We start from the raw sequence: 119,626 nt of genomic DNA on the forward strand, positions 1-119,626 counted from the left end.
TCTTTATTTTTTTACATTTTTTGTTTATTTTTCCATGAGAAGTTTTTTTTTTTAACATAAATACTTATTAGCATAAAACATACATTTTTATTCTTTAACCCTTCGATTAAAATTTTGCTTCCACACTCTAAAAACAGTTGGATCAAAAGTGACACAATTATGGATAAAAAAAAAAAAGAAATGGTGTCAAAATGACCCAAGTAGAGGATCGGTCCATTTTTGACCAATAGTTGGGTTATTTTTGACCCAACTGTTTTTAGAGTGTGGCTTCAAACCAAAAGTGCTCTGTTCAAAATACCATGAAATAAAAGTTGCAATTCTCAACTCTTGATCTGAAACTCAAATGTTTTGAGTATACAACAAAAACAAAGGAAATTGAAATGACCTTGCTGTTCCAATACTTTTGGAGGAGACTGTATGTTGGCCCATGTATCTCCACGATGGAGCCAAAAGGTGCAAATTGACGTTTATATGATTGAAAATGCAAAATCCGAGCAAACCTTTGGGAAGCTCCATTACATTTACATGAACGCAGCTTCAATGGTTCATAAAATGGAAGCGAGGTGGACACAAACGGCCCGCGTGGAGCCCAGCGGGATAATCAGACTGGATCTAATCTAGCATCGCTAACCCTATCCAGCGCCGCTCACGTTCTGCCTTCTGCGCTCTATTTTTAGCCCCGCGGACCCACAGAGTGATAGCGATGATGAACAGATGTTTCCCCTTCAGTGGCCAAGTCCAAGCCAGGCATGATGGGGCAGCTCCGATTTCATTCCGTTCGTCCATTAAAACATTTGGAAGCCTCGACTATTGAGTGAACAATGGCGGCGTGATAAATATTTGCGGCAACACCTTCGCACTGGATCACCGGCGTTGACGATGGACTCCTTTCACTTTGTAATAAAGCCATGCAAAATTCATGCCCAATGATAAAAGGGTCATAAATAAAAAGCAAATAGAATGTACGTTTAAAAAAAAAAAAAAACCTAACATTTGAACAGGGCGCACTCAGAATCCGATTTGAGGCCTGAAAAGACCCTGACATGTTTTATGACATCCCGCTAATGAAGTCATGAATCGTGTGGTGACGGTATCTGTCATGAGGGAACGTGAGTGGATGAGGGATGGTGGACCCAAATGAGTGGAAGCAGGAATCAAGTGCAATGCCTGCTACTTTTATTAACCAGTGTGAGGAAGGTGAGCAGACAATCATGTTTGGACGGGACAGGACTGGACTGGTCGCCATGACTGGACGGGACGTTACTGGTTGCCATGACTGGATGTGACGTGAGTTGACTGTTCGCCATGACTGGAACGAGCGTGACGTGACAGCATCTGATTTGACTTGACTTGACTTGGCTGTGACGAGGACGACTTGGTTAGCTGTGGCGATGAGGACTTGGCTAGTTGTGACGATGATGACTTGGCTAGCTGTGATGATGCGACTTGGCTAGCTGTGACGATGATGACTTGGCTAGTGATGATGATGACTTGGCTGTTGCGATGACGACTTGGTTAGCTGTGACGATGATGACTTGGCTCGCTGTGATGATGCGACATGGCTAGTTGTGACGATGACGACTTGGCTAGCAGTGATGATGCGACTTGGCTAGTTGTGATGATGATGACTTGGCTGTAATGATGACAACTTGGTTGGCTGTAATGAAGACAACTTGGCTAGCTGTGACGATGATGATTTGGCTAGCTGTGACGATGACGACTTGGCTAGTGATGATGATGACTTGGCTGTTGCGATGACGACTTGGTTAGCTGTGACGATGATGACTTGGCTCGCTGTGATGATGCGACATGGCTAGTTGTGATGATGATGACTTGGCTGTTGCGATGACAACTTGGTTGGCTGTAATGATGACAACTTGGCTAGCTGTGACGATGATGATTTGGCTAGCTGTGACGATGACGACTTGGCTAGTGATGATGATGACTTGGCTGTTGCGATGACGACTTGGTTAGCTGTAATGATGACAACTTGGCTAGCTGTGACGATGATGATTTGGCTAGCTGTGACGATGACGACTTGGCTAGTGATGATGATGACTTGGCTGTTGCGATGACGACTTGGTTAGCTGTAATGATGACAACTTGGCTAGCTGTGACGATGATGATTTGGCTAGCTGTGACAGTGACGACTTGGCTAGTGATGATGATGACTTGGCTGTTGCGATGACGACTTGGTTAGCTGTGACGATGATGACTTGGCTCGCTGTGATGATGCGACATGGCTAGTTGTGATGATGATGACTTGGCTGTTGCGATGACGACTTGGCTAGCTGTAACGATGATGACTTGGCTAGCTGTGATGATGATGACTTGGCTGTTGCGATGACAATAGCTACTTAGCTGTGACGAATACGACTCGGCTGTGACGAAGACTTGACGCAGGAACTTCCACGCATAACATAGCATGCAATGCACACACACAAACTGGACAAACACAACAGACTAAATAGTCCAACACTAATGAGACAGACTTGGGGAAGGGAAGACACACACGGGTGGACGTGGTTAGACATAACGTGACAAGGGAAGAAACCAGGACCAAACAAAAACAACAAGAACACCCCTAACAAATAAAAAACCCAACCCCCACAGAGCCGAAACGTGGCAGAATCCGCAGGTGAAGAACCCGCAGTGGCTCGGCCTCCTCGTCTCCTCGCCCGCCGCGTCGTCCCTCGGCTGCCTCCGCCTTCCCCCGCCTCTAATGAGTTATTGACCCCCTGCGGATGTGTAAAAAAGACCAGACCTCCTCGCTTCTTTATTGCGCGTGGCAGCTGTTGTGTTTGTGAACGTATGCGCACGCGTGTGTACGTTGGCCCGCAATCACGCGTGAAGACATTTCACATGTTCATGTTTTAGTGATGCAGAGAAAAGGAGTCGGAGGGCAAGAGTGAGATTCTGAGGCAAGTGTGTGAGGAGAGTGCTTTGTGCTCCACTGGGTTTACACTGGACCCTTGTTGACTGTGTGTGAGATTTGTTCAAGACTGACACGATACGTGAAAATCGGCGATCTGGAGACAACATATAAAGGCTAAGGCACGGACACTTTATTTATATCCCGCACAGTTGAAAAAATAAAAAATAAATTCTTATTAGCATAAAATATTCATTTTTATTCTTTAACCCTTCAATTACAATTTTGCTTCCACACTCTAAAAACAGTTGGGTCAAAAGTAGCCCAATTATGGATAAAAATAAATAAAAAAAGGACCGATCCACTTTGATTTGTTTTACACTAAAAGACTAATTTCTTGACTCAAAATGGTGTCGAAATGACCCAAGTAGAGGATCGGTCCATTTTTGACCAATAGTTGGGTTATTTTTGACCCAACTGTTTTTAGAGTGTGGCTTCAAACCAAAAGTGCTCTGTCCTGAGTGGTTCAAAATACCATGAAATAAAAGTTGCAATTCTCATCTTTTGATCTGAAACTCAAATGTTTTGAGTATACAACAAAAACAAAGGAAATTGAAATCACCTTGCTGTTCCAATACTTTTGGAGGAGACTGTATGTTGACCCATGTATCTCCATGATGGAGCCAAAAGGACGATTTATTATAAAAATAAACATAAAAAGTTGCAAATATGTACATTTAAACAACAAAAAATTAGTATTATAATAATCTTTTATTTGTGTGTACAATTATGCCGATTTTCTAATTGTGGAGTGTAATAATTGAAATTGTAATTGAATTTCGATGAATTGCACAGCCCTACTCTCGTCTGTGATGTTTTTTTCCCAACGGGGACGAGTGAGGGAATCATCTTTCAGTTTTTTTTTTTTTTTTTTGCTGTTGAAAATCCCCAAACGCAGGCCAGGCGAGGTTTGCAACCCTCAAGATGCTTCTCGGCTTGTAAATGAAATTTATGGAGCGTCGCTCCCTTCAGGCGACGGAGACAAAGCCTCTGTTGTGCCGTTAAGACGCCCAACAAAAAACAGCAAAGTGTTGCTTGGATGTGGAAATATGGCGATGAGGATGCGGGATTTTAATTGATTTTCACCCCGCTCGTTCCCGCTCCCGTCCGTGGGGAAAATCGCGCTTGTCGTCGATCTGGAGGGGAAGCGCTGAGGAAAAAGAAACGATTTGGCGCGACGGATGTGTGAAGGCGAGCGCCTCGAGCAATGACGGCATTAGCACACCTTGAGTTACAGTACATCGCCACCGTCTCCCCTTTCCCGCAAGGTCAAACGGGCCAACAGAAGGGAAAAAAAAAATGGCCGTGAAAAGGAGCCGAGCTGCACTTCCCCTCACCTTGCCTTGTCGCTTTCAAATTCGCACTATTTCATCAGGACACAAAAACTGCTCCGCTTGCGCGCATCTCACTGGCGGCCAATTAGAAGCCACCCGATTGGCTCGCGCTCTCTTTCGCAATCTCTCTGTCGGCAAAAGAGATTCCACTTCAAGGTCGCGGCATCGCACGTCGTCATGGCCGCCGTGCAGCGAATGTTTGGAAAACAATCATTTCAAGCGCCGCACTGCAAACAACCTCCGCTTCAGCTGCTTCTCGCGCTCGCGTGAGAAGCAAAGAGAGAGAAAAACGATTAGCCGGAGTGTTGAACTTCACCTAGTCAACATGTGCCCCAGAAAAATACAATTTCTACCCCCACGGTGGTGAAAAAAGTTAGGACGGGGGAGGGGGGAGTTAATATCCCCGAGAAACAAATTTGAGGCAAATTTGCGAGTTTATAAAGTATCAAATTTGCGTTTTTATAAAGTGGCAATTTTCGAGAAACAAACTTGGAAAATTGCGAGTTTATGAAATGGCAAATTTGCGACTCTAAAATATCAAATTTGTGAGAGAAAAAAACGGAAACTTACGAGAAATACACATAGCATATTGCCCAGATGTTTGTGCCAATACTTTTCGGTCAGGTTTTCAAATAAGGAGATAGTAATCGCTTTAGCAGACAAGACGCCTCACTTTGGTTCAAACCCTGAGGATCAAGCATTTAAGTTCATTTGTTGAAATAAATATTTACTTGTACCTTTATGTTTCTAGAATTATTATTTACACAATCATACATTTTTACATACTTCTGTAAAAGTAGGTAAGTTGATTTGTCTGCCGCTCTCCGTCATTCACTTGCATTTACCTAAAGTATGCTAGCTCCTGATTGGTTAGTGCTAGTCAGCTGATCGGGGATCAGGAAGTGTTGTCACTTGAGCTGCCGTGTACGACGAGTAAAGTTTAAATTAAGAATGAATTCGTCTCCATCCTGCCTTTTCATTTTATAAACAATATTCCATCAACCACCAACAAATCCTCACACCATTGAAATGATATTTGTTTGACAGATGTCAGCTTCCCTTTTGGCAGATTTTGTTGATCATTTCATTGGCATTGCAGCCCATTGATTTTCAATCTGACTGTCTTAATGCAGTTGCCGGGCTTTTTTGGGGGGGAGACGCTCACTCAGCTGTTTTTCCTTGTAGATGACCTGCGCGACCTACTATAAAAATATAGAGTGGTGCCTCCCTCGACTTGCTGGTTCCTTTCGTTCTGTGCCCAAGCGTCTTAACGCAGTTGTGATTGGTCGTGGGCCTGAGCAACATTGATGTCGTCTTCAGTCGACCGCAAGTGGCAAAACGGCTGCCCCCTGGATGTTGCTGCTTAACTTCCACTAATGAACTATATTAACCAGAATGCTAGGGGTGTGCCAAAAAATCAATTCTCATAAGAATCGATCGCGATTCTTATTTGGTATGATTCAGAATCAATTGTAGATGTCCCAAAATCGATTATTTAAATTTTATACTGTCTTGCCCTTGTTTGTGTGTGCCTTTATTGGTAGCGCTGTTCATGTTGTACACGATTTGCCCACTTAGGGGCAGTGTGGTTCCGCGTGTTGTGATACACTGTTAAGTTGTAGCTACATTAGAGAGTAGAAAGAAAAAAATCACAATCATGTTTTTTTGCAGCGTAGGAGGAGCAAATGCCGGTGAGTAATGTTAAGACGCGTCTCTGACATTCCTGAAGCGTTTTGTATAAATAGCTGTCCTTTTGATATGAGTGATAAGTGATAAAAGTGCCGCGAGTAGCGCGCTAATTAGCATTAGCGGGGCAGACTGGAGTAGATCATGATGATTCTTTGCACGTCTATAAATTGAAGCAGAAATCATTGTCAATGAAATCATTTTGCATCGAAAATCGTTCTGAATCGAAAATCGATTCTGAATCGAATCGCAGACCCAAAACTGAGACAGTCAAATATTCCCACCCTTAGAGAATGCCATATTTAGACTAATCTATCTTGGACTGGAGGTGCGTCATCAGTTGGAACCTTCACACGTAGATTTTTTTTTCTTTTTTTTTTTTCCGTGGCCTTCTCCTGACGTCATTTGCCAGGCCTTGGCACCGCTTGGCCTGACCGCTGACATTTGCGCTGGCACCACGCGGGCCCGCCTACTTTTGAGGCCAGATGGCAGATGGCGCCTCCAAAAGCAGACAATACGAGTGCACTTTTGTATGCGCTCCACAACGCGCGCGTGTGCGGCCCCAACAACAACTTTCCCTTCACTCAGCAAAAAAAAAAAACAGGGGGGGGGGGGGGGGGGGGGCGAGCAGCGGATCGATTTATCACCCAAAAATAATTCATGAAGTACTGATGGAATGCCAGGAAGTGAACTTGAGGGGGGGAAACGTGGATGTATTACGGCTGCGCTAGATTGATGCCCTCCTGCTCGCGTGCTCGCTCGTGGTGAAAGCATTTCACCAAAGGGACGTCGTGCTTCTCTTTCACCTCACCTTCGTCGGGCTAAATCCGTCTCTGTCTGGTGGCTCTCGCTGTTTCTCCCTTTTAGCCACGGCGGAGACAGTGAACTTGAATTTGTCATTGAACTACATGCGACCAGCGCAGTGACTGAGCGTTTCCTGCGGTTTACCTCGCAGCAGCGAGCCGTCTGGGTCAGAAAGGCTGTACGGAAAATGGATGGATGGGGGGATCGGGGTGGGGGGGGGTGGGGGGGTCGGATGTGGACTCAGCACTCCTGGAGCTTAAACTAGCAACTGGGAGCACACCTGGGAATACAAATGTGGCCTGAGTCACCCTGCGATGGCGCCAACGAGTGAGGACAAAGGGCGGGTTTGTTGGAGGCGGCGCGAGTGACAGGACGGGAGTCGCAGATGAGCGCCGTCAGTCGACTGTTTACTTGCCACGTCAACAACGGCAAAAAGTGGACGTCAGCGAGATACGTGAGAAAGTACATCGCGTCGCAATCCAGAACCGCAAGTGATGACCCCCTTCAAAGAAAATGGGCCTCTTTGGAAAGTTACTGCTGCTGCGAGTCGGTGCTCAGTACAGTTGGCCGTACACTCTAAAAACTGTTGGGTCAAAAGTAACCTAATTAGGGATCAAAAATGGACCAATACACATTTTTTGGGTCAATTTGACCCCATTATTCTGGGTTATTTTATACAAAATGACCCAATTTTTTGACCCAAGGAAAAGGATCTGACCAATATTTATAAGTCGGTTTGCACTAAAATACCAATTTCTTGACCCAAGTAGAGGATTGGTCCATTTTTGTCCCATAGTTGGGTTATTTTTGACCGAGCTGTTTTTAGAGTGTATGATCATGTTTAGACTGGGAACTTGGATAGAACTAAATGGTACAGTCCTAAAATGTTGGAGTTGTTTTATGATGATTGAAAAATGGTCATGACATTGGGAGTACCTCAAGTGTCAGTCCTTGCACCACTTTTGTTCAGCCTGTATGTCGTCCTTGGATCAAATGCTTCACAACCTCATTGTTGGTTATCCTGGCAATACAGCAATTTTTTTTTTTAATCAATGTCCCCAAATGACATGGCTATGTTCATACTGCAGGTCTTGATGCTCAATTCAGATTTTTGGGGCGGTCACATCCGATTCGTGTACATACGAACTGTGACCTCATTCTGTCTGGTGTGTGAACCAAATGTGTCCCCAAAGTGACCTGCATGCGAAGAAGAGACGTCACGTCACTCACAATGTATTGAAACTCGTCTTTTCATCATCTCATATCTACGGAGGAGGAGGATGTCGAAATATTTTGGGAAAGGCTTTTGAGGACCCACAAGTCGGATACATGCTGCCGCAGGTGTCAAACTCCGGTCCTGGAGGGCCGCAGTCCTGCAGCTTTTGGAGATTTTCCCCTCTTCCAACACAAGCTGATTCCAATCAACAAGATCGTTATCAGGCTTAGGCTGATCATATATCAGCTGTGTTGGAGAAGGGAAACATCCAAAACCTGCAGGACTTCGGCCCTTGAGGACTGGAGTTTGACACCTATGGCTTAGACCAGTAGTGGGCAAAGTCGGTCCTTGAGGGCCCGGAGTCCTGCAGGTTTTGAGTGTTTCCCTGCTCCAAGGCAGCTGATTCCAATCAACCGGATCGTTATCAGGCTCATGCAGAGCTTGCTGATGAGATGGTGTTGGAGAAGGGAAACATCCAAAACCTGCAGGACTACGGCCCTCGAGGACCGAGTGTGCCCACCCCTGGTTTAGACTGAGGTCGCATTGCAAAATATCCCACACAAATGTGATCTAGGACCAAATATGAAAGTGACCCGGGTCGGATTAAAAATAATAATGAATTTGAGCCGTTCAGAAAAATCACATATAGGCAAAGAAAGTCCGATTTGGGTCAGCCTAAGAGTGGAGACTGAAACTGGATTTTCCTGTCCAACTCCAGTTTGTCAGCTCACAAATGGAAGATTGGTGAAAAATCCCCCAAAGCACACTCCCAAACCTTGTGGGGACCTCTTTCCTCTTTTGTGAAAGGACGCTTTTGTCGTTGCACTAACGTCGCATCGTTTACTCGAAAGCGCAGATGTGAACCTTCTTGTCAGAATCATTTAGCAGGCGAAGAAATGATGTCATTTCTTGGAGTAACAACGTCGGAACAGATGTGCAGATACTCCGAGTGGCTCGCAGCGTCGAGCTGAGGCTAAAAGCTACCAGAATAGAACGGAGGTAATGACGGCGGGAACAGGTGGCGGGACGCATGTGCAGGCCCGGAAGGTGATTCACATATCCAGAAAAGTGAACATCGACGGATAAGGGCAGTACACACACACACACACACACACACGCACACACTTGTTGTTCTTACATTGCCGATTGACTTTGCCAGAGGGGAACGCAAACAACCTGAAAGCACTTCAACGCAAATTTAGTTCAGCTTTGATTGTTTCATCCATCAAGAGTATCGCAGCTTAGAGGAAAACAAACGCGTGCTTCTCTCTAAATTCATCACACCTTTGATAACGCTTAATACTCCTCCAAGCTGTTTTTTTTTTACAAAGTGCGGCTACGAGCGATCAGCTGGCAACAGCGCTTCGGCTAAGTCATACTTGAGTGATGACGGAGCCCAACGACTCCTCGGAAATGCCGCCGGAGGAAGCGGGATTCATTTAGCGGGGAAGATTTAAGTCGTTTAGGAAATGCACGAGGCCGTTTTGCTGACTGGCGGCGATTTGGTGAGACGAAGAGAAAGAAGACGCGCCTGTCCGTTGCAAGTAGGCCAGTTAGCTGGAGGTGAGGACGGCGAGCGCGCATGCAACGTTCCTCCCAATCAACTCGCTGTGTGTTGTGTGCCTAATTGGTGTAAAAAGCAAAGTGTTAATTCACAGCTGCACCGGGAGCAGCAACTTCCTGTAGTCTTGAGCGGTTGCCTAGCAACAGCTCCGAGCCGATATATGACCCTGCGTGTATGCTAACCCGCACTGTAAAAAAAAATCAAACTGGAATATCATCTTTATGACTTAGCGTAATTGCATCTAATTCAGAAGCTTTCCGAGCGCTGCCTTTTGGCTCCTTTGAGCAATTAGCTTCTTGCTAAGCTAACACGAGGGGCTGCTAACCGCCGCCTTCTTATTGGACGTGCACAAGAGCGATATTGATCTTTTGATTTCAATCCCCTGCAGGCGTATTTCTCCAAACTTCAAGACTTTCTATTCGACTTTATTCGGGCCTATAAAAGCCGCAGCTCAGGAAATGCGAAAGCGCGGAGAGGGCATGTGTCATAAACGCAATTGTGTTAACCTTTGAAGGAAATCGTTGCGCGTAAGAGCCTTATATAAAGATAATGATGTATTGCGGGCTGGCAGAAAGCGCCGCGTAGCAAATGAAGTCGCGAGCTGCGAGGAATTAGGCGATAACCTGCCTATTAAAGATAACGGCGAGGTGTCGAGGTCGCCGGCTTTGCTTGGATTCCACAGGGGGGGCGGAGCCTCCTCCGAGACTTTTGTAATTAATCAAAGTCCCTCTTTTTCAAGCCAACTCTTTCACGTTGACTTTTATCTGATGGTCTCCCACGTGCAAAGCCCTCGTGTGATGTGAGCCCGTATCTTAATTACTCTCAGATCGCTGATACGCCCGCACACACACGCGTGCTCCTGATACTTCTTCAAGAGACAGAAAATCATTTTACAGCTGAGCAGATAAGCCCCCGTGCTCCCTTTAACAGACCCCCCCCCCCCGCCAACGAGGCTCATCTGACACTGTTCTAATGACAGATAGCCAGCGGAGGTCCTTGTTCCACTAATTTCTCAGCCAAAGGGAGGGAGGAAGGAGACAGCCCCCAACATACTCCCCCCCCCCCTTTACCCCAAAGAAATAGATACTATTCACTTGTATCCATACTATTGTTCCATATTTGTTGTTTGTTTTTATTTATATCTTTCTATTTCATTAATTGTACTTATAATTAGCCTTTTGAATGTGCTGGGAATACACTGTAAAAAATAATAATAATTACAATAAAAAACTTTTTCAGAAACTCTAAGTAACATTTACAAGTAGCGTTTTCAGTACATTTGACAAGTTTATATATATATATATATATATATATATATATATATATATATATATATATATATATATATATACTGTGATTGGCTGGCAACCAGTTCAAGGTGTAGACTGCCTCCTGCTCGAAGCCGGCTGGGATAGGCTCCAGCACCCCCACAAGCCTAGTGAAGAATAAGCGGTTAAGAGAATGGATGGATATATATATATATATATATATATATATATTTGGGTGACAGACACTCTATCACCTGAGCCACGCCACTCATTCTGTATATTAGCATGTTGCTGAGTCAGGTGGAATCCTCGTACTTCCAAGAGAGCAGTTTTGGTCTTGTTATGGACGTACTAGCGATGCAGTATAGTGGCAATCAGCACGAGTGGCATGGCTCAGGTGGTAGCATGTCTGCCGCCCAAACTGAAGGCCACGAGTTCATTCCTCAACACTTGCATAGCTTTTTTATTATTATTATTTTTTTAATAAACAAGTAAAATGTACTAAAATTGTTCCTTGTAAAATGTACTTAGAATTTCTGAGTGAAAAAAGTTTACTAGGTTTTTTAAAGTGAATATTACTCCCCTTTTTTTTACAGTGTAGATTGAAAACAAATCTCTCTTGAACACTTGAACTGTCGGGTGCTGTGCAGCATTATGTTGCCTCAAGATTGAGTTTATGGATTTTTTATTATTTTTTTAACAACAAAGTGAAAACATTCAGGTCACAGGGCCTGTTGTTGTTGTTGTTTTAATTTTTGACTTTAATTTATGTTAAGCTTTACCTCCCTTTTTGTGATTGATCTTCCTTTCCATTTCAAAGCGGAAAAAAAACCCCAAAAAACACTGTTCCTTTTAAATTCTATCCAAAGCTGAGGTAAGAATCCTCCAGATTTCTGGGGTTATGTGACCTCGGTTTCCTGAGGCAGTTGAGGCCAGAAGCCAGCCATGCTGCCTGGGATTTAAATAGAATAAAATAAAATAAAAGCACAGTGGGCTCGCCACTTCAATGCTGCAAATTGAAAATCTGATTTTCTAAAGCCCCTGTCAGGATCATCATCACTTTTCCCCTCCTTAAGGCCCTGCCGCCAAAGGCCACAATATACATAAGCCGTCAGGGATGACACTCATTTTGAATGATATATGATTCAAGATGCCCGTCAAAGGTCACATGGGTATTACTGCTGTATAACCTTAAAATAAAATAAAAAACTTTTCAACTTATAACTGTATTTTGTATATTGCTAGTTTAAAAGCGAAAAGATCATGTTAGCTATCAAACACCCAAAAAAATGAACAAAAGTCAAATGAATCCAAGTAGTTTCAGCTGCCTATAGTAAGAGTTTAAACTGTAATTAAAGAAAAAGGCTATGATCCAAATCCCTGTAAGAATCCTCAGTAAGTCGCATAAACATTATCCATTCTTCGCAGAGGATGAAGAATAAAGGCCTGTGAGTATTGCTATCCTGTTTTATCTGTCATTACTGTATTATTAACACTCTCAGCCATGTTCACTGAAGCAACCCCCTTCGCTCTTTTACTTGATTATGACCGATTTTACAAGGCCCGCAGAATATTGTGTTCTATTGCTTTCAAAATATGGAACTCATCCAACGGAAGATTAGAGTCTCTTCTTTCATCAGAAAAAAAAGTATATTTGTATCTGTTTCCGTTTTGCAGCAATTAGCATTAGAATATAGCTAAGTTTCATCATTATTCACAAACCTGTTGAAAACACTGGCAAAAAGAGCTTGTTGCAACTTAATAATAATAATCATAATAATAATGCCTTGCCCAAGGACACAACAACACAATTGGAGAGCGGGGATCGAACAGCCGACCTTCTGGTTACTGAACGACCGTCTTTACACCCTGAGCCATGGCTGCCAACATGGCCCTGGCTGATCTCTTATACTCTTTTTTTTTTTTTTTGTAATAACTGCCATTGCTTTAAGCGACCTCTTCAGGTCAGAAGCTGTATCAAAGCCTTCCGTATGCTCTTGCATGAACACTACCCCCGCCCCCCCCCCCCCACCCATAAAAAACGTATAAATATGTTTTTGGAAGTGAATGACAAAGTATTAAAAAACATATTTATATGTTTTTGGGTTTGAATGAGTTAAATACGGAAGGTGTAATTCTCACCCAGCACCGTATAAAATGGATTGATGGCAGTCTGAATTTCATTTTCCGCTGTCAATCTGCACGGCTCAGTGACATGTGCAACACTTTCAAAGTACATTTGATGGTAGCCGTGCAGAATTTTGTGCGTGCGTAAGCGTTTTCCGATGACGCGTCGCGCTTTACTACGGACGCATCATTCGACGGGGTCGCTGTTGGCTGTAAGAACACCGAAGAATCGCACTTTGCGGTTAGAATCTGAGATGTCATGCCGAGTTTTTGTGTGTGCCGCTGAGAGGCATCGAGCTCCCTTTAAAATGAATCCTCAATCTAAGTTTCATGAGTGATGAAATATTTGCGCTCCCCCAAGAGCGACTGCAGCCGTGAAGGCGAAGGTACGAATACGTCAAATAGGTTTGGACGCCTGGTATTAAAATCAAATCACAGTCACGGCCAAGCCTGAAAACTGTCATCTTTTATGACGCAAGGCGGCGCGTTAAGCTTTACAGTGAGCCGCGGTGTCTTTTGATGCGAAAAACAACTTTTAAATACCGGCTACTATAAATAAAGCTGCCACATTAAATAGCAATGTTTTCTTTTTTCTACGCTAAGCCGTGTGTTTTGTTAAGCGCGGAGGAAGGAAATGCCAGAGGGCGACGCGGCGGCTTTTGAGTGTAGCTGAGGGGCGTCGCTGTCACCGCGGCGCTGCGGTTGAATTCAACAAGACAGAAAGAAATAATACGAGGCGAGCAACCCAACGTGAACTGCGGATATGTGACGCTTTTTTCTGACGATGTCAGAATGTCAGGAAAGCCGGCACAGTATAACCTTGTCATTGAATCGACACTGCATCTGAAAAGTGCGTGTCGCTTTATTATGTTGTCCTCAAAAATGTACGGAAACAGCCTTTAATGACGACGCCAAAAAGTTGGCTCTTTTTTTTTGTGGGTTTGCTGATTAATAAAATCCTCAAAACCACAAATCCACTGTGGATTTTTTATGTACCTGCACTAACAGATGGTCACTTTGATAACGCTTCAAAGGAATGATTTGCACGTCCCCAAAACGGCGGTAGCCTACATTGTCGATATCACAATCAACCTGAAGCCACATTTTTGTGTAACCATATTAGCAGCATCCACCTTAACTCTTTGACTGCCAGACGTTTTCAGAAAAGGGATGCCGTGGGTGCCAGCCGATTTAAGCATTTTTGACTGATCTTTCAAGGTCCACATAAAATTATGTGTTTGGACTATGGAAACACACGTACTACCAAATGAAAGATTGGACTGTCATCTTTCATCAGAAAAAAAAAGTTTGTTTCTACCTTATTCCGTTTTTCAGTAATCAACAATAGAAAATGGTTAGTTTCACCTCTGTTTTGAAACAAACGTCTTTTAACGTCTTTGGCACTCCTCCATAGGATTTTACTAAACGCTATTTAACGTTTTTGGCAGTCAAAGAGTTTTAAAATGGGAGTCAGCCTTAAACATTTCTTGACAATAATATGTTATATGTGACCTCACTAGTCTTAACATGACATTCTGATTAATATTACATTTGTGGAATTTGAGTTATGAAAATCCAGACATTTTTATCCATCTCAGGGGGCGGCCATTTTGCCTCTTGCTGGGCGATTGAAGATGACATCATAGTGGCTCAGGGCTCAGGCAACGACCAATCACGGCTCACCTGTTCTCTGAAGCTGCGCTGTGATTGGTTGTTGCCTGAGACCTGAGCGACATTGATGTCATCTTCAGTCAACAGCAAGTGGCAAAATGGCCGCCCCCTGAGATGGATAAAAACAGCTGGATTTTGCTACTTAAGTCATACTCAACAAACATGATATTAACCGAAATACCATATTTAGACCGCTGGGGCTGCAATAGAACATATTGTCCCAAAACATTTTTTGGTGTTGACTTCCCCTATAAATGCGGCAATAAAATAATAACTCACCACAACGTTAAATCATGAGGCGCTCGCCACATATTGTTCAAAAGCGTGCCTCATGCATGAGAATCACCTGTCGTCGTAAGTCCATGCACATTTCTTTTTCTTCTTGGTCATAGATTCTTGTGTTTTCTCATCACTGAAACTTTCCAAATACGTCTGTTTTGTAGTCATTTTGCTAACTTTTCGATTTAGCATGAGCGAGATAATTAGCATCTTGACATAAGTCCGTCGTCGAAACAGAGAATCCGATCACTTTTCAAAATAAAATATTTTCAAGCCTCGGATAATCAATTCACCGTAAGTAAAGTACGTTTTTATTCTTTTAACTGTACAGCCCGTCGCCACCGGGTCCAAAGTGGCCCCGCGGTTTGGGACCACTGCTACTGTTTTCTAGGTGTGGTCAGCAAACTGAGCCATGATTGGTCGTTACCTACTTCCTCAGCACAGGTGATGTCATCTTCAGTCGACAGCAAGTCGGGGGGGGGGGGAAATATTTTTAAAGGTATGAATCGTACATGAAAAATAATAAAGTTATCAAATTAATTCTGGACAAAACCAATTTTTTTTACTGCTGAAAATGACTCAATGAGTCAAGCATGCCTTTAATATGCAAAATTTAATGTAGATATTTGATGTGCTATATAACTTTAATGGGCCGGTATTATATCATGTATGTTGTGGCTATGTTGTTTATTTTGATAAAACACTTGATTATGGAGTGTTGTGAGTAAAATTCCAAGAAGCAGAAAAAAAAAAAAACGTATTCCGTCCAGGAACAAGTGTGTAGCGTAACAAAATGTGTTGTGAATCCGTCGTCCGCTGGAGGCCTGACGATGCGACACGTCCTCACCTGCGGCATTTTCTTTCTCCCGCTCGCATATGAATCGGCGTGCACTCGTCTCATCGGCCCGTTTCGCTCTTTCGGCTTGTTCCCGCCTCATCGCGCTCATTTAAATGGCTCACATGAGCAATTACCGCCGCCGTGCGATCCCGAGCCGACGCAGGCCGGCTCGCTCGGAGGGTCCGGGCCGGCGGCATTATGTAGAAGTTATGATCATTGCCGCGGGCCAGCTGCGGCCAAACGGCCCACGGGGGGTGGGCGCGCCCCGCCCCGGCGTCAGGCAGGCCATCCACAACGGCCAAATCGAGTGTTTGTTTAACATGAAAGAGGCGAGCGGGAAGATGGCGCCATTACCGTAAGTGAGCGTTTGTCATTTCGGGTGGCAGCTCAACATTTTCAGTGTCGCTTCTGCTGCTCTTCTTCTAGCAACACGTTGGATTCATCCTCAAAGCACACTTCCACATATTGCCAGCTGTTCTCAGAACATTTCTACACATCTTTCACTCAAGCTATGCTGATCAATTGATCACATGATACGATGCTATACAATGTTGAGTCCATTTCATGTCATTAAATGTCACAGGTCCAAGTTCCTCATGATCCGGGTTGGTCAGTTGATGCGGAATCCTCCGAAACTACTGCCTCACTTCAAGTGGAAGTCATTTGCTCCCAAAAACGTATAAAAACGTTTTATTTTAAATATTGCTCAAAAACATATGTTTTTTTATGTTGTTGTTTTTTTTTAATGCTAGAGCATACAGAAGGCTTTGATGCAGCCTCTGACCTGAAGAGATGGCTTCAAGCAATGGTAGTTATTACAAAAAACGGCCAGCAGGTGGCAGCAGAGTATAAGAGATCAACCAGGGCCATTTTGCAACAAGCTCTTTTCACCACTGTTTTAAACAGGTTTGTGAATAATGATTAAACTTAGCTATATTCTAATGCTAATTGCTGCAAAAACGGAAAAAGATAGAAATATTTTTTTTCCTGATGAAAGAAGAGACTCTAATCTTTCTTTTGGTAGGTTTCAAGTTTTTATAGCAATAGAACACAATATTCTGTGAGCCTTGCAAAATCTGTCAAAATTTGCGAAAGGGTTGCTTCAGTGAAAATGGCTGCGAGTGAATGAATTAAACATTTCTTGATTATAATGTATTATATATATATGACCTCACTAGTCTAAACATGACATTCTGATTAATATTACATTTGTGGAATATGAGTTATGGAGCAAAATCCAGCCGTTCTTATTCATCTCTGGGGGTGGCCATTTTGCCACTTGCTGTCGTCTGAATATGACATCACAGTTTCTCAGTTATCAGGCAACAACCAATCACAGCTCTCCTGTTGTGGGGCTGCGTAGAACATATTATTGTCAAGAATTATTTTTTTTTTTTGTTGACTTCCCCTTTCACTTATCGCCATCTTGCCCACCCAGAAACAAGAGGTGGCATTCAAACAGGCCAAAATCCAGCCACCGTACATTACTAGATTCAATACAACAGCAGCTCTTGAGCACACATGAGCATAATGAGCCAATCAAAGGGTTTGTTTTCTGAAAGGGATAATGTGATATTGAACGGCACCGGGGCGACTGCAGTCGCTGTATCACTTGTCCAAATATTTGGAAAGTATAAAGTTGAATTTTTAAAACCTAAATGGACTAACCAGTATTTTGTCGTTCTTTCAGATGCCTCGCAAAAGTGTTGTCTCACATGTTGCGAGACCTTGGCCGAAATGAAAGTGAAACTACGCATTTTCTCATTCATTTCTCCAGCACAGGCAGATTGTAGCTGCCATCAAAGGCAACTCTTTATTTAATGGTTTATGTCTTTTTTTTTTGGTTTGGTTGAAAAGGGACAATAAATAAAGTCGTATTTCGTGTAAAAATGTTAAATAAGTTATATATTTTTAGCTCATCTATTTTGGTGTGAAAACTTTATTGAAAGGGGGAACGTGTTTTTTTGCTCCATCACACGTAGTTGCCAGAGGACGCAGTTAATTGACGCACACGTCATACGTCACACGGACGACAAGGAAAGAGCGTGTTCAAATGACGCGTGATGCGTTTTTCTGATGACACGATTCGCGGACATTTATTCCTTTGGAGTCAATGTGGCCAATAAGGTAAATGTTTTGATATTTGCTTTCTTCATTGTTTAATGAGAATCGCCTTTATTTTGTGTGCTAATGGAGCTTGTTTGGCTCTTTGCTGAGTTCTGCCAACACTTTTGGTTGGGGTGTTGTTTTAACATATGTTTAAAAAAAAAAACCCGTGGACAACAATAAATGTCTTAAAAATCAAAAAATAAAGTTGAGCCTATGTTTAAGTCAAAAGGAGTAACACAGATCTTTCTTCTTTTTTTTTAATGGAAATCAAAACATCCTACTTTCAAATGTGCTATTTTGACTTGGTTGTAAACATTTTTTTTTCTTCCAAAACTTAACAAATCTCTGAATTTACAGTGATTGTATTAAAACACATCCCTAAAAAAAAAAAAAGAAGAAGAAACTCTGACATGATTGATGCTTCTTTCTTTTCTTGTCATTGACAAAAATGTGACAATTCCCCCACATTGCCTGTTTCTTGGCTGGAATAAAACTTTTTTTTTTTTTTTTACATAAGCAAGGTGGAAAGTTGGCTTTTGGGACCTTCAGGACCTTGAAAGTGTGTGTGCGTGTGCGTTTCCCTTGTGCTTCCCTTTCCAAAGACGCCTCGACTACTCAGGATGCAGCGCGTACACCCGACCCTTGTAGGATTAGCGGCGCCATTTTCCTTAGACACCTTCAAGTCTCACTTTCTCTTTCTTCATTTCCTTTTCAGCCTCCCAGGAGAAGAAGACGGCCAACTCCACTGATGGAAAAGATGAAGGGGGAGGAAGTGTGGCTCAAGAATGCATAAGGTGCGTGCGTGCGCGTATGTGTGTGCGCGCCAGCTTCCCGCAGGCTGTAAGATGTAAGAAAAGCAAGCATATACCTGCGACTGGATTGAAGCGGTATTATGTTTGCTTTATGGCCTGTGACCATCCAATCAAAGCTCTAATTAAGAAAAAAAAAGAAGGCCGTGCGAGTGCCCCCGCCAATCTTTGCGGTTGTTTACAAGAGTGAGAAAGACGGCGCGCAATGCGGCTGCCTGGTGCATCAAATGCGCTTTCTCCACGTGGCTTCTCGGCGAGGTGGACCCAAGAGGGGCCGCGCTTTCTATTTGGCTTCCATTTGAGGAACAGTGTGGCGGAAATGACAAATGTCTACTGAGGAGCCTCCGGGGCACAAATGTAAATAACGGATATTCATCTTGTTTTTGCCAAACACGTCGCACTGGCTTGACACGCCACGAGTCTTTCGCTCGCTCGCTCGCTGGCTGTGTGTAAGTGTGTGCGTTTCCTCCGATCTGCAGTTGCCTTTGTGTTGTTTGGGCACCGCGTTTGACATTCTTGAGGTTTTCCCACGCAACGCAGCTACTCCTAAGGATGCTGAGAAGTCAAATCTGGGATTTATTTGGAGATACGTTACACATATTTGGAGATACTTACTGAAACAGAAATGAATATAAAGCAAAACATTCATTACAAAATGATCTGAAGGTATTGGTTACTCGTGGAGGCTGCTAATACAAGCCACCGATACTTAAAGTTGCTCTATGTAACATTTTGCCCAAAAATATCTTCACGGTAACCTTTTTATTTGACCATTTATGACTGAAACATCTTCTAATTAGTAGATTAACACTTTAGCTGTTCACAATGGAAACTGCAGAGTTTGTCTTTCAGCAAAACTCTTCTTTGCATCAATTGAGCACAAAATATTTGGTTGTTGCCGTTTTCCATGACATCGGATTTCAAATTCAATTTATTAATTTAATTAAATAAATAAACGGTATATATTGAACAATGTTTCCCTGCATATGTATTTTGACCTCCTATTGTTTGTTTTTCACTCATGTTATGTTCATGCCAAATCCTTGTCTAATCTAAAAGTATTGCTTTGGCGCCATTTTCTGGCATCTGGTGCCAAGGAACTGTGTTGCAGTGAGGGGAGGAGCTCCATTTAGTCAGACCGTTGTAAAAAAAAAAGAATCAGCATTCATTTTGACTTCAAAATAAACCATTTTGCGTACCACAGGTGTCAGGCCGAATCCTTCTTTGTCCAAATTTGGCGAATTTCATCCAGTTTTTTGGTTTTGTTTTGACAAATTATTGAACAATATAAAGTGTTTCATAGTGCTTTAACTCATTCTCTCCCAGCCATTTTAACTGAAGCAAACCCCTTCACTCCTGGCTGTTTTACTGGATTTTGACCGATTTTGCGAGGCCCACAGAATATTGTGCTCTATTGCTATAAAAACATGGAACTTACCAAAATAAATATTAAAGTCTCTAATTACATCAGGAAAAAAGTATATTTGTATCTGTTTTTTAGCATTAGAATATAGCTTATCTGTTTAAAACTGTGGGGAAAAGAGCTTGTTGCAACATGGCCCTGGTTGGTCTCTTATACTCTGCTGCCACCTGCTGGTCGTTTTTATAATAACCACCATTGCTTCATGCATTCTCTTCAGTTCAGAGGTTGAATCAAAGCCTTCTGTATGCTCTTGCATAAAAAAAAAAACATTTGAAAAAATGTATACATACTTTTAAAATAGAACGTATTTATACATTTTTTTGGAGCAAATTAGTTAATGACCTGTTTCAAAATTAAATTGTGACCCTTGAGTGCAAGTTTGCACACCCCTGAGATAAGGCAAGAGCTAACTTTTCCTTCTTCTTTGTATTTTGCTTCAGTCGAGATGCCCTGTGGCACCGTGCTGCCTCTCACAGGTCAGTCTTGGTACTACAACAAACAGTTTCAGTTGAGGAAACTCGTGATTGTCACTGGAGATGCAATATTACTTCTGTGTATGTCATCTCAAGTACACCATACACAATAAGAGCAATAATAACCCCCCCCCCCCCCATCTCTGTGGTTTATTTCATATTTTAAGTATCGGTTAAGATGCTGAAAATTGCTTGTAGCTGACAGCAGAACCAATTTAGGCATGTTTTGCAGCATGAGTTGATAAAGCGCCGCGGTCCTCACTTCTCTCTCTCAACGGACTGAGGCGCACGCACACACACTGCCAGGGTACGATGATAATTGCAATGTGTTGATTTGAACTTGATCAACATCATGCGAAGGCGCGAAGGTAATTCAGCGTGGCGCCGATACACATCCTCCCGTTGCCGCTTTAATCGCATGGAGGGGGACAAATACGAGCCGGCAACCGATCCGCCGTTTGTAGTCACAATTAATGGACAATTCCCTCTGATGGGAGAACAACACAAAAACGGGTCATTTTTGTTGCTTGCAGACGTGGCAAATGTGTACATACTCTTTATTTAAATAGAAGTTGCATTACAGTGGTGCTTTGTGAGCTGTGGCTTGAATTCATTCTACCAAATGACCTTTCCCTATTTAAATAAATGGAAATGCAAGTAATCCGTTCCAGCCTGTCCAAAAAATACCAAATTATGTTTTTTTAAATAAGGAAAATTGCACTCAGCAATATTGTAAGGTATAAGAACACAAAATAACATTTGCTCTCCACATAACTCGCAAACACGGAAAATACGACGGAGAAAAAAAAGACCAATTTGACCTAATCTATTGTCCTTCCTTGTTCTTCTTCTGATTTTATTGCTGGTAGGCAAACATGTAATATGATGATTTCGCACCACCAACTGATATTCTTTTTCCACTGCAAGGAAACCAATGTGACCTGATGGGAGCCAGCTGTTGTGAAGTTTGCTGGTGCCACCTAGTGGTGGGTTTCCGAAGTACACATCTCAAATTTGTGTTTGTACCAAGACAAGTTGGCTTGCATCTCAAAAAGGCAGCACTTTGCTTGTGTAAAAGTACAAATGTACATTGTGGAATGTACTTCAGTACAAAATTAAAAAATAACTTCTTTTTTTTTTTATCAACTTGCGTATTTGTACTCGAATTGAGAATTTAAAAAAAATCTGGTCACAACTCTGCCGCAAGCAAAATTCTGACAGGATCATCCAGACAGAACTGACAACAGGTCCTGCATAAGCAAAGCACAAAACAACAGAAAAGGAAAAATAGAATCGAAAGATTTCATTGCCATTGTATGATGCAGACACATTCAAATTATAAGTAATAAATACAAAGTTACTAAACAAGGGCAAAATATGCAATGTACAAATAACAGTAAGGTGATAATGCACAATTAGCTCTTTGACTGCCAAAGTTTGTTTCTACCTTATTCCGTTCTTCAGTAATCAACAATAAATATGGTTAGTTTCACCGAAATGCTCTGTTTTGAAACAAAAAGCGGAGAAAAAGAGCTTTTTGTGAAACGATGTTATTTCATGCACTCTAGTGAATTCTACACTTCTTTTTGTCCATGAATGATGCCACAAACACCTAAACAGTGCTTTACTTCTGTAAAACGCTTTCACCAACAATGAAAAAGTGTTTTTAGTTTGCAAAATACGTTTATTTCCATTCAACAGTGTAACAATTTGACAAAACAATTTCGCTAACTATTTACAAATGTGTGCAACTGTGGTACTATTTACAATTATGTGGATGTTTCAAATACGGTTTTTCTTTCTGTAACACTGCCCTGCGTGCAAGGAGACGGAGCAGGATTTGCACAACAGGTACGTTTCACTTCGATTGTCCGTTTCGCGTGCAGACGTTACACTTTCTTGATGGCCTTTTTTTCCGGGGAATAAATAGCAAGTAGCAGACTGTACACACTCCTCCGATGAATATGCATTGGACTCGGGGCACTCTTCGTCGTCCGATTGAACGTCCGCCTGAGCGTGCTCGGTTGTGCTCCGCGTTTTCCGGTGTTAGCATCGCTAGCCCGTGAACCTTTATGACGTCGTCATAGCCGCCGCGTCAGCGCTTCCAACTTCGGCGTCAACCTCGGAGTCACCATCATCATCATCATCGATGATGATCATCGTCGTCATCAATGTGCTCTTTAGCGTTGGTCGATGCTTTTCGTCTTTGAAAAAAACTGGTCGAGCGTGAGCTGCTTGCAACCGGTAGCCATGTTCTCTTCCCTTCCCCAGCCATTGTCCCCTCTAGCTCCGCCTCACGTCTTCTACTGACGCCTACCCAATCTTGTCAAAAGAGAGTCATTGCTGCCATCTAGGGGCCAAAAATAGTCATTAGGCTAACTAGATCTGCTTGAAACTTTCACCACAGCTGGCCAAGGCTTTCCTCCACCCGTTTCCCCCCAAAAATTTAATAAATTGGAGAATGTCTTTTAACGTCCTTGGCGGCCCTCCGTAGGTTTTTACTAAACGTCATTTAACGTTTTTGGCAGTCAAAGGGTTAGTGACGGAAATACAAAAAATAAAATAATTGTTAATTATCTAATAATAGCGACTGAAAAGTGACACCGTACCTCTTAGTCTTTGTATAACTCCATGAGTCATTACTATAGCTCATTACTGTGTTGATGCTGTTCCTGTTTCTTTTTTTTTTGGTAATCAACTCTGGGAAAGATCTAAATTCATCAAGTTCTCAACTATGGTTAACTTTACTGCTCTCTATTTACGTCAACATCATGTTGTCATCCGTGGAAGTTGAAAGAATCACAAGCCTATTTTGACCACTCAACCTTAAATAAAATCAAAAATAATTAGGCTTTACATGGTCAGGATTTTTGGGGCAGATCACGATCGTCAATCAGCGAGTAAAAAAAGAAAAAAAAACATAATTATGTATGTATTTATTATTTATTATTTATTTTATGTAATTTATTATTTAATTTTTATTTTTTTTTAATGGCTTACACAGTCAGAATTTTTGGGGACAATCGGTGACTTATTATTATTATTATTATTTTAAACAATACTCAATCTCCAATTCAATCAATGTCTGATTTTATTGCCTTAATATCAGTTGCTGGTATCAGCAGCCTTCTTGAGTACCCGATACCGTGAAATAGGAAAATATTTGTACTTTACTTCCCAGCACTGACAAGCCGCACAAATATTGCTTTGGCGCTTCTCGTAAATGTCACAATTAAGAGCCTTTACGAGCTGTGCGCGAAGAAGTTTGACGTGCACGATGTATCATTGGGAGCCTTTAAGAGCTTGCGCATTGCAGTTTTATTTGTTCATCCCACAACAATAAAACAACGCTGCATGCGTATTCACGGCGACGGCGGCGCATATATGCGGCCAGTAGACAGGAGGCGTGTTTCACTGCCGGCAAACTATACATAGCGCCGGCCGATCGGGGCTGAAGCGTCGCCGGTAGTGGAGCGCACACCAGCTGTCAGCGCCAGGAACCAGAAGAAAATAGCTTTCATGGCAGAAGGGAGGCGGCTGTCAGGTCCACGGGGAGGCTCGGGCTGAATCACTCACATAAATTCACGCCGGTAAACTCCAACGGGGACGCCGGTGTGTGCGCTCATCCTCCTCCAAATATCGCATACAGATGAGAGGACAAACACAAATGCGTATTTTCAGACTCTCGGAATCCTGCACAAGCCAAACGGCGGCGGCCGATTAATCGGTCAGGCCCTACTCAAAATGGCCGCCGCCATTTGGCGTCTGCAGGATTATAATCGGCTGATTATTGCCCTTCAAACATCGGCCAGTTAGGCCAAATGACCCAGGTCTTCGGCGCTGTGAAAGTACCCTGAATGCACCAGTTTGCTTGCGTATCATGATTAGCAACTAGCAAGTGTGTAGCGTATGTTATTCTGATTATTCTGTTGTCCCAAGGCATCCTTTAAGCTGTTAAACTAAACTAAACTGAACACACGGCAATAAGAATTACATCCACTGTATATTACATTACAAATTATGCTTCATTTTTCAAACATTGCTAGCCTAGCGCTAATTCTAAAGGCGAATGGAGGATCCCATTCAAATGCTAACCGGAAGTTAGCATTGACATCAGGAGTGTTTTTCCTTCAAATAACAAATATTCAGATAACACTACGTCAAAGCACAAATTCTTCCCAATTTGTGAAAAACGAGTTATTTTCATAGAATATAATAGCATTATATATATTTTTTAACTAATCTGCAGATTAATTTGTATATTTTTCTGCCAAAAATTGGTATCGTATCGGTCTAAAAAAAAAAGCATAGCGGTCGGGCCCTCATTTTCAGGAAAAGAAGAGCATGCTTGCCAAGGCATCCACAGATTCTACTATTCGATGATAAATATTTTATGGTTTCTCTATATTGTGGATTTTCAATGATTGTGGGTGCTTCTGGAACGATATATATATATATATGTATTTTTTGGTATGAATTGCAACAGGTGGTAACCCTATTGGGCCTTCTGCCATCTAGTGGAAGAGCATTGAATTGTTCTGCCAGTCCTAACACTTATTTGTAGTCGGAGGTGGCAAATCCAGTTCCAGAAAATAAAAACCCTGCCACAGTTTGGCTTTAGCCTCAGTTGCTAGTTAGCTAGCTCCCTAGCTAGCTCCCATGGTGCTCGTTTACCTGCTAGGGAGCTAGCTAGCTAGCGCCAAACTGTGGCATAGTTTTACTTTGTGGACCTAGTTTCGCCACCTCTGTTTGTAGTAAATCAATAACTTTTGGACCAGTTGAGTGAAATTGGTTCATAATTCAGGGATGTGATTTTTCCCGCTAATTCGCGGAATTCCGCTTTTTTTTTGTCTCCCCCCCCCCCCCCCCCAAAAAAAAATTCTGATTTTTTTTTTTGTTTTTTTTTTTTTTTAGTAGTTCATTGTGTATGCACATGACTCCGACAGATAACATCTTCTGCTATAACAAAGACATTTGTGGTATGCTCTAATATGAGTTACTTTTCATTTGGTCATGATACAATTATTTGTTCATGAAATTTGAACTCTTCAACATTATTTATGTGTTAACTTAGTAATCACATTAGTTAGATATGATGATATTCTCAGTGATAGTTTTTAAAAGCAAAGGCAGTCCAATGTTTTTGAATGTGACTGATTTTGAGTTGACTAAAACTGCCATTTTATATGGGATAGTTCAATATACATTGAAAATTTATGCTGTTGTTTTGTCTATTTCTTTGTCATGTGAGTGCATTGAAAGTACTTAAAAACACGGAAAACCCATGAGCTCCGGGGGGCTACGCGCCCCTTGTCCCCCCACCAGGGCACTGCCCTGGACCTAGCTCGGTGCCAGCGGCCCCCAGACCCCCGGCTAAATTTTCAGATAATTTCACTTTGGTCAAATCACATCCCTGATAATTTCCCTGCGACACACCTGAGAATCTCTCACTAATTTCAGTTTTTATAATAGCGATGACGTGTTTTGCCTCACCCTTGCCTCGTCTCCGAGTTTATTGTTGATGGACAAAATTACGGGATTTGACTAAGAGGATTAAAATGACAGCAGTTAATGAGACACAGCTGGGACTGGATGACAGCAAACAACAATGTCACAACCTCCCCAACATCCCTCGCTGTTCTAAATCCATAATTTCATAACGAAACACACACACACATCAGGCCGCCATGTTGACACATGTGCCCCCCCCCCCCCCTTGCACCTACAGGCCAGACGACAAGCTGCCATTCAGCGACATGCTTATTACACACGCTTTCTCAAGCAATTTGGATGAACCCAATTAAGTCTTTCTTTTTTTTTTACTCAGCCCGACGGGACACGCCGGCAATAATAGCATCATTGTAAGCCGCTCTTTTTCTCGTGTCATTTGAGGGAACGTGTGCCTTTAAACGCAGGCCAGGGAGGATACGAGCACTTATGAGCAAGCGCTAATAAGGCCTCTGATGCCCGGGAGTTAATTTCGAGGACGATTCCACGCCGGCCAAGTGGCTTTTATGTGGATTTGAGCGACAAGTGACACAAACCGTGCGCCACAAATAATTGTTGATGTCGACAACGGGTCGTTTCATGCCAAATGGGTTTAACCAAGCAGATATGGATTTGAATGAAACTTGGTGTACTTGTTGAGTGTGATAGTACCACACTAAATCTGACAAATGAGGTCAATCGGAGCAGGGGCTTGGGAGCTACGGCCTGCCGAATTTTGACATTTTAGGCAAAAAGGGGCATGTGTTCTTCTTTTGAACCCTTATTCTCAGGAACTACTGGGTCAAGCTTCACAAAAAAAACAGATTTCAGAAATTCACACATAATTTGCATATCCCATTGGTCGCAGAATCAGTGGAGGCTGATGTTTGTGGATCTCACTCTGCTTCATCTATCCTTCCTTCCCTCCTTTGGTCTTTCCTCTGGTCTGTTGGGGTCTCCCTAATTTGTTGGAATGTAGATATTTCTGAGGTTGTGAAATACTCTGGTTTTGTAACTCTGTGGGTGGCAGGTGGAGTCTGGTTGGTGCTGGATTTCGCTTTGTTTCAGCTTTCTTCCCTTTGATCCTTCTTCTGGTCTCCTGTCATCTTCACAACTCTGGCGGGATTCTTAAGTATCCGGTTAAAGTGAAGGGTTTGGGATTTTTAACAGGTTGAACAGGTGAATTAAAGAGCACAAACTCACGCGCACACAAAAAAAAAAAGAGAGTGATGATGTTGATGACAGATTGCGTTTCATGAAAAATGTTTTTCATGTCACATGATCCAAAAGGTAAATTTTGGGGTCAACTAAAACAAAAGGTTAAAATGTTACAAAAATATGCACCCATTTTGTAAATGATTGCAGATTTGTAATCATTGTAAGTAAATAAGGTGTCAAATTCCCTTTCCAACAATACCTGTTTTGTGAAGTTTGGCCCAATAGTTCAGGAGATTCCAAGGAAGGTGACCACACCCCTTTTTGCCCCAAAATGTCAACATTCGGCTGGCCATAGCTCCCAAGTTCCTGCTCCGATTGACCTAAAATTGCCATTTAGTGTTTCGCCATCTCAATTAACTAGTACACAAAGTTTCACTCAAATCAATATCTGCTTTGTTAAAAATGTCTGATTTATTTATTTATTTTTGTCTTATTTGGCATGGAACGACCCAACATCAAAGAATTGTCTTAAATAAGGCCGTGAATGGGGAATATCTTGCTTCTCAAAATCGGTTCCGTCATCATCATTCGTTCTCCCTGGTGTTTTTTGTGTGTGTGTTTTTTTTTGTTTTTGTTTTTTTTAAACATGTTTTCGTCATCGGTGACCACAGAAGCAACAGGAGTATGTTGCACTGCGACAAAAAGAAATGACAAGCCTCTTATCTGTAGGCCGACATTGATTAATCACTAATGCTTAAAGCAGTTTTTATCGACTGCTTTGGCCACTGCGAGGCAGCGGAATAACCGCCGCGCATTATGTATAATTTATCGAGCAACAGATAGCGATTTACACGTCCGCTAAACAAAGAAAAATGTTGGCAATGGTGTTTTAGACCTCCTGGTAAATCCAATAGTGGGATTACTTTTAACTTGATTTTCGCTGACTGGAGGACATAATTGACTGGGCAGCACCGTCCTCCATGTTCTCCATATCCAATATGTGGATAATTTAGTTGATGTCCACCACGCGGCGCGAATAGTGAATATGCTTATGGCTACAAAAGCAGACAGTGCCGATGTTGTTCTACATGAGAAACGTACTCTCTTTTTTTTTTTTTTTACCCCACACATCCATTTATATGACAATCGAATCCAAAGTTATCCATAACAGTTCTTTTGGTCATCCAATTTGGTAAATTAGTTAGAAGTAGGGGTGTCAGGTGATAACATTTTTAATCGTAATTAATCGCATGGCTTCAACAGTTAACTCATGATTAATTGCAAATGTTATTATATGTGTTCTAAATGTATGATAAAATGTTTTCATACTCTTTTAGCATAAAAGTGGGAAAAAATGTTAAACTACTAAAAATATGGCCGCATCTTTTAGTCATCGATACAGTCATTTCATAATAATTCACAAAACTGAATTACATTCTAACAAAAAGTCAAAAGTAACCCAATTATGGATAATTAAAAAAAATGGACCGATCCACTTTATGGGTCAATTTGAGCCAACAACTCTGTGTTGTTTTATACAAAATGACCCAATTTTTTGACCCAAGGAAAGGATCTGACCAATATTTATGACTTGTTTTACACTAAAAGAGACCCATTTATTAACTCAAAGTTGGGTCAAATTGACCCAAGTAGAGGGTCGGTCTATTTTTGACCCATAGTTGGGTTATTTTTGACCCAACTGTTTTTAGAGTGTAAAATTCAAAAGATGTACTGTACTGTAAAAAAAAATTCATTCAGTCATTTTTCTGCCACTAGATAGCATAATTGCATTTGTAAGACGTTAAAAGCTAAAGGCTGTTGCACAGACGAGGGCCGTAGGAACTGAGTCTTGCCGTCGGTCTTTGATCTGACTGCGGGTATTAGTAAAAGGTCGGCTCCAACCCAAACGACCTGAGGGGCCGTTCGGGTTGCTGCGTTAAAAGAACATCCGCTAGATAAGAAGAGCCAACACCGTCAAGTGTTTTATCAATTAATAAATGAAACACAAGGCTGCTAATTCAAGGATCTAAAACTGGTGAAACGTGTTCTCTTTTTTTGCTCCTTGTCAGCAGAAGAAGGGCTGCTGAATTCGGCAGTAATTGTAAATTACGAAGTTGTTATTTTTTATTTTTTTTTAGGAAGAGCAGAAAGGAGAATGTTGCCGTAATCAATGCGGCTGGAGATAACAGCGTGCATTAGCACCTCTGTGTTTTCACAACAGAGAGAAACCGGGCAGACAATGACGACTTTTTAGGTGGTAAGATCTTGTTTTCAGCATGTTATTAACTTGCGGGATAAAACTGAACTCAGAGTTAAAGATAACACCCACGCTTTTAACTTGATCTAATGAAGTAAAAGACAGATTCGCTGAGCTCCAAGACCGATAATAGAATTTTTTCCTTTGCCTTGTTGAGCTTTGGGAAATTCTCCGCCATCCAGGAGAATCAGAAATGTAAAGTTGAGTAGAGTCATTATAATTGTGACTTCTGGCAGCATCTAAAATGAAAAAGTGTCGGACCTAAAGTAGACCCAAGGGGAACACCGGAATCCAATTTTTGACCTCTTGACTTACGGTGGCATAACAGAGAGGCCAACCGTATTGTAGAAGGTTTTTAATGAATTTTTCCAAACATATTTGCTACTTTTTTTTAAAATTGAACCACTGAAATAAAATAACTTGAAACTTAACTTGAAATATGGCTGCATCTTTTAGTCATTGATACAATAATTTCATAATAATTCATAAAATTGAGTGTGTTATTGATTTTTGTTGGTCATTTTTATGCCACTAAATGACAAAATTGCATTTGTAAGACATTGGTGGCAGATCAGTGCATTTTTCTTTTCATATTAAGAGCTTTCTTTTCTTAAACATGAAGTAACTTGTAAAATTCTGCACATTTTTAAAATTGTAAAATACATCTTGACCCCAGTCTCCACAAATGTATTCATTATTATTACATTTATTATTAAAAATTTTGACGTGGTCGCGTCTGCTGCGTTGGGACTGGAATTCCCCCACTACAGGCTTTCCAAGTAAGGGGCGGTCATTAATTGCACGTTAAAAAACTTTAAATGAACACACTAATTTTGACACCCCTGAAATAAACTTTTCTACCATATTGTTATTTATTCATATTTATTGATACATTAGCCAATGTAGTACCTCTAATTTCAGGTTACATAATTGGATACGTTCACATCTGTAAATGGCACCAATAAGGATAACTGCCAGCTTTCATGAAATGTTCATCAAATAACATCGTGTGTAACAGTTGAAGTGTTGTTTATTGCCGTCAGCCCGGATGCCCTCCAGTTTCTCCCAATAACGCCGCCTTTCCGTCATTTCTCTCGTTATCGTCCCAGCCCGCCCGCCAGTAAGCAACGATGGCCGCAGTGCGCTGTATACGCACGCACGGTTGCGCAATATCCGATGCATATTTCACATTGATGACACGGGACGCGACGTCCTCGTGTCAAGCCTGCAGCAAATTTACACACACACACTATAGACAGCATGCTTGATTAAATCCACAGAATGATGCAAGCCTGCATGGCACTAATGTGGCCTCAACGTATATTCAAATGCAATATGAATGCTAATAAAGAGGCATCTTGTTTCTAGAGTGTAAATAATATAAGCGTCACATCATTAATGATGGCTGAGAGTGCACGGAGAGGAGACCAAGTGTCAGCAAGGCATGCGGCAGGAATCAATCCTGACGCATCTGGATCTACTGCACGTGTGCATGTGTGTGTGTCCTTGTGAGCGGTGTGTTGATCAATGCACACCTCATGACGCAACAATGATGCACTCGCTGCATTCAAGTGACATCCCTCGTGTCGGTGTGCACTGATAAATGTGTTGAGTACAGCAGGCAACCTCCATGTTGGAACACAATCCGCTGGCTAGCCTCTGATTGGTTCACGTTTCAAAGCTATTGTCACAACAGGAAAGAATTTTTTTTTTGGGGGGGGGGGGGGGGTCTGTATCAACTCATCCACTGGCACTCCTTTTTAAAGCAGAGTTCACTATATGAAGCATTTTCACTGATTCCACAGAATGTTATATTTTTTTTACTTATTTCTTTGACTGCCAGACGTTTTCAGAAAAGGGATGCCGTGGGTGCCAGCCGATTTAAGCATTTTTGACTGATCTTTCAAGGTCCACAGAAAATTATGTGTTTGGACTATGGAAACACACATACTACCAAATGAAGGATTGGACTCTCATCTTTCATCGGAAAAAAAAAGTTTGTTTCTACCTTATTCCGTTTTTCAGTAATCAACAATAGAAAATGGTTAGTTTCACCTCTGTTTTGAAAAAAAAAACCGTCTTTTAACGTCGTTGGCACTCCTCCATATGATTTTACTAAACGTTATTTAACGTTTTTGGCAGTCAAAGAGTTAAGTAAAAGTACAGATACAGGTGCAAAAAAATTGAATATTAAGTGAAAGTACAAAAGTACTCAATTTGAAATGTACTTATTAGTAAGTGTAAATAAAAATACATTCATTAAAAATGATTAAATCCTATAACTGGAAACTATACAAAGAAATAAAGAGCATAAAAGGACTACTTTATTTATTTAGAACTGAATGCAGTAAATAAGATGTGAGGTGGGATTAAAAAGTGGAAAGTAAATAGTTGTACTTTCTTTTCTTTTTTTAGATTTAACGGCAAATCTTGAATGCAAGTCAGTTTTTCGAGGCAAGTAAATGCAGCATTTGAAATGCGCGTGTAGTAAACCCAATTTAAAAAATGGGGATACTCGCTCTAAAATATAGTGCAAAGCAAGGTTATTTTAGTTAACAAAAATGAACAAAATAACTAAAATTCAAAGAAAATACATCCGCTAATGAAATTAAATGAAAACGAAAATGCTTTTTAAAAAAACAAACTAAAACTAACAAACTACATTTTATGTTTACAAAACTAAATAAAACTAACTATAATTATAGTGAAAATGTACTTAGTTTTACTCTTTGGTAATTAATTTAATGCATGAGCCTTTGGGGATGATTTTAAATGTGATTTTAAGAATATTTATTTAAATTTTAACTGGAATAAAGACATTTGAAAGTGTGTCACACAGCGAAGTGATGTCATCGAGCAGCAGCCAATAGGAAAGCACCTTCAGATGACATCGCTCCTAGGCGACAAATTTGCCTGCTTGACATTTGGCTCCAATGACTCGGCTCGCCTGCTTTTTCATTTAACTGAGCTGAAATGCAACACTAGGTAAGAAATGAGTTACTTTTTTCATTTTACCAGGGTGTTTATTAAATATTGCGCACCAGTAATACAAATTTTATAAAAAGCGAAAACTAATACTGAAACTAACTAAAACTAAGCATTTTTTAATGCATTTAAAACTAATAAAAACTAGCAGAACCACCCTGAAAACTAATTCAAACTAAATTTAAAAAACAAAACTCAAAACGAAATAAAAATTAAAATTCCAAAACGAATAACCCTGGTGCAAAATTAAGTAAAAAGTAAAGGAGGAAAAAAAATGCAAGTGTACATTATTTATGTCAGAGTTATCGGTGGGCGTTTCATCGGATAATTTCTATGTCCTCATGAGCACACAGTTGTTGTTGGATGCAACCATTTGGTGATGGAGCTTAACTTGTGCTGCTGCCACTGCTATGAACATTATAAGACAAAGCCAGTGAGGCTAACCGCTATTCTCATCCAACACCAGCCTGTTTTCACATGTATGAAGACTGTTGGCTGCTCCATCGAGCGTTGTCGTCTGGCGAAGGCAGCAGGCGGGCAAATCCAAAGCCAGGAAGAAATTGCCCATTCGGAAGACCAGATGCCAAAAACTTTAGTAGCGATTAGTCGGGATCAAGCTTTCAAATGGTTGATGCGTAGTAGTAGTAAAGTTGACTCATCGACGAGTTGACTAATCGGCAACAAACAACAACTTGTGCGTAGCACACTTAATTAAAAAAAAACAACAACACGTACACAAAATGTAGCTTGCATTTGGATTCAATAGACAAAATGCAAATTGGCAGCTGCATGCGTGCGCTGAGAGTTTTGGCCGCTTGCTCGCTGACATCTAGTTGTCGATGTCAGCCGTCAAATCAGGAGGATAAAACCGTCCGTGTTCATCTTTTCCGCTGGTCAAGCCGGCGTGGCGGCCTTACAAATTCTCCACACACCACTCGGTGCCAGCTTGTTGGAGTCCAACGGTTTAAGCTGAGCTCCTGTTTTGGCTACAAATGATCGATCCGCTCAAATATTTGGGAACACTTTGCCCCTTCCGAGCTCAGGGGACACGCACACACATTCTGCAGGGCTCGCCGTTGTGATGAATTAGTGAAATTCCGTCCGCGTGTGCACTGAATTCTATTATGGAAATATCAGCAGACGGCCCATCTGCAGTGAGAATCAAATGAGATGTCTTTCTGCCCAGCCATTTCGAGCAGGTGGCGCCGGGATACAACCACCTGTGCACAATTATGACAAAATTCTCCTTTCTGAGAAGCAACGAGCATGGAAAAAGAAAAACAAGATGGATGCTTCCCGAGCACTGGATCGTCTTTTGCGTTAAAAGCGGGTCGGGAGCCGTTCCTTGGAATCCCAACAGGGATCCAAATAAGTTATGCTTCCATTTCAAAGTGGCTGACCAACCCCCCCCCACCCAACCCCCCACCCCCCGCGCAGGACACGCTTCAGTGGTGTGAGAAATTACAGGATAGCGCCCCTTCCAATTTTTCAGTGCGGCAGCCTTTTCAAAGCATTAGCCCGAGGGGACCACGCTAACCTTGTTTATAGCTCATTGAGCATCCACGGCGCCAAATAAACACAGGTAATTACAACTGGATCCTCTTCACCTAAATCTTACCCCAAAAAGAAACCTGGACAATAATACCACCACTTAATAGCTAAATTTAGGGCATCGCCCAATAAGAAGGCTTTACACGATCAGGATTTTACAGGCGACGGCAAGTTTAAAAAAACAAACAAAAAAAAAAAACGATAACCAATCACCAATCTAGTTAAACTATTTATGGGGGATTGGCCCGCAAATAGCCAAAATCGAAGTTTAAATAACACCCACTAAAATCCTTGGTGGGGTGGGGGGGTGGTCGAGGGTAAAACGACCCTAAAAATGATCATAAAACACAAATTTACATTCCATACACAGAGACCACTATATATATATATATATATATATATATATATATATATATATATAATTCATTTGTTCCCCAAAATGTTTAAAAACGTTCTATTTTAAATATTGCCATGGTCCCAAAAACGTATTATGTTTTTTAAAAAAAAAAAATTTTAAATAATAAAAAATTTATGCTAGAGCAGTGGTTCTCAACCGCGGTTCTCGAGTACCCCTATCCAACGATCAGCTAGTCAGCAAGCTCTACATGAAGCCTGATAATAATCCTCAGATGTGTTGGCTGTGGGAGACATGGAAAATGTTGTAAAAAGCTCTTTTCCCCAGTGTTTTAACCAGTTTTGTGAATAATGATGAAACTTAGCTATATTCTAATGCTATTTGCTGCAAAACGGAAACAGATTAAAAAAAAAATAATCCTGATGAAAGAAGAGACTCATCTTTCTTTTGGTAGTTTTTATAGCAATAGAGCACAATATTCTGTGGGCCTTGCAAAAATCTGTCAAAATCCAGTTAAACAGCCAGGAGCAAAGGGGGTTACTTATTTTTATTTTCCATATACCTAATAATATTATTCCCATGACCTGGGTGGTTGACAGTCTACACAGACATCAGTCACAGTAGCACACATCTGTGGCGCCAGTCCAACCCAATCCATCAGGGCCGCTGCCTCTGCTTGCTTGAAAAGTCCTGGCCCTGCATAAAAAAAGGACAAACAAGTTGTGTGATTTCTGCCTCTAATCTGCAGTCCGGCCTCAGCGTGGGCCAGCGTCATGGCCGCACATGAAGGACGGCCGCTCGGCGGGGGGGCCGTCCATTAGCGCGCCGACCTGCCTCTGCCGCCGTGCCGCGGGGCGACAGGGGCAGAGGAATTGGCTCTAACTAGAGACGGCGACACGGGCACTTTGGCCCCCGACGTGTCGCCGGCGCTCCGCGGTGGGGCGGGGAGCCAGACTCTCTTGGTCGTCTGCCTCGCTTGTCATTCCCGCTGCCTCGGGTTGACGCTCGGTCGCCGCACGCAGCGCAGCCATTTCCTTCGTGCCCTTCTTCATCAACGGGAGGCTGCAAGCGTGAATGACTGCTCAAACTTATAGGCCGGTCTCTATGGGTGTGTGTGTTTTTTTTTTGCTATATTATGGGGCCTATATTCCTAGTTTAACTATCATTGTGGGGACCAACTTGCCCTTGTGGAGACATTTTCGTGGGCCAAGTCCAGACCTCTTTTTGAGGGTCAAGACTTGGTTTTAGAGTTTAGGTCTAAAATGGATTTTGGTTGAGATTAGGGCAAGGGTTAGGGTTAGGCAATCAGTTGTGATGGTTAAGGTTGGGACAAGGTGCTAGGAAATGCATTATGCCAATGGGATGTCCCCACTAAGATGGTGTGTGTGTTCGGACTGAACTGGCATTTGTAGATCTTGTTCGTGGATGAGGATGAGAATAGCACTACGTTCACTCACTGAATCGTTCATGAATGCCAATAGTGTGGCAGAGTGTTCAGTAAAGTCCCGCCCCCGTCTGACGCTGGCTGCTGATTGGTCAATCGCGAAGATTGACAACATGCACATAGCTGAGCTCAAATTAACTGAGCAAAGAAGGAATCACTTCAGGAAGTGATGTGAAACAATTTATTCCTTGACTTCATCATACTTTGTTATGAAGTCACCTCAACATTTACTGTATGATTGTGTACGGTGGCGAGGTGTGAAGTTTTGGCAAAAGAGCAATCCAGATTGGATCTAGTTTGAACTTGATTTGACCGTGAAAACTGCATACACATACCACATTTCATTAACAATGTTGAATATGCAAATGATGGAAATTTACAAGACATTTTCCATGTTGCATTTACATTAAGGCAAAGAAAAGAGCAATCCAGATCAGATCTAGTTTGAACTTGATTTCTTGGTTTGACCATGAAACTGCGCACACATACCAAATTTTGATGAAAATGTTGAATTTACAAATGATGGAAATTTACAAGACATTTTCCATGTTGCATTTACATTAAGGCAAAGAAAAGAGCAATCCAGATCAGATCTAGTTTGAACTTGATTTCTTGGTTTGACCATGAAACTGCGCACACATACCAAATTTTGATGAAAATGTTGAATTTACAAATGATGGAAATTTACAAGACATTTTCCATGTTGCATTTACATTAAGGCAAAGAAAAGAGCAATCCAGATCAGATCTAGTTTGAACTTGATTTCTTGGTTTGACCATGAAACTGCGCACACATACCAAATTTTGATGAAAATGTTGAATTTACAAATGATGGAAATTTACAAGACATTTTCCATGTTGCATTTACATGAAGGCAAAGAAAAGAGCAAACCAGATCAGATCTAGTTTGAACTTGATTTCTTGGTTTGACCATGAAACTGCGCACACATACCAAATTTTGATGAAAATGTTGAATTTACAAGTGATGGAAATTTACAAGACATTTTCCATGTTGCATTTACATGAAGGCAAAGAAAAGAGCAATCCAGATCAGATCTAGTTTGAACTTGATTTCTTGGTTTGACCATGAAACTGCGCACACATACCAAATTTTGATGAAAATGTTGAATTTACAAATGATGGAAATTTACAAGACATTTTCCATGTTGCATTTACATTAAGGCAAAGAAAAGAGCAATCCAGATCAGATCTAGTTTGAACTTGATTTCTTGGTTTGACCATGAAACTGCGCACACATACCAAATTTTGATGAAAATGTTGAATTTACAAATGATGGAAATTTACAAGACATTTTCCATGTTGCATTTACATGAAGGCAAAGAAAAGAGCAAACCAGATCAGATCTAGTTTGAACTTGATTTCTTGGTTTGACCATGAAACTGCGCACACATACCAAATTTTGATGAAAATGTTGAATTTACAAGTGATGGAAATTTACAAGACATTTTCCATGTTGCATTTACATGAAGGCAAAGAAAAGAGCAATCCAGATCAGATCTAGTTTGAACTTGATTTCTTGGTTTGACCATGAAACTGCGCACACATACCAAATTTTGATGAAAATGTTGAATTTACAAGTGATGGAAATTTACAAGCCATTTTCCATGTTGCATTTACATTAATGTTCAAGTAGTGTTACAAATGCTTCGTTGCATAAAGTCTGTCTTGGAGTGTTCTAACCTCCACCAAGCAATGCATCATTCATGGTTGTGAAAAGTGCCGGTGTTCTTTTGGGGGAACTTCCTCAAACTTTTCCCCACAAAGTTTCAAGCATAGAATGTCTGTGTGAGATGAAGAATTAAGATTCAGCAGGGCGGAAGGTGACTCGGGCATCTGGTCTGACCCCTGATTGAAATGTTAATGGATCGATGAGGAGGTGTGTCCAATGACTTTTGTCCGCAAAACGTGGGTTCGAGGGAGCTCCTTCCATCGACTGCATTTGCATTTGCATTGTTTTCTTTCCACTCTAAGACCATAAGCAATTTGCCGCCACGCTTTGCCTGATGTTTTTGAATCAGGATTTGTGAGCACGCGAGCGAACAGAAGTCCCCGGACGGGAGTCATTCACAACAGCGCTCGCCGATGAATATTTCATATTTGTTCTATATGAATAAAACACAGCGCGACCCTGATTCCGCCACAGGCCAAGCTACCTTTCATGGGCCCCGGCGTGTACGAGGAGGGATGAGCGCTCTGCCAACGCCGAGTGCTCGTCCATTAAAAGATGCTCGACTGCGCCGTTGGCCTGCGACTGCGAGCGCAGTCGTGGACGTAAACGCAGGGAAAATCTCCTGCATTTGCTTGATTATACGCTGTATCAACTATGCATGAAGCAATTACATCAAAGGCCTGGGGGCGCCCATGGAGCCCTAATGGATGCATTCCTACAACAGTCCACCCCCCTTCCGCTCTTTCAGCACGTCCATTCATTAATCCAGCCAGGCAGCCATTTGCTTGTGCAAACATTGCTTTAGCTGTTTGTTTTGCGCCACACTCGGTCGGGCTTGGGGGGGTTTTCTCTCTTTGCCGTCTCGGGGAGAGGTCAGCATCTTGTAAAACTCTCTTTAGGGATTTCCATTCGAAGCTGAAGAGAGCCGGCGCCCTGACAAATAAAGGTCAGCGGCGCAGCAACGTGAGGAGACGGGGAAGACAGAGCGGCAAAATAATGGATGCACGAGAAGGCAATTTGTGTGAATGCCAAATTGAAATGCTGTGGAATTAATTGAACTGTTGAAATGTTCAAATGCAGAATGTGAGATTGGTTTGAATCTCTCAAGTAATGTGGAAAGTAAAAACCCTGCCACAGTTTTGCTTAAGCCGCAGGTGCTTTTACTCAACCGGCAGCTAAATTTTGGGGGTTAGTATCTGGCCTTGGTATTCTAGATCTAGTCTTCTGGACCCAGTCTGGGTACGGCTTTCTGGACCTTGTCTAATAAACCTGGTCAGGACCTGGTCTTGGTCTTCTAAACTTAGTTAGTATCTAGCCTTCTGGACCCAGTCTTTTCGAGCAGGTCAGCACCTGCACTTCTGAATCTTTATTGCCCACTGGATCTGGCCTTTTGGACCTAATTTGATAAATCTGGTCAGGGTCTGGCCTTGGGCCTCTAGATTATTAGGATCAGGCCTTCTGGACCCAGTCTTTTCAACCAGGTCAGCATCTGGCCTTCTGGATCTTTTTTGGCCTCAGTCTGGATCTGGCCTTTTGGACCTAATTTGATAAATCTGGTCAGGGTCTGGCCTTGGGCCTCTAGATTATTAGGATCAGGCCTTCTGGACCCAGTCTTTTCAACCAGGTCAGCATCTGGCCTTCTGGATCTTTTTTGGCCTCAGTCTGGATCTGGCCTTTTGGACCTAATTTGATAAATCTGGTCAGGGTCTGGCCTTGGGCCTCTAGATTATTAGGATCAGGCCTTCTGGACCCAGTCTTTTCAACCAGGTCAGCATCTGGCCTTCTGGATCTTTTTTGGCCTCAGTCTGGATCTGGCCTTTTGGACCTAATTTGATAAATCTGGTCAGGGTCTGGCCTTGGGCCTCTAGATTATTAGGATCAGGCCTTCTGGACCCAGTCTTTTCAACCAGGTCAGCATCTGGCCTTCTGGATCTTTTTTGGCCTCAGTCCGGATCTGGCCTTTTGGACCCGATTTGATTATTCTAGTTGGTATCTGGTCTTGGTCCTCTAGATTTAGTTAGGATCTGGCCTTATAGACCCGTTCTTTTGGACTTGGTCAATGTCTGGCCACCTGAACCCGGGTCGTGTCAAAATGACAAGCTCATTTACCTGCTAGATGAGTAGAAGCACTTAAAGCCAAACTGTGGCAGGTGTTTTTACTTTGTGGACTTTTTCGAACATCTGGATGAAAGCTTTCCCATCAATTTGGGAAAACACCTGGCAGCATCAACATTGAGAAGACTCCAAAATAACGCTTGTTTGGGACTTTCACTGGAGCTCTTAATTGGCTGAATTGGCATTCAGTTCTTCAAGACGAGCTGTCAACTTCCCAACATTGGAATCCGATGCAAAGTATCTCAGAGATCGTATTCAACCTGCGATTGAGCTCACTCGTCAACACGCGTGGCCTTCTGAATTTTGTGATGAACCAGCACTGATACCTCTCATCAGGATTCCATTCATGTCTTTTACATCTTCAACAGAAAATATCGACAAGCTACTATCTTTTTTTTTGTATTCATTGAGATCATTCTTTTCTGCCCCGTTTTCTTTTTTCCGTTTCTTGTACGTCTCGCTGACTGCCGTCACTTGGCGCCCTTCCGCTCTGTTTCTGTGCATGCGCGGTAAGATGGACTGATTCATTAGTGGAAACTGAGAGGGGCCCCCGAGAGACATACGATGCAAGAAGCCCTCTGCTGGCACTTTAGCGAAATAATTTGGATTAAAAACATAATTAATGCGCTAATGGTAAGTCCGCCTCTGGTGGTCGTATTTATTGGAGGACTGTCTCATATATCCATATGTCGGTATTAGACTGCCCCTGGTGGCCAAGTTGTGAACACTAGAAGGAGCAGCTCAGTGTTCTTTTCATTTCGTTACATTCTATTTAAGTATGTTGTGTTTTTATGTTTTTTGAATGAATTAATTTCATTGGAATTTACACAGCAAGTGAGTGATAGGTTGGAAAAATGAAAATGGATTGAGAGGGAGAGAGAGGGAGAGAGAGAAAGTGAGAGAGGACAGCAGGTGTCTGATCGAGAATTTTGCTTGAGGACCTTTTTTTTTTTTTTTAACACTCTCCATCATCCTCATTTGTGTAAAAACTCGACGGAGGGCAAGAACGCCAGCGGATGACAGCGAGAGCGAGGCAGGCAACCCCCACCCGACCGACGCGGACCCCCCGTGGTGCCGCATTAATAACGCCCTCACCCTTTGCACCAACATGTGTGATTGCTCTGAAGGTTAAACCGCACGCCGCATTAGCGTGCTCTCGTTGCATGCGGCGCAGTAATGACTTCAAACACGCTCGCTGGATTCTTTTTTTTTCTTCTTCCACATTTGAGCTGGTCTGTGTTTCTTTACCCATTCTTCCATCTGGATTCTTTTAATCCTATTCTCTCTCTAATCCACCTTTCTCCCTCTCTTCCTCCCACACTGTCTTTGCCTCCAATTGCCCCCATTTGCAGCCTACTCACTGCCTTTTAATTCACTTGGCATGGAGTCCACGTCAACATGTTGCGGTGGCCAGACGCCCGGGTTCCCGGTCTGCGGGACGGGCGAGCACAGACTGACGTGGGTGTGTTGAGCTCCGGACCCGACGTCATTTGTCCAGATGGTCCGAGAACGGCGGGCGCGCTCGCCGCTGCTCATCTTGCCTCGTAATGGCCCCCAGCATCACGTCACAGTGGAAGCGGAGAAAATTAGCACCTAATTATAGGCTCCTCTCCTCCACACTTGACGTGAAGAATGGGCCTGGCTGCTCGGCAGCGGTGCATTTATGTCCTGACTGCACTTAAGTATTCTGGCGTTCAGAAATTCTACACATACAATCACAGCGCTGCTGTGCACTTAGTTTAATGACTCTGCTTGGAATATTATATATATATATATATATATATATATATATATATATATATATATGTATATACATATATAGGGGTGTCAAAATGTGTGTGTTAATTTTGAGTTAGTTTAAAGTTCCTTTAACGTCACAAATTTTTTTAACGCGCCATTAATGACCGCCCCTTTGAAAGCCTATACTGCGGGAAATCCAGTCGCGATGCAGCAGACACGTCCACGTCAAAATTTAGCAGTAATACATTTAATGATAATGCATATATTTGTGTAGACTCAGGTCAAGTTTTATTTTACTATTTTAAAAATGTGCAGAAATTCACAAGTTACTTCACAGGTTACTTCATGTAAAAGATTAGAGAGCTCTTAACACGAAAAGGTGTCGCCAGCGTCTTACAAAGGCAATAATGCCATCTAGTGGCAGAAAAAATGACCTCAACACATGTCAATATCACACTCGAGCATCTTTTTCATTTTAACTCAATTTTTATGAATTACGAAATTACTGTAACAATACTGAGATGCAGCCATATTTCTGTCAGTTTAACATTTTGTTCCACTTATGTTAACAAGAGTATGAAAACAAGTACTACTCCTACTACAAGTACTATGACTACAAGAAGTACAAAATAATTGACATGACATTTTGTTTGTACTTTTCCGAGTTTGTACGTTACTGTTACTTCCCAACATGAGTTGAATCCGTACTCCTACTTTGACCAGAGAATTTGATTCCGCTTGTGCTTAACTACCGAGTGCGAGTACTTTTTCCACCTCTGTTGAGTTGAAGGCTGGGTTCGACTGCACGGCAGGCACAGGCCGCCCAAGTGAGCGTTTAGGAGCTAACCACCGACGCGCCCTTCTTCTTTGCGGTCTATTTGTGTCTGTGCAGTTTGCGGTCTTGGTCCCCCTTGAGGACGCAACAATGGGAACAACCTCCAGTTCCATTTCGCAGCCAGCAGGATTAATTATGCGCACAATAGAAGGTGACTCCTCTGTTTTCTTTACGCTCCGCGGGCGCCGCTGTGTAAAGGGGATGCAGTTCATCTTCATTGGGGAACAATGAACGTTTGGATCCGCTATGTAGATAGCAGGACAGGACAGCTTGACTATGCTGCCATCTTGTGATTGCGTTTCGACAAGTACAGCATGTAAATGAGAGAGCATAATGCGCTCATCACGTTCCCGTCACGTTTCCGTTGGCATGTGGGGGGGGGGGGTGAGGGGGGCTCTACAAAGCTTTTTGGAAGGGCTCCGACTCTCAATGGAGAGCTCCTGTTATTAGCAGAAAATTGCCAGTCAGCAGACCCTCAGTGGGGGAGGAAGCGGTGCTTGTAAATCATTGAACAAGTTCAAAACACCGAATGGGACTGAGCTGTGAGTCAACAGCCATCAAATACATGTTGCATCTTTTACTAGGTCTGCAAAAATAGGTTAATATAACCATTAATTATCTTAACCACTAACATTAGTTGGCTTACGGTTAGAATTAATTCACTCAACAGCCCACGGTAGAAGGAAGCAGCATTCGTTGTATCAGTATTGCCACAGTGACCTTAAAAAAGTAATGTGATTACTCCTTTAAAAGTAACTTAGTTACTTAAAGGGATAGCAACTAAGTTAGATCACAAGTTACTTGGTCAGTTCGATTTAGCAGCTGCATAAGGCACACTAAACAGGAGACATGCATATTATCAGGACATAAATTATCGAACTCGCCTAGCTAACGTAGCCAAAGCTAGCATAGCATGCTAACTGTTCACATAACAGGTAGGTTTGCCGACGGCATGATGTCGCGACGTCGCAGACGTGTCAGCCAATCAAAATGTACATGAGTTTTCACACATGCAGAAAAAACATTTGCGGGTTTTAGGCCAACAAGACTCGCTGTTGCGATGCCGTCAAGCAAAATACAATTTATACAGTATTATGTTTTACAATACTTAATGTTGACATTTTTGGGGTCTTATAAACCTTAGTCAATGGTGGAGGCACGTGGTGGCCACGCCCCCCAGTTTAAAATTGTAACGTTTGAATGAAAAATCGAACTTTTGGCGGCATTGAACAGTTTCAAGCTGGAACAGTTTCAAGCTGGAACAGTTTCAAGCTGGAACAGTTTCAAGCTGGAACAGTTTGAATCCGTCAAGAAATGTAGACATTCTAAGAGAAAACAAACAATAAAATTGTAACGTCTGACATTTTATTTTGAACAAATTTGAGTAACTTCTACTATTTGTTTTGACCAATTCAAGCCATTCCAATTTCAACGTGTTCATTCAATATCATTCCAAATCATAAGACAATTTTTTATTCAGCCTCTCAGCCTTCACATGAAATTTATCCAGAAATTGCATTCAAGGGAGTCAACGCAACTTGCAATAAAATATGATCCATTGGGTAAATGTATTAATGAAATCTTTATTGGATCTGCAAAAATAGGTTAATATAACAAAAAAAGGCAATTGTTCTTTTGAAACTATAGAAAAACCACAGTGTGCCACACTTGAATACTGTTGTGATTATATTCCATGTCAACATTCACATATTACACTTGCACAACACAGCGGAGGCGAAAAAAGAGAAACTGCCAAACAAACATCACTCACAATCGTAAAGCACACTTTGTTGCCTTGACATTCCGATGCTTATTTGTAAATGCAGCGTCTGGGATTCAACACACAATTTGGCACACACACACACACACACACACACACACACACACACACACACACACATATCCACTCACTGAAACCGCCTTAAGCTTTAGTGCAGTCAATTGTTATCAGTCCAAAGTGGAGGCCACCAATATGATGGCTTGGGCGGGTGTGTAGGAGGGGCCGACAGGGGTGCTCGATGCTGATAAAGAGAAACGGTGGGCTGAGCTGTGCCGCTTTGATTTTATGGCGCGGGCACTTTGTAGGGGCTCCCGGGGACGTTGTCGTCCCCCCATTTGACGATGACGGTGTAGCTGCCCTTGTCCTTGACGCTGTAGGTGACGTTGTAGAGCTTGTTGCCCATGTGCTTCACGTAAACCTCTTCGCACGGGGCGTGAGGTCCGTGAACGCCCACCATCAGCATGTTGCTGCCTGTGCACAAAAACAGCAACATTCAACATTAGGCTTGAACGACAAATACGGACGTCGTTACCGGACATAACTACATTTTGTGAATTTGACTTTCAAATTTTAATCCATACATTTGAAATAGATTTTTTTACAACATTTTTTTTCACTCTCCGCAGATTACACAAATAGGCCTGTATCAATTAACTCATTCAAACCCAAAAACATATAAATACGTTATTTAATACTGTGTCCTTCACTCCCAAAAACGTATTTATAAGTTGTTTTTTTATGCAAGAGCATACAGAAAGCTTTGATGCAGGTTCTGACATGAAGAGCAGGGATGTGATTTTTCCGCTAATTCGCGGAATTCCGCTTTTTTTATCCCCCCCCAAAAAAAAATATTGATTTTTTTTTTTTTTTTTTTTTTTTTTAAGTAGTTCATTGTGTATGCACATGACTCCGACAGATAACATCTTCTGCTATAACAAAGACATTTGTGGTATGCTCTAATATGAGTTACTTTTCATTTGGTCATGATATAATTATTTGTTCATGCCCCCCCCCCCCCCCCACTGGGCACTGCCCTGGACCTAGCTGGGTGCCAGCGGCCCCCAGACCCCCGGCTAAATTTTCAGATAATTTCACTTTGGTCAAATCACATCCCTGTAAGAGGTGGCTTCAAGCAATGGTAGTTATTACAAAAAACGTCCAGCAGGTAGCAGCCGAGTATAAGAGATCAGCCAGGGCCATGTTGCAAGCTCTTTTTGCCATTCTTTTCACCAGGAATGTGAATAATGATGAAACTTGGCTATAGTCTAATGCTAATTGCTGTAAAACGGAAACAACAAATATACTTTTTTTCCTGATGAAAGTGGAGACTCGACTCCAATCACACGGGAGCAAACGAGGCAAACCGAGTGCCTCGTGAAATGATGACTTGCATGTACATGATCAGCCTCACCTGCTTTGCCGCAGTCGACTGTGAAATTGTTTTTCTGTCCCACCATGGCCTTGCTCAGGCCCATCCCGCGGCACACCACCTTGCTGGCGTCCGACGTCAGCTTGGCCGAGGCCGCCGTAGTGGAGGAGGAAGCGGAGGAGCTGAAGGCGGCGTTGGCGCCGCCCACTTTGGACGATTTGGTAACCGTCTCCACCAGGACGGACGAGGTCTCGTGGAGGCTGTGGCCGCCTGACAGCCGGGTGCCTGCAAGGCAGAGAACAACGTTTTCAAATGGGTCAAAGGTCAGTGCAGCTGCTCGTTTCTTTTTTTATCCAACTCCTGACCAAAATGGAGAAATATGAAGGCGTATTAGGGGGGAAAAGGATTAGACTACAAGATTTAAGTTATTTTCAATTCTATTTGAGAAAAGTTGAATATTAATAAGTTGTATATTTGTAGCCAAGTCATTAACTTATTGTTACCAACAACAAAAAAAGTACTCTAAAAAGTGTTTATTGTTTTCCAAAATGTTCAAATTTGGTATTTTGTAGTATTATATGTAGTAAAAACCGTAATAATAATTCTTAAATGATGTTACATTAAAAAAAAACTTTGTCATACATTTCCATCTTTGATCTCAAATGCACATCTTTTTCTTGAAAATGTACAATTTGTTATTATTTTAATCTTAAAAATATAAACATTTTCATTCCCCAAAATATACAACTTTATTCTCGTAAAATTGTGAGTTCAATATAAAAAATGCTTTGTTTTTATTCTTCTAAGATTGACTTTTTTATCTGAAATGTTTTTTTTTTTCCTCAAAAATATAAAATTGATACAGGTACTTGTAAAATTACACTTTTAATCTAAAATATTGTTGACTTTTTATCTCAAATAACTTTTTGTTCTTAATATACAACTTTTTTGTAAACTTAAAAATATAAATATCTTTTTTTCTATGATTTTAACTGTAATCTATACCCCCTCCCCTTCAGAAATACAGTATATGACCTTATTTTCATAAAATTAAGATTTCTGATTTTTTAAATCAACATATTTTTCCCTTAAAATGATGCATATTCTCACTTTAAACTTTTGATCTGTTCTATTCTGAATAAAATATTCCAATTTGGCACTTCCACATGATTGCATTCATTTTTTATTCACAATTTGTATAGTGTCCCAACTTTTTGGGAATTGGCTTTGTAGCTGCAGCCTTTTTTTTTTTTTTTAATTATTATTATTATTAGCAATTAATTGTTCTCCTAATGGCGCGAATTAGGGGCGGTTGGGCGCTCACCAGTGACTTTAGCTTTGAACGGGCTTCCGACGATGTGCTGCGGGCCGCCGTACTTGATGGTGATGAGATAGTTGCCGGGCGCCATGGGAATGTAGGTGACCTTGTAGCCTTCGGGACACTCGCAGCAGTCCATCTTGACCTTGGACGGCCCGTCGATGTTCACCGACAGCGTCCCCGGGCCGGCATTGCACGTGTTGACCACAAACTCGGAGGGCACGCCTACATGAAGAAATCAAAGATGCGGATGGTTAAAAAAAAAAAAAAAAAATCAGGTCACGTGGCGCCAGTGGCATCCACCTGTGTTTCCGCCCAGCAGTCCGGGGCCGTGCGCCGTGACCATGCCCGGATCTCCGATCAGTCCGGTGTCTCCCACCCGCACGTTGAAAGGGCTTCCGGGAATGTGGCAACCGTTGAACTTGACGTCGATGGAGTGAACGCCGTTCTCGCGGGGAATGAAGCGGACGGCGGTTTTGTCTGCGGGGAAAAAAAGCATACGCGATGTCAGGGGGGTCTGAAATATGAAAATGGATTCGCACTCGGCATTTTAAAATTATATTTTAGTACTGTATCGCTCACAGGTTCACAGGTCAATGCTGTAGTGCGCAACCAAACCATCGTGTTCCAAACTATAGCGTTCGTGGAGACCAACAACGATGAGAAGATTTACCATAAAATAATTTCAGCAAATTTGTTATTTTAGGAGTGTGTAAACTCTATTTGTATGTGTTGCTGCTTTATTAGTGGTTAGGTAGCAGTTGTTTGATGGTTTGAAATTAGAGATGGCAAATCCAGGTCCAGAAAGTAAAAACCCTGCCACAGTTTTGCCCTTCGTGCTAGCTATTTAGCTCCCTATCAGGTAACCGAGCACCCGGGGAGCTAGCTAGCTAGCACCTGGGGCTAAAGCCAAACTGTAACAGGGTTTTTACTTTCTGGACCTGGATTTGCCACCTTTATTTAAAATTATCGTCACACCTGTGCTAATTTCAGTTAGTTATAGTGTTTCACGTTATCGTAGCATTAAGCTAACACACTTTGGTTATTATATGCTTGAGTTGAACATTTTGGTGTTTAAATCTATTATGTGTCACTTTTACATTAAACATCAAATGGGACTGACAAATATATGCTCTGCTTGAGTTTTTTTTTTTTTTTTTTACTTGCATTTGGCGGCAATGTGGTTTGTTTATAAATAGTAAGTAGCGGGCTAGCAAAAGAAATAACGGATTCAGGTATTAAGACCTGCGATGTAAGTTGAGAGGAACGAGTGAGTGCTTTGAAGCGAGCGGCTTACCGCCATCCAGCTCGGTGACATAACACTCCTCGGAGCACCCGGAGGGGGTGTGCACTTTGGCGTCCACCACGCCGCGAGTGCCGTTGCGCTGCACCATAAACGAGGCCTCTTGATTTACCTTCAAATCCTTCTCCTAAAAAAAGAGAGTTAAAAATGTGATCACATTATGTGCATGTGTGTGCGTGGCCCTCCAGGGACGGCGAGTATGTGATTCATCCTGGCCGGACCAGAATAGATGGAGCAGTTGGGCGCGCGAGGCAGGAAAGGTCAGAGTTTATAGCGAGGCGTTTAGTGTTTGTGCCCTGCGGGCGGACCAGCGGCCGCCGCAGACATGAGAGCTTCCCTGACATTTGAAATCCTGCTCTGATATTGCACTTCAGCAAGCCTCTAGTGGCAGAAAATGCTCTGAAGTGGCATCCCTCCATTAAAAAAAAAAAGTGAGTTTTAATATTGCTGGTTGTGCAAAAGTGTGAAAATCAATAAAAGGAGCAAGTGTGAAGTGAGTCAGATTTCCGACACAAGCTTTCTCGACACGTTTACGTCGACTTTGGTATTCCCTCAGTAGGATGCGGTGAAGTTCTATGCACAGAGCTGGGCAATAAAAAAACGACTCAATCGTGTATAGTTTGGTATTTTGTGGGGGGAAGCGTAATACATCACTTATATAATGTCGGAGATGGAGTTGGTTTTTGCATGTGAAATTTCAGGATGATCCTGAAACTCACTCTCACTCTTTTTCATTCTTTAATGTTAATACATTACTGAACATTTGCAACCGGCTTTGAGTACTTATATGGATAAGCGGTGCGGATAATGGATGGATTTGGTGAAACAAATATGATAGACTAGTTGGCAAGACAGATAACATGGCTAATTCGGGTCAAAGAGGCTAAAATTGCTAACGTTTCACAAAGCGGAGAAGAGCAAAGCAATAGCTTCTGTACTAATGTGCCAAATATTCTGTTGTTTTTTGTTTTTTTATATTGCCGCTCAATGGGTAAAAGGTATTTACCCAAACATTTAAGAATAATAAATCTTCGCATTGTAGCAACGTGACAAGTGACCGTCATCTTTGTTGAATTTTCTAGAAAACCTCTCAAATCCCCCACAACAAATACATTTGGCTGAAAACAATAGTTGAGTAAATTCCATGACCTTTTCTACTGTTTGTGCTCAATTGCCCATTTGTGCAATTTCCTTGTAATTTTGCTGCGTCGACTTGACGAAGCCCTTTGGAATTTTGGTCTGTGCGAGCTTAGTGGTAGATATTTTGAACTGAAACTTGTCAACCAATTGGAGAAGGGGTTTCCCCAAGTAGTAGATGTAACAACAGGCTTCAGGAGATTGCGGCACCCCCGAACCCCATGCCTGGCGGGGAAAGGTCCCGGTCGTCACGCCAGCGTGCCTAGTGAGGACTAAGCCTGTTATTGAGTTTGCCAGCTCGCCGACTGGTGAACGCTACCTCTACCCCTACACCGTGAATGTGACCCCACCCAGTGTATATACGTGTGTGTGTGTGTGCAAGGGGGGGGGGGGGGGGGATTCAATTCGGGGGCGGGTGAGATAAATAAATTTGGCTCAAATTTTGGCTTGTGCGATCTTAGTGTGGCTATTTTTAACTGCAACTTGTCAGCCAATAGGAAAAGGGTTTCCCCTAGTAGTAGATGAAACTAAAGGTTTCAGAAGATCAAGTTATACTGTTTGACTCTCATTTGAAGGCGTTTTTTGACCAGATTTTTATTATCAATACCACACAAAACCCCAAAAAGAACATTTCCTCTGTGTTTTTTTTTTTCAAAATTCTTGTTGCATTGTACTCTGTTTTAAGTGACCAATCAGAACAGACTTTTAACTTGTGATTGTGAGTGAAATGTGCACATTCCAAATAAGGTGTTGTTGTTGTTGTTGTCCTCGTCGCCATTGACAAGCTGACAGTCCACACATAGCTCAGCGTGCGCTTAGCAACGGACAGTTAATCCCGACCTTTATCAGCGGCCAGCTTGATGCTATTGCGTCCGCGTTTCTGCTTCATTGACACGTCAAGGGCAAAGAAGCAGCTCCAAGCGCTCGCACCTGTGTTCTCCAGCTCGACACCTTTTTGATTATTTCCAGCCACAAATTAACATTCTCCGCGTGGGTGCGCGCCAGTTCTCACCTGCAGGCTTGTGAACGTGAGCCTGCGGGCTTCGTCTGACAGCGTCGCGATGGGAACGATGAACGGGCTGTCAGGGATCTGCTCGTTGTTGAACTTAATTGACACCTCGTAGTCACCTGAGGGAACAGATGGCTTATTAGTTTTCAGCGCCACGCAAACCGGAGAGAAAAACACTGAGAAGATGACAGACAAACTGGGGGGGGGGGGGGCACGCTTGGATGAAAATGAAAATAAGGACAATTAGGCGCCTTGCGAGTGACTCACCGGGTTCTTTCACGATGTAGGAGACGCCGCAGGAGCCGTCCTTTCGGTCCTCAAAGGAGATTTCCGCCTTGCTCGGCCCCTCCACGGCAATCGACAGCCCCCCGGCGCCCGCCTCTCTGGTCCAGATGCTAAATTCAGCTGGAGAGAAGAAGAAAAAACTATGAATCCAAGTTTTTAAGCGACCATATTTAACTCTTTGACTGCCAGACGTTTTCAGAAAAGGGATGCCGTGGGTGCCAGCCGATTTAGGCATTTTTGACTGATCTTTCAAGGTCCACAGAAAATTATGTGTTTGGACTATGGAAACACACATACTACCAAATGAAAGATTGGACTCTCATCTTTCATCAGAAAAAAAAGTTTGTTTCTACCTTATTCCGTTTTTCAGTAATCAACAATAGAAAATGGTTAGTTTCACCTCTGTTTTGAAAAAAACGTCTTTTAACGTCTTTGGCACTCATCCATAGGGTTTTACTAAACGTTATTTAACGTTTTTGGCAGTCAAAGAGTTAAGGTCGCTTACAGTGTCAGGAAAGTCTCAATTTAGTTGCACGAATTGAGTGGACGACCACGTTTTGCCTCAAGCATCGATGCTAATTTCTGTTAGCCCCCCTTTCTCAGCATTAAGATAGCAGATTTTTGTTGGGCTAAATGATATGGTTTAATGTTTAATGATAAAAAATTTAATTCTCTCTCATGTTAAAAGAAAAAGTAGAAGTACAAAAGTACTGTGAATTCAATTCTAATTCGGGTTTATGACTACTGTAACAATTATCATTGATGCTAGCTGTCTATGATGTTTTGTATTATGTTAGCAATAAGCTAGCCAACTTTTGTTAGATGAAATGGCTTAACATTTTGTTGTCTAATTGTTCAATGTTTAATTCCCTGGCATATAAAAAAAGACAAAAACTACAAGTACTGATTCACGAATGTGCTTTTGTACAAAAAAGTACAGAGTCTGAAATTCAGGTTTATAATTGCAGGAACATCTATCATTTCAGTTAATTGTCTATTTTGTTTTGCATTATACGTTAGCACTAAGCTAGCCAACTTTTGTTAGACAAAATGACCGTCTTAAACATTTTGGTGTTTAAATTTGCAATGTTTAATTCCCTCTTGTAAAAAAAAAAAAAAAAAAAAGGCGACAAATAGAAGTACTGATTCACGTGTGTGCTTAAGTAAAAAAAAAAGTGCAAACTCTGAAATACAGGTTTATGATTACCGTAACATCTATCATATATGTTAACTGTCTATGATGATTTGTATTGTATCCTAACATTAAACTAGCTGACTTATGTTAGACAAAATGATATGGTTTGGTTAAACATTTTGTTTAAAAACACAACCGTTGCGAGCAGTCTTCTTTTAATTTTCTTATGATGATGAAGTTACACATTAGTTTTCCATCTCGAGCGAGTGTGTGAGAACAAGTGCTAATGTGTATTTTTTAAAAGTATGTTTTCGTAAGTTGAAATGTGTTTTTTGAAGCGTGTGGAAGGTGTCAAAGTGAGAAATATGGTCTCTCAATGTTGCGGATTTGGAGGCGGATCTGCAAGGCATCACAACCGATTACACTGTCGACAAAATGCGACTCTCCGCAACGTGACTTACACGGTGCCGCGGCCACGCCCCTTTCCAGGCCAGGACCTCCTGCACGGACCTTGTGCGCCCCTCCCTCCCCCATGGGCCCCACAGTAAACTGGAAGGGGCTCCCGGGGACATGCTGGCCTCGGTACTTGACGTTGACGGTGTGCGCGCCCATCTCCTGCGGGATGAAGCGCACGCTGTATGTACTGTTCCCTCCGTCCACGATGTCGGCGTCCACCGTCTTGCCGCCGGGGCTGGTCACTTGGGCCGTCATGGCCTGCGAGCCCGTCTCAGCTGTGAGTTTAGGAACAAACCGATACTTGATATATCGTCACAGTGAGTCCAACCTGCTTTACCAGAATATAAGATTTGATGCGCAAATAACCAGATTATTTTTGTCTGTGTTGAAATGATGTGGCTTTTGTTAGCACTTCAGTTTTTCCACATTTCCAAATTGCACAGAAAAAACATTCAAATGTGTCGGGGTGTTTTTTGTTTTTCAAGTTTAAGGAGGTCACCTTCAGGCCTGGCCGTGACGCCGGCAAAGCTGCTGAGGCTCTCGCGACCCAGGAAGTCCCCAAAGACGTCTCTGAAGGGACTTCCTCCCCCCCCCACCTGGGTGCTCTCCTCCACCCGGACTTCCCGCTTGGTCTCGCCGCCGCGGGTTTTGCTGATCTCGGTGCGCTCGGTGCGCGTGTAAGTGTGGCTGCTGCGGGTGAAGGTCCGGGTTAGCCTCTCCTGGGCTGACACCATCTGGAACCAGTTTCCTGCGAGCAAGGGAAGGTCGTAAGAAAAGGTTGCCTCTGAGATGGAACCTCGACTCCGGACGTAGTGTTTGAAAACGACACAAGATGCTAACTGCAGATGCTTCTTTATTCAAATTCCTCTTGGTTGTGGTATTCTTTGCGGCACTGTGGTGCGCTGCTAATGCTACCTGTCCATCAGAAGATTTGGAAAAGACCCTTGGAAAACCATCATCTCACACCTGCTCTCATTTAAAGACAAGTCTATTGTACATTTGAGTCTAAAACTGAGATTTTACAGAGTGTGAACGTTCTTAATACTGAAAGACTTGTGATAATATCAAACGTGTTTGATGTTGTCCTTAAGACCAAGACTCGGAAAAGACTGATCTAAACCAGCCCAGATGACCACCTTACACTAAACATTTTAACTAACGTCTGACTTTGAGTTGTTAGTCTGAGACTGTGAAAATAATTTGGTGTAAATCCAGTAGAAGACATCACGCGTTGACCCTCACTCCGAAAAGCTTCCCAAGCGTGCGTACCCTGGTGAAATGAGCTGTAGCATTTTGGTGTAATTGTCTTGTGTGCTGACCTGGAATCTTCAGGTTGAGTCCGCAGGTGCTTCCCACTGAAGCAATAGAGGACGCCTGCCTCTTTCTGGTTATGCTCTCCTTCATCCTTCCCTCGCCAGTCACCTTCACTGTGAACGGACTTCCTGGATGAAAGGGAAAAAAACGGCAAATAATGCATTTTAAAAGGCTTTCTTAAAACATTTTCCATGGTAGGAAGCAACAAAGGACACATTATTTGTTCAGTTAACTTTTTTTTCTGTAGGAGTTGAATTAGAATTTCTACTTTTACCGTAAGCCTTTAAAAGCCATTTTAGAGCATTAAAACAAAAAAAGTTTGACTCTTTCTTCTTTCGTTCTTTTATAATCAGCAGTAGAAGAAAGGTAGGTTGCAGAAAGTGCAGCCATTTCTTCCCATGGACTCACAAATTGTTATGATCTCATATCGAAAATGGGGTATCGATGCCATCTACTGGTGGTTGAGCATGAGTAAAGTTGTTTCAAGTTTGAAATTTACAGAGTAGTACCATCAGACGCTCCCCCATTGAAAAAAAAAAAAACATAATTGCAGAGTCTACTCGTCAATAGCAGTGAATGAGTTAAGTCCATTCCTAACCTGGGATGTGCTTTTCGGCAAACTTGATGTTAACGGTGTAATTTCCCGGCTCTGTCGGACAGTAGGTCACCCTGCACGTCCCGTCCTCCATATCTTCACAGTTGATATCCACTTTGCTCGGACCCTCGATGGACAGCGCAAGACCGCCGTAACCTAAAAGGATGAAATAAGCACTTTGTTGTTTTCTACCTTTTTCCCACACTTGTTGCCGTTTAATCGGCACTCTTGGTTTTCGTGGACCGTACCGGCATTCCTGGTGTCGACAAAGAATTCGGCCATCTCAAACGTGTGCGCCTCCACCAGACCTTTGCCGAAAGCCTTGACCCGGCTGGCCTCGCCGATCTCCGATTGGCCCACCATGATCTTGAACGGGCTGTTGGCCACGTGCACGCCGTTCTTCCTCACGCTTACTTCATGTTCTCCGACCTCTTTCGGAGTGAATGAGATACCTGAGGGACCGAGGGAGGAAGTTAAGCAGGGTAAAAGTGGCGTCAAGTAATGGTTTGTTTTTTTATACGGAGCTGCCGGGGTTGGCTATGTGGTCAACGCTAGCCTGGTTGGCATGGAGCCACGTATTACGATTAGAATGAAGCCAAACGGAATAAAAATGCTCCATGCAAACTCCTAAATCGGAATGAAAAGGCTGAATCCGAATGGAATTTCATTGGGAATCACGGGCGGTATATTGTTTTCGTCACTCCAAACGGGGGTCATGTAACCACCTCAAACGGAATGGCAAGGCTGCGTGCGGCACGCGCATGCTCTGTCTTGTCTTTAATGCGTCATGATGTCTCCGTTTCCACCCACTAAAATGGCGGCGTCTCCCCGAGAGCTCGTCTGCAAGGGGGAACTTGTTTTTAAGTACAGTACTTGAAACTAGTTTTTTTTTAAGTGTTAAAACTATCACAACTACTGCGCTAAATGACAAATGAACTCCATCTTGATAAATCACAGGACCGACGCCCGCGCGATGTGCGGCTGCCGCCAGGCTGAGCCGATTAAAGGAGGGGATCTGCGTGTGAAGCCGTCTGTGGGCCCGATGTGAAGACTTTCGCACCCAGGTGTCTGTTGGGCAGCCTCTTGAGCAGGCAGGGTTCCTCGTTGCCCGACGGCGCTCGGATGCTGGCGCTGAGAGAGCTCAGGTCCGTTTCGGCGATCTTGAGCGAGACGTCGGCGGCCGTGCCCACATTCAGCTGGGACGTCCTGGTAATGGCGTCGTCCCCTTGGCGAAACAAAGGTGTTTTCTTTTTCGATATTTCAGCACCGGTTTCATTTGAAGACACGTCATGAATTTGTTCATTTCCTCACCGGTGATCTTGGCAACAAAAGGGCTGCCAGGAATGTGCTTGTTGTCAAACTTGACAATAATGCTGTAGTCTCCGGGCGCCGTGGGAAGGTAGGACACCGTGCAGGTGCCGTCTTTGTTATCCTTGCAGGTGATTTCTGCCTTAGATGGGCCCTCCACTGCCAGCGAGAGGCCACCTGACACACACAAGCAATCAGTCATTTTCTGCCATCAATTGCTTTTCAAAGAAAGAACATTTCATCATCTTCACCCTATCAAAAGGGCTGACCTACATTTCTGACCTACATTCGTAGTATTTGCTCCATGACATGTATTCCGAACAGTTTGATCTCTTCATTTCTTAGCATTTCTTTTGGCTGCACGGCTTCCAGTACGCATGTGAATTTGACAGTTTTTGCCCAATCGGATTTCAGTTTCTCTGTGTTGCCATGTCAATCTAATCTGCCCAAAATCATTAGTTGCTTTGTTTAACAAGTCCGATTTCAAATTCACCTCAGATGGCATGTTAATTAGCCCTCGATGACATCAGCAATTTGATTGGTTGACCAGAGCAAAACTTGTTCCAGCCAAGTTTAACTAGCAAAAAAATGTCAATACGTAACAATTCCGTCAGCCTTTTCCCGCCCTTTGATGGGTTGGTCTGATCTAAACTTATTCCAGCCTACTTCGACTAGCAAAACATGTCTGTAACGATCTGAACTGGACTCTATTTATAGAGCACTTTAAAAATAACCATTGCTGCATACAAAGTGCTGTCGAGGGAGTAAAAATCTGACATACCGAAACAAAAGACAGTTATGAAAAATTTAAAAAAAAAACAATTAAAACCAGTACCTTCTCCTGCGTTCTTGGTGACCACGGTGAAGGTGGCGGATTTGTTGACCATGCCATAACTCAGGCCGGGACCGTATGCCGACACCACTCCACTGTTCACAGCATCCACAAAGAACTGCAGAGGGCTTCCTGTGGAGTCAGCAAAATGATTGGATTGACATTTTTTAAGTGCAGCCATGAGGAATTGGAATGCCTTATTAATTATTCTTTGCTAATGCTACTCAAGTTAACTAGGGCAGGAAATTGTTTTTTGACATTGATGCCTGAACAAAGTTAATTAACAGAAATTTTATCTAATGCTAACATACGTGGATGAAATAGAAAGGTGTGAGATTCTACAGCATTCAGCTTCAGCCCTTTAACTTTCACGCACAATTTCGAATCAAATTGCATTCTGTAGTTTAACTATGATGTCACATGTTGCTTTAAGTCAGCCGTGGCGTTGGGACCCAAAATTGTTTGTATTTGATCAAATTTGAAAATAAGTAAAGAATGTTTGTAAAATTGTGCTCTCTATGACTATGGCAAGTCATATTTCTGAACCTGGAATGTGGTTGCCGTCATATTTGATGTCCATCTCATGCAGGCCTCTCTCGGTGGGTTGGTACTTGATGGTGATGGTGCCGTCTTTATTATCGGTGATATGCGGCCTGGACGTCTTGCCGGAGGGCATTCGGACCTCACCTGAGAATGACAAGCAATCGCTTTTGCAAGCTCATGCGGGCGTGTAAAAGGAGAGTTTTGATGATCTACCTGATATTTCGCCTTGCTGCGGCGTGAAAGGCACAAGGAAGTTGACCGGTCTGAAGAGAGGGTCCACCGTGTCGCGAGGGGCAACCGGCTCGTTTGAGGCCTTCCCAAAAAAGAAATATTCCCCCCAAAAAGCTATGAAATGATTTTGCTTGGTCTTATTTTTTACATCACAAAAAAGGCAATTGAACGGGGTTATTTAGACTTTTTTTATATATTTATCTGTCTATATGATACAATATTGTGAATTTTAATACATTTAATCTTAAAGAGTAAATTGGCGTGTTCCAGACATCCTCTAGCCTGACGAATATTCAATCGGATGCGGCGTTTACTGTACGCACCACCACGTGGAAGGGGCTCTTGGGGATGTTCTGGCCTCCGAATCGAATGGTGATGACATATTTGCCGGGTTCGGGGGCCGTGTAGTAAATGTCGAAGGTCCCGTCGTGATTCTCCACCACGTCCATGTCCAGCTCCATCCCTTGCGGGTTCCGCACCTTGCACGTGACTTTGCCCTTGCCGGCGGCCTTGGCGTCCACCGTGATGACCGTGTCCTCCGAGGTCTGCAGCTTCTGAAGGCCCGCTGTTGGGAAAGACAAACAAAAAGGCGTGCGCATGCATTCTTTTTGGAAGGTTTTCTAGCAGTAGCGCAGTAAAAATAAAAGATGACTTACATACGCCATGTCCTCCTATGGACACTGCAAAGGAAAATGGTCGTGTTGTAAATATATATTTTTAAAAAACATTCTACTGTATGTCACGGTTCATCTTTTACACTTGAAGTGATCAGACTCGTCCGAATTTCGAGTTCTGCACCTACAATGTAGTGCCACTGAGCTCCACTTGATGTACTGTAAATGCAGCATATTTAAGCACAAGAGGCGGAGAAGGCCCCCTACTAAGCTACAGTACTATTTACTCATTCTGTGTGTATTGACGTAGCAGTTGCCTGAAGGTTCATGACTACCGTAACATCTATGCTTATTTACATCAGCCAGACTGTGATATTTTGCATTATATATTAGCATATTTAGCTAGTTGTATTCAATGTTATGTTTCAGTTGAACATTTTGATGTGTAAATATACAATGTTTGATTCTCTTTTGTTTTATGTGTGGTAGGGAATACTTACAAATGTGTGTTTTTATAAGTTTATGCGACTTTTAACAAGTTCAAAGTGTTAGGGACGGGTATGCGTCAAATGATTACTTTTTTAAAATGTGAACAATCTGTATTGCAGATCTGAAACGTATCCCCCATAAAAGAACAACGCTCTATTCAGTATATCATCACTGTTAGACAGGAACCTCCCATGTCTAAATTTGGGCAAATTTGTATTTTTCCCACAAATAGTTACTATTGGTTAGTCTCCATATGGTTCTATTATTTTCAAACACCATTGGCAAATTTAAAGAGTTAATGGCTTGCTCTCTTTGGCGGTGCAACGTTATCGGTTCCACAAACAGAGGATGCCATTTTTTGGTTTCCTGGAAAATGAAGGTTTTGGCCACCACTCGACGGCAGTGACAAACTATTATCAGTTGCCTGGTGGAATAAAACATGCTCCTCTACCATCTCTTGTACTTTGGGTGCAATGATGAGTGTGTGCATTTACCTGTGAGGCGACACTTGCTAGCATCTCCCGTAGGATTGGACTGAATCCTGTAGGGGGAGTACGGAATCTCATCCCCTCCGTATTTGATGGTGATGGTGTACGGACCGATGGAGTCGGGTACGTAGGACACTGTGTAGGTGCCATCCCTGTTGTCCTGGATGCTTGCATTCTTTGGCTTGCCCTCTGGATCCTGTCAGCAAAAAGGTTCTGGGTTACGCGGTGGAGTTGAAGTGACAAACGGTAGACGGCCGGTTGACTGACCAGAATCTGCACAGTGAGCAGACCCTCGCCGGCATCGCGAGCGTCAATGGTGAATTCCACCGGAAGGCTGGCCGACACGCCTTTGCTGTCCAGACCTGGGCCGCTGGCTCGCACCTTGCTGGCGTCGTGCCCGGGATGAGACATTACCTTGAATGGACTGTTGACGGCAGAGATAAAACGGAGAGAGATGAATCAAATCAGTGCTGCTTGATGGCAGAGGATCGACTACGGTTTACTCTCCGCCAGTTCATCGTTTGTCGCTTTGGGTTTTTACAGTACACATCAAGACTGAATTTAATTATTTCGTTTACACCTTGTTGTCACTATGAATAGTTCCATTTCTATGGATACATACCTATGTGGGACATCCTTGTCCGCATATTTGACTGCCACAGTGTACGGTCCATCTTGAGCTGGGGTGTAGTGAACTGTGTGGGTTCCGTCGCCATTGTTTTTGACACCCACTGGCTCCATGGTACCTTCAAATTAAACATTGGTGTTAAATCATGTACTGTAAAACACTATGAAGCTTAAAAAGATCCTTCCAAGTGTTGCATGGTTACCCGTTGGCCCGAAGAGTTTGACATCCAGAGCAGCTTGCCCAGCTTGAGTGCAGTCCACCGTGAAGGTTTGGGGGATGTGCGCTCTCACTCCGGAACCCAGGCCTGGACCGGAGCACTTGACCTTGCTGGGGTCCACGGGGTCTTTGACGGGCACCTTGAAGGGACTGCCGGGGATGGGGTGACCGCCGTAGTTGATGTTGACGTCGTAGTCTCCGGGCGTGAAGGGGACGTACTCCACGCTGCAGCTTCCGTCTTTGTTGTCTTTGCAGGAGATTTTGGCCTCCGACGCACCCTCGATGGTTAGGCCCAAACCCCCGGTGCCGGCACCCCTGCAAGACAAGCCAAGAGAGATGTGAATTATCCATCACATTCTGGGCATTGTTGACTTGCATTTGATTTTGTGGCTACCTGGTCTCCACAGTGAAGAAGTTGGGCTTGTTGGTTATCCCTCCCTCCAGGCCTGGTCCGTAGGCCCTCACCCGGGTGGGATCGCATCCCTCCATCACTGACACTCTGAAGGGGCTCTTGGGTACGGACACGTCGTCGTAGAGTACCTCAATCAGATGCATGCCTGCACATCAACACTTTGAATTAGTCATTAGAGCAATATTTCTGCAATTGCCATAACTTAGATGACTTTTAATTACGGGCCAGAATTAGAAATGTGTCACATGGCGTGCAAAGGCTGTGTTGAAAATTAAATGTCAAACAGTCTGGTGCATCATATTTTTGATGGATCCTTCTTTCATTTGTCCGATCCTAAAGGTGATGAAGATCCTTATTTTATTAATAACCCTTGTCATGCTCCTACTGTATGGCAGGTGCCTTCGGCACACATACCTGCCTGGTTAACAGCTTCTGTTCCAGAACCGACTATATATAAATCCCAGCCTGTCTGGCTGCCTGCTCTCTGGCCCTCACATCATTGCAGCACTGCATCATTCCGTATTTATATCCTCCCCAAATCTCTCACACTGACTTTTCACACACTCTCTTTTCCCAGTGGTGCACTGTACCAACACCTGTTAGTCCTTTGATTTTCCCTCTCTGGCACTTTTTTTGTGTTCTTTCAGAGGTTTTTGACAGCAGTTGCCAAACTCAAGGCTCTCGAGCCCGACCACAACCAATTATCCATCGTAAAAGTGATAATACAGTAATCAAATGCAGGGGTGCTTACGATGGGGCACATTATTAGGGTTCTCGCCCAGAACACACAAACACATTTGTCAGGGTTGTTGATGACACTCTTCTCTGTGATGTGTCAAATTTAGAAGACAGATTGTTTTTCGTTAAGGATTCAGATTCTGTAAGTGAGCGGTGGGAATTTGATGTGCTTCTGCATTCAAAGGGTTGAAAGGGAAGTAGCTTGCCTTGAAAACAGTCCGTTTTGTAGTGGAGGGAACATTTGATCTCTGGGCTTATCTGAACAACAACATTTAGACTCGTATCATATATATATTTGTGTGCTTTGACCGTTCTCATTTGTCTTTTAGTCCATTTAAACATGACCACATAGTGATAAATCATCATCTGACACAAAACCCCTGATGAGCGTCCCTACCATCCTCAAAGGGCGTGTACTCCACTCGGTAGGTGCCGTCGCCCTTGTCGGTGATGTAACCGTCCGTGTTGGTGCCCGAGGGATTGACGATGCGAGCCTTCACGTGGTTCCCTCCAGCCTTGTTGAGAGCGCGGGCATCCACAATGAAGTGGGTCGTGACTTCTCGCAGTACGCCTGGGAACAAAGCGGCCCTTAACGTGATTTTTCGCTGGGTATTGAAGCCCTTTGTCGATGCAAAGCCCTGTCGGTATTTATCTTCCGCAGCCCATCCTGAACACTTAGAAGATGACATCCGAGAGCCCTAAGTCAATATCCCGAAGCCGCTCATACGCGATGCCTTTTTGTCATGGCTAATATATTTAGTTACGGCAAAGGAAAGCAGCAGGAAACATTTTTGACATCTTGACATTTTGCATGATGAATGATTCCCCAGCAAAAATACATCTCTAATGAATCATGTGGGCTTCTTCCATCCATCTATTTTCAAATGCGCCTCAGTCATTCGAGTCACCGGTGGGCCAGAGACAATTCCAGGTGATTTGTTTACAAGCGAGCCAAACACATTCACAGTCACACATGAAGACGATTTGAATTCATCTAACGTTCAAGTTTTTGGAATGTGAGCATAAAACAGAATACCCGGAGAAACCCCAAGCACGCAGGGAGAGAGTATTGCCACACTTACAACTGTGCGGTAAACCTTGTAACAGTTAGTGGTTAGCAGCTAAGCGCTAGTCTACTTTGGTAACTAAACTCATACAAAACGTAATACTGTATTGCCTTGATTTTCAAGTTTAACTTGACGTGCATAAGTGTTGGAAGTCAGGGCACCGTTGTACCTGAAGAAAACATGTACGGTATTAGTGTAGGCCTGTTTGCTGAGGTCCCCCCCCCCCCCACACACACACACACAAATCCATACTGTGCTCCCCTTACACTACAGAATCTCAGTCTGGATTTTTTTCCTCCTCCCCCTCCCTTTTGTTTTTCTTTTCATCTGTGAAAACGGGCGCTGTAAAAGGCGACCGGACGGACTTCTATTGGTCATTATTTTTCTATGTCTCTTGGACTGGTTGTCTTCCATTTTGTCGCATACCGTGGCATAAAGCTATTCTGATTCTTATTCCAACCCAGAACCTCTCAACTGTGCGGCAGACATGCTAAGCACTACCATGCCACTCCATTAGCAATAACTTTTGACCATAATGACATGTAAGATCACAGAGAAGCAAGCAACCATTTATGCATAATAGAATAATGGCTTGTAAGTCAGAAAACAAAGTCCAGGTACCACCGTATTCAAATGAGCCAGATTGTCTTCGTCGTATTACCTCTTGGCTCCACTCCTGGCCCGTAGACGTGCACCCCACTGGTGTCCACGGAGGGGTCCACCTGCAGAACCTTGGGGAAGTGCGGGATCATGTGTCCTCCGTACTTGATGGTGATGGTGTGCGTGCCGTGGAACGGCGGGATGTACGTGACGGAGAAAGTTCCCTCGGCTGTTTTCTGGATGCGAACCTCCGCCTTGGCCCCGGTGTCCGACACGATCTCGATGGTGAGCTCTGCGTCGCCGGCCCGCGTGCAGTCCACGGTGAAGGTGGCCGTCTCCCCCGCCTTAGCCCTCTCCAGACCGGGACCGCTGGCCGTGACCTTGCCGGGGTCGACGGCCGGCCTCACCGCCGCTTTGAAAGGAGAGCCTGGGATGTGTTGCTCGGCAAACAAGATGTTGATGGCGTACTCGCCGGCCTCGGTGGGCAGGTAGGCCACCGAGCATGTGCCGTCGCCGTTATCTTGGCACTCGATTTTGGCCTCGCAGGGACCCTCCACCGTGAGACCCAGCCCACCGGCACCCGCTCCTTTGGTGTCAATAGTGAATGGAGCCGGTTTACCCACGATCCCACCTTGAAGACCTGGGCCAAATGCTTGGACCTGAGATGCAAAATAGTCAGGTCAAACATGTAACAGTTAACAATATTTTGATTTGTAGTGAAACCCTACTACATTGCAGTTCATTGTTCCTGGGTTTTTAGAGTTTAAAGGCGAGTCCGAATTTAGACTTGCACATCTTCAGTCTAGTATCACAGAAATGCAGCATAATCAAGCAGCAAGAAGAGGCAGAAACAATTTTGTGTTGCTCTGTGTGTGTTGAAGTAGAAATTGTTTGACAGTTTCTAGTTACCGTAACTTAAATGCTAACTTCCTTTAGCCTGTCTATGGAGTTTTGTATTATAAATTAGCATTATGCTAGCTATCTTTTGTTAACATTTTTGGTGTTAACAAACAATGTTTCAGTCCGATTACCATTTACCATTTCTGTGTCAATTTTACAGTAAACGTCAACTGGAGGTGTCAAACGGCTAAAAGCGTATTTGAAGATTTTTTTCACGATGACTTGCATTTGTTTTTTCCACCTATGGTGGGTGGGTCTGGAACGTTTCCCCCCACAGTAATTGTTCAAGAGCACTTTGATGAACATTTACCTTTGAGGGATCAGCAGGCATCACGGCTTCCAACCCAAAGGGGCTTCCCATGACGGGGTTCCCGTCATAGCTGACATCCACCTTGTACTGGCCCTCCTCCGGGGGGATGTACTTCACGCTGTGAACGCCTTTGGCTTTGTCCGACTCCAGTTTGCACGGGATCGGTCGGCCGGTGGGCGAGGTCATCTTCACGCCTACGTTGCCCTGCCCGCCGGCACCCTTTGTGTTTACCGTGAATTCCTGGTCCCTTCCCACTTCCACTTCTGGAAAAAAGCAACATGAACTTTTTAATGGGGCACTTTCACTTTCATGTACTTTTTTGCATAGTTGGCAGTTCAGTTTTGGGTGCAAGTAACCTTTTACTTAGAACGACTTGTTAAGTCAAAAGACGCTCACTTGCTGGCTGCTGGAGTTACTATTTATTTATTTATTTCAAGTATTACATCTCATTGTACATGTGCAACATTTAATGTAAGATTAGACGCTCTATATTAGGGGTGGGAATCGCGTAGTATCTGGCGATTCGATCTGTATCATGATTGCGATTTTTCTTTTTCTTTTACTCAAATTTACAAAATCCTAATCGGTAAACTTGTTGTACATGTACATTGTAAGATTTGTATGAACATGTAATATATATATATATATATATATATATATATATATATGTATAGTATTTTTTTAGGGTTAGGGTTAGGGTTAGGGTTAGGGTTAGTTGGTTCATTCATGGATCAAACTCCTTTTTGGGAAAATTGTACAATTTTCATTACATTCCCACTGATTATCAAATCAATAGCACATTTAAACATCATATTGTCAAACTTCAAAAAAAATTATTGCTAAAAATCATATTGTGTTTGTTTCTTTCACTTAAAACATTGGTGTATCCAAATTCCCATCATATTGTTCTGTCAATTCATAATAATTTTCCCCATTTGGTTTTAAATACACGTATGTCCAGCTATCAGACCTGTGTTGCCAATTATTATTATTGCTAATGAAAACATTAAACAACATCCTTGAATTCGGAGTATCACCTCCACGATCATTTAAAACATAGCAATACCATGTGTTTGTTAAATTGACAAATAAAATATTCCTATCATAAAGCATAACGGAATAATCATCAACACAACAATATAATCCAAAGTGTCCGTAAAGTGCAATCAATGTGTTGTCGCATCTTCCTTTCAAGTCCCGATCTCCTCGTTAAGTTGCAGGTAGAAATCATCAATTGCTTTCTTTCGTTTTTTTTCTCGTCTTTTGGAGAGGGAGGTTACCAGCGCATCACCTCTATATTTGTCAGTTTGTGAATTTTACTGTTGTTAGAAAACAGCAGGTTGCACTTACTGGTGTCTAATCCCTCCACTTTGACTCTTCCAAGATCCAGCTGTGGCGCCACCGTGATGTGAAAGGGACTCTTAGGGATGGGATCTCCTCCGTGGGTCACCGTGACTGCCATGTTGCCCTGGGAAAAAAAGCAACGAGGGTGAGTCATCCCTGCATTCCCATCCAACACAAACGGACTTGAAAGCCAGCGCACCTGTTGAAGAGCCGTGTATTTGACTGTGTAGGAGTAATCGTGGTTATCGATGATCTCAAAGTCACGGACCGCCTCTCCTGCGCCCGAGGCCGCGAAGCGCACCTCGGGCTTGGCTTTGCCTGCTCCCTTTGTGTAGATAGTGAAGTGGGTTGGCATGCCCACCTCCACTCCTGCAATCAAAGGCACATTTTTGTCAGTTCAAACAATGCTGCTCACATGTACCTTTTAGTAGGTATTCACACTCTGTACTTGTATTGAGAAAAAAAACTGTCGTACAGTACAGCTCTTTCTGTGAAGTGAATTCAGAGCTTTGTTTCAAATTGCAAATTACAAATATTTGAAGATAAGTGCTGAAATCATATGCAAAGACTGAAAGTCATGGAGTACCAAATTGGGAAGATAGTATAGTGTTAAACTGTTTTTCCACCGTTGTTATTATTACTAGGCTGAAGACTGCTAGCTCGCGAGCTAGCTGGCGGCTAGCACCGTTCTTCACGGTTTGGAAAGCCCCAGGATGACGTGGTGGGATACATACCACCATAAGTGGATACATTTTCACAGTACAGTACAAACATATAAGGATGTGTTTAAAGTAAATGTTAGATGAATTAGCATCCATTTTTCAGTGGGGTGTGATGTTCTATAAGAGCTAGCTACTATTAGCTTGACTTTTATGCTATCAAAACAGCACCTTCCCATAGCTTTGTGAATGCTGTGAACTGAGTTAAGAAAAAAGAAGCTATATTAGCTACAACTGAAAGAAACACAACTTACTTGTATGTGTTTTTTTCAGATCAGACAAACCATTTTAAAATTAAATTAAGGCCGTGGGTGGAGACTTGCTTCTCTAAATTTGTTGCAGCCGATGCTGTCCCTGTTTATGTTATTATTATTTGCTCTTTACGACCCCAACATCTCAATCAATCAAGCTCTAGACTGTGATTGTCTTTGTGGAAGTCAAAAAAGTAACAAGCCGAGCTGCCCGAAAAATATACTCAAATACAATAACAAAGTATTTGTACTGCACAAACCTGTCTTGTTGAGTCCGGGGCCCTCTGCTCTCACCTTGCCAGCATCGTGAGATGGGTCAACTTTGACTTTGAATGGACTGATGGGAATTTCCTGGCAAGGTAAATGATGAGAAAATGTATTAATAATGAAAGAAAAAAAAATCCTCTCCAAAGGCGATGTTACATAACATCTCTAATCTTACCTGGTCAGCAAAGAGCACCATGATGGTGTAGCGGCCCGCTCCCGGGGGAGTGTACTTGACAGTAAAGGTGTCATTGTCATTCTTGATGATGTCAAAGTCGATGTCTGCCTCGGCAGGGCCAACCACCCCCGGGGCGCACTTGATTCCAATGCTGATGTCGCCTAACAGTGCACAGCAGTGACAATAGTTCGGAAAGGATGCTCCAAATCAGAGGCTATAAATAAAAACAGCTTTCCTTCCCGAGTACATTTCTGACTCGATTTTACAGTGCAATTATGCAAAAAAAAAAAAATCCTTCTCGGCATTCACAAGTCTCCTTTCCTGGGGATTGGCCTGGACTGTCAAGTGTTTTTATAAGCATCATTTCCCTCCTGCGTGCTCACCTTGACCAGCCTCGCTGCAGTCCACAGTGAAGTATGTGGGCTCGTTAGCCTTGAGGCCCGTCTTCTCCACTCCAGGCCCGTAGACCTTGACCCGGTCTGGATGACAACCTTCTCCGACCAGCACCTAATGAATTCACAGTATACTTGAGCCGCCCCGAAGTGCTTGGTTGGCTGTTTATTTGCATTTTCACTGTGATAATGTTGCCGATATCTGTTACACAATTTTGGCAAGGCAAAACTGAATTACAGATATCTTGAGTAAAAATTCCAATTATTCCAATTCTACTAGATTAATATCTCCAATGTTGATTCCAGACAGTCAAACATAGCTTTTAAATCCTGGAACCTCTTTCCACGAAAGTGTAAGCAATCACCAAAGGCACCATTAATAAACAAACCCTCACATCTAATTTGTATAAGGTGGAGTGGTTGAAAAAAAACAAACATTATGATGAAGCCACTAACATTGACTTTGACTTAGAATTGCCGCTTGAGGGATAAATGAAGTTTGAATGTAAAATTCTGAAAGATGATGTTGAGTGTGTCCGAGTGCAGCTGTCCGCATGCGTCTTACCCTGAAGGGACTGTTGGGCACGTTTACGCCACTCCAGGCGATGATGATGGTGTGTTTGATGGGCTTGGTAGGAGTGTACGTGCACAGATACGTGCCGTCACCCTTGTCGGCGATTTTAATGTTGATGGTGCAGCCTTCGGCATCCTAAGTGGATGCAAAACATGTCAACCCTTACAACCTGTCCACAGTAAATACGGTGGAATCTCCAACATCAAACACACTGCAAAGTCCAATGGCCTGCGCCTTTTGAAATTTTACCAGCATTCCCCCAAAAAAAGACCGTCTCCTACTTTGGAGGTTCCAATGTGTAATGTTTCAGTGAATCTGAGAAGAAAACATGGCTCCCCCATACCTGAGCATAGATGGTGAGCGGACCCTTCCCTGCCATGCGGGCATCAATGGTGAATTCAGTTGGTTTGTTCACAGTCACGCCGGTTGGCTGCAGGCCCGGCCCAAAAGCTTTCACCTGAATAGTTTCACGTATTTGTTAATACCCCCAAAATGTGTCATCATGCCTTCGTCATGGTAGTAGTTACCTTCTCGGGGAAGGTGTCATTGGCAGCGGGCAGGATGTGAGCCATGAAGGGGCTGTCCTTGATGTCCTCGTCGTCGCAAATGACATGGACGGCGTAGTCGCCGGGTTCCGTGGGCCAATAGCGGACGTCGCAGGAGCCGTCGCCCTTGTCGTCACACTCAATCTTAGCCTGGGAGGGGCCTTCGATGGAGAAGCCTTCGCAACAATAGAAGGAATACGTTCAAATAGCAGATCCATACACCTGTCAACCCCCACTAGATTGCTGTTGACAGTTTACAATTATTTGTAGGTGCGTTTGGAACATACACTATTCCCCGCAATAAACGGGGGTGGGGTGAAAATGTAAAGATTGCCGTTTTGATGGTGATCCGTGACTTACCCAGAGTCCCAACATCTGTGCCTATGGCTTCTACCACAAAGTCAGCAGATTTTCCCACCATGCCTGTCTTTAGACCAGGACCCCAGGCCCTCACCTTCTGGAAACCTGCCTCAGGTCCCACTTCCACTTCAAACGGGCTGCGGACATTAACGATAGAAGAGCGTTCACAATATTATCTTGGTTGCATTCTTTATGATTACCGGAATGCAGCAATTGGCTCTTACCTGCGTGGTATGGGCTGGCCTCCCCAGGTGATGCTGACAGTATATTTACCCGGCTTGAGGGGGTAATACTCACATTCATAAACGCCGTTTCCGGCATCTCGCACGTTCACTTGCTCCTGTGCACCAGCTGGTAGAAACAATGCGATATGGATTCTCATCAAAACCACATATATTTCTATGTATATATGTATTTTGTCCGCCAGGATAGTGAGAACTAATCCGGAAAGGGAAGAGTGAAGATGAGAAGGCTGTCTGACTCACTAGGTCCTTTGACCGAGACGTTCAATGTTCCACTGCCGGCTCCCTTGGTGAAAACTTTGAAGTCTGCAACCTCCTTTACTCTCACGCCCTTAGGCTGAAGGCCTCTCCCTGTAGCTCTACAGGCATTGGGATTGACGGCTGAAAGGAATACCAACAAGTATTCGTTTAAAAAATATTTTCTAATCTGGAGAAGCCTGCAGTTGGCAGCAGCGTTAGTAGCAGAATATTCAACTGGAATTCCTTACAGATTGACTGAAAAGACCTGGAAATGATTGCGATTACATAAACAGACACTCGAAAGACATAACGAGCAACAGTGTGACAACCGTTCAGTGCGTCAAACAAAAACATTTGCAGCCTCTGACAGAGTGCCGGCAGATGCAAATGTGTGCGCTAAAAGCAAACGGCAAGCGAAAGTTGAACCAAGTAGATGAAAATGCAAAACAGGGGACAGTTGGATACTGCACTCTGTTTGAAACTAAACTGTCAAGCTGGCAGCCCCGCAAGAAGTTGGACCAAGCACTACACTGCACCGTGCAACCCCGCCATTGTGAAAGCGTCCTAGGGCGTGGCACAGAGAGCAATTTATTTTTTGGGGGGGATAGCTGGGCACTGAGCGGGAGGCTCATCCCAATGGGATATACTAACTTGGGCGGGCAGGTTTTTTGGGTGGGGGCCCCTTTGTTCCAGGAGGAGTAAGCACTGACTGAGGGATTATCTGCAATGGAGCTCCCATGGGAGGAGCAACAGGAGGTGCTAAAAATGACAGATAAAAAAGGGTTATGTTCTAAAGTTGGAGACTGCATCCTAGGGAAATGAAACCGTGACGAATGGATCTTCCGGACTTTACCGGCACGCAAAGACATCCCACTGTCACCAAGAAATTGTAACACATAGCTCACCTTCTGCAATGTTGACATGGAACGGGCTCTTTGGGATCTCATGGCCTCCAAACAGCACATGGATGGCGTGAGGGCCCTCAATCACCGGCCGATAAGTGCATCGGAACACACTGTCGCCCTTGTTCTCCAGAATGATCTCCACTGTGTCGTTTTTGCCCTGAGGATCAACAATAACCACGCTGATGTCGCCGTTGCCGGCACCTGGTTGACGGGAAGAAAGATTAGTCAGCAGTGGCCTGAGCAGTCACAGTCGTTTGTTGTCAGTGTTCAATAGACGGGTGGATGGATTTGTTCCTCTCCATTAACCCTTGAGGATTTTATTCCTCAGGTTTTTGTTCCCATGTCAGCAAACAGTTGGATTTGGCATTCTTACCGGCTGTGTAAATGTCAAAGTAGGTGGGTTTGTTGGCCACGTTCCCAGTGCGCTCCAGACCGGGTCCCCTGGCGTGGACTTTACTGGGGTCGCCCATGTCCTTTGCCACAGTCACTGCATAAGGGCTCTTGTCGATGTCCTGGCCTGCAAATAACACCTTCACCTGAAGGCCAAGAGGAGAGAATAGCATACAATTTTAACAAACTTGTTCCTAAAAGGATTTCTCAAATGTACGACATAATGGCTGCTTTGTCTAACCTTGTGGAGACCCTCAACTTTAGGAACATAAGTGACAGTGTAGGTCCTGTTTTTGTCCTTGTTGGGTTTCACTTTAGCCTGCAGAAAATGGACAAAAACATGAGAGGGGTTCATGGCAAAATATCCTGGCTTTGTTATGCACCCACTTTGGGGATACCGAACTAACCTCTTCTTTGTGTCCCTCGGGATCCTCCACATAGACCAAGACTTCGCCGCTGCCGGCTTCCAGAGTCTCCACAGTGAAAATAGCAGGGTGAAGCACCTTGTTGCCGTGGGGCTCAATACCTGCGAGGGAAACAAAAGCACCATTCACACATCTTGTTTCACAGCGGGAATGCTCACAAAGGGAGTCCTGTCGCGACCCACAGCACCGTATCGATGTCAGGCACAAAGTGAGTCGATGTTTGATAGGAAACTCTGAGAACTGGTCGTTATGCATGCACTGCTCTCGTCGTGGGCGACCCACCTGGTCCGTAGGCTTTGGCCTTGTGAGGGAAAAGCTGTTTGGGTGTGAGAGGTGCTCCTGGCTTGAGTTTGGCTTTGGGGAACTGCGACAGGTAGGTCATCACTGAGTGCTCATCCACATCTGGATCCACTATCTCTTCAGGTGCGATCACCTTAAGCAAACACATTAAAACATTTGATTAGAAAATTGGGACAGTACATTTCAGCAAAGTTACATTTGGAGCAAGTGGTGGCTGACCTGTCTCTCATAATCAAGGCGCAATGGGATTTTACAGAAAATAAACAGATCCATTAGCACCACTACGGACTCTTCTCATAATTCTAGCACTTTGTTGTCAGTCAAAGTGATGACCTGAGCTGGTTATATTTAACCCCGGTCCTGCAGGGTTAAGGATTGTTGCCTTCCATAAGCCAGCCAGGGGGATTTATACTTAGCCGGACCTCTCCCACATCTCCTTAACACCAGCGTACTGGAATCCAGTCCCCTGAGCCATCAGGACCATGACATCCACCCTCTCGCTATCTGGCCAACGCTTATCCTTGTTGTGGCGATTAGCTAGTGTGCAACTAAACAACCTGCGCAGCGAGCCGTAGAACAGCAGGGGTCATTAAAAAGGAATGGAATGGAAGAATGCAACCTTGCTCTGATTACATCGTTATTCCGAGGGACACAGATTAGATCTTTGTTTCAGAGGCTGGCTCAGGAGGTGTTTAAAGGTCTCTAAAAGCACCAAAATAAAACTCCTAGACACTGTAACGTCTTTGAAGCCTCCATAAAGCATTCTCGGCTTGTAAAAACTTTCATTTTAAACTGAGCCCTGCTTTACACACTTTTGGGATAATTGGTCTTCCTATTTTTCTACCTACAGTGTGCAGAAATCGTGTGCCACTACAGTGCCTTGTTTGTTTTATCCCACCTTCCCACATGGTCTGGCTTTGCTCTGTAGAGTTTCTTTGCTATATTGCAGTTCATCGTTAATGGTTCCACTGTATTGTAGACAGTAATTTGCAAAAGGGTTGTTTGATTTCTGGTACATTTAGGTACATTATTTCCTTTTTAAGAATGAAACCTTGTTTTTGATGAACACTTGTACCTAATATTCTTGCCGTACTTTAATGCCAGTCATTATGGTGTAAACTTTTGGAGAAGCTCTGCCTTGGCAAGCCTCACCCGCCCCTCGTAGCCAACTTAAATGAGACCGATCCATCATGCATCTTACCTGAGGTACACCCAGCCAATCATCCGCCTGCTGCATGGCTTCTCTGGCATTCTCCACGGGCTGGTTGGGATCCCACTCGGCCCAATCAGGACACAAACCTAGCCAAATGCAAACAAGCCATTAGACGAGCGCGCTGCGCGGATATCTGCAGGCTGGCTTCCGCCGCAGTTGCCATAATGAGGCCCCACTTGGGCTGTCGCTGCTATCGCTACGACACCTCCAGCTACAAGGTCCCATGACCTTACCGGGGGCTGCGACAATGACGCCGTCTCCTGGCTCTTCAAGACAAACAAGCGCGACAGGCGCGCTAAGGCTAGCGCGCCCTGGGCAGCTAATAGCTAAATTGGATTAGTGTTGATGACTGAGAGGGCCTTTCGCTTCAAGGCCAACGCAACCTCACAATGCTGTAATCCAATTATTAGAGGCAGGAGCGTAGGTAGGTAGATATGGCTAGCTAACCAGCTAGCTAAATAGCTAGCTCTCTACCCGTGGCGATAGACAGATTTGTCTACTTCATACATTTTACCCAATGGGTTGTTACTTCTGATTTTGGCAGAAAATCTGTACCAAAATTGCAATTTTGTGTGCTTATTACAGATATTTTTTCACCAAATCCCTTCTTGTTGCTAGCTCGCTACAGAACTAGCTAACTCGATGGATAGATATAGATCGCCGTCTATGACACCACTGTACGAACAAAAGCAAAGAGCAGCATTAAAGAAGGACTGAAATAAATTTTAATCCTATCCAAACAAGAAAAAATTGTATTAGTAGTGAAATTATGTCACAAGAATATATATATATATATATATATAATATATATATATATATAATAACATTGATATGTATGGTGTTGATATGCATAATAGTTTGATTTCACATCAAAACTTGAGAGAAATTCAATGATGACATACGACTTAGTTGAGTGGCCAGGCTGTGCAGAAGCCATTGTCAAAGCACAGAGTTGGTGTAATTGTCTAAAAACCCACTGGGTGCACTAAGACAGGTCGACACCAGCCTTTTTATTTGCAATATTGATTTCATCTCAGCGCGGGACGATTTAAGATGTTCTTCGCAGTGGCGTGTGAACGTAAAGCAGAGCTGCCTGGTGTGGTCTCTGGGCCACGGCGAGAACGTGAGGCTGATGAAACAACGCAACCTTGTATGGGCAGCATTGCAACACTGAAAGATGCGTCTCCTCGCACCCCGGGTAAACACACTCAAACAAGGCCTTGCGCTCGCATCTGCTTATCGCAGGGGGAATCTCAGTGTTCATTGAGGGGGGGGCGGGAGGGGGGGGGCTGTCAATGGCAGAGGTGGTCAAAGTACTCACACTGTTATGATAGAATGGATTCAGAAGTCTGTTAATACACTGCACAGCTTTCAAGATAATTGCTGAAAGGGTGCAATGCTTTCATGTTCACCATTTCAGTTTTCCTGACTTTTTGGGGGTGTGGCTAAAATGTATGATGAGTCGCCCCTCCCCCACTAATTAGAACTTGAAAGCCTTTGCTCACAATTGATACATGCTAGTTAGCTAGCTATGTCTTCACTCCGAAAGGACGGTTTTTTTTCGGAGAGTTCACAGTCGTAGCATCTTTAGAGTGCCTCGCTTTCTAACGTGAGTGTGCGCATGTCACAGAGAAAATGCATAAAGGCGGCTTTGATGCAGCCTCTGAACGGAAGAGAATGCTTCAAGCAATGGTAGTTATTACAAAAACGGCCAGCAGGTGGCAGCAGAGTATAAGAGATCAACCAGGGGCCATGTTGCAACAAGCTCTTTTCCCCACTATTTTCATCAGAAATGCGAATAATGATGAAACTTAGCTATATTCTAATGCTAATTGCTGTAAAACGCAAACAGATACACATTTTCCTGATGAAAGAAGAGACTCTAATCTTTCTTTTGGTGTAGGTTCTATGTTTTTATAGCAATAGAACACAATATTCTGTCTGCCTTGCAAAATCAATCAAAATCCAGTAAAACAGCTGGGAGCAAAGGGGGTTGCTTCAGTGAAAATGGCTGTGAGTGAATGAGTAAAGTACACAAACAATGTATTTGGGTTTGATGACCTCCCACCATCGGTCGCTGGCAGTGACTCAGAACTGTGGACGTGCGGTTCAGGGCCCTGTTACTTGTACGCTCCTCTCTGTGACATATCACTCTGTTTTGTTTTGTTTGTCTGCCCGGCCAAGCCTCCCCCTTCCCCGGAGGAGGAGGAATGGTGGCCAAATTTGGGGGTGTAGTCGTAGCAGCAAAGGCAGAGCGAGAGCGAGAGCGAGAGACTTCGAACCCGGGGCCTCAGGACGGATGACAGCTTCAGTCAATGCGGAACAGCTGGCTGAGACGTCACCTTGCCATGAGTGACCCTCTCACACGACGGATGACACGGGCTGACGTCCGTCCGTGTGTGCGTGCGTGCGTGCGTGTGTGTGATACCGAGGAGGTGGATTCTCTCTGGAAGGTGTTAACGTTTCTAATGCACTGATGGACTGCGTGCTCGGCCTCGCCTCCTTAGCAACCGAGGAAAACGAAAACGGACACCGCAAACACCAACAGAATGTTAGCTACTGTGAAGCGCCGTTTATTTGAGGCGATGCGTTCGGCTGAATAAAGCAAACGTGGATGTTTTTGGAGTGTGGGAGGAAGCCAGATAGAACATGCGAACTCCACACAGGAAGGCTGAAGTCAAAATTCGAACCCAGAACGACAAAAGTGTAAGGTACACATGCTAACCACTAGTCCACTAGCCTTATCTTTAAACCAGGCGTGTCAGGCGATTAAAATTTGTAATCGTAATTAATCGCATGACTTCAATAGTTAACTCATGATTTTTATATGTCTTCTAAATGTACAGTCCAAAAATTTTTTTCTATTTTTTCATACTCTTGTTAACATAAAAGTGGGTAAAAAAATATTAAATAGAAATATGGCTGCATCTTTTAGCCATTGATACAGTAATTTCATAATAATTCATAAAATTAAGATAAGATTAAAAAGATAGACTGTACTGTAAAAAAACGTATGTGATATTGATTTGTGTTGAGGTCATATTTCTGCCACTAGATGGCATAGTTCATCTATCTAAGAGCTACCTAACCTTTCAAATAAAGTAACTTGTGATATTCTAGCCATTTTTAAAATTATAAAATACAACTTGACCTCAAATATGTTGCATTTTAATTCAATTTATTACTGCAAGATTTTGCTGCGTTGCGACAGACTTTCCAAGTAAGCGGCGGTCATTGAGCCCGCGTTAAAAAAAATTAGTGGAACTTGAAATGAACTCAAAATGAACGCACTAATTTTGGCGCGCCTAATCTAAACCGCGAGTATCATCTCGAGGAGAAAAAAAATATCACAAGTGCTTCATGAAGCTTCATTTTCCCATCACTACTTCCAACACAAAGCAAAAAAAATGGACCAAACGACGACTCAGGCGCTCGGAAGTTGGTGTCATCGTAAATTCTTGTCATTTCATATGGAGAGTTCCTGACTTTGAAAAATCATGTGACATTGCAAGGACGCGCGCAGTCGGTGAATTTGTCCCGGCGTCTCACCTGGAGCGCAGTTGTCCACCAAAGCTCCCAGGGCTTTTCCGTCCCTCCAGTCGCGGTTGAAGTTGTTGATGGGCAGCTGCGGCACTTTGTTTTGGATCCAACCCAGCAGACGCTGCTTGGGCGTCATCTTCTTGGCCTCCTCGTCGTCCTCGTCGTCCCACATGGGCATGGAGATCGAGTAGTGCAGGATGAGAGTCCAGATGAGGCCCAGGATCAGCTTGAGGTTGCCGTCAACGATGGCTTTGCTGTCTGTGGGGAGACGACGCAGCACTTCAAACATTCTGCGGTTTTTGCCGTTTCTCACTTTCGCTACGGGTGAACAATTATTCACACGCTGTACTTAAGTAGAAGATATTTGTATGAGAAAATACTCTGCTTAAAAGTAGTACTAAAGACAAACGAAACGTGGACATGGATGTGGACGTCCTTAGAATGATTTTTCAGACACATACCAGGGCTCTTTGGGTTCTGATGGTCCCGACATAACAAATAAGAAAAATGTGACGAATTTTAGACCAAAATAGGCCACAAATCGGACAAAAAATTAGTTTGGGGGATGTAAAAATTATGACAAACAATACACAAATCTGGCAAAAAATTTGGCAAATTACCAAAAAATGGGGGGGGGGGGGGGTTGTATGGCAGACAAAACTTGTACCCAAAAAAATAATAAATTTGACAACGGAAAATGCAAAAATCTGGCAAAAACAACAATTTATACCAAAAACAAAACATGGCAAATTCAGGAAAAAATGCACTTTATAACAGATTTTTGGAAAGTGGGGACTTCAACTGTCGTATGTTACTTTTAAAAATGAATCATTGTAATCTATGTAAAGACACTAATCATGTTAATGAGTTCTCACAAATAATTATGAAACAGATAAATATCAATAGGCTGCAGCACCCCTGCGACCCTTGTGAGGAAAAGCGGTCAAGAAAATGGATGGATGGATGGATGGATATAAATTATAAATCTCTGCCGGTGTTCACGTTTTCATATGATCATTTCTACAAGTTTCCTAGAAAATCACCATGTTTCAACACTGGTGAGCTTATGTGGTCCAAGGGAGCAACCTGGTGACCAATGCTCTGCGTTATGATTGTAATATAATACTTTAGAAAAACATACACTAATGGCATAATTAAATAGAAATAGTTTTTGTGACACTTTTTTTTCTGGAATTCAATGGACGTTGTGCCGCTCCTTATGGATGTAGATGGAGGCAGTCGTCAAAACTCAGCAGTCGTTCAAACTCAGCAGTCATATTGGCCGTTCTTCGCAGAGGATAAAGACTATACACCAGTGAGTACTGTTATTGGATCCGTCTAATATCTGTTGCTTAACTCTTTGACTGCCAGACGTTTTCAGAAACGGGATGTCGCCAGTGCCAGCCGATTTAAGCATTTTTGACTGATCTTTCAAGGTCCACAGGAAATTACGTGTTTGGACTATGGAAACACACATACTACCAAATGAAAGATTGGACTCTCATCTTTCATCAGAAAAAAAAGTTTGTTTCTACCTTATTCTGTTTTTCAGTAATCAACAATAGAAAATGGTTAGTTTCACCTCTGTTTTGAAAAAACGTCTTTTAACGTCTTTGGCACTCCTCCATAGGATTTTACTAAACGTTATTTAACGTTTTTGGCAGTCAAAGAGTTAAAGAGTTCTAATGGATGCCTCGTAAACTGGGTTGTAGTGTTTTCTATAATATGCAAGCAATAGAATTAAGCGAGCGGACTTGAAGACTGAGCCGTGCATTTCTTTAAAATGCAGATTGTGCCAGAAAAGTACATTCTCAATGAAAGCGGCCGAAAAAACACTCCTTTCCTATTTGTAGCCGGTGACTTGCCACCTCGGCTTTTCACCCAGCGAGGACTTAAGACCAGATTTAAGAGCTACGCCGGGCATGTTTTATCAATGTTGGAGCGCAGAGCTGAGCCGGCTATTCTGAGTAGGAATATAAACAACCGTGATTGACTGCCGAGGGGACGGCGATCGAATGCGTCTCCGGCGCCCCCACCCGCCCCTCCCGCCCGAGCGCCTTTCTTCCAGACAGCTGCCTGGCAGCCGAGCCCCAACAATCCGTCATGTGCTCACAATGCTCCGCTGAAGAGCGTGACAGCTGAGGATACGTGCAAGTGGATCTCGCTCTGCATAAATACCGCTTGGATTTCAATTACCTCCCAAAGTGGTCGCGCCGGCCTGCGATAAATCAAAGACTTGGAGATCGGCCCGACGGACGGCAAAGTCGAGCACTTCATTTCCCAAAAGTTGCCTGGAGGGAAAGTTTGCCGAACGAGCCGCTTTAATTTAAAGATGCCATCGCTTAACCTCAAACGCGCGCGCTACACTTTTAATGCCGTCAGCAGTTTGTGGGCTGCTGATTACTTCCGCCCAGAAGCCCATGTTGGGCTTTTTTCTCTTTATTTTAGGTGGACTTTATAGAGGTACTTTTTGCTTTCCATCAATTGTTGACATTCATTATGTCACATTTCCCTTCAGTGAAGTGAATTAAATGTCGTCGTCCTCGGTTGATGGATGAGCACAACGTACGAGACTTGACTACCGTCTACAGACCAAAATGCCAAAACAATCAGAATGATTCCTGATTGTTTTGGCATTTTGTTATTTCAAGTTTGTTACACTTTTGCCATATTCTTTTCATATTCATATGTTTTGTTTTTGGTATAAATGTTGTTGTTTTTGCCAGACTTTTGCATTTTCTATTGTCAAATTTTCTACTTTTTTTGGTCCTTTTATTTTTGCCATATTTTTACATCCCAAAGTATATTTTTTGCGGTTTTGTTTTTGGTATAAATGTTTTTGTTTTTGCCAAATTTTTGCATTTTCCATTGTCAAATTTTGTGAGGGGAAAAAAAGTGTCAAATTTTTGCCCATTTTTTGTCATGACTTGCGTATTTTTATTTTTAATTTTTTTGCATATTTTTACATACAAAAACATGTTTTTTGTGTTTTTGTTTTTGGCATAAATTTTGTTGTTTTGCCAAATGTTTGCATTTTCCGCTGTCAAATTTTGTATTACTTTTTTGTCCAATTTTTGTACATTTTTTGTCATTATTTCATCCAAAAACTTATTTTCTGTCCGATTGTTGCCTGATTTTGTTCTCAAATTTGTCATATTTTTCTCACTTGTTATGTCGTGACGGTCATAATCCAAAAGAGTCCTTGTATGTGTCCGAAAAATCATCATCACCACTAAGGACGTCCACTTCTATAGCTCTCTGTGACTTGCAGTCTTTCCGTCGCAACCTGTGGATGACGCAACATTCAAGTCCAGACGAATTCGTTTTGAATTGTCCCGCCTTGGCAGAGATGTGCCGGCTTGTGCTTGATTAGTGAGTTGGTGAGTGAGCAGATGCTTCCTGTCAAGCCGGCCCCTCCCGAGCTCTTGTCGTGCGTGGCAGGCTAAAGGGCCGATGTGTCACACTTTGAGTGGCACAGTCAGGTGCGGCAAAAGTGGCCCAGCGTGCGTCTGGCGTTGGCGAGCCAACTGCGAGCACAAAGAGACATCCGTCAAACGCGCGCCGACACACACGACGGGCACACGTGTGCAACCCGGCCTGCTTGCGGCTTTTTAGTGCCTCTGACAGAATGCGCGTGGATGTGCAGGCTGTCGGCCCCAACAATTCGGTGACTTTTAGCATCCGCAAGGCTGAGCAGACTGCGCGTGTTTTTCCGACACACGTGAACGTGAGCTTTACCAAAGTTTGGAGCCGCACTGTGTGAAGCCTATCGAGCGCATAGCTGTTACAGTGACCTTTGCCCTCCTGCGATTAGCTTAACATGCGGCCTTTGATGTCAAGCCACTAAAGTCTCGGTCATGGTGGAAAATTCACACAAATGCAACCTAAATTCAAATTTTTATTATTATTTTTTTTTATCCAATCAGATGTATTTTTCTTCAACAAATCAGATTTCAAATTCATCCCCCACCTCACAACAAAACCTGGACAGTAGGAGCTAAACTTGAAACATGTTTGACTAGCCCACAAAAAAAATAAAAAATACAATAATGTCAGCATTTTTAACTCATTCACTGCCATTGACGGCTATAGACGTCAAAAATTCATTTGAACTATTTCTATTAGTTTTAATATTTTTTTCCAGTTTTGTTAACAAGGGTAAGAAAACCTAGGGGGGAAAAATATTGTACATTTAGACCAGATATTAAATTTGTGATTAATCGTGAGTTAACTATTGAAGTCATGCTATTTATTACAATTAAAAAATGTAATCGCCTGATGCCCTAATTTTTAATAATTTTTTCTTTTTTTTGAAAAAAAAAAAGATTATTAAAAATTAGGTTGTCAGGCGATTCAAAATTGTAATTGCCTGACGCCCTAATTTTTAATATTTATTTTTGTTGAAAAAAGATTATTAAAAATTAGGTTGTCAGTGAATAATTACAATCAAAACTTATAATCGCCTGATGCCCCAAATTAAATAAAAAAATAAAACATTTGGGGCATCAGGCAATTAAATTTTTTAAATTGTAATTAATCACATGACTTCAATAGTTAACTCACATTTAATCACAAATTTTATATCTGTTCTAAATGTACAATAAAAACTTTTTTCTAGGTTAACCAAAGTGGAAAAAATGTTAAACCAATTGAAATAGTTCAAATGAATTTTGGACGTCTAAAGCCGTCAATGGCAGTGAATGAGTTAAGTCCTCTGATTGGTTGATAAAAGTGACATTTGTTTACGCTAACTTGAACTAGCAAAACATGCCAGTAACGAGGATAACGTCATCATCTTTGCATCTTCTGATTGGTCGGCCAAAGCGGAACTTTTTAGAGCCAACTTGGACCAGCAAAACACATCAATAAAGACAGTAACAATGACATCAGTATTTTTCTGCCCTCTGATTGGTCGGTCTTCAACAAACAAAACAATTCTGCAGCGATCTGCATACAGTACATCGATGTGTTTAATAATAAGCATCTCTGATGAATATGATGTATTTTACTCAAATGTTTTGTTCTTGTCAAGTTGTTAAATACGGAAGCGTATTGCATTCACTGAAAAAAAAACTGTTTTTCACATTTTTTTTCAGGGAGCTTTGGGTTTTTTTTGGGGGGGGGGGTTGTTTTTGTGAATATTTTTTTTCGTTTTACTGATTTTTTTCTGTCATTAAAAAATATTCGGACAAAAAATATATATAAATAAAAACTCAGAAAAACAGAAAAAAATATTAGGAAAATTAGGGGATATATTTTTTTTTAAAAAAAACTGTTTTTTTTTAATACATTTTCCCATTTTTCTGAATAGTTGTTTTTCTGATAAATTATTCTTCATGTTTTTCTGAATACATTTTTTTCCCGTTTTTCTGAATATTTTTATGATAAATATTCACAAAAACAGAAGAAAAAAATACACAACAAAGCACCCCCCCAAAAATAGTAGAAACAGGAGTGGGTTTTTTTTTTTCAAGTGAATGCAATACACTTCTGTAGTTAAATGTACTTAGCAAAGTTATTTTTATTTTGTATGTAGTATTGATGTTTTGTATAATTGCAAGTCCCCACTCAAGGTTCCACCTGGTATGACCTGCACGACCCCACCAGGTGAAACATGACATTAGAACCAAAAGGTGAAAATATGTATGGGGCCAGCTGGCAAGTCTCCCTGACCCCTGACCTCTGGGAATGCATGCGCACCTGTTTGACCTGCCGCGACGCGCATAATCATCCTTGCGCTCGTCAGCAACGAGCTGGCGAATGTGCGGCTTTTTGACCAAGCAAAGCGTCAAGCGGGCTCGGGAGCGAAACACGAGTGCGCCGCTGCTGCTGCTGTCATTCTGACCTCAGTGACTCCTCAGCAGTTACATTTCTGATGACACATTGACCCCCCCCCCCTCAGCCCCCCCCCCCCTTTCCCTCAGTTATGTGACTGTCGATTACCTTTTATTCAATTATATCTCACACACCACAGATGCATATTTGTCAATGTGTTAATATGTGCTGATCGCCGCAAATGTGTTTTGCTCGCCAAATGGGACTGCTGAAGGACCTGGGCAGATTCCATCCGCATGGCAACAATAAAACTGAAATCCGATTGGACAAATACTCTCACACCAAATGTACCGGAAGCAGTTGCTGCCAAGAATAAAGAAGCCTACAAAATGCAGAGAATACACAGTTGTGAAAATCAATCTCCTTAGATTGTACGTTGTCGGAAATATCGGTATAGTAGAAGTCCATTTGTATAATAGTATAATTAACTCTAAAGTACTGACTAATTATTGGACTCAAAAGTAGTTGCTTGTACCCTTTCCACAGCCTGAAGGGCACAATTATGTTCCCTTGTCACCATTGATTTAAAAAAAATATATAATAATAATGATTTTATGCAATTTATGTCTCCGAAATTTGCTACGACAAGACTGTGAAAATGGCATTCTTTCTTGTAAGGTTTGAGATGTCCGCTGATTTTATGCCTTTAAATGTGGCTTCTGAAAGTCAAATCTTCACAATCCAAATGAGACCCAACGGAGAAAATGACCTTTTAGACATCTTCAAAGTGCCAGAAATGACCTCATTTAAACATATTTTCAATTCAGCAATGCAGTTTGAGAGCTTGGGCTGACTTTGAGCCAATCACAAGAAGGAGTCATCACCCTTGTCACCTGTGACAAAACGATTTCAGCCTCAGATTTGAGTCATTTGTGACTTTTGGTGCTGGCTTCTGCCTGAGCAACTTTTCAGGTGGGCTGTGCCAAGATTGCTCAAATAAATCCCACTATGAGTAAACTGGAGCACAAAAATGTTTTTGTGCGGTTGCTAGCTTCCTAAAATGACCAGATTGATAGACTGCACTCACATGCAGCTTGTTCCTGCAGTTGATACGCCGCAATTTGTAAGCTTTGGGGCAATATAATTGGGGTTAGTCTTCCTCTTCCACTAACACTTCCAATTCCATCACTTCAAACTTTATTTCCCATCTGTAGTGCTCTTCAAAGTTTCCCATGTTAAAAAAAAAAAAACGTCAGCGCTACCTTAAAGGGATGCTTGACTCATTGAGCCATTTTCAGCCGTAAAAAGTTCACATTTTGTTCAAAATTATTTTTGATAACTTCATTATTTTTTTATGTGCAATTAGTACCGTTAAAAACAAATGTTCTACTTGCTATCAACTGAAGATGACGTCACCTTTGTTGAGGAAGCAGGTAACGACCAATCACGGCTCAGTTTGCTGTTAAAACCCAGAAAACAGGTGAGCCGTGATTTGTCGTTACCTACTTCCTCAGCACAGGTGATGTCATCAAAGTGGATTTTTAATTAATTCCTCATGAAAAATAATGAAGTTATCAAATTAATTTTGGACAAAATGGCTCACTGAGTCAAGTATCCCTTTAATTGTGAAAGGCTCACTTAAAGGGTTTTGACCCGTTGCCGATTGCGTCGCCATTTGAGTCGACGAGCAACTTGGGATCTCCTCAAATGAGGCCCATCGGGACACTTACCGATGGACACCAGCTTGATGTGCTCCCGGTCCAGGAACTCCAACGCCACCGAGACGTTCTCCAGCTTCATCTGGCGGAAGTTGGGCCTGACGTGGTACTTGCGGTACATCTTCTTCTGGCTGAGGACTTCCAGCAGCCAGATGAGCTTCAGGCCGTCGCTGAAGTCGCGCTGCAGGTCGCTGATGGTCTTGTTGACGCACTTCAGGTGCTCGTTGCACCAGCGGGTGAAGGTGTTCTGCTGGATCTTCTTCCACGGCGCGTCCTCGGCCAGGTCCTTCTCCGTGGCCGGCATCTCCTCGTCCTCCTCGCCGCCACCGTCGGCGGCCTGGTAGTACTGCGGCTCCTCGCCGTAGTTGTTGCTCATCATGGCGGTCGATGGCTCTGGGTTCGGTCAAATGGCAAAGAGAGCAGCGTTGTCAGCAGCTTTGACGGATGTCCAAATTCCGCTTCCTCCTGGATTCAATTGGCACCTTCTTGTCAAGGTGGCTCCTGTGCAGTTTGGCCCCGGGAACAGCAAGCGCGCGGCCGTGGCTCGTCTGTCGACGTGTTGGACTTGAATGTCCGGACAGACAACTGCTGGCTTTATAAAGGGACACCCCCCCCGCCCCCCCGGACCGCGTCATTCCGGAGCCCTGCCATCATGCTCCATGCGCTCATCCAGAAGAGGTCCGGGGGCTCCGGCTCGGTTTACGGAGGCTGGGGAGGGGGTCGGGGCGGGGGGCCCTGATTGGTCAGAGCCCAGTCAAAGCATGCGGCTTATTTTTAGCCACTCCAATTTGGGAGACCCTGTGTGTGTGTGGTGTGTGCGTGTACGCTTGTGATTGTTGACAATGTGTGTCACTTCCCAGCACTCAAGAGGCCGAACAACCGAGCTAAGAAAAGAAAGTGAGAGAAGAAGGGAGAAAAAAAAGAAAGAAATACACATACAGTCAGTGGTCACTAAATTAGGTACACTTGCAGATCCAGTTTGAGGGTTGATAATTAAACTCATGTTGACGAATGTGGTTGTAGTTTGCAATGCGGTGAAGAAAAGTACCTCGACGTTACAAGATAAATTATGAGCTGTCACTTATGGAGGACCAAAACTGCCAAAATTTGAAATAAGGAAATAACTAAATAAAGAAAGATGAAAAGTGAAAATTATTTTTTTTATTCCAAAATGTATTACAAAAAATATATGTAAATCAAAATAAAAACAACAAAGTATATATATATATATATATATATATATATATATATATCCATAAAAATAAAAACCAAAAAAAAAGAAATGTCGAAATAAATATAAAAATAGAATTAAATAAAATACGCTGTGCTCTCACAGAGTCCAACCCAAGACACGCTTAGGACCGCCCCCTCATTTCAATAACATTTCATCCTGACAGCATGAAATAAATAAATGTGAGCGCACAGCGTTTTTATTTGTTGATTGATATTTAATTCTATTTATATATTTATTTTTGTATTCATTTCTAAATTTACTTTTATATTTTTTGTTGTCTATCTTAGGCGAAGATGCATTTTTTTTATTTTATATTTACTTTTTTTATATACTTTTATAGATATGTTTTTAATGTCGTTTTTTTTATTAATTTATGGATATGGTTGCTTTTATTTCCATTTATATTATTAATTTTTTTGTTTTTATTTTCACTTTCATTCATTTATTTATTTTTAATTTGGGCAGTTTTGGTCCTCCATAATCACTTGAATCACAAAATATAATCGTGACAAAGTTGAGACTTGATCAGGTGACCCTTTTATTCCAAATCCCAAATCGTGATCATGTAAAGTCGAGTATTCCGCTGAAAGAACACGAATGCACTGACACGGATTGTGATGAATGTTATTGTAATGTCGTTCATTGGCCGGCAGTGCAACACATTAAGAATGAAGTCACGCTGCTAATCCGTCACTTCTTTGTGAAATACTACAATGTGTTGACGATCAAATATGAACGGCAAATCTTTTCACAGTTTTCTGCTGCTTGTGTGAGCGGACAACAATATTGTGGTAATTATCTCCTTTTGTGTCTATTTATACTTTCAAATAAGCCAAACATTTCCCCGCAGCCGATCTATAAACGCTTGGCAGTAATGAAAGTGCTGAATAAAATTAATACGCAGGTTCATTTGAGGATGTGTGTGGGGGGGGGGGGGGGGGGGGCAATGTGGTCATATGGAAATGTGTTTTGTGTGCTGCAGGGTGATCGAAGGCTCCGTGTGGCGTCGTGACGACGTGCGCGTGACTGCATGCACATCTGGCAGGTAAGAATAAATATGAGGCGCCGCCGCTGGCTTGTCGACGGCGAAGGCCGCTGAATCGTTGCTCATGTTTGGGCACAGATTGAATTTTTAGCCTATTACCAAGTTAGTGGGTTTTATTTGAATAATTACATTAAATGGATCTATTCAACAACATGTGCATTAATAATAATGAATTGCATAAATATAATCATTTCAAGTAGAAGTTGGTCGAAGGTTTACTGTAATGTCAGCGCTCATTTCCGTAGCCCCGTCAATGTAGTTTCACATTATGTGTTAGCATTAAAGCTAGCAGACTTTTATTCAACGAAAATATATGGTTTGGTTGAACATTTTGGTGCTTAAAAATAATCTGCTTTATAGGTCAGTATGACAATTAAAAAAAAAAAAGAAGAAGCCCTGACCCAAACGGTTGTTTGAATCTTTTGGTTTCCTCAAAGTAACGTTACGTGATTCCATTTCTTGCCGTTAAAAGTGACAGCGGGCACTAAATGAATACTTTAAAAAGTGCATTTTTATCCGTTTAAATGTCCTTTTAAAGCATGTGGGAGGTGTAAAAAAATAAAATAATAATAATGTTTTTATTTTTCACCTATGGCAGAAATCGGCTGCACTAAATGTTGACATTTTGCGTGGCGGCCTCTCGATTGCATTCTTGCGCTCTTGTTTTTCCACTTAACAATTCGGACAAAAGTAAGACTTTAGGGGAGACGTCCTAATTGTGTCCTCGCTGGGGTCGTCCATGAGATGAATCTCATTTGCTTTGAAGACTTTTCTGTGCCGGCCAGCATGACTTTGATTCAATCGGATATATTCACTATTTGACAATGTGTCCATTTGGGATTGATTCTCATTCTACTGTAATTCAGACCGTTGGTGACCCTTTGAAATATTCTCATATCAGGAAGTGTTGTCATCTTTTGTGAGCCCAATCCGCATTTAGCAGAACCTGACAGCGGAGATTCCCCCAAATAAACTCACTTTGACTCACTGCACTGGGAGCTTCATGAATGGGACGCTTGAAGACATGACATCACCCCCCCCCCCCCCCACACACACACCCTGAGAAAAGGCAATGCTCGGACACCATGAGGGCAGCAGGTTATATTTATTTTCTCAAGTCATTGACAGTAAAAATAGAGCTCCAGGTAACAAAATAGCCACAAGTATGTCCAAAATAACAAACACAAATCGATCCATATGCAAAGCAGCTTTAGGAAGAGGTGTTTGTTTTTTCTTTTTGTGTGTGTGTGTGTGTGTGTGCGCGTGCGTGTGCGTGTGTGTGTGTGTGTGTGTGTGTTGGAGCTGCTGTAAGTGAGCTGACATGACTTACAAGTACAGTGGAAACTCAAACAGCCAATGCAATACCTTACAGGGGTTATATATATATATATATATATATATATATATATATATATTATTATTATTATTATTATTATTTTATATAGTGGACACATTTGTAACCATTGTAAAGACTAAATTGACTTTGCTGCAAATGATTTGTTTATGATTTGGACTATAATAAAAATTATGAAATTAACTTTAGTGACGACTTGTAACATGAAGGCAATTAGCATGTAAAAAAAGCTACTTAATTGTCACTGAAGTAAAAAAAAAAAAAAAGAGAAAAGTTAACCTAGTTAATGACAAGGTTTAAATGGAGGTCATTTGCTTATTTTTGTTTTAGATGTTGAAGTTGTGTAATAATGAACCAATTTCTCATGGAAAACACATCTATCAGAATTTGAGAAGATTTTTTCTTTCTTCTTCTTCTTCTTAAATTTCTGCAACGCATTCTAATTGGGCGTCAATTGCGTGTGGATTTTGTGTGCTGGCACGTATTTTGTCCATATTGAAATGATTTGTCTTGCTCGGTCCCCCTTAAATGCAGCCCCCCAGTGGTGCGGATGAGAACGTGGGGGGCCCCTCCAGCACTTGCCCATCCCTAGGTGAGGTCATATTACGACGGGAAACAAATTCAGTACATATCTCTCAAGAACAGCCATTACATCATTTTTTTGACAATGCAGAATGACCCCCCCCCCCCCCCCCCCGCACCCCCCCGCCCAAATTCCAATTTTAACGACACTTAAGTGGCTTTTGAGCTTCCACTGCATCCTATCGGAGCCCCCAAATAAAAGGGGACATTCGTGCGTTGGTTGTATTGCAGTCAGTGGTCAAGTTTTGGAATTGCGAGACGTTCATCCTGGCGTTTGCGTCAACGCGCCGTAAAAGACATTTTCGTCATTTCCTCCGTGCAATGTTGTGGTGGTGAAAAAAACATGTTGGAGTCGTCATATTGCTGGCATGTAAAATTCCAAAAGTCAACGCATGCAAGCCACACCAGCTGGCGACATACCATTTATTATCATCGTCATCATTATTATTATTATTACTCTTTGAAACAAAATCACCATAAATAGACATTTTACATTTGACTATATCAAATATACGACACTCTTTTTTTTTTTTTTTTCTTAAAATAGAACTTTCTACAAAGCAGGTACAAATGGAATTTAGGAAATATTGTAGCTCCCCCGTTTTAGTGGCATGTACTTTCCTATTTACATGAAATATTCATAAAGTGACATCATCATAAGATGAGACATGAGCATTTATTCGGTGGCCTTCATCTCACTTGAAATTTGCAATGAATTCATTGACGATACACCGACGGAAGAGGGATTGCATTCACTTGAAAAAGAGAGCTTTGGTTTTTCTGTGTGTATTTTGGACTTTATTTTCTGTTTTATTGAAATTTTGTTTGTGTTTTACAAAAAAATAAAATTCTGTCATAAAAATATTCCGAAAAACAGGGAGGGGGGGGGGGACGACTTATCTTCAGGAAATCAGGAGGAAAAATTACTCAGAAAAACAGAAAAGAAAAATATTCAGAAAAACGGGGATGGGAATTATTTAAAAAAAACAGGAAGAAAAATATAAAATATTTTTTTCCTGTTTTTATATATTTTTTTTAAATTCCCTGTTTTTCCTGAATATTTATTTTCTGTTTTTCGGAATATTTTTTTAGGAGAGAAAAAATGCAGTAAAACAGAATAAAAATAATAAGAAAAACAGAAAAAAATAATAATAATAAAAAACACCAAAAAAACAAAGCTCCCCCCCCAAAATTTGTCGGAAAAACAGGATTTTTTTTTTCTTTTTCAAGTGAATGCTTCCGATGGTGTCGTTGCATGTCCATGTTAAGTTCTTTCTACTCGTACTTGTGTACTATTTGTCCCGACTCTTAAAACAATTTAGCACACTGAATTCAATTTGAAAAATGCTCAATTCTTATCAATTCCCACCCGTATGATCTTATTGAGACATTTGAGAGGATGTATTCCTTTACTGATTTTGATCACAACGGGAGGTCAAATTGCTGAAATTCTGCCTGCTTGTTGATGTGCACGCACCCTCTTGGTTAAGATGCTAAAAATGGCTGGCGTGTCGCCACTTGGCCGCTTTGCGTTGTCGCGTGGCCACTAAAGAAGCAAATGGAGCCATTCAGCCTGATGCGCTTGCAATCATGACAACTGTTAGCAACAAGGCGGCCCGCCGCTTCTCCTCTGCCGGCACCGTCGCAACGACCGCTTTATCAAGCGTGAAATGAGAGCCCAAACCGAGACGAGTTTTAATAGTCGCGGCGAGAGGCATTAACTGCAAAAAGTTGCTGAGACGTCCCCGAGTGGGCCCCGAGTGGGCCCCGAGAGCATGCGGGAATTCGGCGGAGACGTCGGGGCGCCTGATCAAGCGACAATTATTTTGGCGGCGGTGGGAGTGCAAAATGAGACGAGAATGGCGAGTAGGAAGTGAAGGAGCCTGCGGGCAAAATCGGGCAAGCGCTTCGTTGTTATCTACGACGTGCAGAGTCGGGTGCAACTCGTTGTCATGTTGGACAAAAAAAAAAAGGTCTGATTTTGGAGAGCAGATGAAATGTGGCTAACGTTTGCCGCCTTTTGCATTCATTGCATGCTGGGGGCAAAAAAACATGACATTAAAGCAGCCCACCGAGAATTGAACATTAGAAAGAGTCTGTGATACGTTGCATTAATGGAGACACATTTTCATTCATTTCTCTTGTTCATTTGTTCATTGATTAGTTGTCAATAATAAAATGAAAGTAGGAGTAAAAGAAGCCATTTTGCATACATTCAATGGTTTTCAAATTGTATTTTACTTGATCATTTGTTTAAGTTAACCCAAGAACAGTGGTACCTTGACTTACATGTTTAATTAAATTACATTTATTTTCCAGCCCCCACCACCCAAAAAAACACCACCAATTTTTAATGAAGAAACATAGAAATTATATAATAATAAATGATCATTTATAATACACAAAAATAATAATAATCATTTAAAATAATTTCATTTAAATTATCAATTTAATTTAAAATAATTTAATTTGAATTCTCAATTTAATTTAAAATAATTTAATTTAAATTGTCAATTTAATTTAAAATAATTTAATTTAAATTGCCAATTTAATTTAAAATAATTTCATTTAAATTGTCAATTTAATTTAAAATAATTTCATTTAAATTGTCAATTTAATTTAAAATAATTTAATTTAAATTATCAATTTAATTTAAAATAATTTAATTTGAATTCTCAATTTAATTTAAAATAATTTAATTTAAAATAATTTAATTTAAATTGTCAATTTAATTTAAAATAATTTCATTTAAATTGTCAATTTAATTTAAAATAATTTAATTTAAATGTAATTTACAATAATTATAATTTAAAAAAAATAATAATAAATACTTTTTTTAAAATTAATTAATGATATTCACTAATGTGAAGACACTGATCATTACAAAACAGATAAATATCAATCTGCCACACTTTATTTTTATAAATCTCCGTTCATTTCTACACCATTCCTAGAAAATCCCAATGTCCAATCACTGATAAGCTAAATTTCAAACAAGCTCCAAGGACCACTTAAGTCATTCATGGGGGCTGCCTGGTGTCCGCAGGCCTGATATAAACAAATGAACATCATCATCGTCATCTCGCACGCGTGTGCCTTTAAGGTGTGTGGCCTAGTGAGTGACATCAGGAAGTGGAGCATTTTGTCATTTGGAACACCTGCTCGTCAAGGGACCACTGCATAAATGATAGCATTTGAAAACAATAGCAATGCCTACAATCTGAATTTCATTTCGAAACTATTTGACATGGACATTTGAACCATTTTTTGTGTCCACCTAAAAATCAAATGTGACCTTCGTGCACAACAGTTTGCCCGCCCCCATAATCATAATCCTAATGAAATCATACGTACATTTCAGTGCATTGAACGCGTTTGACAAACACAATATTGAAGCCAACAAATCAATAAATAACCATTAAATAAATCCACTGGGTGCACAAAAGAGAGAGAATATTCACAAAAGAGGAGTGATGGTGCCATCGGCCCGTCGCCACGGCGACCGTCCTCAGCCTCCCGCGCGTGCGTGTCGTACCTCAGCCACGCTCGGGCGCTCCGTCGTCCACCTGGCGAGGATTGCGCCGGCGTGGACGCCGACCGCTCGTGGGCCGTCGTTCCTGCCGTCTGTTTTGAAAAAGTGCTCGCTCAGCATCGCACGAGTGCCCTCAACAAGCCCGTCATCACGAGCAGCGCGGCCGCCGCCGCCGTCGCCGTCAAGATGGAGTTCCAACCTAGCTCACTCCCCTGGCGGAAGACACCGAGGGGGGGAGGCGGTCATGACAGGAAAGCAATACGAGCACAATAATCGTTTTTCCACTTTTCATGTGATCGTCCCATCGGTTGGATTGCGTTCGTGTATTTAATGATGCTTCTCGCAAGGAAATTTGGCTTGTGATGACTCGCTTTGAAATAAGATTCTGACTTTGACAAGATGCAACGGGTCATGTTGTGCTTCGACAAACTGCCAACCCGTTCCTTTATCCCACATGCGCTACATTTTCCCTTTTGACCCCAAAATGTTGTTTTACTTCCTAAGCGAAAACGGATCATTTTTCATTTTGGTGTGAGATGTCCCAAAAAATTCACTGGTGCCTTGAGATATGGCTTGAATTTGTCCCATAAGGTTGCTCTCAAGTCAAAACGCTTGTATCGCTAATCATTTTTCCTCACTGAAATGCCTTTAATCAGCCTCTCTAAGAAAACAACAACAAAAACGTTTTTTTGTGATGTACAATAGCACAAAGTAATAATCTACCTAAATACAATGTAAAAATAAAAATGCAGCAATTTGTGCATCAGGATCATCCATTGGAAATTGTGAGACTTGTTTTTAGTATGTGCGACTTGGCCACCGAGGGGCAGTATAATACAGCCGTGAAAACAAACGAAGAAGACTTTCACACTATTGTAAATGACTCGTAACAAGGCTCAATTTTTTTTTCTTTACGGTGCACTTTTGCAAATTATTGAATTCATTAGGAGCAACTTCAGAATTTTGACAAGCATTTATTTTTTATTTTTTTTGCAGGTTAAACCCAGGGATTTGAAGCGGGGGGGGGGGGGTTATCAAACAATATACAGACGCTCCCCTACTTACGAACATTCGAGTTACGAACAACGGTACATACGAACATGTCTGCGCGTGTGTCGGAAAATGTCCGGAAAGTTCGATTTTGTATTGCCCGCCTTTTTCCGAGTGCAGTGCTTCTTTCCGCCGCTAATACCGACGCTTGGCGCTGTGAGAGCTCACCCAGCATCCACCTTCCTCTTCCTCTTCCTCTAATTTTTATCATTAAATATCTCGCGCATCCATTATTCAATATGGTTGGTGAAAAGCGAAAGGCTTCTCGTGAGAGTGGCAGTGCAAAGAAGAGGCAAGCCATTTCATTTGAAACGAAAGCGGCTTCAAACATAAATTATGATACAAAATATAGCACTGAAGCAACTTACGAACGAATTCACCTTACGAACGATCGCTCGGAACGTAACTCGTTCGTAAGGTGGGGAGCGTCTGTAAATACGACAATACAACGAATTAGCAATTTGTTTGCTGTCTTATTTAATAAAGTTTTTTATTTTGCGCACAGCTGCAAACTGCATTCTCTTGTCTAGGTACATTTTCAGTTGGGCAATTTTATTTATTTATTTTTATTTTTATTTTTTTACAGGAGAGCTCAGTATTGTTCATTCGATTTGACATCATCATTGCTCTCCTTTTTTTTTTTTTTAGAAATCTAACAAATCAATTAAAAAAAATTTAATAAATGTTTTTTTTTCTTTTTTTTTTTTAAATACATATACATATATATATACATATACACATATATATATATATATATATATATATATATATATATACCTTTTTTTTTATGTGGGCGAGTATGTGTATGTGCGTGTGTGTGTGTGTGCGTGCGTGCGAGCGAGCGAGCGTGTGTGTATTCATCAGTTCACCTAAAGCCCATTAAAAAAAATCCCATACTAATAATATAATATAATAATAAATTGCCAAATGCAGAAACATCAATGTAAGTTATCACGATGTGGTGGCTCTCGCTAACAGACAGAATTAAGTAACCGGAATTAGGTTAAAAAATTCTATATACGTAGACCATGTTTCTATAAATTTTGATATTTGGTTTGTTGTGGCAATTTTAAACACAAATACAAGTTTCAGATCTCAAAAGGTAGATCAATTGTGAAAGCAAACATTACTGGCATTATAAATTTTCAATATATTATATTAATATACTTTAAAGTTTATAGAATCCATTTCTGTTTTCCGGTCCTGTCGCAGTGAATAATTTTCTCTCCAGACACTTTCAAACGTTCAATTGCTTGTTATTTTGCTGTTCAAAGTAGGATACGCTAAATTTTAACACGTTTCAAGCCAAATTTGTGTAAAAATTGCGTCCCACGGAACGGAAAATCTTCAAAAATTGTGTTCAAATATCTGTTGCTGAAAGGCTTACAATACCGTCACATGAATGCTATTCGTCAGCCTGTCTAATGGCGTTTTACATTGCGTGTTAGCATAAAGCTAGCAGATGGCAAATTTGTATGTTTTTTTTTTTTTCAGAGGTGGCAAATCCAGGTTCAGAAAGTCAAAACCCTTCCACAGTTTGGCTTTGATGTTAGCTAGCTAGCAGGTAAACATATGAGCTAGCTAGGGAGCTAGCTAGTAGCTAGCACCTGGGGCTAAAGCCAAACTGTGGCAGGTGTTTTGACTTTCTGGACCTGGATTTGCCACCTCTGATTGTTTCAAATACGCCACTCGTATCTCAAGACACCAGCATATGTGATTTGTTTATCCGACACAAATTGAATAGAAAATGTCATCGATATTGTCGGTATATATATATATATATATTATATCGGTAAGCGAAAGCGCACGGCAGAGTCCACCCGGAACCTTCACGGAGGTGTTCGCGTAGAGACAAGCTCCTCCCATACCTTGCTCTCTGGGACGCCAACTCCGACAACCAGCACCAGACCACAGCCACTATTACAATCATTCCTATGAAGGGGATGGAGAGAACAGGGTGCTCAGATGGATGGATGAATCTCTGAGGAGGGAATCAAACAAACACAAGGACCACGGGATGGCGAGGGTGAATCGACGGATGCGTGGATGGGAAGATGCAAATCAGAACATGACACGGGGACACGTGAGCGCACAAATCCCAAAATTCAACAAAATCTGAAATGGGGGGTGGGGGGGGGGTCACCGAAGTTATAATGGAGGGATTGCGTAATAGCAGTGTGATGTTCGAAAACAAGAAAAGCATCAAGCATGAATGTTTTTTTTTTTTTTTAAATTATGGAGGATTCTTAATGTTTGAATGTTGGTCCCCTGGCTGAGCGGCGGTCATGGACATTCAGAGAATAAGGACATCAGCGGAGACAGGCACGGGTAGACAGTTTGACACAACACACAGACGTCTCGCCACAGATGTTGGAGACAAAAAAAAAAAAAAAAAAAACAGCACGCTGTCACTTGGATTCCCGCTCGAACCTCTTGATGTTTACGGACTTCGTCAGGTTGAAAAAGAACACCACAGGTCACGTGACGTGATCAAACATTACAGAAATTGGAGTTATTTTCACTTTTAAAAAAATTTCAATTTATAAAGAAATGATTTACAAGAATAAATTTACAAAAAAAGTCGTTTTTTTTGCAGCATGGAGCCGTTCTTTTGAGTGATAAAAGTGCCGCGAGTAGAGCAGTAATTGACGTTAGCGAGTCGATAATTACGATTGCTTGAACATCTGTTAATTGAAGCTAAAATCATTGTCAATCAAAAATCGATTCTGAATCGAATCGCACAACCAAAAATCCGAATCGAATCGAATCGTGAGACATTCAAAGATTCCCACCCTGAATATTTAACGGTGTTTTTTTTTTGTATAAGAACAGAAATATTGTGTTTTTACAGTTACAGCGATTTCATGTTATTTTACATTTGACATGTGAAATCAGGGTTTATTTTTGTAAATAAAATACTTTTAAAATACAGAGAAAAGGTGTCAAATCAAAAGTAAAATCCTGTTTGATTTTTTTTACAGTGAATACCGATCGTATCGTAGCTCATGTGTAGGCTTGAATCGACGTCTGGGTTTTCCCGTGACTTTTTGTGCCTTGCGACGCGATTCCCGGCGGGTTCCGCCACCCTAACCCGAACCCTCATTCACGATAGCAGCGCTACGATACAATGCTAAGTGGAGTTTGTATGTGGAATTCTGTTTTGTGACGTTTTGTTCTTGCCTTTCAGTTTTTCATCAGCGGTACTTTTGTCCCATTGCGTTGCTTTGTGAAAATGAATTCTTAATGCGGTTCAATGCAATGTTTCCCAGTTGAATATCCACATATTTGTTCTTGCCGCTCTCCGGTCCGTGTTGTCATAATTACGAACTGCCGAGGCACAAATGGCGTGGGAATATCCCTCGCGTTTGGTATTATGACGGCCTCTTGAAATGACAGCTTGGCATTATTGACACTTGTGTTTTTTTGTGTTTCGCGAGCTCACTTAATTAAGAGCCCAAACGATGATTGTGTCATCGTGAAGTGTGATGACGCATCGCAATAACGATTCCTTTTGTCCCCGTCGGGCAACGCGCGGAGCCGACATGAGCCGGCGGCGGGCGCGACGCATTCCTGACCTTTATGCCGGCCTGCCCGTCCTCTCCGAGCTTGAATGTTTTACTGCAGCACATTTGGAGAGCGGTGCTGTCTCACACAGATTAGAGGACAGACGGCGGTGGTGTGGGTGGGCGGGGGGGGGGAATGTTGCCCCCACTCCCCCCCCCCCCCCTTCCCATTTTCACAATTACAAATGCATTGTTCACCACCACAGCATGAGAGACGCACAACAGACAGAAGGTGCAGTAGGTGTGATGCCGTTTGTGTTAGTCCACACAGTGTACAGAGAAAACACGATTATTGTGAGGGGGGGGGGCGGGGGGGGGGGGGGTGCAGGTGGGCATAACCTTCATTACAGTGGTCGCTTGACTTAAGAGTTGAATTTGTACCGTGAACAGGCTCTGAACTCAATTTACAATTCAATCCATTTTGAAATGCCAATTCGAGTCCACCCACACTTTGTCCACACATGTTTTGTTTTAGAACAAATCTGGAGTGCCCCAAGGGTCCATTCTTGAGCCTCTTCCGAAAGCATTTTGAATAGATAAAAATAGCCCTGGGTTGTATAGAAACTAGGGGTGTCAAAATGAGTGTGTTAATTTAAGTCCCTTTAAACGTCACAATTTAGTTTTTTAACGCGTGATTAATGACCGCCCCCGACTTGGAAAGTCTGTACTGCGGGAATTCCAGTCGCAATGCAGCAGACGCCGACGTCAAAATTTAGCAGTAATAATAATGCACATATTTGTGGGGACTGGGGTCAAGTTTGTATTTTAGAATTTTAAAAATGTGCAGAATTTCACAAGTGGCTTCACGTTAAAGATTAGATAGCTCTTAATATGAAAAGAAAAATGGGCTGTGCTGGTACCAATGCAATTGTGCCATCTAGTGGCAGAAAAATGACCAACACAAATCAATATCACACACTCGTGTTTAACTAACTGTTAATTTAATGAATTATTATGAAATGACTATCAATAACTAAAAGATGCAGCCATATTTATATTAGTTTAAAAAAAACACTTTTAAGTTAAGAGTATGAAAAAAATATTGTACATTTAGAACAGATTAAAAATGAATCGTGAATGAACTATTGAAGTCATGCGATTAATTACGATTAAAATTTTTAACTGCCTGACACCCCTAATAAAAACATAATGGAAAGAAATGAGCTGATTCGATAGAGTGATATGTAGCATTTGCTTTTTGAATGTGTTCCTTTAAGGGGTGTGGCCTAGTGACCTATAGCCGGAAATCTGGCGACTTTCCAAAGCCTTTTGGCGACTTTGAATGTTAGACCCGTTCAATATTTGGCTGAAAGTGCATGGGTGACTTTGGCTGTAACACAAAGCAAACATCTACCGAGGGATGGCTCGTAACTCAAGGTACCACTGTAAATATTTTTTTAGACCCGACCCCCCCCGCCCACCCCCCAATATAAAACGTGCTTTGGCCTCATGATAGCTGTCAAATGCTCTCTTGTACCGCACGTTGCTTGGCCTTACTCACCTGAGCCTCCCCGGACCACTTCTCCAGCTCCGCCTTGCAGCGCTGAAGCTCCTCCTCCAACTGGTTGCGCTCCTTCTGGCTGCTGTCGTAAAGCTCCTGCAGCTCCCGCAGCTCCACCTTCAGCCCGTCGCACTGCAGCAAAGGCGACGGGCTCGTTAGCCGCCAATTACATCAATGTTGCATTCAAAATTTGTCAAAAAAAATGTAATTTTCAGCAATATTAGTCATTTATCGCAGCGGATGAAGAAAAGACACCTGTGAGTTTTGTTTTATTGTCTTTCTTCACGTGTTGTTACTCTTGTTTGTGTTCAAACATCCGTTGCTTCAATTGTTAGCACCGCCACCTTGATGCTATCAGTTAGCTGCTCTGTGGCACTTCCCGTTATGTGTTAGCATCAAGCTAGCAGACTTACGCTAACAGACAAAGTTTTGTTTGTTTCGTAATAACGCATGTCATTTTCTTTGTGTCGCTTTTGGGTTCTGTGGGTTTGGGTTTTTGTCTGTTTTGGGGTGTTCATGTTCTTTGTCGTGTGAGGCCGCGTCCACACGAAAGCCACTTTCAACGCATCCTCACAAGTTTCTTAGCGTTTAGGCCATCGTTCGCACGAGCTTGAAAGCGGGCTCCAGAGTGGAAAGATTTCAAAAGCGCGCCCGTCTGTTTCCGCTTTCCCCGTATTTGGAACCGCCGTCCCCCATTGACTCAAATGGACCCCCAAAAGTCTCCTGACCTCTCTCTGAACCTGCTGGGCCTTCTCCTCGGCCTGCTTCAGCTGCTCCCGGAGCGAGAAGATCTCGCCGACGCCGCCGTGCCACGCGGCGGGCGTGCCGGGCTTGCCGTCGAAGGAGATGTTCTTCTGGATGGAGGCGTCCGCCAGACGGCAGTTGTCCGACTGGGCCATGGTCATGTAGCTCTGGGTCAGGACCTCGTCGGCGAGCGTCTCCGTCTCTTTGGTGGCGTCGGTGGCCGCCTCGTCCTCCTTCAGGGACGAGCGCGCGCTGGAGCTGCGAGGGGGGACGAAAGGAGGAACGCTGAGTTGCCAGCTGAGGAAAAAATATTTGGTCATGCACAGGAAAAGGGGCGGCTTTTTCGGAATTATTGAAGAACATTCATGAGGACAGACATGCCTGTTGTAGTTCATACTAAAAAAAATGGACGAAATTCACCAAAATAAACTTCTGCTTTGTCCATTCATGGCCTCCCCCACATTATTCTCTCTTCTGCATGCAAATGAACTTCGTGGCTGACCGCGCATTCGGCACTGAAGCATTACAGCGATACATTTTTAACAAAACAGGCTTATCTCCCCTGTTTTTACTTATTTTCAACAAAAAAAATACTTTAAATCCAGTCGTTAATCTTGACATAATGCCACTCAGCACCCACGTAGCGGGAAATCTGCAGAAACACTAGTTGTTCATATCCAGAAGACGAAAAAAAATCTCAAACTATTTTCAACACTTTACAATTTTAAATATGACCATGCTCCCAAAGACGTATTTATATGTTGTTGTTGTTGTTTTAATGCTAGAGCATACAGAAGGCTTTGATGAGGCCTCTGAACTGAAGAGAATGCTTGAAGCAATGATAGTTATTACAAAAACGGCCAGCGGGTGGCAGCAGATCAACAACCAGGGCCATGTTGCAAAAAAGCTCCTTCCCCCAATTTTTAACAGATTTGTGAATATTGATGAGACTTAGCTATATTCTAATGCTAATTGCTGCAAAACGGAAACAGATACAATTTTTTTTTTTTCCTGATAAATCAAGAGACTAATCTTTCTTTTGGTAGCTTCCATGTTTTGATAGCAATAGAACACAATATTCTGAGGGCCTTGCAAAATCGGTCAAAATATAGTAAAACAGCTGGGAGCGAAGAGGCTTGCTTCAGTGAAAATGGCTGGGAGCGAATGAGTTAAGAGGCCCGGGTAGCAAATGCGCGTCCCGCCGCTGTGGCCGCGCGTCGCGTTACAACAACACGGCGGCCATCAAACAGGTGGCGGATGTCGTCGGCCTTCTCGCATCCCCGTCAGCCGATCCGCCGAGCGCAGCTGACGAGTGACCTCTCACCCCGTCCTCTGTCTGCGCAGCAGCTGCAGCCTCTCCGAGAGGCGCTGGTTGTCCTCCTTCAGGGTCTGGCACTCGTCCCGCAGGCTGCGACACTCCTCCTTCAGCAGGTCCACGTCGCCTGCGTGGGACACGACAGGTTGGCGCGAGTCAGCATTTGCTGGGAAGGGAAATTTTTTGCTACTCTACTGAAGTGGACTTTTTGGGGATCCGGACTTGACTTGAGTCATAAATGCTTTTTGAGGTTGATGCCTGCAGTGAGTGATGAAGCGCCACGAGGTTTATTCCCAAAATTCCACGCTGGGCTCAGTGGTGACATCATGTGATATAAACACACTCCCCCCCCCCCCCCGCCCCCTTCATGACTTAATGGGCCTGCTATTCTAATTGCGTACCCCCCTCCCTTGACACCGCAATTGCAGTTGAAAGACTTCATTTAGGTGATAAATGATTTACGAGCCGGACTGTAGGATGCTAACGCGATGTGACGACCATGCGCACTTCTAAAGATGGAGAGATTGTCTTTACGTGTGCAGGTTGGTGGAGATGTTGCGTAACTAATGCCACGCAATGCAAGACTATTTTCTACGGAAGATTAGAGCCGGTCAAGTGGAAAAAAAGGGTTGGCAGGATTTTCACTTTATTCTCAGAATTCTGACTTTCATCTCAAAATTCCGATTTTATTCTCAGAATTCTGACTTTAATCTCAAAATTGTGACTTTAAAGTGAAAATTCTGACTTTAATCTCAAAATTCCGATTTATTCTCAGAATTCTGACTTTAATCTCAAAATTCTGATTTTAAAGTGAAAATTCTGACTTCATTCTGAGAATTCTGACTTTAATCTCAAAATTCCGATTTCATTCTCAAAATTCTCAATTAAAAGTCGGAATTCCTTTCATTTCAGAATCCTGATTTTTCTCAGAATTCTGACTTTAAAGTGAAAATTCTGACTTTATTCTCAAAATTCTGACCTAAAAGTCAGAATTCCATTAATTTCAGAATCCTGATTTTTCTCAGAATTCTGAATTTAATCTCAGAATTCTGACTTTGTGACGTAGACCTATGAATTGTGGGGGGGGAGTCAGAAAGTCAGAATTCTAACCTTATGCTACCGCCCATTTATTTTGGGTGTAGTTCCACTGTTGGTCACTAGATGGAGGCACACTATTTTGTTTGACATTGTGAATTTGAGAGAAGAATAATGAAAACAGGAAGTATTTCAAGCTCAGCCTAATTTTTGCTAAAGATTATTGAATGCCAAATCCTCTTTCATCCTGGTTTTTACGCCTGCAGAACAGATGACAATTTTCGGTTAATTTTATAACAAGCATCTTTGATCATTGATGTATATTATGAATGGACTCTTTGCACAGCTCGACCACTTCCTGAATTTAACACCACTCCTTTGTTTCCTTGTTGTCTTTCATGATTGGACCAATTGATTAATCCAGGTGTGCCTGGCAATTGTCGTCGTGGTTACTGAGGTCAGGCACACCTGGATTAATCAGCTTGTCCACTCATGAAAGACAGGAAATGAAGGAGTGTTTTTTTTAAATGATTATTATTGAACAATTATCCACAAATGTCAAATGACAAATTGCCTGACACGGACTGGCATTTGGAAATTGTGTTTTTCACTCATCGCAGTCTGCCGTGTAACGAGGGGCTTTCCCGTAGGTGCCTTTTTCAAACGCATTTGCGCACGGGGGTCTGTTGCGCTCCTCACCCTCCCTCCTCTCGGCCTCCCTGCGTTGGCTCTTCATGCCGATCTCGGCCCTCAGCGTGGTGATCTCCAGCTCGTACTCCTGCGTGTCGTCGCTGAGGCGCTGCAGCTCGGCCCGCCGCCGGCACAGCTCCTCCTGCAGGGAGGCGATGTCGTTCTCGCGCTCGGCCGCCGCCTCCTCGGCCGCCTGCTGCAGCAGCAGCACCTCCTCCTGGGCCGCGCGCAGCTCCTCCTGAGCCTCGGCCAGCTCGCTCTCCTTCTCCTCCTCCAGGCTGTCCATCTCCTCCTGCACCGAGCGCAGCTGGGCTGCAATTTGAAAGGGGCTTTGAGTGTCGGTTGTTTTCATGACTTTGATCATCTCTGCACACAAAATGTTCCTTTTTTCAGCAGCTTTCAGAGTACCAGAACTAAGAAAAAAGCGAGCATCTGTAGAAATATGCTCAAAATAACTTTTTTTTTAGGGGCGGGGTTAGGGAGGGAAACGTTAGAAGTTAGCCGCCGTCAAAAAAGTTTAACTCTTTGACTGCCAGACGTTTTCAGAAAAGGGATGCCGTGGGTGCCAGCCGATTTAAGCATTTTTGACTGATCTTTCAAGGTCCACAGAAAATTATGTGTTTGGACTATGGAAACACTCATACTAGCAAATGAAAGATTGGACTCTCATCTTTCATCAGAAAAAAAAGTTTGTTTTTACCTTATTCCGTTTTTCAGTAATCAACAATAGAAAATGGTTAGTTTCACCTCTGTTTTGAAACAAACGTCTTTTAACGTCTTTGGCACTCCTCCATAGGATTTTACTAACCGTTATATAACGTTTTTGGCAGTCAAAGAGTTAAGGATGAGAGTAATCGTTTTACCATCATTACTACTACCAATAAAGTTTTATTGATATTCAAAGATACAAATAAATTAAGAGCTCAAATAGTAACAGAATTTCACTTCATAACACTTTGGAGATAAAAAAAACCCACAACATTTTCTATAACTTTCTGCTTAGTGTCGAGGCTCAATTTGTGAATATACCACATTATTGATCCAATAACTGTTTTCAAAATGGCCCTTTTACTAGTTTCCACTGAATGTGGAGAATGTGGATTCAGCTGCTGTTGAGTGGAGAGGCGGATCTATTCTTGTGAGACACGGGGGGCAGAGGCCACCCCAAAACCTAAAAAAAAAAAAACCTGCAGCTATTTGTCTTATCAGCTTGAACAGAAAGCACTGATGGAGCAGTTTTTCAAAAATAACTACGTTATATAAACAATGAATACGTTGGAGTCAAAATGATTCATTTGTGTCCCTTTCATCTTTCGATTTTTCCTGTACGTGACCCTTGAAAGAAAAAGTTTGGACACCCTGGACAAGGAGTAGATAGCACACAGATTTGGTTTTAAATGTAGGGAGGACAAGTCAAAAGTGGTCACAAAAAGTTAATACTGTAGTAGAGCAGATCCATTTTATAAAAAAAAAGAAAAAAAAGAAAAGAAAAAGGGCAGTGTAACAAATCATTTGTACTTGGTTACTTCCCACCAGTGGTAAAAAAAAAAAAAAAAAAAAGTGTGAGGCGGAGAACCTGACGCAACTGACGGCAACAGTATTTTTTGTTTTGCATGGAACGGAATATTTTCAGGAAAACGTCACACCGTATTTTCCACTTTCAAAATCACAATAACGGCAAGACAAAACAAAGGCTGCCATCATTTGTGTTAAGTTGTTGCAAATCTCACTGCCTTCATTCAGGCTTTAGCGTCTTTTTAACCTGTCGTCGATGCCTTCAAACACATCCGCCAAATTCAGGTCACTTTCAATGCATTATTTTGTGCGTGCGCGTGCGTGCGCGTGCGTGCGCGTGCGTGCGCGTGTCCACAGTGAGACGGTCGAGTCCCGTGTTGAAAATGCAAACATTCTCCATCCGGTGCAAGATGCCGACGTGCTCATAAATGATTCCTCACTTTATCAGGCAACTGACGAGTTCATCTTGAAAATTCAGTTAGCGCCATTTTGTCCGTCCAAGCACCAGGACACGTCACTGCCGAATTCTCATGAGACTCGAGCAAAGACATTTTGTCAACATTAAAAAAGGTGTCGTCGTACCTTGCAGGTTCTGGATCTGTCGAGTGAAGGCTTCGGCCTGATGGGCGCTGGCCAGACGTTCATCCTCCAGCAGTCCTGGAGGAGGAAGAGGAGGAGGAGGAAGAGGAGGAAGAGGAGGATGATGGGGTGGGAGATTGGGGGGAGATGCGGGAAATGGGAAAAGAGATAAGAGGAACGTGTCAATTCAGCAGACGGACGCAAAGATGACAACTTGATAAGCCGTTCGCCCTTGAAGCAAAACTGAGGGACAAAAGCAACTTTTGTGAAGTGTGTGTGTGTGTGTGCGTGTGTGTGTGTTTTTGTTACATAGTGGGGCCAACATTTCCGGATTTGACGGAGTTGCGGGGCCCACCCGTCCATGTGGGGCCTTTTTGCTGGGCCCCACAAGTTTAGACCTCTTTTTGAGGGTCAAGACTTGGTTTTAGAGTTTAGGTTTGAGTTGGGTTATGGTTGAGGTTAGGGTAAGGAATGGGGGGCAGGCAATCATTTTTGATGATTGGGGTTAGGGGGAGGGGCTAGGAAATGCATTATGTCAATGGGATGGCTCCACAAAGATAGTCAAATTGACTGATATTTTGTTCTCTCGCTCTCTTTCTATATATATAAATATTTACTTCGACATTTATTTTTATATTTATTTTTTAATTATTTTTTTTTATACCCGTTTTTATTTTCCTTTTTAGTCATGTATTTAGTAATTTATTTCTTTTTAATTTTGGCAGTTTTGGTCCTCCATACTTTCCCACCTCTGATGTTAGAGAAGTAGCTACTGTGAGAAAATATTTTACCATTACATTTTGATTTTCTAGATTTTTTTTTGTAATTATTAGTTTTTTGTACTGTACCAATGGAGCGTAAATTGTAAATAAATCGTGAATTGTATTTTAATTGAAACGAAACAATCGAAGCCTCTTGTGAAGACGTCACAATTTGCTTTTTCTAAAATGGATGGGGGAAGGAAATGAATCAAATCGAAAAATCGGATTACATTCAGAGATTCTTTTCAAACGGGAAATCTTATTTTCAATCTTTTTAAAGGCCACGTTGCCAAGGCGTAGTACAAAGTCGGTAAGCGAGGCGTCATCGCCAGCGCAACTCAAATGGTCTCGTGGTCACGGGGATATCCGCGTTACAGCCCTCCCCCCCCTGCACCGCCCTGACAACGTTCCCTGAGGAACCCCGCCAGTTGTCGGCGGGGAACAGCTGATGTGGGAAGTCTGGAAGCTTCTTTTGAGCGTCCACAGTTGTCCCGAGGAATGCCACATGCACACACGAGCGTGTGCGTTGGCATGACGCACACGCTCGTGAGATGACTGCAGGCCGTTACCCAGAAGGCCTTGCTGGAACTGCTCATGGCCTCGATGGATGACATCAGGGACAACATATAGATGACATGTTTGAGTTTGTCAACGTTGAGATCATCGTGTTGCTTTTAATACGACGGCGAGCAGCCACGTTTTCATACACGAATGATAGACGAGCGGCGCCACCAGCGTCGGTAGACAAAATGTGCGCGGAAAAGTATACAGAACTCTCCTCCACATATTTGTATTATTATTCCTGTTGCTCCTCCAGCACAACAGCAGCATTATGAATTATTCCGCAACATGAATTATTAGTGACTCGTTTTACAATCTGGCGGACAAGTTGAGATTGTGACATTTGTTGAAACCTTTCCGCACGAGTTAACTCCATTTGAATAATAGCACTCTTGTGCCACCAGGGGGCAGTATAATACCAAAATGAAGAAGAGCCAAACAGCTGTTAGTGAGTCCGTGAAACACAAACGAGATCTTTTTCGCAGAGGCTATGTCCGAATGTCTCCCCACGTCCCCTAAATCCTGCTTCACGGCATTGCGGCTTGATTGTCGTGCCCTGGTTCTGTTTGGGGATTCGGGCAGCCAGCTCACTACTTTCTCCTCGTCGCATGTCACGTTACGACGCACCGGCGCATAAATCTCCAGCTATTTTATTGAATGAATGAACATGTTTTAAAAAACGGTACTTTAGTTCCTTTGTTGTAAATATTTCCAACTACAACGCATTGAATACCAGCCAAAAAATACATCTTGTAATTGATACAAATATGAATCAAAAGCAATGATCTCTCACCATAGAATTGAAACATTTGACACCACACTATAAAGCAGGTATTTCAAACTTGTGGCCCGGGGGCCATTTATGGCCTGCCGGATGATATTTTGTGGCTCCCAGATTTTTAGGTTTGATTTTTTTTTTTGCCGTGTTCTTGTCCTGGGCGGTTGTGTGGTTTTGTTTTTATAGCGATTGCATATGGGCTAACATAGCTGAGGCTCATGACAGCTTTTGGCATAACGTCATTCTGAAGTGAAGCAAAAGATATCCTGTCATCCCGTCAGTCATGCCTTTTTCGAAAACTGCTGTGAAGAGAAAGAGAAAGCTTGGCACCGAAAATGTCAAGTGGTTCTCAAGAAATCAGATATCCAATCATGTTCAGGTTCTCAACTGTTATTAATAAAGATTGACAAGATGGATGGATGAAGATTTAATTAGCTGCAATTTTGGGGAATACTTGACACATCCAGACTCCAACTCCAGTGGCCCCCACATTAATTGAGTTTAAAACCCCTACTAAAGAGTTAAAGATCCTCATTACAAGTCCACTTTAGCAGCTATGGTTGCAAATTTTGCATTTAAATTTTCAAAAGTATTATTAAATCAACTATTCACCAATTAAAAAAAAAAAAACTTGTTACCGAGACATGGATGCTATTCATTAGAGCAGTCTGTGGTGGTCTGCATTGTCTGTTAGCATTAAGCTAACAGAAGTCGATGTGTGATTCACAATACTTAAAAGTGAGTTTCAATGTGAGGGAGGGCTAAAACTAAATGAAAAAAAAAAAGAATGTATCATGTCTCATATCTCATCTCCCACACTGTTGACTGCATATAAAGCCAAACGGCGCCACCTAGCGGCGAGTCTCACCTTGCAGCTCCAGGAAGCTGTCGTGGTGCTTGCCGGACGTCTGCCTGGCGTCCTCCAGCTCCAGCAGCATCTGCAGGACTTGAGCCCTCAGCTCCTCCAGCTCCTGCTCCTCGCTCAGCTGCTTCCTGTCCCCGTCCTCGTCCCCGCCCCCGTCCCCGTCCTCGTCCTCGTCCTTGCTGGCTCGCTCGCGCTCCATCTCCACCTTCTCGTCCTCGTCCCCCTCCAGCACGTGCTCGGCGGCGGGGCTGCTGTCGGCTTTCAGCTCGCTCAGATCATCTGAAGGAGACATGAAAGCGGTCGGTGGGCTTCGGACGGAGGGGACGAAAGCCCGCTCGCCTCCGCGCTTTTGCTTGAAAGGAAGCGCCGCCATTGTGTTTGCAATCAATGGCACCCTCTTGTGATGAAAGCGCCTTTGAATCTCCTTTTTTTTGTGCAGCGGCGTTTGAATATTCAAAGTGGCGCCACCTTTTCATCGTGGCTGCAGCTGAGATGCTTGACAGAATGGAGCCACGACGGAGACGAGGACGACGTCGAGCCAAGATGCTTTGGAGTTAATTCTATTTAAGCAGAGGAGGCGAAAGTGCTCACACGACGTGTTTCAAATACAAGACTGGTCAAAGTGCGGATGGAGTTTAACCGCCTTGAAATAATGTATAAAAGCCCATCGTGAAATCTTACCAATTAACATGCAAATGAAATTCCAAAAATGGAAAGTGAGTACAAACGAAGAGGAACAGATATTTTCTCCAAGCTTAAATGCAGAAGAAAACAAAAGTCAAGGTGTCAGTTTCCGAATCGTAAAACTAAATCATCTCAGTCCACTTGTATTTTTTTTTTTTTAATGTATAAAAGCACAATTACTGTGAAAATATATTTAGCACAAGGTCATTCTATTGAATTATTTCTTGTCATTTATTTTGTGTTGACCTCTGTGCGTGCGTGCGTGTGTGTTGATTAGTTTTCTGTCCCCTTTCATTTTTTTTTCTTTTAAAGAATGAATTTTTTTAAAGCATGAACTCCTGTTCTTAAATAAAAGACTAAAATCACTCTGGATTATAAATCGCACCAGTCACAAAATGCCTCATGAAGAAGAAAAAAATGATAAAGAAAGTATTTGCCATCTGTCCAAATAAAGTAGAAAATGGAAAAAGCTAGTCGTCATGGCAACTAATGTGCGACATATTGCTAGTTAAGCATGCGGCAGCCACCACAAGGATTTTCTATTTTTCATTTAGACAGCAACAACGTATTTGTACTCAGTTACTTAGTGCATAAGAACTGTTTTGTTAGTTTTTTTTTTGCATCCTGCCTCATCTTTTCAGTCCAGCAGGTGGCGTGAGTGAGCTGAGAATGCATTGGGCATGCTGAGGTCATGATGATGACTCACCACTCATAATGCAAATCCATTCAGGAGATGTGACAAACAACCACTACATTTAATGCTCATGTAATCATTGATTAATTGGTCCATATTCAATATCATTACCCTAACGTTTAATATTCAATAACATTTAACAAAGGTGAATTGATTTCATTAAATAATTGGTTCGTTGGTTTAAACTAACTAATGATATATAAGACAATTAAAATAAGAAGGAATTATTGTTGTCATCAAAATGATTCCTTTTTTTTTTTTTACATACTTTGTAAGTCACACGAGGGTTCCGTGCACATTTCACTTGAAACAATGTTATCCTCATTTACGAATACCCATTTTAAAAATCAGAAGTGGCCGTTGAGCACAAAAGTTTGCACACCCCTAATCTACTAGACACGCCAAAAGATGACATCATGCACAGCTGTTGCATGCTCATGGGAAGAGAAGAGCAAAGGCGAGGCGTGATGTTCGGCCAAACTAAAAGTCCGTGAGGGGGGATTAGAATAATTTAGGGGGGGGGGGGGAGATGTTCTCACCACATCAGTGAACATTGCATTAAAAACAACAGGATGGCGAATACGGTTTGTTGTGCACATGTTTGTCAGGGAGCACAATTTGCACAAATCCCAGCAAACTTTTCACTTCACACACCAAAAATGAAGCAATTCCTGCCTTAAAATGGTGCCTTGACATACAAGTGGAATTTGTTCCATCACCGCACTCATAACTCAAAAAAACACTGTCCATCTCAAATCCTCTTTCCCCATTGAAATGAATGAAAATGCTATTAAACCCGTTCAGCTTCCGATCAAAATCCAGCAAAAATAATTGCAATGTGTTGTTATAATAAGAAAAAAAAACTCTCCTTCGAAATTTGTATTTCATAAAATAAAAAAATAAAAAAACATATAGTAATGAAATAATTCAATAGAATGCAAAAAAAGATTTTTTGCCACATCTTGTTCTTGTGTTCTTCTCCTGGTGTGCAGCCTTGGGTGGCCACCTGGGGGCAGTACAAGCCCGACATACAGATACGCATGGAGAGACGCTCACAAATCCTCAGTACGCCACAGAGGATAAAGAATATATGCTGTGAGTATTGTTACATTGTCCGTCTGCATGTGTTGTTTCATGAGACACTTGTGCTATTTGTTAGCCCATCTAAGTGTTCGCATTAGAGGACAGTGTTGCCTAACAACTGTTAGCATGATAGCATTGATGCTATTCTCTTTCACTGTACCCCCCTGACCACATAAAGTTGAAAGTATATACTTTGTATTTTCTGTATTTTTAATCCTGTAACGGAACGTGTTCATTCTTATGATTGGCATTTCTATCATTCTTACGTAACTTCCTGCCACTTTGCGCTCATTCTTGAATTTGTCATCCGGCGCTTGTTGTTCCTAATGAAGTGTCCGACGCTGTCTTTATCTCGCTCTGCTGTGCGGCGGCAAAGACGGGATGAAGGACGAGCGCGGCAGGGGAACGCGTGCGGAGGATTAATTAAAAGTGAGTCTCGCAGATGTAATCTCGGCTCGGGGGATTCTTGTCCCTCTCGTCGTAATTATTTCTCGACCTGACTGTCACCGCCAAGCGCCAAAACCGCCGCAACTGTTCGTGAGATGCAACAATTTCCATCACAATTCGGCGTCATTTTTGCATGCCATCTTTCCTTCCTTGTACTTAAGCATAATCAACTTAATTTCCACAACGCCGCCCTTGAGAAACCACATGAGTGTCGTTGGACTATTTTGTCATTCAACTTTCATGCTGATGAAATGAGTTTGTCATAAAGAATCCTAAAAGCCGGAGCTGCTCGTATTGAGCTCGCGGCTGGGGGACTTCGCAATGCAGAGAAATTAGAGACTGACACTTGTTTGAAGATTTTGTAGTATATGTATGTAATGTCAATAATCAAATCAATTACCTCATTCACTCGCAACCATTTTCACTGAAGCAACCCCCTTCGCTCCCAGCTGTTTTACTGGATTTTGATCGATTTTGCAAGGCCCACAGAATATTGTGTTCTATTGCTATAAAACATGGAACTTACCAAAAGAAATGTTAGTCTCAGCTTTCATCAGGAAAAAAGTATGTTTGTATTTGTTTTTAGCGTTAGAATATAGCTTATCTGTTGCAACATGGCCCTGGTTGATCTCTTATACTCTGCTGCCACCTGCTGGCCGTTTTTATAATAACTACCATTGCTTCACGCATTCTCTTCAGTTCAGAGGCTGCTTCAAAGCCTTCTGTATGCTATAGCATTAAAAAACATAAAAACGTATAAATACGTCTTTGGGAGCACGCCCATATTAAAAATAGAACGCATGTATACGTTTTTGGCAGCAAATGAGTTAATTGAATCTACATTATGGCATCAGTAAGAAAGAACTATAAAGAAATATAGAAATATAAGAAAACCTGAAGTCGATCACATATTGTTGGCGTCGGGTCGACCAAACCTCCTGTGACATAATTTGTTAAATGTCCTTTTTTCCCCCAAATCTATACTATACATGTCATTTTTACAAATGGCTTGCATTGCATTGCATGCTCTTTTTTGGGGAGTCTTCAAAAAGTGGCGATTTTGGAGGTACGAGGACTCTGCCGATACCTGGCGATATGCAACCAAGACCCTGCAATAGAATATTTGAATTGTGTTGATTTATTGCCATCATTTTATTGTCTTTGTGTCCTCCCTCTTCTCTTGTCTGCCTAATGATCTAATGGGACGCAATCGCATCGAACAGTTTGGAAAGTCCCGCCTGCAGCCGTAGAAGATGATGAGTGGAAAAAGAACGAAGGAGAGAAAGAGCGAGAGTAGCTTTGTCCGTCCGCGGGACATTCTTGTGTAATCCTGACACAGCGTCACGCGCACGCACGCACGCACGCATTGTCGCAGCGAAGGCAACACGTGGCCTTCTTTGTCGACTTGCCCGAGATGAAATTCAAGCAATCGCGGGGGCCAGAAAAGCCGTTTTTGTTTCCTCGCCAAGCGTGCGAGTTCAGCGAGTTGAGCGAGCGCTAATGAAAATGTTGTCGTGTTGTCGCACGATCCAGGATTTGAGCAGGTGAGGTCAAGGAGAAAAGAATTGCAGCTTACATAATTGGATCGCTACATGATAGCACCGGAAAGGAACGTACAGAAACGCTCGAGCATGCGGCTGACGACTCTTCGCGTCAATTACATGTGACGTTTATTGGCAGAAAAACATTTGACATTTGTGTCACATGTGACGAAAGAAACTATTATTAGCGTGATTAGAGAAGTCATTGTTGATTGCTGTGGATGCCAAGCCTTCATCAGGTGGAGGCTAACCCTCTTGAGCCAACCCCTTGCGCGCCCCTGCTTTGAAAGCCTAAATTGAAAACCTAACCTGAATTTGAAATCCTAACCCTCATTCAAAACCCTACTTTGAAACCCGAACCTGAATTTGAAATCATACTTGTGAAAAACTAACACCACTTTAAAACCCTACTTTAAAATAATAACCCTAATTCAAAACCCTTAATTGAAAACCTAACCTGAATTTGAACTCCTACTTTGAAATCCTAACTCTCATTTAAAACCCTAACCTTACTTCAAATCCTAATTTGAAACCCCAACCCTAGTTTAAAACCCTTATTTGAAACTCCCCGAGTTTGAAACCATACTTTTGAAACACTAACACTACTTGACTTGGCTTTAAAACCTCACTTTAAAATCCTAACCCTAATTTCATACCCTACTTTGAAACCTTAACTCTTTGACTGCCAGACGTTTTCAGAAAAGGGATGCCGTGGGTGCCAGCCGATTTTAAGCATTTTGACTGATCTTTCAAGGTCCATAGAAAATTATGTGTTTTGGACTATGGAAACACACATACTACCAAAAAAAGATTGGACTCTCATCTTCCATCAGAAAAAAAAAGGTTGTTTCTACCTTATTCTGTTTTTGAGTAATCAACAATAGAAAATGGTTAGTTTCACCTGTTTTGAAAAAAACGTCTTTTAACGTCTTTGGCACTCCTCCATAGGATTTTACCAAACGTTATTTAACGTTTTTGGCAGTCAAAGAGCTAATCTGAGTTTGAAATCATACATTTGAAACACTAACAGCACTTTAAAATCCTAACCCTAATTTAAAACCCTACTTTGATAGCTGAAACCCTAACCCAAGTTTGAAACCTTCCCTTTGAGACACTAACCCTCGATTAAAACCCTACTTTCCCGGCCCGGGTTTCCCTGCTGGATGGCACTTCTACATGTCTGTAAATACACAATCTGTAATGTGGATGTGCATGGAAAAAAAATGATTTTGTGTGTGTAAAAAAGTAAAGTAAATGACAGCTCTTCTTTATGGACATACAAAAAAGACCGAAATAAATACATTCCAAATAAACCCCAAATGCTCATTTATGATATTAATTGACAAAAATGAAAACGATGACATTTTCACTCTAATTTTAGTTTTAAGTTTTATAAACCTAAGATCTAGTTTCAGTTAGTTGTAGTTTTCTTACAACCATTTTCATCAGTATTACATTTTGTTAACGGAAATGGAATTATTTTGGTTAATGATCATAAACTTGGCAGGGTGAGGGAGCGCTTTTAAGCGGGGCCTCACCCGGGGCACCAATTCAAGCTAGGACCGCTGCTGCCGATGAGGATCCGATTATATGCGAAACCTTCTTTAATAGACCAGCGAGTATTCTAATGAGCATGCAAACACACACACACACACACACACACATACGTTGCATTCCCATGTAGGAGGTCATGCATTATGCACATCCCATCTTTGAAGTTAGCACACGAGCGATGCGGAGTAGGAGGGGAGAAATGGGGGTGGGGGTGGGGGGGTGATTTAATATGAGCGCAAAAAAAGGCAGAATGAGGAACGGGAGTAAAATATCAGGAGAATGAAGTCATCTAACGAGTGCTCCGTCTGTTGCGGCCCGCTCGTAAAATGACAGTCGAGTTGTGGCGGCGGTGACGTGCGCACACTTGCAGCCAAGTGGAACGTCACCCCCGGTGAAAGGAGCTTGTTGTTGCTGCGGATGAGCAGCGTCTCTCGGGGAGGAAGATCTTTTGCACGTTTGAAAGGGGAAGTAACACAAAAGTGGGTCATTGGAATAAATCGGCACGCCAGCGCGCGTGTTCTCGTTGGGCCTCATTAGACGAGCGTGCGCAAAATAAACACAAACGTGTCTTCGTACGGGAGGTGATTAATCTTCGCTTTGGCTGATGCGTGCGTGCGCGCGTGCGTGATTCCGCCGGCGCGATATGAGCGGCAAGAGAACAAACCATGCAATGGTAATCCGTTTGATTGCAAGTCAGCGACTCCCATCTGACACCAATCTCTTCTTTCCGGCTTTTGACATCACCTGAGGCCGCAACGAAGCCACAACGAGGCCGCCGCTCGGGCGTGTGAGTCAGGAAGGACGCGGACAGGGACTTTTTTTGCTCCGTCATGTGCTGAAAATGTTGCCCGTTCGCTGTTTTTGTGCTCAGGCGGAATCTGTGCATGCTCCTGACCAGGACTGTCAAGCTTATTTTAATTCAGTGGCCGCTTTCACTCAAATTTCATCTCTAGTGGACTGGAGCAGTATGGAGGTAAACTAATTAAACAACAGGTCAAAAATGTTATTTTTCTTTTTTGTGTAAACAATAGTAGTAGTAATAATAAATGATCTGAAATGTCTTAAATCAAAATTCGAAATAACTGGGGGTTTTTTTTCAATTTTAGTGAGAAACTGGATTGTGTTGCGTCCTCACGGGCCAGATTGGACCCACTGATGGGCTGCTTATGGCCCATGAGCCGTATGTTTGACAACGGCGTTACAGACACCTCCTGGTTAAAGTGTCCTAAAACAGTTTAACTCTTTGACTGCCAGACGTTTTCAGAAAAGGGATGCCGTGGGTGCCAGCCGATTTTAAGCATTTTGACTGATCTTTCAAGGTCCATAGAAAATTATGTGTTTGGACTATGGAAACACACATACTGCCAAAACAAGATTGGACTCTCATCTTCCATCAGAAAAAAAAGTTTGTTTCTACCTTATTCTGTTTTTGAGTAATCAACAATAGAAAATGGTTAGTTTCACCTGTTTTGAAAAAAACGTCTTTTAACGTCTTTGGCACTCCTCCATAGGATTTTACGAAACGTTATTTAACGTTTTTGGCAGTCAAAGAGCTAATCTCTGGGGAAGTTAAAGGGTCCTAAAACAGATTATACCCCTCCAGGAAAGATTAACACACACACACACTACCTTGTATAGAACCGTACAATACAACAACAAAAAACATCTGTATAACAAAAAAACAACATTTAAACAAAAATACAGCAGATAATTAATTTCTGAATATTGTGCGGGTGACCAGAAGCAGCCCACCTCATCCTTTTATGTGCCCCGCAAAAGCAAATCACGTGTCAACTTCGGTGATTCTTGTGAAATGTTCACCAAAATGTCAAATCGGCATACGTGTCCACTGTCCAATCAGATTTGAGCTATTATTTGTCGCCATGTCAATCTAATCTGCCCAGGAAATTCACAACCAGTAATGCTAGCCCACATAACTATATTAGCAACTCCTTTAATCAATCTGATTTGTCGTCAGTCATCGCCAGAGCCTGATGACGTTAGCATCTTTCCGTCTTCTGATTGGTCAAAGCAAGACTTGTTACAGCCAACTAGTCAAACCCATTTATTACATTTATTAATCCACATCCCTGGTTATTGCATTTAAGAGTTTGATTTATATGATTTTCCCGTGCTAGTCTTGATAATTAGACTCTGGAACAGGCTAAGAGGAAGAAAGAAAGAAAGAAAGAAAGAAAGAAAGAAAGAAAGAAAGAAAGAAAGAAGCGGGGGCGCCTCGAGGGCCCTCCAAGGTTTGTTTTCATCCGCATTCCCTCCGTGGGAAACTCGCAGCTGTGATGTTTTGAAAGATTTCTGCTGCTCAAGCCGCCGCAAAGTGTGTCCGCTGCGCCAACTCGGTTGCTGTTTATTAGTCCCGGAGAGCCCAGAGAAATTCTGCCGGTGCACCCTGTGGGGATGTTAGTGCTTCTCACAAAATGGGGGGGGGGGGTTGTGGGGGGGGGGCACCGCACGGGAGAGAAGTACGGGCAAAGAGGATGTCAGGAGTGGAACAACGTGGGCTCAGGCAGGTTGGACAGGAGTGTGTTTTTGCGTGCGTGCGTGCGTGCGTGCGTGCGTGCGTGCGTGCGTGCGTGCGTGCAGGCGCTGTGGAGAGACGTTGAGAGGGAAAGCAGCGAGCCACTCGGCGGCTCACGCACGTAGGAGGCGCAATATGGTGGCTGATCGCAGTAAAACACAACAAACAGCTTGCAAATGTCAAATCCGCTCTTGGCAGCGAGACTGCAATGCACAAACGTGGCCAGCAGGTGGTGCGGTTTCCAATACAGAGGAATACGGTCGACACTCGACGTTTATGGGGGGGGGGGGATACATTTTCAGATCTGCACGAAATTGTTGAAAATCTGCGCTATAATGAGAGTGTAATAATAAAAAAATGAAAATAGTTTTAGCTCTTTCATGCCAATCATTGATCGTGGGTGATATTGGCGTCAAATGGAAAAATGTCGGCTTATCATCAATTCAGACCAAATTGAATGAAACTACAGAATGTACTGCAGTGTGTTTGTTGACTTGTGTGTGATTGTTGGCTAATATCATTTGTGTTTGTGTAATTGCGTTTTGGACATGCAGCCTGTAAGCAAAGCGATTTTGGTCACTTCATTGAAAGTCGTCCATTTGGCGCGTGGACCTTCATTAAGGATTTGCCCAACTTAATCCTGACATGATCCCGTCTCTTTGCTTTTTTTGTTTTGCCTGGGTAATGGGGATGGGCGGAGCCTCCTGTGCATATCATGACCACCAGTCGGGTTGTCACAGATTTCTGCAGTTGAAGTTTGAAAAGAAAAACCTGCATAAAAGCACTGAGGAAACCCTGGCATCATTTATGTGGTCAAAGTTTATTTATATAGATATGCTGAGGGCCATTATAAAATGCATGGTGGGCCGCAAATAGCCCCCGGGCCGAAGTTTGGTTAACCCAGGAAGAAAGTGTTGGCTCTAAACAAATCGAATTTTGCAAAACAAATGTTAGGATTGAGGCTTTTTTTTCATATAGAAAAACAAAAACTGCACGGCAAATTAGCCAAACAATATTTTTTTTTGTCCTGCTTGAGAAAGAAAAGAAGACACAAGTCGTTGCGCGTCCGGCCTTCAAAAGTCGCACAACTTTCAAACTTCATCTTGTTAACATTTTCTTGCTCGGACGCAAAGAAACGAAGCGCCGCGGCGTCCACAAGACGAAGCATGTCAGGAGCAAGAATGGAATTTCTTCCTCAGTGTTACGAAAAGTGCAGAATGGAATTCGAGCAATTAAAATCATTAAACGTGCAATTATGAAAGGCGTCAATTGAATACAAATGTGTGGCAGGACGCTGCTGCTCACGGGAAAAGGAAGCCGCATGCTTGACAGCTCGCCAGGTTATTGACCTGCCTGACCTGAGTTGACCCCCCCCCCCAACCCCCGCACGCGCTCATAAACATCCTCCTGATAAACACACACATTCTCAGTCTGCGTGTCTATCAAAAGCAGATTCAAGATCCTTCCTCATTCACTCGCACCCAAAACCACAACACGGTACGCAAAGTATCCGTTGATCTTTGACATGCACACAACGCACGCACACTCAAAATGTGAAAACTTTCTGAAGCGTTTCATTCTGCGAGGAGCCGAACCAGGACACAGCATTGTTACCTCAACCGGATCAGCAGCACTTTTTCACCAATTCTTCCTTGACCCGCGCCTCGTTCCTCTCCACAAAAGTTCCTTCCAAAACAAACGAGTCGATTTTGTGGACTCGTGCTCGCAAACCAACAAACGGCTAACAACAAACATGAGCAACAAGTAGCACGACACCCGCGAGAATGCTGTAAAAAAATCTCAGAAGAAATAACGTGGCAAAACAATTTTTCACCTAATTGTTGGCTTTCTGCCAGAAAAGGATTTGCCAAACAATTACTCACTTGTATGAAATTATTTTTGCCACAGCATTATTTTTTTTTTTACTTTTACCAGATTATCAGTATTTAAGAAGACAACTACGTTATTTCTATGTTCCCTTTTTCAACATACAGCTAAGAAGATACGACCAAAAAGTAGCAAAAGTACCCCGATAGTGTTTGCTCATCAAATTTGATTTTTTTTTTTTCATCTGCTCACATCTGTGCGATCTGTAAATGTTTTAGTTTTTTTTTTTTTTTTTTTAAGTTAGTATTGCAGAAGATGTTTTTGGTGCTGGAAAACTTCTGCTCCGCACTTCATTCCATTTAGCAGTAATCTAGTGAAAATGAAAAACATTTACAGTGCAAGTCAACTTCCATAGTGTGCCCCCCTAAAATGTCATGTTGGAGGCCACAAAACGTTTGTTTGGAGCCCTGAACCCCCGTCCATCCATTTTCTTAAGCGCTTGTCCTCACAAGGGTCGCGGGGAACCTACATTGTAAAAAAAAAATACTAACTAAGAAATTGTGGGACCAAAGATATTGAATCAGTTGACAAAAGTGAGCAGGATGTCAACCAGATTAGCGTCGCTGTTTCATGAATTCTTTCTCTGAAACCAGCTGAGTAGTTTTTGCGTAGATCTGCTCCAACGCCAGCAAACTGCGACACACACAAATTGCCATGTCCAACTTCACCATATCAGCACCACTTTTTCACTTATTTTTCCTCGCCCCAGGCCCCTTCCTCTGCAGAAAGTGCATTCAAAACCATCCGAGTCGTTTTTGTGTCAGCCTTCGAGAACGCCAACAAACGGCTTAGAAAAAAACCACCATCGAGTCTCCGACAGCTCCCCCAAGCAAGCCCGCCGTTACCTGCCAGTGTGTCACCTCCGTGCAATCCATCGCCACATGTGGCGGGCCCGTCTGACGGCTGGCCCGATACAGATGAGCTCTCGCTTTAATCTCCCCTCCTCCTCATCACCTGACCTCCTCCACCTCCTCAATCCTCATCCATCCATCCCTCCTTCACTCGCCTGCTAAAAATAGCCACTAGCACAACATCACGGCGCGCACGCACGCACACACACAGGGAGAGTGACGAATCGGTACCTGTGGCGTCCAAAGCCTCCTCGATGAGCGGAGGTAAGCGCAAGCCATCCATCGGCTGCGGCAACACAGGCGCAAAAAAAAACAACAACAAAAAAAAACACAACAAAAAGGCGAGCGTGTGGGCGACGGAGAGGGTCACGGGCGCCGCACGCCCACCCCAGCTGCAGGCAGGCAAAGGGAGAGAGCGACGCAAGAGCAGGCGTTCAGCATCAAGTACTCACACGCATGTAAACACAGCGCACACACACACACACACACTCATCTACGTAGCGGGGGAGAAATGGGGAGGGTCCACGGAGCGTGGGAGCGATGCCGAGACGGGAGAGAGGAGGGGAGGAGTCGAGGAGGGGGAGGAGTCGAGTGGTGGGGGAAAGATGCCGCTTTGCTTGCCAGACGACAAAATGCCTTCTTCCTGCTCTCTCTCTCTCTCTCTCTCGCTCTCTCTCGCTCTCTCGCTCTCTCTCTCTCCCTCGCTCTCACACACACACCCTCCCTGCTTGGGTTTTAGTTGTTGCGTACTATTTTTGTGCTGTTCTTTTCAGCCACGGTTCTGGTTGCTATTTTTACCGGCCGGAGTCTATTGTGACGCAAGCAGACTGATTTTGAAACATCTCAAGACGGGCAAAATCAAATCGTGGGAAGGCATAAAGTGCAGTTGCACAGCCGCTGCTGTAGGCGGCAGTGGCGCTCTCAGTGTCCGAAAGGGAGTGTGACGTAAACGATGCGAATAAAGTTTTTCGACAGATTCATATTTTTTGTTTTGTGTGTTAATAAGGATACAATGTTGTGCAGAGTTGTACCTTTTTTGTACAATTAATAGACAAATGATACTTTTTAGCGTCGCAGTGGAAAGTTGGGAGGGAGTGCGAAACATAACAGAGAATAATAATAATAATAATAAAAAGCAATAGAGTAGTAGTAGAAGTACTTGGTTACTTAAGTAGATTTTTTCACTATCTGTACTGTATTTTGCAGAAGACTTTACTTTTGTTTACAGAAGCATATTGCTGACACATTAGAAGAAAATATATTCAATATTACATTATAAATGATAATATAATTAATTTCACATTTTAACATGAAACATTTTGTGTGAAAAACGTGATAACTTTCACATTTTAACATAAGTTTGGCGTCCGCATTCATTTTTTGTATTCTTTTTAAATCTTTTTAAACACCGGGCTCTCTTTTTTTCAACGTCACAGAAGAGCGACGTCGTTATGTCGTTCCTAACTTTGATTTATAAGACACAAAAACAACCTTGAACAGGAAGTTAAACTTGTTGTCACCTTAAAATGTGAACGCAGCCTGTTTTCATCTTGTTGTGTTGATGAATCTGAAAAAGTGGCGAGTGCATTTTGAGCAACGGGCCTTTTCTATTGCTTTCTGCGCTCAAAAGGCAAAACTGCAATTCGCCGCTGTTGTTCTCGGAGGCTCAATTGCGTAAGAAAGTCAACCGGAAATTCCATATTCCATCCAAAGGTGACTATTTGCTGTGTGTGACTATAAACATGACGTCATTCAGCTTGCAAGCTCCGTGCGCACTGACAGATGCATGAAAAGAAAACGACAATCGTGCCACACACACGCACACACACACACACACACACACACACACACGCCAACTGACTCATGTTGAGTCCCTGCAATCTATTTTTTGCCCTCATCTTCTTTTTCAGTCCCTCTTGTGTTTCCTCTTATGTCAATATTTCTCACAGTGTCACAAAATAAGCGTCTGACACTAAAAATATGACATTTGTTTGTCGTCAGCGCAGTGGACGAGTGGCCAGCACGTCTGCCTCACAGTCAGAAGGTTCCCACTGCAAAATATTCCTTTAGCGCTCGTTCTCATTCTGTCGCTGTCAACAAAAAGGAGTCTGTCATATAACGTCACTTGATTCGTTACTCCCACTTGAAGTTTACTGTAAAAAAAAAAAAAAACTGACATATGACGCTAAAGAGAATTCCATGTTGTATATTTAAATGCCAAATGTTCAACCAAATCAAAAGTCTGCTAGCTTAATGCTAAAGTATGAGGCAAAAATCCATAGACAGGCTGAAGGGAATTAGCATTGATGTCAACCTAAACCTTCAGACAACTAATTTTATCACATGGAGCAGCAACACATACAAACACAAAAATACTCACAGGTATAAATTCAATCTGCTTATGTGGGAAGGTGTCATGTTTTCGTTCTGTGGGGTTGGGTTTTGTAGCAATTTGGGTGCATTGTCGACTTCATGTGTGGAAGTTTGTGTGTCTCGTCTCGTCAAAGTCTTTGTCACAGCCAAGCTTTTGTCATAGTCAAAGTTGTTGTCACAGTTAAGTCTTTGTCATAGCCAAGCCTCCGTCACAGCCTAGTCTCTGTTACAGCCAAGTCTTCGTCACAGCCAAGCTTTCATCACAGTCAAAGATTTTGTCACAGTTAAGTCTTTGTCACAGCCAAGCTTTTGTCGCAGTCAAATCTTCGTCACAGCCAAGTCTCCGTCACAGCTGAGCATCCGTCACAGCCAAGTGTCCGTCACAGCCAAGTCTTCGTCACGCCAAGCTTTCATGACAGTCAAAGATTTTGTCAGTTAAGTCTTTGTCACAGCCAAGCTTTTGTCGCAGTCAAATCTTCGTCACAGCCAAGTCTCCGTCACAGCTGAGCATCCGTCACAGTCCAGTCTCCGTCACAGCCTAGTCTCCGTTACAGCCAAGTCTTCGTCACCGCCAAGCTTTCATCACAGTCAAAGATTTTGTCAGTTAAGTCTTTGTCACAGCCAAGCTTTTGTCGCAGTCAAATCTTCGCCACAGCCAAGTCTCCGTCACA

The 119,626-nt window shown here is 42.5% G+C and overlaps 2 protein-coding genes and 1 long non-coding RNA gene across 8 annotated transcripts; 1 reads left to right on the top strand and 2 right to left on the bottom strand.

The window, feature by feature from the left end:
• The first annotated feature begins 17,583 nt into the window (after window positions 1–17,583).
• On the top strand, window positions 17,584–45,465 carry LOC144053408 (uncharacterized). The gene is made up of 3 exons (XR_013294416.1): window positions 17,584–17,846; window positions 18,544–18,622; window positions 45,399–45,465. It is a non-coding gene; the product is annotated as an uncharacterized LOC144053408 (long non-coding RNA).
• LOC144053397 (filamin-C-like) lies at window positions 43,713–83,583 on the bottom strand. The gene is made up of 46 exons (XM_077567808.1): window positions 82,614–83,583; window positions 75,118–75,366; window positions 71,557–71,654; window positions 70,338–70,488; window positions 70,038–70,156; window positions 69,872–69,949; window positions 69,614–69,776; window positions 69,241–69,441; window positions 68,339–68,476; window positions 68,078–68,204; window positions 67,854–67,990; window positions 67,476–67,669; window positions 67,292–67,405; window positions 66,940–67,083; window positions 66,366–66,489; window positions 65,983–66,143; window positions 65,801–65,891; window positions 64,770–64,939; window positions 64,577–64,694; window positions 63,227–63,489; window positions 62,078–62,675; window positions 60,747–60,920; window positions 59,594–59,756; window positions 59,186–59,514; window positions 58,978–59,101; window positions 58,623–58,779; window positions 58,362–58,551; window positions 57,421–57,444; window positions 57,088–57,329; window positions 56,747–56,846; window positions 56,537–56,677; window positions 55,994–56,122; window positions 55,162–55,335; window positions 54,911–55,075; window positions 54,099–54,302; window positions 53,854–54,006; window positions 53,261–53,383; window positions 52,441–52,689; window positions 51,947–52,216; window positions 50,333–50,470; window positions 50,069–50,184; window positions 47,914–48,046; window positions 46,920–47,096; window positions 46,623–46,841; window positions 45,341–45,583; window positions 43,713–44,400 (listed from the first exon to the last, which is right to left on the bottom strand). The coding sequence occupies exons 1-46, from the start codon at window positions 82,978–82,980 to the stop codon at window positions 44,213–44,215; spliced, it is 8,130 nt and encodes a 2,709-aa protein (XP_077423934.1). The 5' UTR covers window positions 82,981–83,583; the 3' UTR covers window positions 43,713–44,212.
• A 6,125-nt stretch (window positions 83,584–89,708) lies between these two features.
• Window positions 89,709–117,265, bottom strand: LOC144053404 (sarcolemmal membrane-associated protein-like). Of its 6 annotated transcripts, none has more exons than XM_077567820.1 (9): window positions 116,814–117,265; window positions 105,309–105,584; window positions 102,344–102,418; window positions 100,256–100,558; window positions 98,531–98,648; window positions 97,191–97,464; window positions 96,463–96,594; window positions 93,267–93,379; window positions 89,709–90,440 (listed from the first exon to the last, which is right to left on the bottom strand). In XM_077567820.1, exons 1-9 carry the CDS (start codon window positions 116,863–116,865, stop codon window positions 90,353–90,355), a joined length of 1,431 nt encoding a protein of 476 aa, XP_077423946.1. In that variant the 5' UTR covers window positions 116,866–117,265; the 3' UTR covers window positions 89,709–90,352. The 6 variants fall into 6 exon arrangements, 4 of the variants coding, with proteins under 4 accessions (XP_077423946.1, XP_077423949.1, XP_077423951.1 ...); XM_077567823.1 differs by having other exon boundaries at window positions 89,709–90,560; window positions 116,814–117,262; XM_077567825.1 differs by lacking the exon at window positions 116,814–117,265 and adding an exon at window positions 116,577–116,757.
• Window positions 117,266–119,626: the final 2,361 nt, after the last annotated feature.

This window comes from Vanacampus margaritifer, chromosome 6, assembly GCF_051991255.1.
Source record: "Vanacampus margaritifer isolate UIUO_Vmar chromosome 6, RoL_Vmar_1.0, whole genome shotgun sequence".
In the NCBI taxonomy this organism is placed as follows: domain Eukaryota; kingdom Metazoa; phylum Chordata; class Actinopteri; order Syngnathiformes; family Syngnathidae; genus Vanacampus; species Vanacampus margaritifer.

Excerpts from the sequence above, each read along its gene's own strand:
- LOC144053397 (XM_077567808.1), bottom strand. The coding sequence starts at position 82,980 with ATGATGAGCAACAACTACGGCGAGGAGCCGCAGTACTACCAGGCCGCC. Across the intron at positions 60,921-62,077 it reads GCCAGGAGTGGAGCCAAGAG|GCGTACTGCGAGAAGTCACG; the intron begins GTAATACGACGA and ends CTTTGTTCCCAG. Across the intron at positions 57,330-57,420 it reads CATAGGAGGACATGGCGTAT|CGGGCCTTCAGAAGCTGCAG; the intron begins GTAAGTCATCTT and ends CTTTCCCAACAG.
- LOC144053404 (XM_077567820.1), bottom strand. The coding sequence starts at position 116,865 with ATGGATGGCTTGCGCTTACCTCCGCTCATCGAGGAGGCTTTGGACGCC. Across the intron at positions 98,649-100,255 it reads GGAGGCCGAGAGGAGGGAGG|GCGACGTGGACCTGCTGAAG; the intron begins GTGAGGAGCGCA and ends TGTCCCACGCAG. Across the intron at positions 97,465-98,530 it reads CTGCGCAGACAGAGGACGGG|CTCCAGCGCGCGCTCGTCCC; the intron begins GTGAGAGGTCAC and ends CCCCCCTCGCAG.